General features: G+C 28.1%; 1 protein-coding gene and 1 long non-coding RNA gene across 2 annotated transcripts; both read left to right on the top strand.

The window, feature by feature from the left end:
- Positions 1 to 21,101: 21,101 nt before the first annotated feature.
- LOC136082709 (uncharacterized) lies at positions 21,102 to 21,548 on the top strand. Its single transcript, XM_065802129.1, has one exon. It carries the CDS (start codon positions 21,102 to 21,104, stop codon positions 21,546 to 21,548), a length of 447 nt encoding a protein of 148 aa, XP_065658201.1.
- An 8,324-nt stretch (positions 21,549 to 29,872) lies between these two features.
- On the top strand, positions 29,873 to 93,312 carry LOC136082162 (uncharacterized). The gene is made up of 3 exons (XR_010639448.1): positions 29,873 to 29,978; positions 30,075 to 30,185; positions 92,936 to 93,312. It is a non-coding gene; the product is annotated as an uncharacterized LOC136082162 (long non-coding RNA).
- The last annotated feature ends 31,688 nt before the right edge of the window (positions 93,313 to 125,000 follow it).

Here is a 125,000-nt window from a genome sequence, read left to right as displayed (position 1 = left end):
TTACCTACTTTTTTTCTTTTTATTTTGGAAATGTATGATAATTTGAAGATTTGTTAATGTACCAGCCCCAGCTATCCTTTTTGTAGCTTGCAACTTAGTTTGAAAGAGAGAAACTAATTACCGAAACAAGAAGAAGGGAACTAATATTAGTTATCCAAACAAAGCGCATGTCTATTTATTATAAATAGGTGGCGAAATTCTCCATTTAGTATTTTCGTAATATTTTTGGAACCTAACAAAGTTAGAAAGAAAAAAATGATACGAAGATTCTTTGAAAAGTTTCCTGCTTTTTTTATATATTTTATTTGTTAATTTGTTTTCTTATTAAGTCGCAAATAGAAGAATTTTTTTTACATTATCTGATAAGAAATATGATTTTCTTCGAATAGAAATTTGAATTATAAAAATATCTTATTTCTGAGTAAAGTTATATTTTTCTTCCTATTGGTCTATTTAAGTTATTTAACAAAGCAATAAGTTAGCTTCTCTAAAAAGTTTAAAACTTCATCCATTAGCTATTTACAATCAAAATAGCAAAGCAACTTAGTTATTGCATTTTTATTATTTGACAAGATCAATAATTCTCTATTTAATCCTGTTGATACTTAGTTGAGTAGATAAGTCATATTTCTTAATAATCTTAGTTAATAAAATATTTCTTAATGCATGTTAAAAAAATGATTAATTTGTTGAGAAAGATGGCTGCTTGTGCCAGTCGTAATCAAAAGTAACATTCTTTTTTTTGTTTTGCTTTAATCTCTTAATGCTCTAAAAAAAATATAATCTGGTATGTAGTTTATACATTTTCATTTGGCTTTTAATTTAAACTTTATAAAAATTAATATGAACATGTTTTTTTTTCATTTGAAACAGGCTGCTGGACTGGCAGTATATTGGTTTCATCACTAAATAATCAACATATTTGTAACTAAACGTATGTTTACTTGTTTGCACAACCGTACCTAGGCTTACCCACACCCCTAATGGGGGAGGGAATGCAACACTTTTAGGGAGTTCATTTAGAAGTTTAGGATTTTGAAACCCTAATGGCAGGTGTTTTGGTTCGGGGGCCTATAACCCACTTTCAATTACACTCCTAGGTTGTATTTTCATTGTATTTATATACTGTTTATGCATTCCTTTATTAATAATTTTTTCTCTACTAAAATTGGGGCAAACAATTTAGGGGACAATAGTAAAAAGATTGTCTGTATATATGGTGGCCATCTTGAAATTTGTCTGTATATATGGTGACCATCTTGAAATTTGTTTTTCAAAATAAATATTTCATTTTGACCTGGAAATATTGTTAAAGTTTTACTATATTAATAAGAGTTATAAAGAGTTTTTTTATTTTTTCGATATGTTGAACAAATTGTTTATTTGCTATTTATTTAAGGTCTTTTATATATTAAGTGTAGGAAGTTTTGTAAAATGTTGTCCAAATACAATGGATTTGCAGTTTCCTAAAATATACAAAATACAACTGGTCTAACAATACAGACTGCATGGGTAGAGAAATTACCTTTGAGAGTTAAATACTTCCTCGAACTCTCGGTAGTAACTTTGTATGTGTTTAAATTTTTTTTCGTTGCTTTTGGTATTAGCTAAATTTGTTCAAACCCAATAAGTTTTCGTCTCGTTTTATTTAACTTTTATGTAACCTTAAGCATAAATTTAATTTTTTTTCTTTTGTAAATAGGGTAGAGTTGTTGAATTGTCAAAAATCATCTACTTATCTTTCGTTTTTCAGAATAAACAAATTAGTCTGTAGTGGTTTCGATGAGAATTTTAACGTTTTTTGGTTTAACACTGTTCATAAAATAACTTTATTAGTAAGAACTTTTTTTTAACTTCAGTATTGATAACTGAATATTAGGACATTGCGATTCAAGAGTTTATCTAAAGCACGTGAAAAATAAACTCAATTTGAACGTCTAATTATAATTTTTTTTCAAAAGTTAACTTTGACGGTTGTTTAAACAAGTTTGAAAAACTTTTTAACGTTCACTTTGGACGTTTATTAAACGTTGTTTGAGAACAACTTTGTTAATTTTATTTAGAACGTTTAGACGCTGTTCCTAAAAGAACAGCGTCTAAACGTTCTGAACACATTTCTTTTAAATTCAAAAATCCCAAAGTGTTGCGGGTTTGTTATATAAAAAGTTTAAAAATATAAAAATGTTCACTAGGCTAGTCTATTTTGTTTTAACCAAAAAAATATTGCTCAAAAGATTCAATGGTTTGAAAAACTTATGAATTTTGAAAAAAACTTCTTTAGGTGGTTATGTGCGCGTGTGGTTGTGTGTGTGTGTGTGTGTGTGTGTGTGTGTGTGTGTATATGTGTGTTTGTGTGCGTGTCTGTATGTTTGTGCGTGTGTGTGTGTGTGTTTGTGTGTGTGTGTGTGTGTGTGTGTGTGTGTGTGTGTGTGTGTGTGTGTGTGTGTGTGTGTGTGTGTGTGTGTACTAACATATCAAATTAAAAGTTTAAAGTCTTTTATTACTTTTATAGCGTTGTTATTGTTATGATCAGACGAGTACGTCGTTATTCCATTTAGTGTTGTTACGACTTTTTAATAATTTGACTGTCAACAAAACCGAATAATTTTTTTTTCTAAAGTCGGCTAAATTTGACTTATATATTTTTGAAATCGACTAAGTTGACTAAATGTCGATTTAGTCAAAAAAAGGGAATATATATTTTGTTGAAGTTGTGATAAAAGTATTAAAACAATTTTTATCTTGTTTTTTCATTTAAACTCCAATGGAATCAAATAATATGAGAACAGGGCCACTCCAACAACGGAATAATTTATTTCCAAGCCCCAATGGTCCGTCTTTAATACTTGCTTATTATCAAAAATCCAATTCAATCATATTTACAACGGATTTGCATAAACAACTTTAGATTTTTGAGCTGCACAATTTAATTTTGACCTAGGGCCCCTTGAGTCAGCTTGGAACGGCCCTGTATGAAAGTATTTTCAAAAACCACATTCATTGAATAAAAAAAATTAAAATAAAAAAAATGGATGAAACCTAAACCGAAAGTTTAACTAGGTATAAATATTGCTAACGCGTAATGAATTGGATAAAACAACATAATAAACAAAAACTGAGTACCATGTAAAAGTTGTACGAGTACATGCTATTGATAATAATTTAACAAACAAAAACTAGAGTTTGAATAATTGAATGGAATAAATAGATATAAGGACGTTAAGATTTTTAACCACCTAAATCGACTTTTAGTAAAAAATCCGTGGACGTTTAAATCGACTATTCGATTTTTCAAAATTAACTATTATCCATTTTCGACTAGTCAACTTTTAGTCGAGTTAGTTGAAATCTATGACAACACTAACTATTTTGTTAGTCTTTTATAATACGCAAAGTTTCTATTGTAACAAAATGAAAAGGTTTACATATGCTATTATTATATTACCTGAAACAGAGGCTAAAATAAGTCTCATTAATTATATTTCTATTAAATATACTTTTTAAAAATCAACTTAACTATAAATACGAATATGTATACTTTTTATACTACTATTTACCTAACAATATCATTAAAATTAATAATATTAGGTAGTATTATTACTGTAAGTAATAATACTACTTAAATAATGAGATTATTTTAAAATTTAAAATTTAACTAAATCTTATTAAACAACGAATTGCAATTTATAAAATATATCCAATTTTTATATGTTTAAGTATGTTTATGCAATTTGCAGTAATTACGTAATTGCAGTTTCGCTGCAATTACGTAATTACCATTTTGCTTTGCAACATCTTTTTTATAAAACCTGTATTGCATTTCAAGTATGGAAAGCAAAAGTTTCATCGAAAGGTTTATATAATAAATCAAAATGCATTCGTTAATTACTTCAATAAGTTGTCGATTATCGTCGTTTTGGTATTTGAGTAAATAAGTTCTAGCATTTTTGAAACAATTATCTGCACAAAATATAATCTGCGTTACAACAAAATTAAAAGAATTAACAAATTAATACTTTTATAAATAAGTTATATCATTATATTTAAAATGCTAATGACATTTCTATTTTCCACGCTACTGGTAGGTTGCTTAATAAATTTAAATCATTTTTTAATCTTATTTCGAAATGTTTAAATTAAATTTCAAATAAATGTTAAACTGAACTATTTTTTTAAAAGACTTTGCAACAAATTAATAGTTATTAACTAATAGGTATTTATAAATAATGCAAAAAAGTTATCATAATTTTTTATTCTATTTTAAAATAAAACTTTATGTTTATAGAGTTTATTTTTATTTTTAGGTAGGAATGCTTGAAGCAATACCACTAATCTCTCAACCATGCCGCATTCGCGAGCATGAAGATCCAAAGCGTGTATTAAAAATAATACTTGAAAACTACTCTGTTTTCAATTCAACAATAGAACATATTCCTAAAACTAATCATAACCACGAAACACCTACGTCTACAAAAAAAATGCCCGTCTGTGAAACAGAATTTGTTGAAGTCCATGATCTAATCGGGAAAGTAACTATTCCCAAAAAAGTTATGGAAGTAACACTAGCGGACTCTTCGTACGCAGATAAATGCAAAAAAGTAAAAAGAGAAATTTTATATATGGAGGAAGAAAAAACTTGCGATCAACATTTAGACGTACGCTTGTACGTTTTAAAGGTACGAGAAATTGTAGTAGCCTACCAACATATGAAGTAAATAAATTTAGATAAATATCTACTAAAAGCTGTTTTTGTTGAGCACAAAGATGTTTATTTAAAGTTTATATAATATTCCTAAAATTCCGTTTATATAAAAATATTTATTTAAGTAAAACTATACTTTTTTTATTTAAGAATATCAAGAGTATTTATAAAAATAGACACACATATTTTTTTACAAATTTTATAATGCACATACTTTCTATTTAAATATTTATGTATTTTATTTAATTTTAGAAAATAAATTTTGTAATTTTTGTTTTTCAAAGTACTTTTGTTATCGAAATGGCATCATTGAGGATTATTTTCCGTCCTTTATGCAATCGAATTGAATTCCATTCAATTGCTAATAGAACACTATTCAAAATTTTCTTTAAGAAATTTTTTTTTATGTAAAATCATTGCATAGATAAATACATTTAATTTTGTTATGATTTAATTCAAGGCCGACGACACAGGTTTCGAAGTGAAGGTCCACAATCGTCAATTTCATGGCCGACGACACTGGTTTTGAACTGAAGGCAATAAGTGAAGAAGCACATTTGTCAATTTATTAAATTAGTCCTCTATATTCTCAATGTTTTTTGGAATTTTTTTTTAGAAAAACAGGTTTCGTATTATGTACGAAAGACTTTAAAACTATTTAATGTTAAGGATTATGCTGTACAATAAACAATTTCGTTTTAAGAAAAATAATTCAATTAATTATGCTGTAGTCGAATTGGTTAATCATGTATCTGATGCATTCAATAGTGACTATTTTACGTGAATATTTATAGTTTTATCTCCGACTGCAATTATGTATGGGGTAGTTCGAAATTTGATAAATTAAAAAAACTTTATAGAAAACAAAAACACATCAAGGATTGTATTTTGTTCACACAGAACCTTTCAATGCGAACCTCTTTTAAGGAAACTTTGTGCCTTAAGCGTTTATAAACTTAATATGCACCAAGTTCTACAATTCATGTTGAAAACAAAACATGGGTGAAAATTTTCACACATAAGGTGCGCGGTGTTGGACTGAGTATGAATTTAGCTTTAATGTTAACTTTTGGATGACAGAGATGATATATGAGCATCTAGTAGGGTTTGAATTATTTCGCTAAAATATGTTTGAAATGTCGGTGGAGTCCATATTTTATTTTTTACATAAACTGTAAAACTAGATGTATATTAATTGTGTATACATTCATTTAGTGAAAGGTTGAAGATGGGATGCAATGATGGTTCAATGACATCAAATACTGATCTTACGATTAAGCTATTGATGCCATTAAAGCCCCACTTTTGTTGTTTTTTAGAGTATTTAAAGCGGATTGCAATTCATTAAAATCTAGATTTGTTTCCTTCATGATCTTTTCTTAATCAAGTAAGAATGAAATTTTAAAGAACTTTTCGGAATGTTTTGCAACTAATTTGTAACACTCACATTAAAAAAAAAGCTACTTAGATGTTCAACTATTATTATCTTATCACTGACTAACTTACCTTCAATCAAAAGTTGTTTTGGCAGGTTTCATTTTGTAAAGTTGTTATTACAGATAATCTCTTTAATCTTACTCCATGTTTTCTTCGCTCCATAGTTTTTATTTCCATTGTTGTTTTTCTTAACAAATTTGAATAATAAACCTAATTTGAGTATTATTTCACATATAATTTTATATATTTTTTAAACAAGTTTTTATAAGTTATTTCATTTACATACGCTCCTCACATCAATCTTCTTGGTGGTGGAAACAACATCTTTCATTCTCAGCCAATCGCTTTAACATCTTATGATACATATTTTGCATATACCATATAATTCACTCAAATATAGTTTAAGCTGTATATCAAGTGTCCGGAGTTTCCCGCCGTTCGGGGCTATCTGACTTTCCCCTATTTTACCTGAAACAGAAGCTAAAAAATGTCTCTCTATTTAATATTCTAAGGTATAATAGTAGAATTATTTACACGATTGTATTTGTGTTATATCGAAAGCAACAAACCCAGTTAACACTCGACTTTTTAAAAACGTTTAAATGTCTTTTGGACGTCTTTTAGACGTTTGTACATTAACTAAGAATATTTTTACCAGGTAACTAGTTAAATTGCTAAAATTTATTCGGTAAAATATCAAAACATTTATGTTCAATATCTAAATTTATTTTATTTATACCGGTTCTTACTGAACGAAACCTTTACTTTCTCTGCTTAAAACTCATTAGAGGTTTCATACAACAAAGCAACTTTAGAAAATTAAATTTTTGAGAAACTAACTTGTCGTTTTGGTACTCCAAACTTTATACCTTTAAAAAGACAACACGTTTAGGCAGGTGAAGCAGATTCAAGAAAAGTTTCTCCGTTTGGCCGATAAATGCTTGGTTCCGCCATATAAGTTTGCCCCAAGAACCTCTGTTCTTTTGATTATATTTTAAGTCAAAAAGTATAATAAATTAGAAGAAATAACGAATATGAAAGGTTTTTATTTATTGCTAGTGATATTAGTATTTTACACTTTAAAATTTTCTTTATATAATGCATTTTTGTTGCAACTACGCATTACAATTTTGTTTTGCAGAAGCTTTTTATATAAAACCTTTACTGCATTACATTAATCAAAAGTACAAATTCCATCGAAAAGTATTGACTTTTCGATAATAAATCTAAATATGTTCGGTTATTATTTAAATAAATCGTCTATTGTTATAGTTATGTAGTTTTAGAACTAAGTTCTAGCAATTTTACAAATATTATCAAGTCAGTTAAAAATAATATTTAAAAAAGATAAAGAAACTAATAAATATTAATACAGTTGACTGTCTATATATCGAACTATCAGGGGACCGGCATAAAAGTTCGAAATATTGAGAGTTTGAGATATCGAGAGGATTTTGGCTCAAGCGAGTGCGCAAGGGACCGCAAATCAAGTTTGAGATACACAAAGGTTTGAGATATCGACTAGTCGAGATATTAGGAGTCAACTGTATATTCAAAATGCTATGGATATTTTTAATTTACATGGTTACTATGGCTACTGATAGATATACAAACATATAACTTAAACAAATTCTAAAGAATGTCAACTAAAAGCTCTTTTGCTGACCAACGAGATATTTATATAAAATTGATATAGCTGTCACATAATTTGTGTCTATTCGAAATTATTAATACTAAATAAAACTATACTTTTTCGGAATCCTGCAGGAAAACTTTACTTTAGACCATCAAAAAGCGTTTTCCGGTTATAACTTACCGTGGCAACGCTTTCTGAGAACCAAAATAGGTTTAAATATAAAATTTTTCATTACTAATCACATGACTGAAAATTTTTTTGTAAGTTATTTCAAATACATTTTAATTATTTAATAGGTCTAAACTATTTGAAAGGTCATATACATCTCAATTATTTGAAAGGTCAAAATAAAAGGGTCATAATTGAGGTGGCGCTAGGTACAAGGAGGCCCCAGGTACACAAACTCCCCTGCATCATTTTTATAAGTTTTGATATTGCACATACTTTCAGTTTAAATATTTGCTTGGTATTTTTATTTCATTTTAAAAAACATATTTTGTGACTTCCATTTTTACAAAATATTTATTCTGCCCAAATAGCATCATTAAGATTTTTGTTTAGTCCTATTTAGTCCAATATCTTTTATACTCATAACAATTAATTAATTACAAACGGAAAATTTATGCAGTCAATGAATCATTATGGTAAAATAAACTGACAAAGTATTTTTACTTCATTAGTTTTGTAATAACTCATGGCTTTCACAACGTTCGCCGCCTTGCCCCGTCTTCTCCTATATCTTGAAATTTTTTCGTACGATATGTATTCTTTGATTATCAAGTAAAATGTATTCTTTCACTTGATAATTTACTCTAATATTATGAAAACGTATAAAACGTTCGCCGTCTTATGTTAAATTAAATATAGTAGTAATTTAACTGTAACTTGATATATATGGTATATGTAATTGCATTGTGAAATAATAATGTATGCGAAATTTAGACGAAAAGAAAAAAACATTTAAGCAACACGTTCAAAAATCGATTTATATTGTCATTATCAAATATCCGTTAAGAATGAAACTCAGAACAATGCTTAAAAATAATCTTCGTAAAACGTCAAGATTCAAATATAATTTTCGACATCTGTAATAGGATTATTAAACGCACATAAACCGTTTTAACTAAGTCGCATTAAACGAATGTAAAGTGTTCAGATTAGTCTTGTGGTTTATCCTCACCTAACTGTTTTCCAAAATCCGCAGAAGATAGGCTCAACACATTACTGAGCATCATTATCTACTTCCACGGACCAGGTGTGAGTGAGCTCTAAAAGAAACAAAAATACTATACGAATAGTCAGACAAAATCTAGTTAGAAAGATACCATTGATAAAAGCATGCATACTGCACAAATAAGAAACAGCAACTAAGAAACTCTCTTATCTATTTTCAGTATTAGGGCGTTTCAGTATTTAAGGGCGTTTTGATTGCTTTTTATTGTTCGCAACGAGAGCTAATAAATACTACTTGAAACACATCAGACGATTATTTTTAAAAAAAATTGGTAGGATGTTTAGTTTAAAAGTTGGTAATTTAGAGGAAGGAATAGATGTAATTTAATGTTCATACCTGCACGGTGATAGTGAAACTGGAGCAAACCATATTGAAATATAAAAAAAAATTAGTTGGTTATTTATTATTTACAGTTTTTTTTTAAATACTTAATAATTTAGTGTTAAAATTAAATAAATTTTGAAATAGAAGTTTAGAACTTGAAATAGAATTTAAATTTCAAGAATGTTTATTAAAAATACGCGCAGTGGAGTATGTCTTAAAAGAATAGGTTTATGTTATAATTAACAATATAATATAAATACTATGTACTCTAAGTTATATAGGTTTATATACTTAAGTAATGTTCAAAGTGTAATGCTAAATTAAAGGATCAACATCTGAACACCCTTCAATATCTTATCCTTAATTTCAGCATAAAAATACCCACTTTTAAGTCAATATATGTTGATTTACAACATTGAAAAAAAGAGGTTTCTATGTGAAGATTTATACCTAGAGGTAGATATCAAAAATGATAAAGAATCGAACAATTGGTTTTATAGTTTAGTGAATTTAGTGAAGGGAGAAAGTTTGTGAAGGTGGGAGGGTGGATAATTTAGTGTGGTTGGAAAAGTAGGAGATCAATGAACCGAGATTGTATTGAGAGTAAAAATGTAAGTGCAGACAACTATAAAGACAAACCGGTCAGTTGATTTAACTGGTACATGTCCAATTTGTTGAGCTTTAGGTGGCAGGTTTTCATTACTGACACCCAACATAAAGACCAAACTGGAAAACCAACAGTAGGTACTACATTAGATTAAATAATGCATTATTGAAAATGCCAGGAGAAGACACATAAGTAATCAATAAAAACTGACTGGGGTATAAATAACTATATAGAATGCTACTTTATTTTAATCAACGCTTCAGTACATATAAGCATTTATTGTACACCAAAAAACTAAGATATCAAACAGACGTTGTTGTATGGTTTTTTTTTTTTTTTTTTTTTTTTTTAATTTATTTATTTCGCCGTTTAATAACTTTTAAAATTTACAAGGTTTATAAATAAAAAAAACTGGCGGGGCAAGTAGAAGACATTTTGTCTTATCACCGAGCCCCAATCGTACGTAGTTACAATAGCCGGATAATATATTTATACTTTACAAACTATTTATTAAAAATTATAAATATAAAAATAAATAACAATTAGTTTAAGAAATACTTCAAGAACAATATTCATGTTAAGAGTAATAATCAAGTAAACAAGAAAAACTGAAAGAAAAGTAAAAAAGAAAAACAAAAAATAAATTAATTAATTAAAGAGCACGTATTTTCAAGAGCCACACTATATACGTATATTATACAAAGTATTTGTTGAAGAATATGAAAATAAAATTTATAACAATTTGTAATAAAGTAATATTTAAGTAAAGAACAAAAAATTCAAAATAAATGAGTACTTAATTTAAAAAAACCGTTTTATGTATGTATATTTCTAACCAATTTAATTAAAAGTAAAATAAATAACAACTCATTAATAGTTAAGTAAAATGTTGAAAAACTAAGATTTCACCAATAACTTTTAAGATTAAAGGAAACACCATAACTCAAATAATGAAAAAACTAACAAACAAAAATTGATAAATTGATAAATTCTGATACATATTTTACATAAATGATTTTTAGTTTAAATTTAAAATCGGATATATTAAAATCCATATGTAATAACACCTGTTTCGATTCTTTTTTAAACTGATGTATACTAACTTTTTCCGTATTTGCAATATTATGAAACTTTTTCCACAAATAGGGTCCACGATATTGAATTGAATATGTAATTTGTTTTGAATTATATTTAGGGACAACGTAGTTATTATTTGAAAATTTTGTCGGATATTTATGCTCTACTTTTTCAAAATAGGACTGAATAATTTTAGGAGATAGCCCCATTTTTGTTTTATACATAAACATTAAAACTTGATGTAAGTTTATTTTATAAACATTTAATGCGCCCAGTATACGCAGAAGAGGCTCGCATGGTACAATTTTATCAGCTCCAAATAATATTCTGCAGGCATGTTTTTGTTTACTGTACAATTTTTTTAATTTTGTATGATTTGTACTTGCCCATGCAATATTACAATAAATCAAATGACAATGAATGAAAGAAAAATATAAACTTTTTAAAGATTTATTATTTAGAAATGGTTTAGCCCTATATATCATGGCAATATTTTTGATAACTTTTTCTCAATGCTTTTTATATGATCACTCCAACGTAAATGTTCATCTAATATTACGCCCAAAAAGTTAACTGAAGTTTCTCTTTTAATATTAGCGTTATTGATTATTAGATTTGGGAGTTTAATTGGAATATTTTCTAATTTATTTACTTTATGAAATAAAATAAATTTGGTTTTCTCCACATTTAGAGACAGTTTATTACTTATAAACCATTCATTAACCTTACCCAACTCTTCGTTAGCTGTTTCAAAAAGTGTTTTAATATCTCTGTGAGAATAAAAAAGATTGGAGTCATCTGCAAAAAAAATACAGTTTAAGAAGTGTGTTGCTAGATTTTAATCATTTATATATACTAAGAATAATAAGGGTCCTAAAATATAGCCCTGGGGGACACCACAAGTTACAGCATATGGAATTGTTTGTTTTCGCGCATATTGGATGAATTGCATTCTATTGGTCAAATAGCTTTTGAACCAAAGTAAGTTATTATTTTTTACTCCATAATATTCAAGTTTTTTTATAAGTATGTTATGGTTTACAGTATCAAAAGCCTTTGACAGATCAATGAAAACTCCTAATGTAAAGTAGTTAGTACTAAATGCGTTGTATCAGTTAGTACTAAATTTAGTTAGTACTAAATGCGTTGTATCAAATGGTTGTATCAGTATTTTCCATTTTAATTAATGGTATTAATTGTGGGTGGATCTAACGTTTGTGAATATGGATTTTTCAAGTAGCCGGTTGTTAACTGATTATCCTGACCGGTTACCCTCACAAGTTGAGCTTCAGCTCACTAGACTGATTTCTTTCCATCCTTGTTTGTGCTTTAGCTTAGTTCCAGCCGTTTTTGATGGTCTCGTTGTCAAGATAGTAGAAAAGAAGTTTTGACGTTAAGAAAGTTAGGATATTATTGAGGTCGGTTTTACAAATGACCTGTCGTTAGCTGACAGTATACCTTTTGTGTTGTTAGTACCTACAATTTACTATTATGCTTAGTATCTGCTATTTATGCTCCACTAAATCCTCTTAAAGTTTATTCCATGAAATAGATAATATATCAAACTTTTGTAGACACGATGAGTAACTAAAAACCTATACAACTGTAAAAACAATTTACTAAAATTTAATAAACTAAATTATTTCCGTTTTGTTTATATTTCTTTATCTAAAATTTTACTAAATTGTTTTTTAAAAATATAAATTGTTATAATCATAATGCGGCTAATTATTGATGAATCTTTGCCACGGATAGATCAAAGCATTTTGTATATTATATATTTTTATGTATAAGTTTGGGATATATGGTTATAAGCAGGGGCGGATCTAGGGGGTATCCTATGTTGCCCTGAAACCACAAATAACATTCTAAGAAATTGTAAAAAATCCCGTTTCATAATATAAAAAATACTAAACTAAAATATATAGTATATTAATATGTATATATGAATATTTTAAAAATATAAAGATTACCTTTATAGAAAAACATATAAGGCTATGACAATGCTTCAAAGACTTAACTCTACTCCTTCTTGTTTTAAAACGTTGCTATTAATGAGGATTCTTTTTTGGAAGAAAACGGAACCAAAAGCACCCTTTTAATGAATCGTTATTGGAATGTATTTGTTTTGGTTGCCGTAATTAGAGGCAAAAATATCCCCGTTGTTTCAAGATTCGTTTGACACATATTTTTTTTTTTTTAAATAGCTTTGCTTCCAACAAGGCTTCAAGCAACCAATACTTTGAGTTGGAAGTTACTGAAAGAAAAAAGATGAAGATTGTAGAGCAAAATTACGATCGACGGACGACTTAAATTTCAAATTATATAAATCAGAAACCCAAGATGAAGGAAGCCAATTCGAAAGAACTGATGTTCGAGGAAAAAATATAGACAAATAGGCGTTTTTGGAGCACTTAGGAACAGTCACAGAAAAAGGATGAGACTTATTTGAATGGCAATTTTAGTAGAGGGCATAAGAGATGCTCGATGTAGAAAAGAGAAAAAGAAGCAACATTACGACACTGTGATAATCGTTGGAGGTTGCCTGCAAGGGCAGGTCCAACTATGAATACAGTGCGTTTTCAGACCTTGTCTAAAAGAGAAAGGGCATCATTCAAAGTTCCGCCCCAGATATGGCAACAGTATTCTATACAAGGCCGGATTTGAGATTTATAGAAATAGAGAATAAAATCCGAAGTAAGAAAGTGTTGAGCTCGATTAAAAGATGCAACCTTAGCAGATGCTCATTTTGCAACAGATTTGATAAATGGTTTCCAAGAAAGGGCGGAAGTTAGAGTTAATCCTAGAAGATGAAAAGTAGATGACTCAGTGAGTACATCACGTTTAATAAATATAGGAAGATCTAACTTATTGCGATAACGATTGGCTAAAAATAATTGAGTTTTATCTGCATTGAAGTTCACCAGCCACTGTGAGCACCATGCTGTAGCAGAAGTGAGATCCTTTTAAAACTCAAATGCATCCTCCAAGCGATCAGAGAGTGTTGGTTTCTTATCACGATAAGAATAAATGGTAGTATTATCAGCAAACAATGCCACCTTAGAAGTGAAAATATCTGGAAGATTGTTAATGTAAATTAAAAAAAGTATAGGACCCAGGATAGAACCTTGAGGAAGCCCCAAAGCTTCAGGGTATGATAAAGAGTGCTGTCCATCGAGGGCAACTTTTATACTACGATTGGAAAGAAAGAATTCAATAATCATAAAGATGTTGCCAGATACACCATAAGAAGAAAGCTTATGGAGCAGACCAGAATGCCAAACTTTATCAAAAGCTTTAGAAATGTCAAGAGCGATAGCCTTTACCTCTCAAGATTTATCTAAAGCCTGATAAAACCTATCCGCTACTACTGTTAGCAAATCACCAGTAAAACAAGAAGATCGAAATCCATATTAATTGTCAAAAAGTAAGTTATTAGATTCAAGATAAGGAATTAGGTGTTTGTTAATTAAAGATTCAATAACCTTGCTTATAATAGTAAGAAGACTAATGGGACGGTAGTTAGACCAATCACATCGCTCTCCAGAATTTTTGAAGTTTAGGATAATAGATGCTGCTTTCCAGCAGGCTGGTTAACAAGACTCTGATAAGCACTTGTTGAACAGTTTTTAGAGTATAGACGACATCTCCAGAAAACACTTTTGCAAGACAATAACAGGTATGTTGTCTGGACAACAAGCTGTAGAAGAGTCTAAGCAGCAAATCACTTTAAATACAGAAGCTGAAGTGGTACGAATGTCGAGCAATGGATCAACTTGTTTGTTGGCAAAGTAGAATGCAACTAGTAGAATCCAGTGATGATATTGATGGAAAGTTTTTAGCAAATAATTAATCTTTGTCTTTAGGTGAGGTGACAAAGTCTGAACCATACAAGAGGGGTGGAATTAAAGGTTTTCCCTTATTATTAATACTATTAAAGATTCTCCATAAGTCACGAGAGCCTAATTTTTGAGATGAGATACGAGGCTTCATGACCTGAGAATAGCGGGCTTCGGCGTAAGAAAAAACCTTTTTACAATGGTCTTTAGCAGAAATAAACAGAAGTATGTTTTCTGGAGAATTGTTTAGCTGATAGATATGGAAGTAACGTTTCGATTAGCAGTCGCAGCAGCACACTGTGATGAAAACCATGTAGGAGAGTGAGACTTGTTCTGGAAATGTCGAGAGGGAACAAAAGATTAAATGCCAGCCTGAATCCACAAAGTTATGTAAGAAGCACATTTGTCGCTAGGAAGACAAAAGATTTCTACCCAAGGGCCATCACGAAGAAAATCACTGAAATCATCCCAGTCAGCCGTTAGGTAGTTGTAAGAGGAACGATAAAAGAGAGATTCAGGTGATGAAGTAGAATAAAATATTAGTTATAGAGAGATCAAATTGTGATCAGATGCACCTAAGGGTAAATGTTGAGAAACTGAGCTCTGACTAGGATCAGAAACAAGACATAATTTAAATACAGAAGGTAAATAATTCGGGTTGTCTGGGAAGCGAGTTGGAAAGTTGGCTATTTGAGTTAGGGATTGAGACAGGCAAAATTTGTGGGATTTAATGCCCGCAGAATCACTGACACTAGAGCCAAGCTATTTAGTGTGATAAGCATTAAAGTCACCAAAAACAACTAATATAGCTGATGAATAAGGAGAGAGGGCTTGATCAATATGATCAGAAATAACATCAAAAAGAGTGCAGTCTTGAGATGAAGGAAAGCGATATAGAACAAAGAGAAAGATAATAGAGTGAGGTGGTGCTAAATGTAAGCACATGAAAGAATAGTCTGTGGATTTAAACCTAGTTTCACGACAAATGGGTGAATTCTTACGAATGTAATTGCGCAGGCTAAGCTAGTGACTATTGGAGTCTTTAAGAATTAATGGTAGATAACCATTAACATGAAGATCACTAGATGAGACAGCTGAAATCAAAGTAGTCTCACAAAGAGCAAGTAGGTTTGGTAAAATTTGCAAGAGATAAGACTCAAAAGAAGAAAAGTTACTTTAAAGACCACAATTATCATTGAATGATAGGTTTAGAGAACTTGGTGATGATAATGGTTTTTTGTGTTTTAAAGTTTTCGGTACTTTATTTATTTTTAAATTAGATTGAAGAACTTGACTTAAAGCGTAGATAGTACCATGTTTAATACCCCAAGCAATTGCCTCATTACTGCTAATAAACCCTAAGCCCTAACAAAGGGCTCCAAATGTGGCCTCCGCAATGCACACCAAAAGTACAAACAGGGACACCATCCATGCGCAACATGGCACTGTTAATACTTTGATATTTTTCAGCTATTGATGTTTTTAGCCTCTACCTCAGCCACCACAGAGTTTGGGAGACCTGACTACCAGCCTGCCTCGTGACCATAAAACTGAGTTTTACAGCTGTACTCTCATTAGGAGATAATAGAATTAGTTGCCTAGTCATAAAACAGAGACACAAGAAAAGTCCAAACATTAAGTCAAGGAGATCAAGCATTCAACATCCTAAACTGGAAATTGACAGAAGATCAAGCATTTAACATCCTAAACTGAAAATAATGTATTAAACAAACATCTGCGCCAGCATAATTGATAAAGAAGGGGTGCGAGGCATGTGAACAGATAGAATCTGTATATCCCTTGAGTCTTTGCCTAGGAGGTCTTTTACGAGACAGTAGCCGGATGCATTTAACATATGCCCAAGATGAGTATTTCTATCGAAACACTATCTCTAGCCTTTAATCAACCAAGAGCCCCAAGGCAGGCAGTATTTTAAGCCGGAGTTGGCATCTGCTAGCCTTTGCCTAAAAAGGCGTATCCTACAAGGCAGCAGGACATGTAGCAGGTTGTACTGGATTACATGTTATCTGTAGCAGGAAAATCTGACCTGACATTAGCAGTTGCAGAATAACCTTACCTGACCTGAACCTGACCTATCCGGTAGACAACATGACCTGATCTTTATAATTCATGTACACTTTATAATACTTGCATACTGACCGTAACACATATATACTTTCCGGTAGAAAACCTGATCTGACCTTTCTGGGTGGCAAGAAAAAAAAGTTGCAATAAAGTTTGATCAAAACCGTTCTCTCGGTTCCGTTTATATATAAAAATGAATCCTTAATTATTCAGATAACGCTTTAATTATTCGAATAAAGTCTTAAGTTTTCGAATAAATTATCAAAAATTAGCTTAAGTTCGAATAAGTTTATCAAAAATTAGCTAAACCCTTAGCGCGAACCCTTAGAGCTCTCACGAAAAGCCAGTGGCTTTAAAGTGGTCTTTGAATATATCCCTTTTTACAGCAAAATACCACCGTTTGTTCATTAAAAATGGCAGCATTAAATAGAGCCCATTATTGTCTATCAAGAATGTTGTTTTTATGTATTTGGCATTAAAAATGAGCGACAGTGAAGAAAGTTGTATGGTTGTTGAGAGTTGTACCAGCAAAGAATTTTTAAGTTCCAGCGATGACAGCTTGTTTGATGAAGGCAAGATAACTTTAATTTAAAAACTGTATACAACATTGTTTTATATAAATATATCAACTAATATGATACTATGGAGTTTTTTATTTTAACTTTTATGTAGACTTTAGTTCTGATGGCGATGTTGATGTAGATGATGTTAGTAGTAATGTTTTAGATGATTGGGTATTTCTTCTAGGAGATGACCATGGTCCTGATGTTGTTCGCTTCACTGGTGAATCAGGATCCAAGTGCTCAATTTCACCTGAGTCTAAGCCTATTGAATAATTTGACTTGTTTTTTACTCATGAATTTTTGCAAAATGTAGTAAATTTTTCTAATGATTATGCTGATACATGGATTCAAAATAATCAACAACATTTGAGGGCCCATCCAACATCAAGAGGTCATGGATGGATTAAACAGGGAAAGACCAATCTTTTAGAGATAAGAGCTTTTCTTGTAGTCGTAATCAACATGGATCTCATGTTACCCACTTCAATCGTGACCGGTTTCAACTTTTGCTTAAATTTCTTTATTTTACTGACATCAATGTGTCAAATCAACAACCACTCAATAAAAATTATAAAATTCAGTTATTAGTTGAGCATTTTAACAAAAAATTTCAATATTATTATCCACAAAGAGACATTTCTAGAGATAAGAGTATGGAAAGCTACAAAGGAAAGACACCACATCTGCGTCAATATATGCCAAACAAACGTCATTGTAGATTTGAGATAAAGTTATTGTGTGCTTTAGACAGCACGAATGGTTGATTGTGTCAATTTGAAATTTACAAAAGAGGAAAAGACCCAGATATAGCAGCCATTGCCTATCTTATAACTTATAGTTTAGCTTTCCCTCTTTTGCACCAAACTAATTTCCTCCATCAAGGTCATAACTTAAGTTTTGACAATTATTATACTTCTCCTCAACTGTTATTAGATCTATATGCTCATCAGACCACTACAACTGGGACAGTGAGAATCAACAGGTAAAGGCCTACCAGAAATCTGCATTAAATCAAAATTAAAAAACAAGGAAGGTTTGCCAATATAGAAAAGGTCCTTTGTTATGTGTGGTATACCAAGATGGTAAAAAAAAGCCTACATTACAATCTAATGTTGCCAAAGCAGATTTTACTAAAATGTTTAACAGATGAGGAAATTTCGTTATGAAACTAAATGTTGTTGCCCTTTACAATAAAACCATGGGCGGTGTTGATTTGGGTGATGCACAGCTGTATGTGTACTTGTCTGAGCGTAAAACAATAAAGTGGACAGCTAAAGTTGCTTTTTCTCATTTTGGTAGGGCAATTTCAAATAGCTATTTATTGTATAAGCTCAATTTAAATTAACAGATTTTATGATAGCTATAGTGGATAGTTTAGCTGGAGATTATTTTCCAGTGAAAGTATTTTCTAAAATACGAACATCAAGAGAAATTTAAGTGGCTAGAAGTACAATTGTCCCATACCCACTTCCCCATCATACTGCAAATAAAAATCCATTGTATAGTCACAATCTTGTGAAAGTTAGTGCAGGAAAAAAAAAAATATGTAGCTGGGCACCAAACTCGAGTGAGCACAAGTTGGCATTGTGAGCTATATGGTGGCGGACTGTGTCCAGCCTGTTTTTCTAATTATCACACAAAAGTTATGCATTAAAGTCATTAAACTGCTTTTAATCTTATATTACCTACAAAAAAATAAAGTTCAAATTAGTTGTTGTCTTGTTTGTTTTTTTGTTACGTTTTTTGCCGATATTTATTTTAGATGAATTTTTCTGAACGGCGCACTATGCGTCGTGGCGTTAGAAAAATGGAATTAGCCTTATAACTAGAAAACTATTTAACATTTTGCATCAATTATGAGATATTGATTGTTTATATATATATTTATAAAAAAAGTCCGGTCTTTTTTCAAAACGGTTTTTTTGGTGGTTCATCCGTACTTATTCGATTTTTGATTAAAAAGACATAAAACCAATAGTTTTTGATATTTAAAACTCTAAGTCTGATACATCAGTTTATCTTTTTTAGCGTTTACAGGCACTTTTTGTCTCCTAATTATATCTTCATGCTAAATAAAAAAGGAAATAACATAAGTTTTTATTATAAATAAAAGTATTATAAATAAAGACGTTCCATTCCCTTTAATTGCAGAATAAAGGTTCTGATGCAAAAATAGGCTTTTAACAATATGTGGCAATGAAAATAACCGTTTTTTAAAATTTGCCTATCAATTACAGCTGCATGGTTTAATGATACTTCCTTGATTTCTTTTCTTAATACGAAATATTACTCTTTGACTTTCTAAAATTACTTAACAACAAAAATTAAAATTTTAAAAAGTTTCATTATTGTGATAAATAGTATAGTTAAAGGTATAAACTTTTTATTATAGAAATTATCTATTATCAAATTCTGACTCTAATAATTATACGTTCAAGAAAAAAACTTTATTCACAGTAATAAATAGAATTAATTGAAATATAATTAAAATTTTCATTCTAAACAATTTTTCCATATTATCTTTTTTTCACATCGAACCTCCAACAGTACAAACACTATTGTACACAGTGGAATCATCCACACCTCTCTTTATTGTTGCTGCGTTTTGAAACTCAGATTGGTCACTCTGACCATCACTTCCCACTTTGCAAATAGCATATATCTTATCACGCTCCTCCTGTGCTAAAACTTTAATAGAATTATTTTCATCCTCCAAAAGATACTCAAACACTCTAGAAACTGAATGTTTGATCATATTGAAGAGACTACATTTTACTTCATTTTCTGAATATTTCACCTGCTCTGGATATGTCAACTTTTTGTATTCTTTTAAATTGGTTAAACCTTGAGGAAGGAGATAATGATTTTGTGTAAGAATTTTCTTAAATTTACCCAATGTTCTGTCTGTTAGTCTTAAATTGCAAAAATTATGCAATGATAAATTTGGACCATACAAAGAAGACCTGGGTGCAATAGATGGATTAGATGCAAACCTTTTTACAACATATCGAAGTTCTTTCAGTTCATTCCCTGAAGATTATCAGTTCTTTTACGTTTCATCCTACTCGTGAGTTCTAAAACAGATTTTCTAGGTTTTGGTGCACAAGGTGCAGTAAATATTCTTGCTTCAGGTGTTACGATTGTTGCAGTATTTCTTAAAAAGCATGTAAAAAATGTGCATACATACAGCGGTGGCCAAAAATTAAAGACCACTCATATTTTAGTTGGTTTCTTAATCTTTAAATTAAAATTAAGAAGATTCTAATTGACATATTAAATTTTTTTTTATATCTTGTTAACTAAAACATACGGATTAAAGTGGTATAATTTTTTTAATCTAGTTCTAATTAAATAGTGTTTAACTCATTAAAAAACTGATGAGTACTTATAAATCTTCTTTAAATAAATTGGACAAAATTTAACGAACACTTTCAAATCTTTAATTTGCACTTATTAAAAATAATAATCCATTATTTTTTTTAACTGTCTTAATTGCTTATTACGTTGGCTATAAAATAAAATGTCGAAGCCTGAGTTTCGATATCAAATAAACATTTATTTTTTGAATTGCAATAAGGATATAAAAATATTGCAAAAATGCGTGCAAAGATCGAAGAAAAAGACAGATACGCGGCTCTTGTATTAAAAGAAGAAGGCTATAGCATCAGACAAGTAGCAGAAAAGCTCGGAAGGTCTCAATCTTGCATTATTAACATAATTCAACGATACAAAGAGACCCGGTCAATTAATGATCGTCATAGGACTGGACGCAATAAAATTTCAAATGACCGTGATGTTCGCTCGTTAGTGAGATTATTGAAAGAAAACAGACAAACATCATCTACAGACTTGTCTACAAAATGGACACTGTCAAATGGTCTGAAAGCAAGCCCTAGAACTGTGCGAAGGGTCCTCCACAATTTAAACTATTTATGGCGTGCTGCTCCAAAAAAACCACGCCTAAATAAAAAACAGAAATATGCCAGGAAAGAGTGGTGCAAACTACATAAAAATTGGTCAGTGGTCAGTGGTCAAACTACATAAAAACAGATCAGTGGAGCCGTGTGGTCTTTATCAATGAAATGAACGTTAAGGTAGACAACAGAAAAGGTCGCATAATGTTGCGTAGACTTCCAAGCAAACGGTTCGATGAATCATGCATTTTGAAACGAACAAAACAAGGCAGTGGTTCAATAGGCATTTGGGCCTGTATGAGTGCCTTTGGAGTTGGCGTTTTTCATTTATTCGATGGTAGACTCAACAAAGAAAGGTACATCGAAATTTTAGAAAACTCGCTTATTCCTTGCATTGATTTATGGCAGTTGCAAGATGGATTTATTTTCCAGCAAGATAATGCGCCATGTCATAAAACGCATGTTGTTAGCGAATGATTCAATTCTAATAAAATTCAAGTGCTTCCATGGCCTGCCAATAATCCAGACTTGAATCCAATAGAGAAATTATGGTCGTGGCTTTATCACAAGCTTGGTAAAGAACAACTTTACAATTTGGAAGATTTGAAATCTTCTATCTCTCATCATTTGAAAAATGTGCCTGATGAAGTAATCAAAACTTTAATGAATTCAATGCCAGAACAAGTACAAGAGTGCTTGAAAACAAATGGAGGAACAACACGTTTCTAAGTATATGGTCTCAAAATTATGTCCAATTTTTTTTCCCATTTATATTTTTTACTAGTCAGTTTTTTAATTTTTTAACATTATTTTGTAAAAAAATTATAAATTCTTTTATAATAAATATACATTACAATAAAAATTCTTTCTAAAAATGTTTTTTTTTTTTAAACCTTTTTCCGAAATAAAATTATACTAAGGTTAAAAATAAATTTTGAAAAAAAAAAGAGTGGTCCTTAATTTTTGGCCACCGCTGTATATGTATATATATATTTATATGTATATATATATATATATATATATATATATATATATATATATATATATATATATATATATATATATATATATATATATATATATATATATATATATATATATATATATATATATATATATATCATATATATATATATATATATATATATATATATATATATATATATATATATATATATATATATATATATACATATACAACGGTGGCCAAAAATTAAAGACCACTCGATTTTTTTTCAAAATTTATATATATATATATATATATATAAATATATATATAAATATATATATATATATATATATATGTATATATATATATATATATATATATATATATATATATATATACAGGGGCGGACGCAGATTTTTACACCGTCAAAAAAAAAAGCGCCTTACGCCATGTTATAAGTGACGCAACTACGCCCATAAGGCAAATAGATTTTAAAAAAAAGCAGGGAAGGGGCTAAGAGCAAGTGTGGATCCAGACCAGTTAGTAAAGTAGAAAAGGGGCAACATTTCGATTTGGGCGATCAAGACCATCTATTAAAGTAGGATTTACAGGTTTAGCAATTTTAAAAAAAAGCATATAAAGTAGGCAAGCCCAAAAAATAGAATTTGCACTTCACAAAAACTAGAATTTGAAAAAATAAAATCACTACACAAAAAATAGAATTTCAGTTTTCATGCCTTTTTGAAACAGCCTCTCAAATTACTTACGTTTTTAACAATGTGCTCAACATTTCAAAGAACATCAAAAGGGAGGGGGGGCAATCGCTCCAGTAGCGTCCCCCTTATGTATCCATTTAAATCCTTCTACCCTAAGGCTTGAGCATTTAAAAAGGATTTTCTTTCTATTGCAGTGAGAAGCTCATATCTTTTACTTTTTTTAACCAAATATGTTTCTTATTGAAAGAGCTGTAGATTCTTTTCTACCATATTGGCTCAACACATTACAATAATAAATATATGAAACAACAAATGATTGTTTCGCCCAATATCAGGGCTCATCAGCCTGTCTAGGATTACGTTTTTTTCCAGACATGCACAATTAAAAAAAATAAAAATTAAGAGCAGAAAGAGAATTACAAAAATAAACAAACAGATTTATATTCATAGTCAAATAAAAGGTTACATGTATATTTTTATATTACAAAATTTTATGAAAAAAGTTAAACTAAGTCAAACTTTAACAACAAGATCATTTTTAATCAAATTAAAAGAAAGGTAACGGTTTTTGACAACAATTATAGTAAAATAAATCGTTTATATGACACAAAAACTTAAGAATGTTACGTTGATTGAGAGAAAATTTATTTAAAATTATTTTTATTGATTTTTTTTTATTTTGTAGCTAAATTAGAAAATGATAAAAAAGAGTGTCAGAAAGAGATGATCATTGTTGGCCCAAAGTATGACTACTAATCATATATCATATAGTCCCAGAGAAACTTCCCCAATATTTTTCCCAAAGAACTAGTTCCCCATTCAACGCATTGATATTAGGAAAATAATCTATATAAAAATTACAGAATGTTATAAACTGCTGCATCCAACACAATTGGGTTTTGGGTCTTTTCAGAAAAGAAATCATGATAAACGGAATAATTGCTAACCCTTTATATGCAACTACAGCTTCTGGTTTAAATCTTGTAGATATAGATGTAGATACATGATATATAAGAGGGATAGTAACAGCTCTTTTGAAGTATTCTGAAACAAACTCTGATGGAACATTACAACAATTTTTTTTGAATAGAACAGGTTCTTGGTTTTGTAACCAAAATATCAGCATTACTTGAAAGCAAACATGATGCTTCGTCGCAGCTATTTTGAAAACATCTATATCATTTCTAATAGAAACAAATGTATTTTTAAGAGCTGTAATATGGTGCAAATCTTCTAAGACATCAAAAGTCTTTGATTGCAGTAACCGAGTAACAGGTAAAGTAAAATCAAAGACACGTGTTGTCACAGCTAAAGTAAAGATGAATTGAAAAGGGCTAATGGATTTTAAAAAATGAGAAGATTTTTTTTGTGTGTCTTTGTTAAAAGAACACTCAAGGAAAGCCACGGTACATAAAGCATGGAAAACAGATAAATAATGTTCAATTAAAGTGTTTAAACCGTCGATACGCTCAATCCATCTAGTTTTACAGACATTCTTCAACTTTTTTTATATGTCTGAGGTTCAAGCTCTAAAATGCTAGCTTCTTAAAGCCTTTATCTATTTTCTGAATAACTAAAAAAATAAGAAAGTTCACGAGCTTTATCAAAAACCTCTGACACTAATTGGAAATTGCACGATTCACAAACAGATAAGTTTAGTCGATGGCTATGACAATGTGTAACAGAGCCTTTGAATTTAATTTTAGAACCTGAGCAGAAAGACCATTTATACACCCAGAAACAGAACCAGCTCCGTCATATACTTGACCCCTACAGTTCTTATATCTACATTCAAGTTGGTTACAAAATTTAAAAGAACATTAAACAAATCTTTTCCTTTAGTCCCGTCACTACAATGAATAAATTGAATAAATCACTAACAACAAATCGTAAAACTGATGACATTTGCTCTTTAGCAGATAAGTTACAAGCTTCATCTGCAATTATTGAAAAAAATAAAACATTTTTGCGAACTTCAGATAAAAAAGATTCACTAATTTCTTCACCACAGCATTTAATATTTTCATTTTGTGAAGTCTTTGAAATATAGGAGGCATTCTTTGAACAACTATTAAGATGAGAGCCCAAAACATCATTTCCAAATCAACAATAGGAAAAAGTATTTGGCAATTTTTTATGATTTTTTCTTCAACGTTAGCATCAATAACAACATTTATTGACTTATGCCTAGAGAATGACTCAAAAAAAAATTAAAACAGGCATAGTAAACGCATGTAAACCATTTTTCGTTGACTCATGCTTTGGAAATGATCTAATAGCATCAGACCATTTATTGAGAGGCTCCAAAATACAAATGTGTTAACTTACGTGATCTTAGTTTGAATTTATTGCCAAATAATAAACAAGCTAAACAAAAAGCCCCATCAGTAGTTTTAGAATACCTTAGCCAAGAAAACTCTTAACCAAAGGAATCTAAACTGACGACCAGAATCTTTCGGAAAATATATAATCTTTATTAGGTTTAAAAATATTTTTAGTTAATAAAAAAATTTTATTGTCAGATAAAAGTTCAACCTTTTGTCTAAAGAAAGCAACATCATTTTGCTCAAAAGATTGCACAGAATCTGGTACTTCTATAGGTGGTAAAATAACTTTTGGAGGGCATACAATATTATTGCTATTAAAATTAGGTACTTTCCGATGCTCAAGGACTGCGGAAAAAAAAAAGATTTTGATAGAGCACTGTCCTTAGATGTTCTTGAATGAAAAGAAAAATATTTTTTTGATGTTTATGATTGAGAAAATATTGTTGATTGAGAAGAAGACATTGCTGATTGGGAAGAAAAACTATTTGATTTTAGATTACAAGATGTATTTTGAAAGACTACACTAAGAGTTTTTAAGTCTGCGTTTGTTTTATGAAAGAATCTAAGGATAGATTAAGGCTTTTTATTTGGATTTTTAGCTTCTGCACTGGGTACAATTGCAGCAACTTGATCAATGGTAGTCTGTTTTGTATCTTAAAATTTATTAGGTGACAAGACTGGCAAAAATATTTTTGAAACTGTTGCTTTTAATTTATTGAAAAGTTTACGCTTTTTAGGAACAAATATCAGTGGAACATACTGATTATGCTGAAATGTACTAGACTGAGAATTCCCATCATAACAAAACAAAATGTAAAAAGATGAAAATAATTTAATGGTAGTACGCGGTGAGATCTCTTGATTAAAAAATATTTTGTATTTTTCAACACCAAAATCTGGGTAACAGGAAACAATATTATATGAAAGAATTGATGATAAACCTAGCAAACAAAAAAAACCAGCCCATTTTTCTGTGCTCTCACAGTTTGCAATTGCTTCAGCTTTAATAATGTTACTAGTTTCAAAGCCAGAATTTAATGCAGAATAAGAAACTGACATGCACGAAAAACTTTTGAAATCAATAAACTGAGAACTATTATTAGAAAATATTTAAGAAAATAAAGGATGCTTACAGTATAAATCAGTATTTGTATAAATTTCAAGGAATGTTAAAACTCTCAACATCTATCACTGCATTGTTAGCAACAAAAACAATGACGCAGAGCTGTGCATACAACTTCCAGATACCTCAGATCTTAAGACAAAAAAATATATTTTTTTCATGTTTTTAATAACTAAACCTCTTTTATCAATAAAGGTATACTCCATTCCATCAACAATGTAGTTCTTTTAAATTGTTATGTAAATATTAAATACATACATGTCAATATCATTTGTTGGTGTTGACGCTTATTAAATGTTAATTAGTCAACAAGTCAAATTTTATTTAGATTAATACGATATTAACATATTTTTACTAAAAAAGAATTAAGTTTTAGATCAAAACAGATTAACTTATTGTATTAAAATATTGTAAGATAATTATTTTTGAAAAAAAATTTAAGTGACTTACCTTAGAGCAATACAATGCTTTTTATTGTCTTTTAAGTAAGATGGTATACAAAATTCTGCACATATATTTCTTCTTAATGTGTTATCAATAAAACGATTTAAAAGATCCTCATTAGTAACCATTTTGTTATTGTTATTAACGAATTTATCCAACAAGGTTTCATAAAACATATTTAAACTTACAAGATCGTCAGTTTTTAATCTTTTTAAAACATCCTCAATTAAGTTACAAGCCATGCTTAAACATTAAAATTCAAAAACCTCTCAATTAGTACTTAAAGGAAATACATTATTAATGGAACGGAGTATATTTGCAACCAATCAAATAACTGCTGCAAATGTGCAATGTATAGTTTACACTTCAATTTAAAAAAAAATCTTTTTCAAGCAAATCAGATTGATCTTTTTAATAGCGTGAACCAATAAGCTTATTCAATTTTCTCATATCCTGCAAAGTATAATATACATTGACAAATTTTATAAAGCAATTTTTGCAACCTCTGAAAAGCATAGTTTTCACTGTAAACTTTTTTCTTATTATATTTCTAACAAAATATAACAAAAATGAAAAGATCGGCAACTAGTACTAAGCCGGCGTTAGACGTCATAATATCAATATTTATATTTATAATTTTTCCCCGTCACTTGCAGCACTTCACGGGGTTTAAATCCGCCCCTGATATAATATACATATATATATATATATATATATATATATATATATACACGTTATACGTACCTGTTCAATTTCAGTCCAAGAGCTTCAAGTATTAATTGTCTCTTCTTCCTTTTCTGTCCTGCTTGATGAGCTGGTTACCCTGCTGAATCAGCTTTTCACCCTCTTTTAAAATAAGCTTTCCCTATGTTATATATGTATATATATATATATATATATATATATATATATATATATATATATATATATATATATATATATATATATATATAGCATAGAAACAGACCCTTATCAACAAATAAGGAAATATGAGGAGGAAAATGTTATATATATATATATATATATTTATATATATATATATATATATATATATATATATATATATATATATATATACTATATATATATATATATATATATATATATATATATATATATATATATATATATATATATATATAAATATACATATATATATAACATTTTACTTTAAAAACAATAAAAAAACTTACGAGATATATGATTTGCATCCTACTTTTTATCCTGAAAATCTTTGTATTTAGTGAAGAACAAACTGTTTTTATTCCACATTCGTTAAAGTTTTTTGTCAACTCAAAAGCCAGTCTTTGAAAAATTTTGAAACTAACCTATACAGCCAGCATTATTTAGTCCAATAAACTTAGGCTGCAAAAATTTAGCATAGGCTATGGAATTTTTTCTTAAGAATATATGCCTTGGAGGAAATGCACGTGTTAAAAGTTAACGAAGAGTGAATGTAGCCATTTTGATAAGTTATAAAAAGCATCGCAAGGTAAAACTGTATGTTATTGAACTACGGAATTTTCATTTACTTCACAGAGTTTAGTCGGTTTTCAAATCAAAGAAATCGAAAAGTCAGCATAAACATGCTATGCGAAAACCTTTTTTTTCCATTTCTAGTTTTACATTAAATTAAATATATGATTAATTTCGCATAAAAATTATGTAGAAATTTAACACTTATCATATACTTTGAAAGGATTTTAACAAAAATGCGAGTTTTTTAAAACCTTGAAAAAACCCTTAAAATATTAAAAGTTTATAAAAAATTAAAATAATTTTTTATTTATAGAGAATGAAAAAATGAATGCAAAAATAAAAAAACTTAAAAAGTTTAAATATGAAAAATCACTAAAAAATATGTACAAAGTCTTATTTCCGCTAAGCGACGCATAGTGCGGCGTTTGAATTTTATTGAGTTTAAGTTGTTTTACTTTATGAAACCTTAAAACTCAGTAAAAATTTCATCTAATAATAATTACTGCATTAATTAAAGGTATTTAATTATACTAAATAGTTGTTTTGACATTATGTTGGTACGTAAAACTCCACGTTTTACATAACTAATATATTTGTGGTAAGATTCTACGCTGCGCTCTTTGAAGTTTGCTTTTTGCCAGTGAGCAAGATACATATTATAATATTGTAATAGTAATTGTAATATATTAAAATAAGTCTTTTTAGATTACATGACAAAAAATTCAAAAAAAAATTGTATCATAAATATTTTTTTTTTAAATTATATATGTTGATATAGAGATTTTTTTTAAAAATAGGATAATTAAAATTTAATAGTCTTAATCTTTTGATTACAATGAAATTTTTTCTTTCTTTCAGATTCATCTTTTAGATTTTAGAATTTGGATTTGTTAGTGACAAAATTTTAATTTTACTTCGTGTAATCATTGTTGAAGTTTTGTAATTTTTCGTTAAGTTTACATATTTTTCTTTCAGCCAAAGTTCATTTTTTTATTTATGCAGCACACAGTCTATTTTGTGTAGCACATTTAATACTTAAATTTTATTATTTCGCCGGGTTTTTTTTTTTTGAAAGAAAGATCATTTACTAAAATGATTTATATAAATAATTTAGTTAATTATAGTTTTATGTCAACTGACAGTTCGAAATTTTAATAATTTTATCTACAGCTTAATTGTAGATAAAGTTATTACCTTGTGAAAAATGAGCGACAAGTTAGCCTTGAAGCGATTTTTTTTTTCTCATGTTTTTTGTTTAGTTTTGCCTCTTTCGTCTTTTTTGTTGTTGTTGTTGTATTAGATCTAATATAATAATGCTAGTAATTGAAGTTTTAACAAAGGAGTTTTACTACGACATGGCGCTATCTAGATATTTATATCTATCACAGCTTAAAAGCTATTATTAACAATATATCGTTAAAAACTTTTGCTATGTAATTGCAAACTTTTCTAGCAAGTGATCCTCGTGGCCAAACCGTTGTCTTTATTGTAACCAAAATCGCTTGCCGATTTCCCACAATGGGTAAACTTTTAAAAGCGTTTTTATTAATTTATTTAATAGATAGGCAAACCCTTAAAAGAATGCGATACTTATGTTTTTGCATTCTTATAACGGTAGTGGGACGTCAGAGCGAAAAGTTTAAAAGCGAAAGAACGTTCAAGCGAAAAGTTCAAAAGCGAAAACCGGGAAACCGAGTATCGTGATAAGTTCAACAACAGCAACAACAACGTTAGTATTGAGATATTTTTTTGTTATTTTACTATTATTTCAATGTTATATTATAAAATATTTGGCGTTTGGATTATATTTTTTTTAAATTGTTTACATTTTTTATTATAGTTTGTTATAGTTTAGAATTGTTTATTTATTTGGTATTCTAGCTCAGAGTAATAGTTACAGTGCTACAAAAAGATATAAAATCTTCCATAAAAATTATTTTTGCACTACAAGTTATCTGATAAAAAAAGAAACTTGCATAGTTTCTTATTGATATTGTTTCATTTTAATTTCTTTTTTGATATTTATACTTTACATTTTAAGAAAAAGATTGTTTGTTTGTTTAAATTAAAGTTATTCATAAAATTAAAAAGATGCAAATTAATGATGTACGTACGTAAAAATTTCAAACCATTTATTTATTTAAGTTTCATATAAGGTTCGAAAGAGCTTTGAATTTGTAATAAAATGGTGAAAACTTTATGAGAAAACAATAATTACAAAAAAGTGCTCATTTACGTAACGTTATTTTGTTATGAAGCATTGCTTAAGAAAAATGCAACTTACGTATAAAACTCGCGTTCGGCTAACGGTAGCCTTGTAATAGAACCATTGTTAATTTGCGCATGAATTTGCATAGTGAAATGTGCAAAATGATTTAAAAACGTTATTAAAAAAGTTTCGAATTAAAATAACAAAATATTTTGAATGATTAAAACGTAATACTAAAATTTATAACAAAACTTTATAAAACATGCATGTCGCGCATTTTTATATATATATATATATATATATATATATATATATATATATATATATATATATATATATATATATATATATATATATATATATATATATTATATATATATATATATATATATATATTTATAAATATATATATATATTTATATATATATATATATATATATATATATATACATATATATATATATATATATATATATATATATATATATATATATATATACATATATATATATATATATATATATATATATATATATATATATATATATATATATATATATAAATATATATATATATATATATATATATATATAAATATAAATATATATATATATATATATATATATATATATAAATATATATATATATATATATATATATATATATATATATATATATATATATATATATATATATATATATATATATATATATATATATATATATATATATATATATATATATATATATATAGTGTATAGGTGAACTTTAAATACATTAAAAGCCTTAGCGTTATTGCTTTATTTTTATCGTTACTAATGAATTTCGATGAAAGATATATATACAAAAATGATTACATCGGAATATAACATCGGAAAAGACGTGACTTTTTAGTGGGGGCCGAAGTACGAAAAAATAATCGTAAAACACCATAGAGTTCAACTAAAAACCTTCAAAACAAAATATCTATCTAAAACAGCGGGGTTGGGGGGGGGCATGTCCACCACAGCTCGCCTTCATTTTTCCTTCCGTAGTCCATCTATTTATCTAACTATATATAAATTCCAACAAACCACAAAAAATAAAAATAACTTTTTAAAAACAAACATCTTTAACATAAAATTTAGACTATAACAGTTATTTATTTTTTTGCTTAGTAATGTTTTTAACAGAATTGTGGCTTGGAAGAAAGCCTAGTTTTTGAAGCAAACAAAACTGTGACATCCATAGCTAAAAAGAGTCGATTCTATAGTACACAAAAGAAACCACATCCAATGATATCTAAAATAAAGTTAACCTCTAAATTAACATCGCTATACCTAATTAAGAAGGATGTCTTATGTCCCGGATAATAAATAAATATATAACTGTTATTATTGCATTAATAAACAAAATCAATCTTTAAAAAAATATGATCTAACTGGTTAAATCTTGATATGAAAAAGATCAACATCCATCGAAGCAATCGTGTGGTTTTCATCATGTTGTGTAACCTTGCAATGATAGATAAGATAAATTATATCAGATATATAAAATAAAATAAAAAATTAGAGCTAACAATTGACTAATGTATAATAAATTAACATCTAACTGTTATTACTGAATGAATAAATATAATCTTGAGGTCTTTAAGATAAACATCTACAGTAGCAAACTGCATCATAGTTAAAACCTTGCAATATAAGATAAATGAAAATATATTAGATATTTAGCACAATAACTGAAATACCCATAACAAATTACAGATGATGAGAATGGTTTCCTAACTTAAAAAAAATTCAAAATCACTTAACTCCTGATACACAACACATTTGCCATTACCAAACAGAAAAATCGATAGAAGTTGACCCTTCACTACTTTTTAACCTGAAATATAATAGATTAGATTATAAATTATAATGGAAAGATAGTTACATTGTGTTAGCGTAACTGTCTGTCTTGTCTATTTGTCTAGAGTGTACTGATTTATTGTAATTAAACACTAACATCTCTCAATCCATGCAAGCAAAATTCTGTCTTTCTGGGTAGAAACAATGCATAGCCATCATTATAGTTAACATTATTTGTCATGAGCCAGGCAATTTACTTATGTCAAATTGGAAATGAGCTTTGGTTTCCCATAGCTTGTTGCAACCAGGTCAACCCTGGTTGTTGGATATCGGTAACTAACCGACTACCTAAATTTACATTTCTATATACATATGTGTATATACATATATGTATACATAAAAACAAATTAAATAATTATAAATCTTTTCATAATCTTAAAAAAGGAGAGGGTAGAGTATATGAAATACATTAGGCAAATTATGTAAAATTTATTATAAAAAAAAAAGATTAACCTACTATCGGTAAATAACAACTGTTAAAGCAAGTTTATAAGACATACTATTATTTAAAATATCATATAACTTGTTATTACACATTTCTATTATGTTATCACCATATCACCATTTATTATGTCTGCAGAAAGTTGATATTTGCTCATATCATACTCAACACCATCATCATCTTCATTCTCTTTTGGTTTCCAATAAGAAACTATATATACATCACTTTTCTTCTTTTTAATGCTAACAATTCTGTCGAAATATACATCCTTAGTGTTAGTGGCATTATTGAACCACATGTGGAAAATACTTCTTTCAACGGAGCAGGAATGGCACACTATGTGTAGAAACTTGGCATACAAACATGTCATATTTAAGTGTCCTAAAATCTGTTGAGTAGTATTTTTCATTTTTGGTGTTTCGTGTTACTTGCTGAATTTCCTCCAACTTTTCCTGTGAAATCAGTATGTCATTTTGCAGTTCAAGAAAACTTCAAAATCAAACTTTTTGTTTCTAACAAAATAACTGATTTTGAAGTTTTTTCAACTGTAACTTTAAAAACTTTTCTTTTAAATTTTTTCTAAGTTGAGAAATTATCTTTTCCTAACGAATAATATCTTAATTTAGATATTTAAATCTGTATAGTCTAGCCTTTGCCTTATCTCTTAAACCTTTAAATCCTCTTTATGCTTTCTCTTCTTAATTACCATTTCGTTTGCCAAAGTGGTTAATCTCTTTTTCATAATCTTTTTTCTGGGACTCAACTGGTCAACTCTCAAACTGGATAGTAGTTCATGAGAAGAGGCTTTTAAAGTAGGACAAGATAAAGGAGATAAGTGATTACTATTTGATACAGATGAAACACTGATTTGTTGAGAAGAAAATGAAGAACACGTAGCAATATCAATTGGTTTTAATTTTGTGAAAAATGGTTTACAAAGACTTTTGATGCTCTAACTAGTTGCAGAATCTGACTTATACAAATTTTGATGTTAAAATACTTACCAATTAGTTCTACAGATACTTTATATGAATCGTTGTTGGTTGCAAATATATGCAGTACATGTCCATTTCTACAGCCAATATTTCAATGAGCTGGTATTTGAAAATTAAAAGCTAAATAAGTTTTAGCTTTATCATAAAATAGATATGTTTTCTTGTGAGGTCCCATGATGGACTAATTTAAACTCAACAATCATAATACTACTATTTAATTGGGTCGGCCTTTAATCCTAATAAAAATTTTTTTTAATATATGTGTAATTTTTATATATCATATTTAGCATAAGGTGGCTATATGGTAAATTATGGCTATGGAAAAAAGCTGAGAAAATGCTGTTTTTGTTTTTAATGATTTTTATACAGAATCATCTTTAAAAAGTGTCATATAATTTTAATTTCAGCATTTTAAATTTTATTTTGCAGAACTTTTCCTTTAAACTAGTTTTGGTGTGTGAAAAGAGTAAGCAATTAAAAAAAAAATTATTTAATATAACCACCTTAATTTATTATACTTGTTAGTTTTTGTGTAAATGATTTTACAGTTATAAAAAAAGAAAACCCAAATATTCTTAGTATTAAAAGGTTATTAAAAAAAAAAAAATTTGTGTAAAAGTTCTAATAAAATATATTATTATTATGAATAAAAAATCAAATATACTGAATGCTCACCGTCAAACACCGCCCCTCCCACTAACACTATGAAACGGAAGTGGAAATACATACCTCCACTGCGCGGAACAATAGGATATGTGGTCAGGAATCTTTTTTAATGAAATTCTTAGTAATAATGCGGTTTGAATAGCTGTACTGTCATTATTGGTCTGTGTTTCTTTTTACATTTAAGCCAATTTATAGGTAAAGAATAAGAGGTTAAGAAACTATTTAATACTTTTAATTTATATGAGGTTTAATGAATTATTCTTGTTGAGAATGGAAGTATCACAACTTTTTATATTGTTTTAAAGCTTCAAAACTCATCAACCTTTTTTTTAAATTAGCTTTATACAAAAAATAAACAGAACATAGTAAAAAATAAAATTGTTTACAATAAACAACTTTTGAAATATAAATGCCTAATTGGTGGTGTGCAAAGAACTTATGCTTATAACAACTGCGCAAATATTCAGTCCTTGAATATATTGTCAGCTTATGATATATTATTAAAATTATATGGATACATTAATGCAATCAAATTGTTTAATAAAACTCTTGCACCATCTCATTTTTTGTCATTAATTGTCTAAAAGTGAATGCAATAAAAAAACTTTATTAAAATGAAGAAAATTTTATTTATGTTTTTTATTCAAAAATAGATTTTTTTGAACAGCTTTATGAATTCATACTTTTTAATTTTTTTTATAAGCTTGTTAAATAAGCACAGATCAGAAATTGACCTTTTAGGTTTAAACCCTGCACATCTTCGAAAGTCATATCTTGTTATACGATATGTATATAAATAAATTGATTTTAATAAAAAAGGCAGCGTATAACTATTTTTTTTTTTTTTTTAATATATTTTAGATATAATAATGAATTTACAATATTTCGTTGGCCTATTTTGGTTAGCGTCATCAGGTAATGAAAAAAACGTTACAAAACAATATAAAACCAACCGTTTAAAAAAGAAGACATTAAAAAGTTTTGTAAATTATAATTTGGCTTACATTAAGTAGTTTTGTCAACGATGCTAAAGAATGGAAGATAGACCCTAATGAAATTCAAGTTTCATTTGATGTAGTAAATTTATATCCATCTGTACCAATCGATGAAGCAATACCGGTTATTATTAGCATATTAAAAGATGATTTAGAGGATTTAAAAACTAGGACTGAATTAATTCTTTTAGATATACATCAGTTAATTGAACTTTCACTAAGCAAGTGTTACTTTTTATATGAAAATAAAATCCTAGTTTTACCTAATTCAGGTCCAATTGGTTTGTCGTTGATGGTAGTCATGGCTGAAGCATTTTTGCAATATATAGAAAAAAAAGCCCTTAATATAGCCTTTGCTAATTCATCCCAACCAATAACTTACAAAAGATATGTAGACGATACTCATGCTCGCTTCGATTCGAAAGAAAAACAAGAACTGTTCCCAAAAACTTTAAATGAACAAAACCCCTCTATAAAATATACTGTTGAACTTGAAAACGGAAAAAAACAACTTAACTTTTTAGATATATCTATTACAAATACAATAAACGGATTTTATGAACTTCAAATACACCGTAAGGATGCAATAACCAATGTTTAAATAAAACCAAACTCTAACATTAATCCATGCATAATTACTGGCGCCTTCAAAGGGTTTCTTTGTAGAGCAAAACAAATCTGCTCCCAAAAACACCTCTTACAAGAAATTGATTTCCTCATAGATACATTTTTAGAAAACGGCTATAACAAAAGTAATCTTATTAAAATAAGCAAAAACTATTTAGACCGCGTTTCAAAAAATACTACATCTAAACAATTAAATAAGCAGTTTGTTTAACTACCTTGGATACCTATTATTGGCCCTAAACTCCGAAGAGAGCTTAAAAAACAAAACATCAGAGTTATATTTACTTCACCTCCCAATTTAAATAACATACTATGCAACAACAAAACAAAACTACCACCGAACTCGAATCCGGGTGTTTACGAGCTTAAATGCTCATGCGGAAGTATATATATTGGTGAGACCAAAAAGAAAATCATTTCAAAAAGTGCGGAACACCAAAGAGCCTGTAAAAATCAAAAATAGTCGAGTTCAGGAGCCACGGAACATGCTAGAACATGCCGTGGTGCTTTTGATTGGTTGAATCCTAAAACCTTGGCAGTCATTCCAGAATACAGGATAAGAAAAGTTAGAAAATCCCTGGTGATAAATAAAGCAAGAAATCGACAGGAGATAGGTATTGGGCAAACTTTTCTAAAGAGAGATGACGGGGATAGCGTGAAAACAAAAACTTGGGGACCAATTTTGACAAAAATTTAACTGACGTAACTATTATATTATTTGATTGGTTTTTATATTTTAAGCTTTTTAATGTCTTCTTTTTAAAACGGTTGGTTTCATTTTGTTTTGTAACGTTTTTTTCATTACCTGATGATGCTGACCACAATAGGTCAACGAAATATTGTAAATATATTATTATATCTAATATATTTAATAAAAAAATAGTTATACGCTGCCTTTTTTATTAAAATCAATTTATATATATATATATATATATATATATATATATATATATATATATATATATATATATATATATATATATATATATATATATATATATATATATATATATATATATATATATATATTTTTGTTTTGATTATGTAATAATAATCAACTTTTTCGATTTGAGAGTGATCAATATAAAGTGAAATAATCACAAAATAGATCAATAAATAAATAAAAAAGTAAGATGAAAAAAAACAACTTGTTTACGGTACTTAAAGTTTCATGCCGTTTGCGGCACCCATCAGGCATATATTTAAATCAAGAAAAAACCGTTGAAAAATACAATTAAAAAACCGTTACAAAATTAAAAAAAATATTATTATTCTTGTTATGCTTAAAAAGTCATAACGAATTGTTGATTTTTTTATGTCTTTCAAACTTTTTTTTAAATTGCAATTTTAAAAATATATAAAACAACGCTACAATGCAAGATAAGTCATTCGAATTTAAAAAAGAAAATTAATTTTGAGGTTACTGTGTATCATCATAATCATTTTTACTATATTATTCAACCATTAGGCACTTTATGACGCCACCATTAATATTGACCAATTTTCTTGGTTAATTACTCAGTTATAATTGTTTATCAAATGTGATTGTTTCATGAGTTGAAATACTTAGGGTTAAGTTTTTTAAAACATTTGAAGTTTTGTCATTTATCCATTCTTCCTATTATGTGTTTATAATGTTATAAACTTATTAAAATAGATCAATTAATAATGTTATTATTTATTGATCTATTTTGTGATTATTTCACTTTATATTGATCACTCTCAAATCGAAAAAATTGATTATTATTACATAATCAAAACAACAATATTTTTGCTCCATACGTTGAGCACTCTAATCAAGTCGCATATGTGATGGAAAAAAATAAACTTTGGATATTCAGTCAAGAACATTCCGATACCATCCATTAAAGACTTCAAAATACAGTTATTGGATAAAACTGAAACATTAATTAAAAGAATGCGATGGAAAGCGTTTTTTTTTTTAAACAAGAGTTCAAATAGTAAAAACAATTTTTATTATAAATACGGGTTAAAAACATCTAATCATCCAAAACAAATTACAGAAATGACAGCTTTTGAGAATGAACTCATTGATCTTGTAAAACACATTAAGTTTCGAAAAGTGCACAGCAGTTTCCAAAATAAATTAAAAAAAGATGTAAACAGAATTCGAAAATCTAACCTAACTTATACGTATGCCGATAAAACGACCAATCTTTACAATTTATCTAAGAATGATTACAACCACTTGTTAAGAAATGCCATCACTTCAAACTACAAATTATCCAACTAAAACATAATAAATAAAGTAAACTTAGAAGGTAAACGTCTTTTGAAAAATCGCGAAGTTTTCAATAAAATTGACATGAACACATCTTCCGGTTGTTTTATCACTTTAAGAGACCATAAAGATAATTTTGAAAACAATCCGACTGTCCGTTTATTGAATCATGCTAAAAACGAGGTTCATAGAATTAGTAAAGATATTCTTTCTAAAATTAATACAGACCTAAGGAATATATAACAATTAAATCAATGGAAAAACACTCGAAATCTTATCAATTGGTTTAAGGCCATAAAAGATAAACACCTTTATAAATTTTGAGTTTTTGATATTATTGACTTCTACCCTTCTATCAGTAAAACACTTCTTAAACCTAACATTAAATTAAGCAACACCTAACATTAAATTAAGGAAACATATCACTAATTTTTCATGCAAGAAAGTCTTTGCTTTTTAATAATGATCAAGTTTAGATAAAGCAATCAAGTGGTTTATTTGATGTTCGACGGTGCAGAGGTTTGTGAGCTGGTAGGAATATTTCTTCTTTTTCAAATTTCAAAATTTTATATCAAGCTTGAGGATGGTTTTACCGTGAGGACAGTTTTTAGTAATAAAAGCGGCCCTCAAATGAAAAAAATAAAAAAGCATACTGTCGAAATATTTAAATGCAATGGCTTACGGATTTCTATACAATGCAACATGAAAATTGTTAACTACCTTGACGTGACTCTAAATCTTAGTGACTGCACTTTTAAACCTTATTTCAAACCTGATAATACATTAAATTACATCCATGCTGATTCAAATCACCCGCCGAGTATATTAAAACAAATACCACGTTCGATTGAACTTAGAATGTCTACCAATTCATCTAACAAAGAAAAATTTTAAAATACTATTTCTCTATATAATGAAGCTTTATTAAAGTCTGGTTATAAATGTATTAGTAAAAACGTTAGCACCAACCTGGGAATATGTTTTTTGAAACTTGACAAACATTTACCTAATAATAATAAACTGCATAAAATCTTTAACAGGAACACAGTCAAAGTTAGTTACAGCTGTATGCCAAGTGTAAAATGTATTATAAATTCGCACAACAAATACATTTTATGCAACAATACAAACCTTGATCAACACGACTGTAACTGCTATAATAAAAATCTCTGTCCGTTGTTTAATAAATGTTTAACAAGCAACATTGTATATCAAGCAACTGTTACAACTGATAATTTTGATTCATCTTTTAATGAAAAAATCTACATCGGGATAAGTGAGACTCCTTTTAAATTAAGATACGCTAATCACGTTAAATCATTTAACATCTCTAAATACAAAAATGATACTGAGCTCTCAAAACATGTATGGAAGTTAAAAGAAGCTAATTTAGTCGCTACAGTTAAGTGGAAAATTCTCAGGCGATGTAAAGCATATAATCCAACATCAAAATCTTGCAAATTATGTCTCACCGAAAAATATGAAATTCTATATTATAACAATACTAACTTATTGAATAAAAGGAGTGAGGTTGTTTCTAAGTGTAGAAATAGAAACAGATTCCTTCTTTCCCAATATGACACTGGCGATTAAAAAGATGTTTTTCCATATTGTTATTATTTTTATTATTATTGTTCCAATTATTATTACTATTATTATTATTTGACGTCAGAACTCATTCCATTGTTTTTTTTTATTTTGTAACGGTTTTTTAATTGTATTTTTGAACGGTCTTTTCTTGATTTAAATATATGGCTGATGAGTGCCGCAAACGGCATAAAACTTTAAGTACCGTAAACAAATTTTTGTTTTTTTTCATCTTACTTTTATATATATATATATATATATATATATATATATATATATGTATATATATATATATATATATATATATATATATATATATATATATATATATATATATATATATATATATATATATATATATATATGTATATATATATACATACATATATATATATATATATATAAATATATATATATATATATATATATATATATATATATATATATATATATATATATATACATACATATATATATATATAAATATATATATATATATATATATATATATATATATAATTTAAAATGATTCTTAACGTACTAAATACAATGAAACAATGTAAATATCTTTTATCAATTTTAAAAATGAACACAAAAACAGTTTTTAATAAGAAACTTTATCAATAAGATTCTTCTTTGCATTTAATAGTTCTAAAACTGAATCTAACTCCATTGATTCTTTTTCTGTTTCGTCACATTTAGTTTTTAAAGCAGTTGCTTATTTAAGCATTGTTAGGTCATTACTTTTGTCAGCATCTTCAACAGATTGAAAATAATCTTTGTTTAATATACAACACACTGTTATAAGTAAATTCTTTTTTTTCTTCTACTTCTTCGATTTCTTCTAATAAGATTGCTCTTTGGTGGTTTGATTCGCACTCTTTCCTTGAATTAATTTTCTCTTCTAAACTCATTTGGTACTGTTGTCTAGCTGACTTAAGTGATAACATTAATGCATTTGTAATATTTATAGTGTCAGCTGGAACTTTTAGAGAACTCATATGATCTTTTATAATGCGATGCGAAACTACTGAGTCTTACTGAATATTTTCGTTTAGAATTGATTTATTTATGCTGAAACCCCTTTATACAAAAGCATGACCATGACTTACAGTTAAAATCATTTTGGTAATATAAGAAAGTTCCTAATGTTTGGCTATATCCAGTTTATGAAAAAAGAAGGTACCTAAACGAGTGTTTTTTTTATCAAAATTAAGAAATTTTTCTATATTTATTTTCATGTCATTTCTTAAAAGTATAGAATACTGAAGCATGACTTTATCACTTTGTGTTGCAGATATAATCTTTAAACTAACAAGATAATGTAACAACCTTTTTAATTTATTTTGATAAAACTCGATTGATAATGCTTTGAGTTCGATTGGTTCAAAACAACTTGCATTTGCTATGATTGCAGAGTCTAGCGGGATGCGTTTCAACAGATTTTCCATGGTTTTTGTGAGAAATAAAACACATTCATTTTTAAACTGTCTTACTTCGTTTAGAGTGATTTTATCTTTTTTTAAAAGTTCTTTTATTGAAACTTCAGCAGCAAAACTTATAATAACATCTTTCTTGTGTAGCAAATAATCTTTTTTATGGAGATCTGATTTTTTTAAATTACTACCTTCTTTGCAACTTTGAATTATTGATGGTTTAATGAATAAAGTTAAATTATATGTAATCAATTCCCTAAGATCATTGTATATGCATGGAATCATTGGTTGATTGGTCTGATAGAATGTCAAGTAGGTTTTGAAGAAGCTGGCAACATAACTGAACAATTGTAATTTTGAAACAGTCAAGAAGTCATTCGACGCTTTTGAACATTAAAAACACTTTTTGAGGAAGGCTGTTTGGACTTTGATAGCTTTTCCCAAAATCTATTTAATTTTACAATGTTGTCCCATATTTCATTTAAACGATCTGAAACAACTTGGTCTTCAATCCATCAGTTGAACAGAAACTTAATGAATAGCGATTTGACCCAGTGACACTGCTATAGTCATCTCTTCTAGCAGGAGAGTCAGGCAATATTTGATATGCTCCCTTAAGAATACTTTTTAAATTCCATGACTCAGAACCAATCTTAAAAGCTCCGTGTATTGAATGCACACTACAACTCCTTATGTCAAATAAAGAACTTAATTCACATTCATTTCGGTATATGGAAAGTTTATTAAAAAACTTCCAATTTGTATTAGGCCCGTCCATAGATACTTGAATCATTTTTGATATGACCAGACATTCTATTTCTTTATTAAAACCTTTTAGTATATGTGCTGCAGAAGAGTGTCCAAGAAAAACTGAATTCAAATATTGTACACTAATCTGATTTTCTAGAGTATTCCAAAATTTAACAATAATATCCATTTGACAATTTTGTGTAACTTTGTTTAAACTTTCATCAAACGAGACAACATAACATGGTGAACTTTTGATATTTATAAAAAGTAACGATTTAAAATATGGTGCTAACCCAAAATTAATCATACACCCTATTTTTGTTCTTCCTAATGTTAGCCCTTTTGCAACTTAACTATCTGGAAACATACTAACAAATAATTGGCTTATATTAGCAGAAGCATTGTTTGACAATCCATACATAACAGTTGCAAGAGCGCATTTAATTTCAGATGTTGTTTCTTCATTAGAAGCAACAACAAGTTCTAAAGTTCTTTGACCTACTGCCAGGGGTGCTGTTGATGTAATAGTAGAATCGTTTACAACAGGTTTGAAAAAACTCTGGGTGAGTAAGCCAATCATTTAAAAAAAATGTTTGATCCATTTTATTTAACTCTAAAAAAAATGTATTCTTCTTACAACCATATTATATATTTATAGATAAAATGACTACAAATTATAAAATTGAATATAATACATTTTTATATTAACTTATTTAAGGTCCATTCATATAGGACATCATGCGAATAGGGTTGTGGTCAAGATTAAAAGGGGAAAAAAATACAAGGGAAAAGAAGGGGGTTATCAGAAAAGGATGTCACTTTCTAGAATTTTTATTTCAATGTTTTTATGAATTTATTTTGAGATAATAATTTTTATTTTATTTTTCAAAAGTGTGGCAACAGTCTCAAACATCATTGTGAGATTAAACCAAACCAAATTAAAAATAAATTGTACAATCTTATAAAAACTACTAATAAAATACATTATGAATTTTAACTAGTTTAAACTATTGTAAATAATTTGATAAATAACTATTTTACAAAAACAAGAAAAACATTTTCCCTGAGCATTCTCTAATTTAAAAAAAATAATTATGTGAGTTTTCCTGGTTTTTCCTGGGATTCATGCTATTTCCAGGTTGAGTGGCAACCCTGCCTCCACGTGGCACATTTTCAGAAAAGACACTTAAAGGGGGCAGACCTATGAAATTCTAATGTTCAAGTAAAAAAACTTCTAGATATGCTGCAAGCCTTAAATTTTTCACATACTTATACTAATATTAAAAAATAATATTTTGCCTAAAAAAATTATTTCAATTTTGGGAACATAAAAATACAACGCTTTTGGGAAACCGACCCTATTTTTATAAATACTATAATGGACACTGCTCTAAAGAGCTAGCGTCTCTTGTACCATCTACTAAAATTCATTCTCGTGTTACTTGTCATTCAATTAATTTGTATTCTTTTACCATGACTGTTCCTAAGTACTCCGAAAATTCTTATTCGTCTAGTTTTTTCCTCAAACAGCAGTACTTTGAAATTTACTTCCTTCTTTCTTTTTTTCCTGATTCAAATAATATGCAACCTATTATGTCATCTGTTAATTTTTATCTTGGTATACAAACGTCATCTTTTTTCTTCCAGTAACTTCCAACTCTAAAAGTGGTTGCTTGCAGCCTTGTTGAAAGTGAAGATGTAAAAAAAAAACAAAGATAAAAACTCTTCCAATTTTGGCCCCACATTGGAAGTATTGTAGTAGCTGGAATGTAATGCATGTTATTCTTTTTTTTTGTAACAAAATTTTTGTTTTAGTAATAAAAAAATTATCAATAGAATAAACAAAGTAAATGATATGAAATTCCCAAAGAAGTAAACTAAAATTTAACTCATCTATACCCAGCAGTAATTTATGTATTGAAAACTATTTATTACTAATCTAGTTCAAAAACTATTTAACAATATGCTGAAAATCAAACAAATAAGATAATAAAGGTTATTACCGACTAGTCTGTAGAAAAAATAATTAAACATTTGTGCTGAGTATCACAAATAAAAATTTTAATATAACTACCTCACAACTAATTCATAACATAAAAATTAACATTAACAAACCATTTACTTAAAACATAAAAAGTAAATAAGTTTCTCACCAATCAATCATCACCATTGAAACTAGTTCAACTAATTAGTCAAGCTTTATAAACTTTTTTATTTAAGCAGAACCTTTTCCACAATAATTACTGAATTTTCGATTTTACATGCTAACGATCCAAAAAACATTACGGAGAATAATTTTTTAATTATTGGCATGTTTTTAAACTACAATAAAAGTATGCAGAACTGCTTTCAAAAAATCTTTTGGCATCAATCAAGAAAAATCCAAACAGTTACTAATTAAATCAAACCCTCCAAGTGTTCTAAACAACAACAAACAACCCGCAATACAAAACAAGAAGAAACGAGTTGAAAATAAATTAACCTAACACTTCTTCTTGTAAAATAAATTCTAAAAAATTTTGAAGCAAAAATATTGCAGATATTTTTAGGTTTAAGGAAAAAACCAAATCAAAACAACATCATAAAACAAAAATAGCCAAATAAAATACCTAAAAAGTGCAGCAACATATTACAAGTGTAACAACATTGATCAAGATTATGCCACCAAAATTTTTGGTGGCACCGAAGTTTTTAGTGGTTTTTGGCAAAAACGGTCACAATATTAGCCTCTATAAGTCAAAAAAAAAGCTTTATAAATACAACATATAAAAGATCATTAGTATTAGTCCTTTTTGACTTAGGCTCTGAGCTATTATTTATTTCTCTAAAATATCTGATTAAAACATTAATTTTAACACAAATATTAAAAATTCACTTTAGTTTGCAGATAACTCATCAATAAATATAACTGGCGAATATGATGGCACATAAATTGAACCAATGTTACTTAACTATATTTATTGTGTTAAGACAACTAGTTTTACCTCTTATCGTTGGTTTAAACACTCAACTTTTACATTTTATTTTGGAGTAAAATTCTAAACAGTTTATTTTTTCCTTACTCTAAATATAGCCCAAGTTTTTTTAGCGTTTCCAAATGATTTCTGGAGAAGACCAAAACAGAACTTTTTTTTAGATTGATTTTTTATTTTTTCGAAATAATTTTTGTATTTTTATATTTAGCTTCGTTTTCATAGTTTTTGTTTTGTAAGAATTTTTCGTTTTTATTTATTATTTTTTTTTTTTTTTTGATGATTTTAAAAGACCTTTAGTCATCCACGGACTATGCACACTTTTGAATTTTATAATTTCTTGAATTTTAGGAAAAACTTTATCATATTGACTTGTATAGACGCGGATAAAGAAAAACGCTGCGTGTGTCATTGCAATCATTCAATAATTCCCAATTGATTTCATGCAAAGCTGTCTGAAGATCGCAATCGAACTTTAGACAGTCTTTGTTTACATGCCTTATGTATACTGTCATGGGTTTTTTATGTATACAGCAATTAGTACTGGCTGTTAAAAAAACAGGAAAATGGTCTCTGATATCCGTTTTTACTATACCACTGTTGATTGTCGAGTTACTATAAGTATTAGTGTTAATATTATCTATAATAGATGAGGTTCTTCAAGTTACACGCTTAGGCTTATTAATCATGGGGTAAGCACTAAATTGAGAAAGAGTATTTTCAAAACTTTTCTCGCTATTATCAGTGTTTAAATTTTTCAAGTTTTAATTAAAGTGTCTGAATAAGTAGAGATATTTTTTGAGGTTTGAATTAATATTCGCCATAAAAGGCGAAAACCAGACACCATTTCCTGTGTTTTTAACAACAAATACTAATTGCTGTATAAATAACAAACGACTTAAAAGTCGTTTTCAAATTGATTTTTAAAATGGGCTGATTTGTTACATTAAAATATCCTAAGATATGGGTGTCGTCAAATTTTTAATAGCAAAAAACTTAAAAGCGAATGTCTGGAAAGCAAATAAAATAAAAGCGAAAAAAATGGGTTCTGCGAAAAAAAAATTTTGGTAACATTGGTAACGCTATTGTTTTTATATTAAGGCAGTAGATAGAGTGCCGAAAGTCGGCAATCAAGCAAAACTTGCTTAAAGTGCTGAATGCCCGTTTATTGGTAGAAAAAGTCACGTGTCAAAAGAAATTCCGATTTCATGTATTTTAAATTCCAATCATTCGCAAAATATTTGAAATATTTTATTTCATACATACTTAAAATATGTCAACTAGTTTTGCATGCGAGGATACTTTTTCATCATTTGAAGATTTAAAATCAGTTATTAAGAAATATGAAGATTCTCATTTTGTGCAGTTGTTGATTCGAGACGCCAAAACAATTGAAGCTGCTAGCAAAACCATTCCAAGAAACGCTGCTATAATAGCTCGTCAGATAAAGTATTACTGTATAAGGTATTGTTGCATACATAATGGAAAGAAATTTACAAATAAAGGCAATGGAAAACGTCAAACTTTGTAAGTACTTTTTTTATTTTATAACTTTGTTATTATTAGTGAAGAAATTATTATAAATAAAAGTTTATAAAATAAATTGATAACTTATTTATGCATAGGAAATAAACAATGTTCTAATTTAAATCCCTTAATTAATCAAAGGATAGCATGTATATTTCATGAAAAAGAAACCGATTTTGAACATATTTATTATAAAACTTATAAGAAAGAGTGTCCATTCTTCTTAAGTTTTATAGTATCGGAAGATGGGTAAACATTAATTTTGCAAGATTTTAACAATGAACATAATCATGAAGTATCTGAAGTAAGTTATAGTTACTTATAACATTTATGATAAAATGTCCAAAAATATGTAAATTGATTTCTTGAAATATCCTGCAATTTATTTGAAAAGATTTTGTGACTGACACTTTCTGAAAAGGTATTGTGATTAGAAACCATATTAGATTAAATGTTGTTGGTATTTTTGATTAAAACGAATAAAATTATTGCTTTTAAAAATAGGTTTTGTATAAGCACCTACCAAATCAAAAAAGACTTCCTAATTATGCTATTGCAAAAGCAGAAAACTTGTTACGCTTAAAAGCTAACAAAAAGCTGCCTCAACGTGAATTGTCAAAGGAGATTGGAAAAATGATAAATCTTAGTGACTTATCAAATATTGCTGTCTCTGCACGCAAAAGTAATACACAAAATAATTTAAGAAGTTTTGTTAAGACTTTGAAGGAAAAATACAGTAAGAAAGTCAAAAAACAAAGTTTTTTGCAAGGAATTTTAGTTATCATTATTTTCAATTTTTAATTCTCATTGTCATATATATATAGATATATATATATATATATATATATATATATATATATATATATATATATATATATATATATATATATATATATATATATATATATATATATATATATATATATATATATATATATAATATATTTTTTAGATGCTAATGTAGATGTTTTCACAGATGCAGAAGATAATTTACAAAGGCTTTTCTTCCAAGATACTTAAATGCATAGTGCTTACAATGCATTTTCTGAATTTTTATGTATGGATGCAACCTATCAATTATTAGCAATTCGTCTGCCAGTATATATTCTGCTATGTGAAGATGGAGCTGGTAAGTTTGGATTCCTTAGTTATATAACTTTAGTTACTAATTTTGACTTTAGTTACTGCCCTGCTTTTTTTGTTAGATTTTTGAAATTTGCTTGTTACTAGAAGTATTTTCCATAGGTGAAAATGAAATAGCCGCTGTAGATTTGCTTACTCGTGAAGGTGCTGCATCTCTTAGGTATGATTTAATAACTATATCTGCCTTTGATGTATTTACTTTATAGTAGTTAAAACTAAATTAAATAAAAAAATATGACAGTATTAGGTTTCCTTGAGAAAAGATTGTTTAAAAGTTATGAAGTCTTTTGTACATAATTTTTAGAAGGTTCATTAAAAGATTCTAAGATTTCTAATATTTTTTCTAATCTTTCTTCTAATATTTCTTGGCCAAAGACAAGTGTACTCATGACAGATAAAGATTTGACAGAGAGAGACGTATTACGTGGTGCTTTCCAGGGGTTTCTCTATTACTCTGTTTATTTCATACCCTGCGGTAATAATCATTGTTTATATATGATTGTTATTTGATGAAGGAATCTTTTCTTGTTCAGATTTGAGTTAGGATTTTTTTTTGATTTGTTCCATTATCTACAGAATTTTACATATTTTGAGTTTTCTGAGATGCCAACACTATCTTGTATTTCAGAACTTTTAGTCGTGAAATTACAACTGTCAAACTTGGGATAACTAGTGGGGAACGAATTTCATCTCTAGAATTTATTCAGAAATTAGTTTATGCAACCTCAGAGAAAAACTGTGACAAATTTTTTAGACTATTTGGTTCATCAGCTCCTTCCACTGTTATAGATTATTATGACAACAATTGGCATAATATTTGTGATATGTGGGTTTTTGGTTTGAAATTTGTTAGCGGAAACTTCATGAATAGCGCCAATAACCGCCTGGAAAATTTCAATGGAAAGTTAAAAGAAGTTATCGACTGTAACAGCTCCTTAGAAGACTTTCTTGATAAATTCTATGTTGTCTTAACATCTATGCGTAATGAAAGGGATCATAAGAGAGTTTTTTAAATGCAAAAACTTTCTGTTGATGTATTTAATCCTAATTCTGCTGAGGGAGTTTATAAAAAAGTTTTGACATTGTATGTTGCTCGACATGTTCTAAAGCAGATGAGCTTGCTTAAAGAAGTTACATTATTACCAGGAGAACATGGGCAATTCATAGCGAACAGCCATGAAGGTGTTCATGTAGTGACTTCAAATTGTTTTTCTTGTATGTTTCGAAAGTCAATGAATATACCATGTCGTCACATATTTGCAGCTCGCCAGATGCTTGGGATAAATTTGTTTGATACTGAGTTGTGTTCCGAGAGGTGGACATCACAGTACTATCGTCGACATCAAAGAGCCTTTTGTATCCCAGTCATGGTTGAAAAGTCTGCCACTGAATATTTTCATGTTACTCTAAAAGTAAAAGTGTATTCTCAGCATAAGAAGTTTAAACTTGCTGTACAAGAGACATCACTTCTTGCTACTCTTCTATCTGAATCCACAGGTCAGACACTTGAACAACGCCTCAGTCTTTTGCGATCTTTAAGTAAAGGTTGGGCAAGGTGAAAGGTCAAGGTAATTAATGAACTTATTAAACAAGATGATTTAGTAATATCCAAAAAAAATATCTAAAAAAACAGGAACATCATCGTTACCAGCAAAATTAGTTGTTTCCTATGCTGTTAATTTAACAACGTTTTCTGCAGTTGGAACAAGTAATTCAATTTACTCACCTATTAGTACTGAAGTATCAACCATATCAGCTAGTATATGTTCAACAAATACTTCTATAACGAGTGCATTTAAAAATGCTGCCTACACAGATTCAATAAATTCATTGAAATGTACAGCAAATGTGAACAGTGAAGTCGCTTTACTAGCTCCAAAAATACTCAATAAAGAAAGTATATCTGTGGCACAGATAGGTGCTCAATATGAAATTTTATATAAGAACTTTTTATCAGAAAAAGCTAAAATTGCAGAAAAAGTATCATATCAGCAAGAAGAGTTGACATCTGGAAGGAGTGATGCAGATGCAGTTGAAATTATAGATTAGCTGCAATGTTTTTGTAACTATGTGTTTAGGATAATATATGTAAAACAAGAAGTTAATTATTTCTAGACTTAATAGTTATAATACTTAGACTAGCGTTAATCAAATATTGTGTTAAAAGATAATATAACATGGAGCAATGCTAACTTCAAGTACTATCGCAATGGGAAGTAGTGACATTTACTGACACACATATCTCCTAAAAGAAATATTACTGGGGTAAAAAAAAAAACAGTTAAACATTATTAATGCAATCTATAAACTAACTTAATTCATAGCAAATTATAATAAGAAAAGAAAATATAAGGATTTGTTCAACAAATAAATACTAAACTAATAATTATATGCGACTAAAGTAAAGGAAAAAAGTTGTGACATTTACTAATACCCATATCTCTTGAAGCTTTCACCATCTTTAGCAATACATCAAGGGTTCAACACTTTGTGTTAAATAGAAATTTTCGAATACTGTTGGCTAATGATCAATAAAATAAACTTCAAATCATGAAAGTTTTATTTTATTGAAACCATATTTCAACAGCCAACAAACTAATTCAAGTTGATGATAATGACAAAACTAAAGTAAAATAAGAATATAACAAAAAGTAACATGTTTAAACTGTATAAAAAATATAATCAAAACATAAAACATTTAGTACTAAATAATAAAACATTTAGTACTAAACTATTTTGAGAAAAAAATGGTACAGTGAATACACATTTTTCAGCCTTTGCATTGGTAAATCTAGAAAACTAATCAATAATAAGAGAATATGGCAAAACATTTAGCAATGTTGTTACAAGTCACTGAAAAAAAGCCGTAAAAATACTTCAATTTACCAATTAAATCTAACCAATAATTTAATAAATAGATAATTTCAATAAATAATTCAGAAATAAGATTTCCAATCAATCAAATTCCATTAAACTCATAAATTGTTAATATTACTCTGCAAAAACTCCAAACTAATTTAGAAGCAAGATAATTAATGCAATCCATAAACTAGTACAAATCATAGCAAATTATAATAAGATTAGAAAATGTAAGGTACTTGTTCAACTAATAAATACTTAACTAATAAATACTAATAACTATACCACTAAAGTAATGAAAAAAGAACTCTAAACTCTCCATAAAGCTAAACAGATTATTATATGCTTGACTCATACTTTTAACTAATTATTTGCAGCTGACGAAAAGTAAAAAAGAACTCTAAACAAACTCTAAAAGTAAACTGATTATATATGCTTGACTCATACTTTTTACTAACTATTTGTAGCTGATGTAAAATACAAAAGAACTTCAAACAAACTCTATCTTCTGGTGATTTGTTTGTGGTATTAAATGTTAACGGGCCTATTAGTATTGAGAATATTACAAATTTTGAAAATATTGAAAGAATTGAAAAAATAAAAAATAATAACAATTAATAATAATAATAATAATACGTTTAGTAACAGTTGGGAACATAATTCAACACAATTTGGCAACCCAAAAAGTAAAAAAACTGCATACAAATGTTGCTACTTAACCATTTTCAAAAATGGTTGTTAAACATTTAAAACAGATCAGATAAAAAATATATAAATAATAATAAAGTAAAACATTTATATATAAATATATAATAATAATAAAGTAAAACATTTAAAATAATAATAAAATATTTAATAATACATTTAAAATAATAATATTTTAAAACATTTAAACATAAACCATAAAACATTTAAAATAATAATAAAATATATAATAATAATAAAGTAAAACATTTAATACCAAATAAAACAAAATAAATTATAATTGCACATCATTCTTAAAACAATTTAGCAAAAACGACAAAACCAGTATTTTGATTTAATAAACCAAGCCTCTTTCTTACCAACACATTTTTTGTGAAACTACACAAGGTAGGAATCACACGCTATTGAGCCCCCAATGTCATTGCCCACGAATGTACTTTTTTGGCCAAATTCGTTGGTGAGACTTGATATCAATTATTTCGTTGAGCTCTTTCCACCCATTTAAAATATGATTGCAGAGACAAAAGAGATCCGAGTGCACTTTCATCAAGAATTGCTGAAGAAATACAAGTCACTCTTTTTTCTGTACAACTACCGTGTATAAGAACGCCAGAAAGAGCTTTCTGGATATCATCAGGTTTCAAAAACTAACCCAGCATCACTACAACAAAAATATACAACTAGTATTAGTAGATTGGCAGCAAGCAAAACGTTTGCTTGTACATTTAACTTAGGAAATATCAAGGAATAAAATAAACTTTAAGTTGTAGTCTACAAAATTGGTTATACATACTAGCATGTCTTTTAGACGGATGAAGTTTCAAAAAGGTACTGACCCTTCATGCAACTGGCGTTGTCGTTATTTTGGTAGAACAATAGTGGTTAAAGTGGAACCTTAAGGACACCCACAGTGAATAACATGTTTAGGCATATGAATCCTTGCCAAGCGAGAATCTACAATACAATATGGTTCTTGAAGTCTAGAAATAATTAACTTCTTGTTTTACATCAATTATCCTAAACACATAGTTACAAAAACATTGCAGCTAATCTATAATTTCAACTGCATCTGCATCACTCCTTCCAGATGTCAACTCTTCTTGCTGATATGATGCTTTTTCTGCAATTTTAGCTTTTTCTGATAAAAAGTTCTTATATAAAATTTCATATTGAGCACCTATCTGTGCCACAGATATACTTTCTTTATTGAGTATTTTTGGAGCTAGTAAAGCGACTTCACTGTTCACATTTGCTGTACATTTCAATGAATTTATTGAATCTGTGTAGGCAGCATTTTTAAATGCACTCGTTATAGAAGTATTTGTTGAAAATATACTAGCTGATATGGTTGATACTTCAGTACTAATAGGTGAGTAAATTGAATTACTTGTTCCAACTGCAGAAAACGTTGTTAAATTAACAGCATAGGAAACAACTAATTTTGCTGGTAACGATGATGTTCCTGTTTTTTTAGATATTTTTTTTGGATATTACTAAATCATCTTGTTTAATAAGTTCATTAATTACCTTGACCTTTCACCTTGCCCAACCTTTACTTAAAGATCGCAAAAGACTGAGGCGTTGTTCAAGTGTCTGACCTGTGGATTCAGATAGAAGAGTAGCAAGAAGTGATGTCTCTTGTACAGCAAGATTTAAACTTCTTATGCTGAGAATACACTTTTACTTTTAGAGTAACATGAAAATATTCAGTGGCAGACTTTTCAACCATGACTGGGATACAAAAAAGGCTCTTTGATGTCGACGATAGTACTGTGATGTCCACCTCTCGGAACACAACTCAGTATCGAACAAATTTATCCCAAGCATCTGGCGAGCTGCAAATATGTGACGACATGGTAAATTCATTGACTTTCGAAACATACAAGAAAAAAAATTTGAAGTCACTGCATAAACACCTTCATGGCTGTTCGCTATGAATTGCCCATGTTCTCCTGGTAATAATGTAACTTCTTTAAGCAAGCTCATCTGCTTTAGAACATGTCGAGCATCATACAATGTCAAAACTTTTTTATAAGCTGCCTCAGCAGAATTGGGATTAAATACATCAACAGAAAGTTTTTGCTTTTAAAAAACTCTCTTATGATCCCTTTCATTACGCATAGATGTTAAGACAACATAGAATTTATCAAGAAAGTCTTCTAAGGAGCTGTTACAGTCGATAACTTCTTTTAACTTTCAATTGAAATTTTCCAGGCGGTTATTGTTGCTATTCATGAAGTTTCCGCTAACAAATTTCAAACCAAAAACCCACATATCACAAATATTATGCCAATTGTTGTCATAATAATCTATAACAGTGGAAGGAGCTGATGATACAAATAGTCTAAAAAATTTGTCATAGTTTTTCTCTGAGGTTGCATAAACTAATTTCTGAATAAATTCTAGAGATGAAATTCGTTCCCCACTAGTTATCCCAAGTTTGACAGTTGTAATTTCACGACTAAAAGTTCTGAAATACAAGATAATGTCGGCATCTCAGAAAACTCAAAATATGTAAAATCCTGTAGATAATGGAACAAATCAAAAAAAAATCCTAACTCAAATCTGAACAAGAAAAGATTCCTTCATCAAATAACAATCATATATAAACAATGATTATTACCGCAGGGTATGAAATAAACAGAGTAATAGAGAAACCCCTGGAAAGCACCACGTAATACGTCTCTCTCTGTCAAATCTTTATCTGTCATGAGTACACTTGTCTTTGGCCAAGAAATATTAGAAGAAAGATTAGAAAAAATATTAGAAATCTTAGAATCTTTTAATGAACCAACTAAAAATTATGTACAAAAGACTTCATAACTTTTAAACAATCTTTTCTCAAGGAAACCTAATACTGTCATATTTTCTTATTTAATTTAGTTTTAACTGCTATAAAGTAAATACATCAAAGGCAGATATAGTTATTAAATCATACCTAAGAGATGCAGCACCTTCACGAGTAAGCAAATCTAAAACGGCTATTTCATTTTCACCTATGGAAAACACTTCTAGTAACAAGCAAATTTCAAATATCTAACAAAAAAAGCAGGGCAGTAACTAAATTCAAAATTATTAACTAAAGTTATATAACTAAGGAATCCAAACTTACCAGCTCCATCTTCACATAGCAGAATATATACTGGCAGACGAATTTCTAATAATTGATAGGTTGCATCCATACATAAAAATTCAGAAAATGCATTGTAAGCACTATGCATTTAAGTATCTTGGAAGAAAAGCCCTTGTAAATTATCTTCTGCATCTGTGAAAACATCTACATTAGCATCTAAAATATATTTTATATATATATATATATATATATATATATATATATTATATATATATATATATATATATATATATATTTATATATATATATATATATATATATTTATATATATATATATATATATATATATCTATATATATGTAACAAAATGAGAATTAAAAATTGAAAATAATGATAACTAAAATTCTTTGCAAAAAACTTTGTTTTTTGACTTTCTTACTGTATTTTTCCTTCAAAGTCTTAACAAAACTTGTTAAATTATTTTGTGTATTACTTTTGCGTGCAGAGACAGCAATTTTTTGATAAGTCACGAAGATTTATCATTTTTCCAATCTCCTTTGACAATTCACGTTGAAGCAGCTTTTTGTTAGCTTTTAAGCGTAACAAGTTTTCTGCTTTTGCAATAGCATAATTAGGAAGTCTTCTTTGATTTGGTAGGTGCTTATTCAAAACCTATTTTTAAAAGCAATTATTTTATTCGTTTTAATCAAAAACACCTACAACATTTAATCTAATATGGTTTCTAATCATAATACTATTTCAGAAAATGTCAGTCACAAAATCTTTTCAAATAAATTGCAGGATATTTCAAGAAATCAATTCACATATTTTTGGACATTTTATCATAAATGTTATAAATAACTATAACTTACTTTAGATACTTCATGATTATGTTCATTGTTAAAATCTTGCAAAATTAATGTTTACCCATCTTCCGATACTTTAAAACTTAAGAAGAATGGACACTCTTTCTTATAAGTTTTATAATAAACATGTTCAAAATCGGTTTCTTTTTCATGAAATATACATGCTATCCTTTGAATAAATAAGGGATTTAAATTAGAAAATTGTTTATTTCCTATGCATAAATAAGTTATCAATTTATTTTATAAACTTTTATTTATAATAATTTCTTCATTAATAATAACAAAGTTATAAAATAAAAAAAGTACTTACGAAGTTTGACGTTTTCCATTGCCTTTATTTGTAAATTTCTTTCCATTATATATGCAACAATACCTTATACAGTAATACCTTATCTGTGGAGCTATTATAGCAGCTTTTCTTGGAATCGTTTTGCTGGCAGCTTCAATTGTTTTGGCGTCACGAATCAACAACTGCACAAAATGAGAATCTTCATATTTCTTTATAACTGATTTTAAATCTTCAAATGATAAAAAAGTATCCTCGCATGCAAAACTAGTTGACATCTTTTAAGTATGAATGAAATGAAATATTTCAAATATTTTGCCAATGATTGAAATTTAAAATACATGAAATCGGAAATTTTTTTGACACGTGACTTTTTTAACCAATAAACGGGCATTCAGCACTTTAAGCAAGTTTTGTTTGATTGCCGATGTTCGGCACTCTATCTACTGCCTTAATATAAAAGCAATAGCGTTACCAATGTTACCAAAATTTTTTTCTCGCAGAACCCATTTTTTTTGCTTTTATTTTATTTGCTTTCCAGACATTCGCTTTTAAGTTTTTTGCTATTAAAAATTTGACGACACCCATATCTTATGATATTTTAATGTAACAAATCAGCCCATTTTAAAAATCAATTTGAAAACGACTTTTAAGTCGTTTTTTATTTATACAGCAATTAGTATTTGTTGTTAAAAACAAAGGAAAATGGTGTCTGGTTTTCGCCTTTTATGGCGAATATTAATTCAAACCTCAAAAAATATCTCTACTTATTCAGACACTTTAATTAAAACTTGATAAATTTAAACACTGATAATAGCGAGAAAAGTTTTGAAAATACTCTTTTTCAATTTAGTGCTTACCCCATGATTAATTAGCCGAGGCGTGTAACTTGAAGAACCTCATCTATTATAGATAATATTAACACTAATAATTATAGTAACTCGACAATCAAAAGTGGTATAGTAAAAACGGATATCAGAGACCATTTTCCTGTTTTTTTAACAGCCAATAATAATTGCTGCATAAATAAAAAACCCATTAAAGTATACATGAGGCATGTAAACAAAGACTGTCTAAAGTTCGATTGCGATCTTCAGACAGCTTTGCATGAAATCAATTGGGAATTATTGAATGATTGCAATGACACACGCAGCGTTTTTCTTTATCCGCGTCTATACAAGTCAATATGATAAAGTTTTTCCTAAAATTCAAAAAGTTATAAAATTCAAAAGTGTGCATAGTCCGTGGATGACTAAAGGTCTTTTAAAATCATCAAAAAAATAAAAAATAATAAATAAAAACGAAAAATTCTTACAAAACATAAACTATGAAAAGGAAGCTAAATATAAAAATACAAAGATTATTTCGAAAAAATAAAAAAATCAATCTAAAAAAAAGTTCTATTCTGGTCTTCTCCAGAAATCATTTGGAAACGCTAAAAAAACTTGGACTATATTAAACAAAATAACTGGGAAAACAAAAATTACATCGAGCAACATCCCTTATCGGGTGTAAACTTGTAAAGGTGAAATTTTTATTTTTAAAAAAAATTGCTGAGAGACTGAATGATTTTTCTTTATATATGAAGGGGAAAATTTAGCCAAAGAAATCTCTACTTGTAGCACGACATTTCACTCTTCATTCCATAAAAAAAATCTTATAATCTTTAAAAATCTAGATTTTATTATGGACAATTCGGAACTTTCCATTGAAGAACTTCGTTCAGCTTTTGACTTGGTTCTGAAAAATAAAATTCTATGTCTTGATGAAATTAATGCAAATAATTTCTAAAGTGTCTTTTATTGAATTGCTTCTTTTCTTTATTTATAAACTTTCATTAAAAACGGGAACTTCCCTGATCAATTAATACTTGCTAAAATAATTCCAATTTATAAAAACGGCGACGATTCTTTAGAATCAAATTACAGACCCATGTCAATTCTTTCCTGTTTTTCAAAGGTTCGCGAACGTATTATGTATAATAGAATATATATTTTCATTGATAAAAGCAACATTTTATATTCTAAACAGTTTAGGTTACGGAGAAATCATTGCACTGAGCATGCCGTGATAGATTTGGCTAGCAATATTTTGAAAGGATTTGATGACAATAATTATACGCTTGGAGTTTTTGTTGATTTATCAAAGGCATTCGACACTGTCAATCACGAAATCCTCCTCTATAAATTAAAAAACTAAGGAATTCAAAGTTCTGATATAAAATGGCCACAGTCTTACCTACAAAATCGTAAACAATGTGTGACGTATGGTTTAACTTGTACGCAGTTAGAAGTTATTAGTTGTGGTGTCCCTTAGGGCTCAATACTTGGTCCTCTGCTGTTTCTCTTATATATTAATGACATCCACTATCCTCTAATTTCCTTAGTTTTGTTCTTTTTGCTAATGATACTAATTTTTTTTTTCGGGGTCTAATTTAAAATTTGTTTTATCTACTGTAAATACAGAGCTAATAAATCTCAATGACTGGTTTAATGCCAATAAACTGCCCGTAAACATTGATAAAACTAAATACATTCTGTTCACAAAACCTTCAAAAACTGATGACATACCCTTGAAACTTCCTGCTTTATTTATAAACAGTAGAAAAGTTCATTCAATGAAAATCCTAAGTATAATATTTGACGATGATTTAAATTGGAAATATCATATCCAATTAGTGAAAAGCAACATTTCAAAAGCTCTTGGGATCCTTTTCTAAACGAAGCATCTTTGAATATAATGTGCTTAAAAAAGCTTTCATTTTTCATTTATTCATAGCCACATTAGTTATTGCAATATAGGGTGGACTTATTTATCCTCTTTAAAAATAATTATTAGAAAACAAAAGCAAGCAAGCCGGGTAATTTGAATGCAGGTAGATATGCATGCGCCGAGTCTTTACTTAAAAAAAGTTAATGTTTTAAATATTTTTGAGCTAAACATCAACCAAAGTCTGATATTTATGTTTAAAATTCATAACAACATTCTTCCAACATATTTTCAGCCTCATTTCACCTTAATTAATCACAAATACTCTCCAAGACATTCCATTGGCAATTTTCTTATCCCTACACCATCCCTTAAAAAATCAGACTTCTCAATTATATGTCAAGGACTACGTTTGTAGAACTATATCCTGAATAAAGATATGAAAAACATAACTTCAATTGAACTATTTAAAAGAACTGTTAAACAATATTTATTAAATTTAAATAATAAAAACATTCCTTTGTATTTTTAAAAACACGTATATATTGATTTATTAGCACGTATACATGCATCTTATAACTTATGTATATTTTATGAACTGTAATATGTTATAATATGTACAAAACTTGTTATATGTACAAAATATATATATATATATATATATATATATATATATATCTTAGGGTGGAGCGATTTTGAAAATTTTTAAAATTTGATTTGCCTGAGCAGCAAATCAATATTTTTTGGTGAAAAAAGAACCTTACTCTTTTTTTTTTTAGTTTAGATAAGTTCTTGAGGTTCCTCTTTGGATTCTAAATTTTTGATGGGTCCTAATATTGTTTAAATTTTTTTTTTCTAAATAGATCAACTTGATACTTAAAAGAAGCAAAATAATATGCTAATTTTGAAAATAATATTTGTTTTTATTATAAAATTATAAAAGTAGAGTTGTTTTTTTCATTAAAAACCCCCGTCTTCAACAAAACGGGGGTTTTAAGGTATATTTTTGCAAGTATTTTTTTCACTAAAAAATTTTTTTAATAAAATTATTATTTATGAAACAAGCATATTTTTCTGCTTTTTTTGAGTCCAAGGTTGATAGGGTTTAGAAAAAAAAAAATTTAAAAATATTAGGACCTGTCAAGAATTTAAATTCCAAAGAGGACCCTCAAGATCTTATCAAAATCAAAATATATTTTTTTACTTTTATCTTATAGTTAATAGACATTGATTCGTGTCTCAGTAATATTGGTTTTTAAACTCTTTTTTTTTTTTGCTATGAAAATCGCTCCACCCTAATATATATACATATATATATATATATATATATATATATATATATATATATATATATATATATATATATATATATATATATATATATATATATATATATATTTTAATACTGTTTATTTCATTCGATTTGTTTGAATGAAATAAACTGTTTGGAAAAATGCTTAAGTTTAATAAATTTTCAATGTTTATTTTTGCATTATTAGATAATTTAATATATATAGTAGTATTTTGAATAAAATACTTGGATAAAAATAATAAAATTGCTAAAGTAGTAAAAATTAAATAAAAAATGGACTATAAATGAATTAAAACGTGGATTAATATAACTAAGTTTTCAATCCTTGGTTTCAAGAGAAGATTGTTGGCCCGAAAAAAAAACTCGTGCGGCTGCTTAATATTGAATAGAAAGGTTCGATGTCCCTAACCACTAGAGCTCTTACCTATTGGAACTTTATGGGATGAACTAAAAATAATGTCAAAATTTTATGCCTAATGATACAAAAGGTGTGAATTTTTTTTAGTGATTAGCAAAATATTGCCTTCAACAAACTTTAAAAAAAGAAAGAAAAATAAAAAACTTGAATATTTCGTTAAGTAGAATCCCAAGAATATTTAAAGCATTGTCACTAGAGATGATTAAATAGTCAAATAAAATATAAAATAATATAATTAGAATATTTATTATCTTTTATATAAACTTAATGAACTGGAAAATAACATATAACCCAAGTAGATTTTGTCTTCAGTTATTCTCACAATAAATAAAGTAAAACTTCGATATCTCATATTGAAAAGTATGACCATTTAAATACTTGTGGACGGTAGTTGTATATAAAAGTATATATATATATATATATATGTGAATATTTATATTTATATACACACATTCATACATACACATATATATGTACATACATATATATATATACATATATATGTATGGACGTATATATGTAAGTGTATGTATTATGGAGGTTTTCAAAGCAATTATATTGTCAAATTATTAATAATATTTTAAGACCACTGGACCGTCTCATTATTTGATGATTAACTAGGTATTTGTGACACCTTGCAGAAAAAGATAACTAGTCTTAAAAAAAGATTTTTTTATTATCAGACATGAATAGATGAAAATAAAATCTTTAAAGTAAAATAAAAATTATCTTGGTATCTTCATAAATTACAGATTTACAGAGTTTTTAGTAAACTTCTGATTAAACATTTTGGAACATGTTTCTGAGGAAAATGCAAAATAAATTTCAGTATTTTACAAACTTGAACAAAAATGATGTTAGTGTAATTAAGTGGAAAGTCTTTTTTGTTATCAACCTCATAATATTAAGTTTGACAAATAAAAATCATTACTTATTGACTATTATCAATTCTGACAAATAAATTGTTAATGTTCTTACAAAAGTTGTACTCTTCTAATTCTTATTAGATACCTCAATGTTTTTAGGGAAAAAAAAGAAATTTTTATGGATGTCGGAGAAAGAAATTTCGTCAGATGCATTTAATTTCACTAGCGAAATTTTTTGTTATAAACGTGGAAGTTATTTGTTTTTCTTATTTATCCCTGAAATTAATAAATTAATAATTTAATAAATTAAAAGCTAAATATACCTTACATATAACTTAATTAAACTTATTTAATTAAGTTTACATGTTTTTAATTTAATATATTCGGCAAGATGTGTTATCATTCCACAAGATATGTTTTCTTAGAATTAATAATCAGTGATGTGTTCATCATATATATTCTTCTTAAGACCGGCTCCAATATATAAGATAGGGCCGTATATATATATATATATATATATATATATATATATATATATATATATATATATATATATATATATATATATATATATATATATATATATATATACATGTATAATAATATGACACATGTCCCTAATAAACAAACTATATATATAAATTTCAAGAAATCAAATTAACTCATAAATCTTCAAATCGAGTGGTATTTTGTGCATTAATCTTCATCAACGACTTGATAATTGAATTGTTTGATCTTCTTTTGTATTTTCAACTAAATTGCTCTCTTTAATTATTTTATTATTCTCGCTCTCCAATTCCAATGACGTTGTACTACTATTGCATTCTTCAAACGAAAGAGAAGTTTGCCCTCTGTTCATTATAGCCACGTTATCCCGAGTCAGGCATGAAGCAGATATAGCGTAAACTTTTCTAAGTTGAATCTGATTTCGACAAAGGATTTATCCATTGTGATTTAATTTTACTTCATATGATCTAGGGGCAACGCATTTCATTATTTTACCTCTAAGACTCCATTCACGAGTAACTTCGTTTTGAATTGCAACAGTCTGGCCTTGTCTATAGACGTATAGTTCAAAAGCACCAATATTTTTATCATAGTATATTTTAGATTGAACTCTCTCTTTGACTATATCTCTTGCAAATTTTGACTGTTCTTTATTCCGAGATTGAAACCTGAGTAAATTATCTCTCAGTTGACGCCCATGAAATAGTTCCGCTGGAGATAAACCACATTTTATTGGAGTATTACGTAAAATTAAGATACCTTTATAAATGTCCTCATTTGACATATAACATTTCTTTATCAACAGTTTTACTAATTTTACAGTTGCCTCTGCTAAACCATTCGATTGCGCATAGTGTGGACTACTTGTTATGTGCTTAAGTTGCCATTGTTGAGAGAATTAACGAAACACTTTCAAACTATATTATGTACCATCCCAGTGGGCACGGTACGTTTTTAAAACGTTTTTAAAACAGTTTTTAGACGTTTTTATAAGGTTTAAACCTAATAAAAACGTCCAAAGAACGTTTTAAAAACGTACTGTGCCCACTGGGATTATCTGGCACAAACTCTTCAGGGATACCATTTCTAGAAAAAGATTCTTTGCATGCTTGTATAAATTTTGCTGATCCAGTATTTGAAAGCATAAACACCTCAGTCCACAAGCTATAATAATTTACAACAATTAAATAGTTTTTTTTAGCCCACTGAAACAAATCAGTTCCAAGTTTTTGCCATGGTCGCGTTGGGACATCAGGAATTAGGAGAGATTCTTTCGGCTTTGAAGGGAGATACTTCATACATGCCTCAAATTTTCGAATTAACTGTTCAATTTGGTTGTTTAAACCTGGCCAAAAAATACTTTGACGTGCACGACGCACAGTGAGTCAGAAAGGTAAAAAAACGGCAAAAATTATATAACTATCATATATAATCATGTGATACATCAATATTATCGTATTTTGGGTCAAAAAATTTAAATTTTCCATTAAAAATAATTTTTACGCGTACCTATGACGCGTAAGGCGCGCGCATATGCGTGTAACTGTCTTTTACGCGCGTAAAATCTAACCTAAATAAAAAAATCGAATTCCTTGATCCAAAATACCATATAAAAGAATACCACATACTTTTTAATCTAAATATTTCTTGTGCCTAAGGCTCGTACTACTTACGCGTATACGCGTTAGAGACTTTTACGCGCACAATGACTGACTTAATTTAAAAAAATTAAAATCCTCAAACCAAAACATTTATTAATTAAAAAGAAAAACTGGTTCGAAAAATATTTTAATATTATATAATGTTAAAATATATTAAAAACAAAATAAATATTTATCTTATCTAATTTTTCTTTCAAGAAAACAAAAAAAGAAAACCTAATACTAATAAAAAGGCTTATTACAGCATTAACAAAGATAAAACTTCAGGGGTAAGTATTTTTCAATTTTCAACCTTGTATTTTTTAAAACAAGTGTTTGATATTACAGGATCACTTCTAATCAACAAGTATTGGTACTGGTTTCTCATAACATTCTTGCTAGATATCTTGTTGGCTGTATGGTTTAATCTAGCTTTGCGAATTTCTTTATTTAGAGCCTCTTGTGACTCTTCGGAGAAGTAACCAATTGGCAGTTCTCATGCCTCAGATATCTGCACACCATGTTCCAAGAGTTTATGAACAGTTGGGGGAATCACATACCAGCAATAGTTTTTGAGTATAAGAGCTGTAGTTTCATAGCAATACTGGCCAAAACTTTCAGAGTTCAACTCATAACAGGAGCATACTGCTATTAGGATTGTCCTCAATCTAATAATTACATCTACTGCCACTCCCGTTATATCAGCGAAAGTTTCAGCATTTTCAAATGCTCTTCTGGCAGTGTTTCCATCGTTAGTGTTGCCAAAACTCTGTTTGGGCATATCAACTATAAGACTTAGCTCTTCTCTAAACCTCAGTTGAGTGTTCGTTTTTTTACTTTTTACTAATGCTTTTTCAGCAAGGGATTTGGCAAAGTATTTTCTAATGTCTAATTTATATCCTAAATGCAAAATATATTCAAAACATCTGAGCCAGCAATGCAGAGTAGAAAGACCCAAAGACAAAGCTTTTCATTGATTGGTTTAGATCTGATCAATGCTGGGTTATTAAGTTCACTAGGCTTAGCTCCGCAAACATTACATGATTGCGAGGACAGAGTGTTAGTGAGGGCATTAACCACTTTACCATCAAACATGGTTAAATCTAGTTTGAACTTAAATGTGATAGTCCTATTCGGTTTGCCTTCCTCTACTTCTAGCTTTACTTCAAACTTGACTAATCTATTTATTTCTGCTTTTAAAAGTTCATATTCATTTCTTGTCAATTCTTCCGTTTCTTTTTAATATTGGAGATGGAGGGGTGTACAGTAATGTGTAATAGAGGGTTTTTAATTTAACCATACATTTTTGTTCATGATGGTTAATTTAAGTGGAACAACAGCTGTCTGGAAAAGACTTTGTTCATTAACTTGGGCTTCACCAATATTTGTATCAGTGTATTTTTGTTTATAGACACTTTGACTGGAGGCACCATCAAAACCACCTTTAAAATGAAGTAGACCTTTAAACCTCCCTCAATTTCAGCAAACATTCTCAAAGGGTCTTGGCATTCCGTAAAAGTTAATATCCTTGTCAGAGTATGATTAAACATACCCTGTAGAGAAATTGAAGCAGATGTTTCTGTCACAATTAAACCCTCAGGATAACATTTGTGTCTCTCATTCTTAATTTCATGAAGTGAAGGATAAATATCTGCATTATGTATTATCGATGATTTTCTAATAATTTGATACTGTTCATCAGAAAGGTCCCACTGAATTTTAAGGCTCAAGGCATCTTCGGTTTTCATTTTAATCGGAAAATTTATCTTTTTGATTTTATCTTTTTCAGAGTTTGTAGCACTTTTCACAAGATCAACAAAGTCTTTTTTGCTAGGATCTCTAGTGGCTTTTTTTTATTGAAGCTAATGCCAATGCTTCAGCAGGATGTTTAGCCAATTTGGCAACCTTAAACAAGATAATATTTAATACATAAGCTTGTAAACTATTTTTTTAACTGGGTTGAATTTAATTTATTTATTAATACCTTAGATCTTCTGCTTCTATCACCTAAATCTTCCTAGTTCTTGCACTTTCTACCTGAACCTGATGCAACATTTTTTTTGTTAACAGTTATATCTTTGTTCAACCAAGTTCGCTCGTGTTCTAAAAGTCTAGAGAAGGTTCTTGCATACTTCCGCAACTTTGATCGGAATTTACGTTTAAATATTATTAGAGTTTTCTTTAGATTTATCATTTCAGCTTTTTCAATACTTTCATAGTATAGAACCTCCAGTCTACAAAACTCACGTAGAAGAGCCTCGAGTAAGTTATCATGATTAATTCCTAACTCTTGAATTATAGGAACTAAATGTATTCTTTTCATGTTGAATGTAAGCAATGAACTATTTTAAGTTATTTTATACACAAGTTTTAATTTTAAAACGTGCACTATGCCATCAAACGTTGCATATATTGGTTTTTGAGGTTTGATAATTAGCACCATCTGCATGAGCATGAGTTTTTTTACTAATAGGAACTAAATGTATAATACGTGTAATGAATGAAAGCAATGAACTTATATTCGCTGCTTTATACGGCAAGTTTAAATTAAAAACGAAAAAAAACACAAAAAAACCGAAGTGTTTGAAAGGTCTTATTTTAATTGGGGCAAGTTTGGGCAAATGATTTTTATTTTTCCTGCTTTCATATATACCTATTAATGGGAAAATATTAAAACTACCATGGAATCTAGTGGAATCGTTTAGTTTTTAAACTAAACTCATAATTAAACTAATTTAAAAAAATCAATTTATCTAAAATAATCAATTTATTTAAATAATCAATTTATTTCAAAAATCATTTTTGAGATCTCAGTAATGAAAAACTAAATTCAGTAATGAAAAACAAAAATTATTGTCAAAAATATTGTTAGTAGTTGCCAAACATCTTAAACATATGACTTCAAATTAAATTTTGAACTGTTTTTACCCATGTCAATCTTAAAAGAGTGACACAAAAGCTAGATTTTTTTGAACGAGTTTTCCGATAAATAAAATAAAATAAATAAGTCTCGGAAAAAGGCGTATAAATTGGTAAAATCTTGAAAACTGTTCACAAAAAAGTTAACTATTGGCTTTTAGTGGTATTTAGTAACATTATAATTAAATTAGTTAATTTCCAGCAATACTTTTTTATGGGGGGTTTTTTGCCGTTTTTTATGGATTTTGACTCACTGTGCGACGTTTGCATTTCTCCATTCCCAAGTGACCTTCATGCAATTTTGAAAGAATTTCTTTTCGCATACTAACTGGGATTATTATTCTATTTTGATATAATAAGAGTCCATCAATTTTAAGTATTTCATCTTTAAAATCCCAATGAGGTTGGAGATTCGCCGGACAGTATTTTTTGGAATTTGGACATCAGGAAATGATACTTTCTTGCAATTGGTTTAAAAGTTCATCTTTTGCAGTTTTTTGCTTAATTTCTTCTAAACGACTCTCTGTAACAGGCATACTTTTTATTATTGAATTAACATACACATTAAGATAATTTTCTGCAATCTCATCTTCTTTTGTAGAATTAGATACAGGTGCACGAGACATTGCATCTGCATCAAGAATAGATTTTCCCGTAATATGTTCTGCAGTAAATGAAAATCTCAATAACTTCATTCTTAAACATTGAATTCTTGGAAACATATCAATAAGTGAACGATAATTAAATATTGGAATTAATGGTTTGTGATCTGTTTCTAATATAAATTTTTGCAAACCATACAAATATTTTGACATGCGTGTGCACCCCCATATTACTGCTAACATTTCCATTTCGATTGGATAATAATTTTTTTCAGTTGTCGTAAGAAATCTAGATGCGCAATCAATTGGTTTGTATATACCATTATGATTCTGGTAAACTATTACGTTAAGTCCATTTAATAAACTTCCATCTGTTCATACTTTTACAGGTTTTTTAACATCGTAGTGTGCCAAAAGGGGTGGATTGGTTAAACTATTTTTTACCTCATTGAATGCTCTAGTATGATTTTCAGTCCAAAACCATGCTGATCTTGAACTCAAAAGATCTCGCAAGGGTTCAGCTACTTTAGCAAGCGATGGATTGAATTTTGCTAATTTCTGGGCCATGCCAAGAAAACTACGTAATGACGTGATATTTGTTGGTTTTGGAAAATTTTTTATTGCCTCAACTTTTTTGGTCAATGGTTTTACTCCTTCTGCTGAAATTTTGTGACCTAAAAACTCCACTTCTGTTTGATCAAATAAACATTTCTCTACATTTAGGGTAACCCCATTCTCAGCAAATCTATTTAGCAATGCTACAAGGTTTTCGTTATACACCATTTCTGTATTTCCAAAAACTAAAAAATCATCCATACTTTTAACCACTCCTTTTAGACCATCAATAACTATATCCATTTTTTTACTAAAAATTTCAGGGAGTGACATTAATCCAAATGGACCCCTTGTTGGGCAGAATCTCCCAAATGGTGTCAAAAATATACATTTTAACTGACTTTCAATGTCCATTGGTAACTGCCAATATCAATAGCATTTAATTTTGCCATATTTTACATCTATTTCCAAGTTGGGCCAATGAATCGTCTACACTTGGCAGTTCATAGAATTCACGCTTGGTGTCTTTGTTTAATTGTATTAAATCAATACAGATACGAAGTAGTCCATTTATTTTTTCACAATTACTATTGGATGACACCAGTCTGTAGGTTGGTCTATTATTTTGATAACACCCATCTCTTTCATACGCTCTAGCTCTAGCTTCAACGGTTCTAGTAGTGGGAACGCTACTCGTCGTGGCGCTCCAATGTGGTATGGTCTTGTATTTTCTTGTGTTGTTGTATGTACAGGGTCACCTTTAATAGTTCCTAACCCTTTGAGTACTGAAGGAAACTGTTCTACAATGTTACTTTTTGATTTTGAAATCAAAGCACACATGAATCGTTCAGGAATATCTACTTTAACTAGGTTAAACTTTTGTAAAGCAGGTCTTCCTAATAAAGCAGTTTGCACATTATCACAAACATATATAGTAATTAATTCACTGTTGTGACCGTTTATAGAGAATGATTTTTGAACGTATCCAAGACAATTGAGTTGCTTATAATCAGGACCAATTAGTTGTTTAGTAGTAGTGTATAAATGTTCAATTTTAATTCAAAATTTTTTTAAATGTTTAGTTCCTATAACTGTGGCTTCAGCGCCTATGTCAATTTTAAATGTTATTTTTCCATATTTTACTTTTAATTGAATTTCCCAAGGTCTGTTTACACAATCTGCTCCAACTCTTCCTAAAAACAACGCACCTAGATGCTGCATACTTGAGGAATTTTTACTATCGTTATGTTGATCAACATCTCTATAAGGAATATTTGGTTTTGCTTTTAGGCAAACTGAACTATTTGAGAAGTGATTCATAATGCTACAGTCTCTGCACTTTTTACCCCATGCTGGACATGATCCCCAAATAAAAGGATGCTTTTTTAAACAGAATTTACATACCAATGAATTAAATTTAAAATCTATAATATCACTGTTCTGTGTGGGTGAATTAAATTTGTTTGTACTGTACAATTGTTTTCGAATACGATCTTCACTTTCACTTTTGTTATTTCGCAACTCAGATAAACTATCTTGTACTTTTTCTGAAGAACGAAAAATTTCAACTGCTTTATCGAGTGTCAAAGTCTTTTCAGAAAGTAATTTCTCACGTACTTTATCACAACGTATTCCATATACAATTTTATCTCTTAATAAACTGCAAAAACAATCTTCAGTATTACAAAAATTGCAATTTTTACTTGATAATTTAACTTCGGTTAAGAAATCATCAAAGCATTCACCATCTTCTTGAAAACGTTTAAAATATTTTTGCCTTTCGAAATTCTCATTAATAATACCTTTAGCAAACACTTCCATTTTCTCCAAAAAAATAGCTGGATCTGTTTTTTCATTTTCGGTTAGGTTTAATGATTCGTAAATGTTTCGAGTTTCTGAAGAGAACGTATACCTTAACATAGCAGCTTGATATGCAAGTGGTTTTTTTTCTAAATCCGACAACAAAACATAATCATGCCATTTCTCAATCCAGGAGCAAAACGCAGCATACCTATCTACAACTAAATCTAACATTGGAGGAGAAACACCAACTTTCCGACTTACGGCCATTTTTTTATAAATAGATCCTCAAGATTAAACAAGATAATTAGAAAATACTATAAAACTTTATTTTCGCACGTTTATTTACATACTCGTAGCGCCATGTTGCGTTCATTATATATTAAGACCGGCACCGATATATAAGATAGGGCCGTATATATATATATATATATATATATATATATATATATATATATATATATATATATATATATATATATATATATATATATATATATATATATATATATATGTATATATATATATATATATATATATATATATATATATAGAACCCTTAGATGTTGTCCGAAAGTTTTTTCGATAATTTGTTGACAAAAAGTAAAATTTAAAATGCAAGACCGGAATTTTTTTTTTTAATAATGATGGACTGCCTGCCCCAACCAAACCCTTAGTCGATGTAGCAGCACTCCCTTGCGGGTCAGGCTATTTGTCAGTCGATGTAGCAGCACTCCCTTGCGAGTCAGGCTATTTGTCAGTCGATGTAGCAGCTCTCCCTTGCGAGTCAGGCTATTTGTCAGTCGATGTAGCAGCACTCCCTTGCGAGTCAGGCTATAAGATAGTCGATGTAGCAACACTCCGCGCATGATTTACAGTAAAAAAAAAAAAAAATAAAAACATTATATTAAAAAAAATAAAAATAAAAATATTTTATTAAAAAAAATTAAAATAAAATCATTGTTTATATTGTTAAAAACATTCAAAATGTTATAAAAACATTCAGAATGTTTTTAAAAACATTCTGGTAAATTAAATTTGCGTTTTTGTTGTTTTTTTAAAAAACGATTAATTTGTAATTAAATTAATGGTTTTTACTTTCGTCCAACACGGAAATGTTGGACGAAATTCAAAAGTAATTAAAAGTGACGTATGTGTTGGCGTAAGAATCACTTTTTTCCTTCCGCTCTTCCTAAAGCCAACAAACTATAGAAATATATATATATATATATATATATATATATATATATATATATATATACATGTATAATAATATGACACAATCAGTATAATGTGTATCGAGCAAAAATTGTGTTTTTTTCGCTTGAAACTTAATTTTATTTTCTATTAAAAAGAATTCCATAATTTTGATTTTTAAAACTTATTGAAAATTTTGTATAGTTTGATTTGTACTAAATTTTTATATTAAATATATATATTTCAAATATGTAGACTCTTAGCACTCCACCTTTTTTATGATTTCCTCGTGACTGACTAATTACTTTGTAATTTGGCAATCTATGATTAGAGTTAGATTCAATCTGTTTCATGCCAAGTCTCTGACGTAACTATGACGTCGAAGAAGTAATTTTTAATATCTAAAGATTGTTTAAATTTTTCTAAATTTTGACGCATGGTACTTATGTTTAAATGTAATATGGAAAAGGAATTAAATCTTTTTAATTTTAAAATAATGAGGATCAAAATATGATATTTTCATTAAATTTATTAAGTCAAAAAGTTAGAAAGTTCTTTAAAGTATCAAAGTTTAAAGATTTAAATTCTTCGTTTGCAAAATAAGTTTAAGCCATTTCAAAAATAAATAATAAAAGATAAAAAAAAAAAGTTTAATCCAGAACCCATTAAAAAAAAAAAAATTACTAATTACTAAATAGTTGGCAAATTTTCAACTGCTTTTACATTATTAGTCTAATTTCGCATACTATCAATTTATTATATAGAACTTCTGCAAAATAGCCACTTTGTCTTTGACTTTTTGCTTAAACAAATAGTTGTTTATTAGTTCTCCTAGTTGTGTCACTGAAATCCTTAATAATGTATATATATATATATATATATATATATATATATATATATATATATATATATCAGTTCCTTTGGTTTTTTTATTATTAACGCTTTATCTTCGGGGTCATGCAACTTTAGCACATTTTTCGCTCTCGTTTAGAATCACTATTACCAGCTTTATGAGCACGTTCAATCCTAACACCATTTGAAATTCCAAGTTTCATTCTTGATATTTAAACTACTTGCAGTTTGACACAAAAAAAGCCATAATTGTTTCATTTTGTATGTGCATTATTTCTTTCATCATTGTTATAGATACATACATGTTTAGCCATTTTTATTTTGATAAAATATTTAGAAACAGATATGATAAAGGTAGTTATTTTGTAAATTTACAAAACGTTTAAACGTAAGAGAGACGTTCCTTTGCGTCCGTGTTTAAATCCAGCTTTTTAATTGTGTTTAGTTTATGTTTAGTATTTAGATTAGGTTTTGAAATCGAAACTGTATTTACATCTTGTGTTTTAAAGCCTCTATTGATTTTTTTAAATATTATTTACGCAATTTTTTACGCACAAGTTCACTTTTTGCGCTTAAAAAAAAGTATATACATATTTTTAAACAAATGCAAGGTATATACCTTGTTTTCGGTTATTCATAATGAATGGTGTTCTTTGAGTGTAACCTTTTTAGGAATATTTTTGTACAAAGCGTGTTTATTTTGTGTTTATTTAGTCAGATTAGTTGATAGTTTTTAAATTTTTATAAAATTGGAGTCAGAAATTGCATAATTAGTCATCTTGCCCAGGTCACGTGATCAGACAACATATTTATGAACTTTTCATTTTAATTAATAACTTAGGGCTTTCAAAACATTTGCCATCTTTCCCTGCCTTCCCCTAATTTGTTTTTGTAACGCTTAATAAGCCATAGACTAATCGCTTTTCTTTATTTGAAATTCATGTCTTCATAAAATTGTTTAGTACTATTGTTGAAAAATAAAGTTTTCTATTTTTAGATTTCTATTTTATAGGTTTTGTAGTTCTGCAAACATAATTGGGTTTAAGTTTACTTAAGTCATTTTTGTTAACTAAGTATAAAAGAGGTCCAAATATTGACCCTTGTGGTACACCGCACTGGATTTTAAGCATTCCTTCCTTAGAACATATTGTTTTCTATTAGTGAGGTAACTTTAAATGTAATAGTAGACCTTATTAAGTTCTCATAAGGCTTCAACTTTTTTAACAAAATGCAATAATCAAAGCTGTCAAAGCTTTTGATAAATGTACCCCCTGTTTAAAATTAACGTAACCATAGCAAACTTTTTTTTGTTAAAGCAATGAGCTGTCCCCCCTGTTGAAAACACATTATTAATGAAATCATATGAAACAGTTTAACTAAGCTTACGCAAATTTTTTAGTCTCTATTATCTGTAAATAGTTTCTTAGTAAAGTTTTACTAAATTATTAGTCAAAAAAAAATTGATTTCACATAAACATCATGTTACATAATTACTGATTCAGTAATTTTTGTCGTCACAAATTACTGAATTTGTAATTATGTAATTTAACGTTAATGTGAAATCAAATGTTAAATCAATGAATTTTATTTATTAATTAAATTTAATTTAATGAAACTACAACTTTATTACTTTTTAATTTATTATCAATTGATGCAGATTCACTTACTACCACGCAAATGTTTTTGTATTTTTGCATGTTAATAACCATTTATTAATAAATAGATACTTAAAAAGTTTAAGAAATAAAGTTTTATTTTCATTTTATAGCTTGTATTATATTTAATTCATTGACAGTTCGACTTAAGCACTATTGACGTAGCAGTATTGTGAGTAAAAACAAAAGGCCTATATATATTGTTTGATAAAAAGAGAAACCTTTGACCATAGGTATTATCTGTTATTTTTGTTCGGATAAAACAGAAAATATTTTATGATCATACTAATTGAATTAGATTTTAAAGAAAGTCTGGGTAAAAAAAAGAAAAGAAAATCATAAAATCAGAAAAGCATAAAACCGGATTTATAGAAATGAGGGGAGTGGGTGGGTAGGGGGGGGGAGGGATGATTATATTACAGAAAAAAGTTTAAAATTTAAACTTGATAAAGCAAAATGGGTGTGTGTGTGAAAAATGTGTCATAAAGTTTCCAAAATACTAATTTTTGTTATTTATTATTTTATGTTACTTATATATCAAATTTTTCTTAGTGATTTATAATATATGGAAATAATAGTTAATAGTAAATAGATTTTGGTTCAAACAACAATAAAATAATAAAAATAAAAAATAAAAAACTAATAATAGCAATAAAAACTTAAATAAAAAACCTTCCAGTAGTATATAACATTTTTAATGAACAATATGCTATTCATTATTCTTATAATAATATATCATATATTTCTTATTATTTTTTTATATTTTCTTTAACAAAATGTTTTAAATAAATAATTTGTTAAATTGAAAAATAGTTTTAAATTCATAATGTAGATTCCCAGTAACCACCTAAGGTATTTAACACGTCTAAAAATTATGCTAATACGTTTAATATATTTCAGACATGTAAACACATCTATCTTGTGCTTACCAAAGTAATATAAAACAAAGCTTGTATTTTCAATGTATAAAATTCGTTAGAGGTTCTATGAAAAAAAAAACATTAAAGTTATATGATTTAAGTTTTTAGGAGGCAAACGTGGTTTTACCCTTCTAAATATTAAATCTGATAAAAGCAACAGGTCAAGGTAGAATAAACTTTTTATATTTGTTTAAGCGCCCATAAAATGCTTGATCCAAATATATAGGCTTATTCGGTTACTTTTAGTATTTCTAATAACTTATTTTTTATTGTTTTATAACTAAATTATAAAAATTATATAATAATATATTAATAAATATGTACATAAATCAATAAACTATATTATTTTATTTCAAATATCAATTTAGGCCCTTGTAGGCGATAGTGACAAATTTACAATCAACACTATTTGTCAAGTTCTGTCTGTAATACTATAAGTATATAACTCTAATAATAGTGCTTAAATTATAAAGTTAAACAGCTTTCTTGCATTTTAACTGTTAAAATTAAACTTTTGTTCAAATAAACAACTGATACGTTTAGCTATTCCTGATTTAAAATTTTTACGTTCATCTTTTAGCATTTGTTCAAATATTATTTAAATATTTCGTTCATTTTAATAATATCAAGTTTGTTTATGCTGATACCATTGTTTTAATATATATTGCATATGTTTCGGTGATGATATTGGACCATTTTTCATTTATAATTTTTTTCATTTTTGTGTTATGACTGATTTCAATTAAAAAAATTTTTGTTATATCATTCTTTGAAAATATACGCTTTGAAAAAAAAAGTTATTTTGTAATTCAAATTTTTCTGTTTGCTCCTTCTATTTTACTGCTGATACCAAGAAAACCTTAAAAAGAAATTTCAAAATTTCAATTGTTTGTAGATTTTTTATTTCTTTTTTATACAAAGTTAAAAATTCAGTTCAAGTTTGAAACAAAATCAATTAAAACTCCTGATTTGCTTGGTAAAGTTACTATTCCACAATATATTATAGAAGTAATACTCGTAAACTCTATGAACGAAAATAGATGTAAACAAGTAAAAAAAGAAATCTTTTATTTAGAGGAGGAAAAAAATTGCAATAGGCATATTCAGGGTGATTTAATCAAAAGTATAAACTTTAAAATTGAATAAAAATTGTAGATCAAATTGGATTATTAAGTCCGATACACCATTTTAAAGATAAATTAAAAGGAAATTGAGTGATAAGAATTTATTTTTTATTTTTTATCAATATGACCTCCATTTTTTTTCAATTAATAAATGACATCTTTTTGTAAAATTCAAAAACGTTGATTCCAAAGCCAAAGTGTTTATTTTTTGGATTTCTCTCTTGATGTTCTCTTTTAAATCATCCAAAGTCTTCGGAAATGGCTTATAAACTTTAGACTTAAGATAACCCCATAGGAAATAATCACATGGATTGAGGTCTGGTGATCGTGGAGGCCATTGTTGCTTGGTAATGAATTTCTCCCCAATATTACTTTGTAACCACTCTTGAACCATATTAGCCGTATGCGGAGTAGCCCCATTTTGTTGAAAGTAGTATTTTTTGTGACTCTCAACTCTATAGTGCTTAGGCCAGAAACAAATTTTAAGCATATCCTGGTAATTGTGCTGATTTACCGTTCCTTCGAAAAAGTAGGGTCCGTAGATTTTTCGGCAGGAAATGGCACACCAAACCAAAACTTTCGCATCGTGCAACGGTTTCTCTATCCAATCCTCAGGTCTCTCATTCAGCCACATTCTGTTATTTTGCTTGTTGATTGACTCAGTAAGGTAAAAATAGGCTTTATCTGTAGTGATCAACCATTTGTGAACATCCTTTTCCAAGTCCAGCCACCATTGAGCAAAAATGATCCTTTTTTCATAATCAAGTGGCAATAGTTGATGAGCACTCATCAACTATTGCCACTTGATTATGAAAAAAGGTATTTATACGGTTTGAGTCGTAAATCTTTGAGAAGAATATCACGGCAAAGGCTGTATGAAATTTCAACATCAACTGAGGCTTTTCTGATCGACAATGTAGGATCTTCGAAGAAGAGTACTTTCAGCTTATTTCTGGCATTAATTCGAATGTCTCGCTCATTCCTCGGTTTTGGTGGCAAATCAAGTATTGTTCCGGTTGTGTCAAATTTTTTAGATAATTTTGTGATAGCTGTTGCCGTTGGACATGGTCTGTTCTTAAATTTACTTCTATAAGCTCTCTGAACCAGACTTACGCTCTTCAACTCGACCAATTTTTTTGTTAAAAATATGCGTTTTTGAATATCGTATCTCATGGCTATGCCGTTATTTTAATTTTTTTGAAATTATTAACATTAAATTTCCTTTTTAATGAGCTTTAAAATGTACTATCGCATGTAATGTATTTGCAATCAAAAAATTAATAATGTTAATTTAAAGTTTATACTTTTGATTAAATCACCCTGTAAATGCGCGCATGTACGTTTTAAAGACCGGAGAAGTAGCTTACGAACATATAATTAAAATAAATTTCAACTTATACTAACTAAACGGATTCTTGTAGACCAAGGGGATGTTTATTTAATTTTAATACCATTTATATCTGTATAAAATCATTTGTACAGTTAAAACTATATATTTTTTATTTAATAATGTTAGCAATATTTACAAAAACATATATATATATATATATATATATATATATATATATATATATATATATATATATATATATATATACATATATACATATATATATATATTTTATACATAACAATATTTGTAAAAACATATTTATTAATAGATTTTTAATATATCTTATATTGTAAACATTCTATATTTTATATATATGTTTTGTATTTTTGTAATTCTTTTGTATTTTTATATTTATTTTATATTTTTAAATTCACTTTGTATTTTTATTTGTATTTAAAAAAATCAATATTTTAAATTCATTCCTTTTTTCTGCTTTTTCTTTTTACTTTGATGCTACCATTTAAATCGTATTTCACATATTCCTTTATAAAAGTTTATAAAAAGCTATTTAAAATTGTCTCAAAATTCATAAATCTGCCTCATCTCTTTGTTTCTATCAATATTAATGTTGTCCCTTAAAAGCTTGACAGTTCTTTCAGAGCGATCATAAACAATAGCAAGATGAAAAACAGCATCCGGAAAGTTTTGGTAGAATTCATTGAAAGTGTATTATTCGAAGGGAAGGAAGTTCATCCATTGGCAGTAACCTTTACTTCAATTTATCATAAGAAACACAAGCCACAAACTTTCTGTGAAAGCCAAAGCATTGAGGACCCTAATGTTAGCACTCATTTAAGCTGAATAATATTCTTTATTCACAATTTTCAAAATAAGACAAGGATCAAACCATGTGTGAACAGCAAAGAATGATCTTGATTTCAAACAAGTATGAAATGTTCTTGATGAAGAGAACCATGTAGTGAATGTTGTATAAGAGTAAAAAATTTATATCTTTTTTGGTATCTAATACCTAAAGTAAGCTCCTTCTTACAAAACAATTAATATATGAAACTTCTGAAGCGGCAACTTTTGTGGCTTCTTTCTAAACTACTGGTTTCTCAAAGCTGAACAAACCCCTATTGCTCCATGTCAGGTAAGCATCAACTTAAAAAATATGAAATGCGTAAATATAGTATAAAAGGATTCCATTATGAAAAAAACAATTTTAGCAACTAATAAAGCAGCTAAGATCTTTTCTAAACAAAAAACGTTTTTTGTTTCAATGAGGATTTTGGCATTATTATTGTTACAATGATTACAAAAATACCAAGGTTAAATTGATTATTATTTTGTTAAATGGGTACTCTTGAGTTCTTAATACAAGGAGTAAAGAGTACCCATTTAACAGTTTTAGGAAATGGGGAGGGGGAGGAGGGGAAAGGAGGAGGGTTTATTGGCAATGTCTAGAATAAGAAAAATATATGCATTTTATAATGCTATGATAATATTCGGAAACGTAAAGACAGTAAAGGCCAAGACCAAGACTAAGACTAAGATATTATGAATCAAGACCAAGGCTCCAAGCTTCAAAACCATGATAGTAAAATGTTTTGTTTCATTGAGCGCTCTTTAGCAAAAAAATAGGTATAAGAAGTAAAATCAGGTTTAAAATTAAAAGTTGTGAAGAAAGAGGTTTTCAAAAGCTATAGGCGAATATTTTCAACATAAATGAGAGCAAACATAGATGTCCTTAAATCTTCTGATTTCTGTGGACGAAACCGTAAAGCTTAGTTCAATTGCCTGTAGAAAACTTGTGGCTCTTGTTCCTTATGATAGGCCAAAGTAAAAGTGGCTATCAATGGTTGAACCTCTTCCCTATGCCTTCAAATACTGCAGGTCCAGGATTTCTACTTATAATTTCAGGATGCTGTTTATCATCTTGCGGTTGTTACTCATTGCTCTCAAAGAACTTCAGCCGTAGCAAAGTAGTAGCGCGCTAGCGTCAGATGCAAGAGATCCGTGTTTTGAAGCCAGCTTTAAGCACTTAAAGAAAAAGGTTTATTAAAAAAAAAACTGTCAAGTTTATAAATGACACCATTGATATTGTTATAAATGAAGAAAAGAGACAGATTTGCTTTTATTCTAGAACAACTACAAAAACGAGTATAAAGGAAAAAGCAAGACCACCTAGAAAAACAATGAATAAATATTTTTTTTTAAATAATAATTTAATAAGAACTTTTTTTTATAAGTTTGCATGACGTTTTATTGTTTAATGCAACTTATATGTGGTGCTTCTTTCAAAAATTTAAAAAATTTCTGAAAAGTTACCGTAATACACATTTGGAAAAAATCATTTAAATTTGCAATTTTGTAGACAGATTTACATGTAATATTACCGTAAATAAAATTACCATTTATATTTTGTTCTTCTAACTATGAAGAAACAATAGAATTAAAAATTATTATTTTTGAGCTTTAGCGCTTTCTCAAACGTGCCCAAAATGGACTAAAAAAAAGTGTTATGTGATCAAAAGTAAGATGAAACGCTATCAAGTTTTTCACTAAAATTTTCTATGAACTTGCTTATTGTAGATGTGTAACTTTGAAGCTCTGCTCTATCTGTTGTACTCCACTGTTTGTATTCAATTATTTCATCTTCATCCACTTTGTCATTCTCTTCAAATGATTCTTCATTTGAAGAGAATGACAAAATATTATAAATTATATAACTGCAATAGACTTGCATTTATATAAATTATAATATTTTGACTTCCAGGACAACAATTACATCTATGGACCATGCATTCCCCTGACTCCCTGCTACAAACAATCTTCTCAAAAAGTTCGTGGTAATTCTTCACCAGTTTAACTGCACTAAGCATAAGCTTTAGGTTTTGGTGTATTGCACATATACAAACAGCATGGGTTCCTTTTTGACCAGCATAATTACACCATTTTGGCTTCAACTGAGCAAATTTAGAAAATCCGATTGTGGATTGAGAGTGCTCTAGTTTGAATTCAATAAATAATTCCTTTAAATTGCGAAGAAGTAATCGCTTTGATACATGTTTATTTTTGGATACACTTACAAAATCTTTTATACCTGGCAACTAAACTGATCATTACAATAGAAGCTTTCCACCTTACCAATAATATCTAATTCAATTCTAACAATGCTTGTTTTTTCTGGAAGTGATAATATTCCTTTTTTTAATTTTAAGTTTACTTGGTTTAGTTATGTTTGACTTTGATATATTAAATCCTTCAGCTTCTTTCCTTAATGACCATAGATCTGGAACCAATGTTAAAATCTAAATCTTTTCTTTTCTGCTTTTATTGCATTGAAAGTATCAATTAAGCTAGATCTTTAGCTTTCTCCTGATGTTCAAACTTTGGGCTCCTCAGTAACATCATTTTTCAGGTCTGATAGCTTTTTTGACAAAACATAAGTAGCATGCATTAATTTTCTTTTCCCTAGAGAAATTTTAGCATGTAGTGGAACCCCATGAAATTTTACTGGTGATACATCTAATTTATCAGAAAATCTTTTTCTTGTGCAATTTCTACATCTTCATCAAAAAACGTTTATTCCGGAAAATCATTTTCACCATTGTGGTCCTGTAATGTAGACCAATCATCTATTTTTCTTACCACTTCTCTTCGATATGAAGGACGCATTTTAAAACCAGGTGTTGTTTCAATACCAACTGAACACATATCTTTTGCCAGATAAATGTCTATTTCTCGCAAATCACCTATAAATATATTATAAATAAATAAAATTCGCAAAAACTAGGAAATAACAGTTTAGATAATATAAAAATGTTGGAAATAAAATAAAAAAATTAAAATTTTTCAAACTAATTGAAAGTGTACTAGATGCACTTTTTGTAAAAAGACAGCACAATAAGTTAAAAATATTTAAGTTTACCTTTTATATTAGTTTTATGCTTTTTAAATGGGTTGATGCAATTTTTTTGGGAGTTAGCAGACTGAATAAGTAAAGTTTGCTCATGATGAAAACAGATTTTAACATTAACGTTTTATATTGATAGCCCAGATGTCCGTAATAATAAAATTCTACCTCTCTCTGAATAGCTTGATAAATCTTTCAATCCAATTGATTTAATGAACAGCATTTTATGACATTGATCATTTGATAAAATACCAACTGTACACAAAAAATCTTGTTCATTTTATTTTTTTTAACGGTTAATTTAGCTATAAACAAACACAAAATACACTGACATATATACATATATTATTAAAAAAGTAAATATATACATTTATTAAAAAAGGAAAAAACTTTTATCATTAGTATTTTTACATATGATATAATGTATTTTTTTTTTTTAACTTTGATTTCATAAATTTTTTTATAATTTAATGATTTGCTACAGAGAACAAACAACAATTGGTAAAATATCAGACTAATACCAAGTCTTAGCGTTTTAATATTGAGTGTTTCGTCTGTTTTAGTGAAAGATGGCATAATATGTCATTAATTAGAAAGCATAACTTTATTTAAAAAAGAAATATTTATTTGAATTAAAGTTTCCTAAAATAATAGGTTAAAATAATAGGTTAAAAGGTTTTCTTTTATACACTATTTGATGGCTAATGAAAATTGTCAATGTCAATTAATTTTTTTTAAAATCAGGAACATAACACTCCTCTATTTTTACACATATTAATAACATAACACTCCTATATTTTTACAAAATATTTCAAAAAAACGACCTCTCAATTTTGTACCAAAACACTCTTTAATATATCTATTTTATTAAAAACAAAAACAAATTCTCAAAAAATCAATGCTACCATGGTTACCAGGCCTCCTTTTTGCCATTGTTAAAATTTCAAAATTTTCTTTAGGTGAAGTACAATCCCAATATTGATATAGTTTTAAATATTTTCATTGAAAACAAATATCATATTCTGATTCCACGTCCTAAAAACCATACTGGTGCTAATTTTCAGCTAAATCACATGTTTAGTTGAACAGCATCTTGTAAAACAAAAACTATAGTAAAATCAAAATGGCCGCCGAACATAAAAAATTGCTAAAAATAGCTGATTTTAAAGTAACAATATATACAAAGCATATTTGATATCAGTGCTAAAATTTTGCAAGGTAGTCTGAGTTATATAAGTTAGTATTTCTACAAAGTATGAAGAAAATCTGAGATGGTGGGTTACATGCCTGTCCCACTTTCTCATAGAATACCTCGATAGTAAAGAAGTTTTCTCAGTAGTTATCCCCTTTGAAAAAACCTGTAATTACCAGGAGAACAATTTGAAATTAAGTTTTGTTTTAATAATTTATCATACAGTAATTAAAAACTTTTTTAGCTGAATTTAAAAAAAAAAGTTGTAGAGTAGGGGGGAGGAGTGTGGGCGTAACACACCCCTCCCATAAATCAATTTAAAAACCTTTTGAATATGTAACAACTAGAGTAACATAATTTTTTTATTGTGTTCTAACTTTACTCATGTTAGTAATGATAAAAATATGTGTATAATATGTGTAAAAACAAAGAATTTTTGATACTAGGGTGTGTTAAGTCATCACCACCATACCCACGTCTAACTCTAACATATACCTCTCATATAGATTAATAGTCTGGTATAAAATTATAATCACTTTTTGTATTAATTTCTCTTCAGAAACACTTTTTTCAGAAAAAAGTGGTGATTTAGTGCCCTATCAGTTCGCTCTAACGCTCGGTGGTTAGAGTTTAAAATAAATGTGTAGCCCACTCCTACACGAATCTTTCGATACCAATATATTTGTATTTTAACAATAATTGATAAAGTTGTGACAACTAAATTGAATAAAATTTTGACCACATTTTTTTTAATAAATCCTTATATCGAAAAATCTATTCTTAAGTTGCCATAACTTTTGAACAAATGGTTCGATTTTAATAATTTTTTCACCTTTAAATGACTGTATTGATTTTCTTTCCAATGATATAACAGAATAGTATTCAAGCAGTTTAAGTTCTTTATTCACGTACCAAACAAAATGGTTTGTAAAGACGATCTTGAAGTTTACTTGTTGTTTGCATTTACTAAATGCAACAACTAGTAAACTTTAGTTAAACTTTAGGATCATCTTGAGTTAAGTTAAATAGCAACTTGAAATTAATGTCAAATTAATTTCAAGTGCCTATAAGTCCTCTTTTTTTTTGTTTTTTTTCCGTTTGTTTGTTTGTTTATTTCGCTGTTTAATAACTTTTATAATTTAAAAGTTTATACATAAAAACACAGGCGGGGCAAGTAGAAAACGTTATTTTATCTTATGACCGAGCCCCAATCGTACAAATTTACAATAACCGTATAATATATTTATACTTTACAAACTATTGAAAATTATAATTGTAAAAATAAATAACAATTAGTTTAAGAAACACTTCAAGAACAATATTCATGTTAAGAGTAATAATCAAGTACACAAGAAAAATTGAAAAAAAAGTAAAAAAGAAAAACAAAAAGTAAATTAATTAAAGAGCACGTATTTACAAGAGCCAGACTTTATACGTATATTATACAAAGCATTTATTGAAAAATATGAAAATAAAATATATACCAATTTGTAATAAAGTAATATGCAATTTATGAACGGAAAAATAAAAATAAAAGTGTACTTAATTTACAAAAACTGTAATATTTATGTATATTTTAAAACCAATTGAATAAAAGTAAAATAAATAACAAATAATTAAAATTTAAAAAAAAAAAAAATATTCGAGAACTAAGATTAGATTTCAACAATAGCTTTTAAGATTAGAGGAAACACCATAACTGAATTATTAAAAAAAAAAGAAAGTTGATAAATTCTGAGACACATTTTATATAATTAAATTTTAGTTTAAAAGAAGCATTTAAAATTGGATATGCTAAAATCCGTAAGTCATAACACCTGTTTCAATTCATTTTTAAACTGTTGTATACTCACTTTTTTCGCATTTGCAATATTAGGAACCTTTTTCCACAAATAAGATCCACGGTATTGAATTGAATATGTAATTTGTTTTGAATTATTTTTAGGGACAATATAGTTACTATCTGAAGATTTTGTCGGGTATTTATACACTACTTTTTCAAAATAGGACTGAAATATTTTAGGAGATAGTCCAATCTTTATTTTTTACACGAACATTAAAACTTGGCGTAAGTTGATTTTATAAACGTTTAATGCGCCTAGTATACCCAGAAGAGGCTCGCATGGTACAATTTTATCAGCTCCAAATAATATTCTGCACGCATGTTTTTGTTTACTGTACAATTTTTTTAATTTTGCATGATTTGTATTTGCCCATGCAATATTACAATAAACCAAATAACAATGAAAGAAAGAAAAATATAAATTTTTTAAAGATTTATTGTTTAGAAATGATTTAGCCCTAGATATCATGGCAATATTTTTTGATGATTTTTTCTCAGTGCTTTTTATATGATCACTCCAACGTAAATGTTCATCTAATATTACGTTCAAAAAGTTATAAGAAGTTTATCTTTTAATATTAGCGTTATTGATTATTAAATTTGGCAGTTTATTGGGAATATTTTCTGATTTGTTTACTTTATGAAATAAAATAAATATGGTTTCATCTACATTTTGAGACATTTCATTACTTATAAACCATTCATTAACTTTACCCAATTCTTCGTTTGCTGTTTAAAAATTGCTTTAATATCTCTGTGGGAATAAAAAAATTAGAGTCATCTGCAAAAAGAATGCAATTTAAGAATGGCGTTGCTAAATTTAAATCATTTATATAAACTAAGAATAATAAGGGCCCTAAATTAGAGCCCTGGGGGACACCACAAGTTACAGCATATGGAATTGTTTGTTTTTTCTCATATTGAATGAATTGCTTTCTATTGGTCAAATAACATTTGAAACAAAGTAAGTTATTATTTTTTACTCCATAATATTCAAGTTTTTTTATTAGTATATTATGGTTTACAGTATCAAAAGCCTTAGACAGCTCAATGAAAACTTCTAATATAAAGTAGTCAGTACATAATGCGCTTGTTATTTGATTGACTATTTCAACCACTGCATGTTCAGTGGAACATTTTTTTGAAACCAAACTGTTTTGAATACAACTTATCGTTTTCTGATGAATAATTAAATAGCATGTTGTACGTTATTTATTCAAGCAATTTTGAGAAAAACGGTAATATAGATATATATTACCGTGTTTCTCAAAACACGGCAATATATATCTATAATTAGAAATAATAAAGTCAGGTCTATAATTAGAAATAAAAAAGTCTTAAAAACCGGTGCGATTCGTGCAATTATAATTTTCCGGGACAATACCTGTTTTAAAAGAAAGATTGAAGATGTGAAACAAAACAGGTTTATATGATATATTATATGATAAACTATTATATGATAAACAGATTTTACAACATTAACGTTAATTTTATCAAATCCAGCACTTTTGTTAGCTTTAAAATTTCAAAAGGTGGTTCGCAATTCAATTAATTTAAGATTAGGTTCATCCATAACTTTATCGTAATTTTTTAAATAAGACTCAAATGAAGTTGAATTCAGAGGAATTTTTAATGCCAAATTTTGACCAGCATTAATAATAAAAACTGTTTATTTTTTCAGCAATAATTGATTTATCATAAATATTTTTTTCACCAACTGTTTTTTTTTTTGGCAGAGTGTTTTTTGCATAATTATTTTTGCAAATTACTTCTTTAATTTTATTCCAAGTTTTTTCGGTGTTTCCACTTGCTTTGTCTAATAGCTTAGCATAATAAAGCTTTTTAGAGTTTCTTTTTGTTTTTTCAAATAAAAATTTGTAGTGTTTCATGTCATTTCGTTTTTATAAGTTTTTTTTTAAGTATCTATCATATAGTTTTTGTTTTCTTTTTGAGGATTTTAGTAAGCCATTAGACATTCATGGAGTCATAACCGCTTTTGTGTTCACAATAATTTTTTTTTCAGGAAACGCTGTTTCATATTGCTTGCAGAATTGACTTTTGAAACAGATCATAGGAGTTGTTAGCATCATTTAATTGCAATACCAGATTCCAATAAACGTTGTTTCTTAAAAGGTTTTGAAATTGTTCTACAGAGTTTTCATTGATCTGTCGCCTAAATACGGTTGTTTTAGAAGGAACGTTCTTATTTATTTTCTTATTAGTAACTTAGAGTGTTGGGAAATAATCTGATAAGCAAGTTTTGATTATACCAGTGTTAAAACGGTTATAATGAAAGTTATTAGTAATCAAGAAGATTAAATTATTAAGAATTGTAGAAGAGTTGTTCGTCACTCTAGTTGGCTTGTTTATTGTTGGAATTAAGTTATTTTAAAGAAGTGCGTTTATAAATATTTTTACATAATTAATTGGAGCAAGTTTTTTTAGGTCAATGTTTTGATCCCCAGCCTAAAACACATGATCTCGGGTTTTATTGATAGTTGTTATAAATGATTTATAATGAGTTTTAAACTTTTTTAAATTACCTGATGGTGGTCTATATGTCACGTTTACAATTATGTTTTTTGTGTTTTTATTTTTTAATTCATTGTATACTGACATAAATGTCAAATTAATTTCAAGTGCCTATAGGCACTTGAAATTATTTTCGAAGATATATCCATATATATATATGTATATATATATATATATATTATATGTATATATATATATATATATATATATATATATATATATATATATATATATATATATATATATATATATATATACATATATATATATATATATATATATATATATATATATAATATTATGTGCAAAAAACGTCTCTAAGATGATATCAAAATTATTATCAAAATTTGTAGGTTTTATTATTATTTTTTTGAATGATTTGGTTTTTACTTTTTACAAACTTTTATTCTTTATGTTTCTTAAAATTATTAAGTTTTTTTTACAATACATTTTTTGCAATACTATTTTCTTACAATACTAATTTTTTGCTAAATTTTTTTTCAAAAGTTTTAGCACCTTGTATAAAAGAGAATGGGCATCATTAGAAGATCCACCCCATATATGGCAACAGTATTCCATACAAGGCCGGATATGAGATTTATGGAGATAAAGAATAAAATCCGAAGTAAGAAAGTGTCGAGCTCGATAAAGAAATGCAACCTTTTTAGCAGATGCTAATGTTGCAACTGATTTGATATATGGTTTCCAAGACAGATTGGAAGTAAGAGTTAATCCTGGAAGACGAAGAGTAGATGACTCATCAAATACATCATTGTTCATAAATATATAAAGATCTAAATTATTGCGATAACGATTAGCTAAAAAAAATTGAGTTTTATCTGTATTGAAGTTCACCAGCCACTGTAAGCCCCATGCTGTAGCAGAAGTGAGATCCTTTTCATGCTCAAATGCCCCCTCAAAGAGAATCAAAGAGAGTTGGTTTCTTATCACTACAAGAATAAATGGTAGTATCATCAGCAAACAATGCCACCTGAGATGTGAGAATATCTGGAAGATTGTTTATGTAAATTAAAAAGAGTATAGGGCCAAGGATAGAACCTTGAAGAACCCCTGAAGTTACAGAATAAGAAGAAGAGTGCTGTTCATTGAGAACTATTTTTATGCTACGATTGGACAGGAAGAAATCAATAATCTTAAAGATGTTGCCAGAGACAGCATAAGAATAAAGTTTATGGAGAAGACCAGCATGCCAAACTTTATCAAAAACTTTTGAAATGTCAAGAGCGATAGCCTTAACCTCTCTACCTTTATTTAATGCACAATAAAATCTATCGGTTATTACAGTTAGCAAATCAGCTGAAGAACAAGAAGATCAAAATCCATATTGATTGTCAGAAAATAAGTTATTAGATTCATGATGAGAAATTAAGCGTCTGTTAATTGAAGATTCAAAAACCTCGTTTATGATAGAAAGAAGACTTATGGGACGGTATTCGGACGAATCAGACTGCTCTCAAGAATTTTTGAAGATAAGGATAACAGATGCCGTTTTCCAGCAAGCTGAAAAACGAGACTCTAATAAGCACTTATTGAATAGTTTTGAAAGTATAGATGACAGCTCCGGAGAACACTTCTGCAAGACTTTTACAGGTATGTCGTCCGGGCCACAAGCTGTAGAAGAGCCCAAGCCGCAAATCACTTTAGATACAGAAGCTGGAGTGATACGAATATCAAGTAATGGATCAACCTGTTTGTTGGTAATATCAGGTACAGCGCAGCAAGTAAAATCAAGAGATGATATTGATGACAGTTTTTAGCAAACAATTCGGCTTTGTCTTTAGGTGAGGTGACAAAGTCTGAATCATACAAGAGGGATGGAATTAAAGATTTGCCCTTATTATTATTACTATTAAAGATTCTCCAGAAGTCACGAGAGCCTAATTTTTGAGATGAGGTACGATATTTCATGACCTGAGAATAGTTGGCTTTGGCGTTTAACAAAACCTTTTACATTGGTTTCTAGCAGTAATAAACAGACGTCTGTTTTCTAGAGAATTGTTTTGCTGATTCATATGGAAGTAACGGTTTCGATTAGCAGCAGCACAATGTGACGAAAACCATTGAGAAGAGTAAGGCTTGACCTGGAATCGTCGAGAGAGAGCAAAATATTCTATGCCAGCCTGAATCCACAAAACTATGTAAGAAGCACATTTGTCGCCTGGAAGGTAAAAGATTTCTATCCAAGGGCTATCACAAAGAAAATCACGGAAAGAATCCTTGTCAGCTTTGCTGTAGTTGTAAGAGGTACAATAATAAGAGGATTCAGGTGATGAAGAAGAATGAGGTATTAGTTTAGGGGAGATCAAACTGTGGTCAGAAGCACCTAAGGGTGAATTTGGATAAACTGAGCACTGACTAGGATCAGAAACAAGACATAAGTCGAGTAAAGAATGTAAGTGATTCAGGTTGTCTGGAAAGCGAGTTGAAAAGTTGACTACTTGAGTTAGGGATTAAGAAAGGCAAAAGTTGTGGGCTTTAATGTCTGCAGAATCACTGACACTAGAGCCAAGCCATTCAGAGTGGTGAGCATTAAAGTCAGCGACAACAACTATTAGCTGATGGAAAAAGAGAGAGGGCTTGGTCAATATGATCAAAAATAACATTAAAAAGCGTGCAGTCTTGAGATAAAGGAGAGCGATATAGAACAACGAGAAAGACGATAGAGTGAAGTGGTGCTAAACGAAAGCACATAAAAGAATAGTCTGTGGATTCAAACCTAGTTTCACGACAAATGGGTGATTTCTTACGAATGTAAATGCCCAGGCCTAGCATGTGACTATTGGAGTCTTTACGAATTAAAGGATGATAACCATCAACACTAAGATCGCAAGATGAGACAGCTGAACTCAAATTAGTCTCACAAAGAGCAAGTAGGTCTGGTGAACTTTGCAAGAGATAAGACTCAACAGAAGGAAAGTTACTTTGAAGAGCACGAATATTAGTGGATGATAGGTTTAGAGATATTGGTTTTTTGTGTTTTAAAGTTTCTGGTACATTGTTCATTTTTAAATTAGATTGAAGAACGTGACTCAAAGCATAGACGGTATTCAGTACATTGTTTAATAACCCAAGCATTTTTCTCATTATTGTTAATAAACCCTAAGCCGTAAGAGAGGGCTCTAAACAGGGACACCATCCATGTGCAACATGGCACTGTTAATACTTTGATATTTTTAGGCTGTTGATGGAATCAGCCTTTCTGAGAACTACCACAGAGTTCGGGAGACCTGACTACCAGCTGGCCTCAGAACCGTAAAACTGAGTTTTAGACATTTATCCTCATTAGGAGACAATAGAATGAGTTGTCTTGTCATAAAAACAGAGACACAAGCAAAACCCATGGAAGGAGTCAAAAAGATTAAGCGTTCAACATCCTAAACTGGAAACAATGTATTAAAATACATCTGCGCCAGCCTAATAGATGAGGAAGGAGTGTAAGGCTGGTCGACAGATATAATCTGTTTACCCCTCTAGTCTTTGCCTAGGAGGCCATCTAAAAGACAGTAGCCGGATGCATTTATCATCTGCCCAAGATGAGTATTTTTACCAAACCCCCAAGGCAGGGGGTGTTTTAAGTTGGAGTTGGCATCTCCTAGAAATTGCCTAAAATGGCATATCCTACAAGGCAGCAGGACATGAAGTAGATTGTACTAAATTACATGTTACCAGTAGCAGGATAACCTGACCTGACCTATATATATATATATATATATATATATATATATATATATATATATATATATATATATATATATATATATATATATTTATATATATATATGAACAACCAAAAAACAAATCACAATTAAATTTTATTTCATTGAATATACTTTTCTGGTAAAAAAATGATAATAATAAATTTTAGAAAATAGACAAACAAAATAAAAAGTAATAATATTGACAAAAACTTTTAAACGATTAAAAATAATATATTTAAAGTGTTATTGGTAACTTTTATTTAAAAAAGTTCTGAAAATGTTAAGAACCACAGTACAAAAAAAGGTAATTTTTACTTAATACCACGTAACTCTACTATGAATTTTTAATTTCTCATTAAACGATTTGGCATTGAGTCTGTTCTCTAAAATATGTTTGGGAACATTTCCCAGAATTGTTGGTAAAGTAATGCACAACTCCTTAAGTTTCTTTGGTGCTTTCTTGCCAATCTCTTTACAAAGCCGTTTCCAAAGATTTTTAATTCAATTTAGATCTAGGCTATTTGGTGGCCAAGTTTGACGTTCAAAATTTTTGCTTTCGAACCATTCAGATATAATTTTAGCCCTGTGAGATGGTGCTTTGTCTTGCATCAAAACGAACGGAACGCTTTGCTCAAGTGCATTGATTGATGGTAACAAGTTGTTATTTAAAAAATCGACTTAATAAATAGAGTTGAGTCGACGATCAAATAAAATAAATATACCGAGACCATAATATGTCATTTATTATTATCAGCACTATATTTCAAACAGCCCGCTTTTTTTTTGATCTTTGAACGATACAATCGAGATTATATTTTTCTGAAGGCTGCCTGCGAATCATAATTCAGTTTTTTTGGTTTCCAACCTCGAAATTCATCTCACCACTGAACATTACAGTCCTCCATTCTTCGTTGGACTATTCTTTGACGCTTTAGTATAAATTCTTTGTGCTTTTTTATATGTTGTTTGGTAAGTCGCGTGTTTAGAACAACTTTTTTCTATAACATATTGATAGCTATTAGTCTCCTACGCACAAGTGATGCCGATGCTTGACGATCATTTGAAACATCCATTCCCTTTGTATTTCATGCGACGGCATAGTTCGATTTTCCTTTGCTGCCCTGATTAAAAGGCCATCATTATTGCGTATCCTTAAACGCGGTCTTCCAGAACGATGGTGTTCAATTTAAGACTTTGTGATCTTTGAATCTTAAATGGTTGTTAGGATCAAACTATGTGATTGCTTAATTGTTTTTCCAACTTCACAAGCGGTTTTACATTTCTGGTGAAAATACACCACTTTTACACGATCTTCATAGGTAAAAGAGGTGTGGCCCCAGTGGGCACGGTACGTTTTTAAAACATTTTTAAAACGTTTTTTAGACGTTTTTATAAGGTTTAAACCTGATAAAAACGTCCAAAGAACGTTTTAAAAACGTACTGTGCCCACTGGGGCGGAAGAGTGTCGCAAAATTTTAATTGTCGCAAACATTTATTGTCGCAAATTTGCATGTCGAAAATATGAAAAAGGAATTTATTTGCCTGTTAACATCTAAATGGATAAATAATTGCTTTTTAAATTAACTGTAAAAGTATTATAATATTTATCTATTCAGTAAAAATATAGAAATTAAAAAATTGCTTCAAAAACAAACAACTGTTTTACAATTAATTAGTTTTAAACTTTAGACCCTATTTTTGCTAATTCTCTACGACTTCAATTCCGTTTTTCCTATTTGCGACACAATTCTGCTTTCACTATTTGCGACACTATTCTTTTTTTTGTTTTCGACGCTATTCATTAAATTCTTTTGCGACACTATTTCTTATGTTTATTTTCGACACTGTTCATTAAATTCCTTTGCGAAACTTTTTCTTTTTTTTGCAACGTTAGGCCTTTTAAATATATTTGACACTATTCCGAAACTCATTTTTTGACATTATTCCTGTCACCCGTAATAGCTTTTCTGCTCACTTCAATCTTTTTCCTAATTTTCGTCATTCAAAGAAATACTTTTTTTTTTTTGAAACTAAATACTTTTTTTTTAATATTTTCATTGGATTTTTGATAATAACACAGGTCATTATTAGAAAATTTAAACAAAAAAGGTAACAATAAATTAAAAAAAGACGTTTCCGCCGCATTAAGTACAAAAAATTCTTTGTATTTTCACAATAATTTTCACATAATATTTAAACCTTATATTTATAGGTTATAGGAATATCTCTTTTTTCTCATGTGCTATTTTAATATATTTGAAAAAAAGACTCTTTATAATAAAAATTAAGTTTATATAAAAAAAAAATTTTTTTTATTTATTGGTTCCTAACTCTTTCACAATATATATATGTATATATAAACAGATATACATATTTATATTTAAATATATATATATATATATATATATATATATATATATATATATATATATATATATATATATATATATATATATATATATATATATATATATATATATATATATATATATATATATATATATATATATATATATATATATATATATATATATATATATAGATGTATATATATGTATATATATATATATATATATATATATATATATAAATATATATATATATATATATATAGATGTATATATATATATATATATATATATATATATATATATATATATATATATATATATATATATATATATATATATATGTATATATATATGTATATGAACTTCCTTGTTGAATACTGTTCCGCGTTGCTTAGTAAAAAGACCGTATACATGTTTACTGTTAGAATTTTAGTTGCTTTAAGAGATATAGAAAAAGTTGATTTTTTTTTAATGATAAAACTTAAGCAAAACAAAAATATTTTTCTTATACATATATATCTTATACATATTAGATGTATTAAGAGAGAATTTGATAAGGTATGAAAAAAAAAGTTGTGCAGCTCATTTTCTAAAATTCATTATAAAACTTTCTAATGTTGCATCATCATATTTCAAGATCAGGAACTTTGTTTTAAAAAAACATCATTAGTAAGATTTTAAATTTAGATTTTTTCTTAGGTCAGATTTAATTGAATAAGAATTTTTTGAATAGATTAAAATATTTTTAAAACTTTTATTTTCAAAATATTTTGGTTTCAACATTAAAGTAAAATAATTACACAAAACGATTTTTAAACAAATTTTTAAATTATTTTGTATAGAGTAAGATGGGTAATTTCGACACTAATTCTTTTAATTTAAATAACTCAAGAAATAAAAATAAAATAAGAATTTTTTTTTTTATTGTTAGTAATTTTTTTATAAACTTTACGTACTTTGATTTTTTTTTTTTTAAAATAATTAGAGCAGAATAAATAGGGTGGCAAAATTACCCCAATATAAACTCATTTGGGGAAAATATGTTACTTATATTATTTACAACATAAATTTTTTATTTTAATTTGTAAATATTAAAAATACATTTACAATCAGTTAAATAAAAGAAATCTAACAATATTCAATAAGTGGGGGCATGACTATCGATACCGAGAGGTATTCAGCCAAGCCCCCCCCCCCTTCCTTTTCTTTAATTTTTTTATCTATTTTTTTTTCTTTTTATTTTAGAAATGTAGGATATTTCAAGAGATTTGGTAATGTACTAGCCCCAGCTATCCTTTTTGTATATTAAATTCTTTTCCTTGTGTCCTTCGAGATATAGTATATGTCTGCAACTGGCTTGCAACTCAGTTTGAAAGAGAGAAACTAATCACCAAAACAAGAAGAAGGGCAAAAATACAAGTTATCTAAACAAAGCACATGTCTATTTAACATAAATAGGTGGCGAATTTCCCCCATTTAGTATTTTTGTAATAACTCTGGAACCGATCAAAGTTAGAAAGAAAAAAATGCAAAATAATGCAAAGGTTCTTTGAAAAATTTCCGATATTTTAGTCTTAAATTTTGAATGGATTAATATAATTTGGTTTCTATGAAAATTTTAAATTTCCTGTTTTTTTTATATATTTTTTTTGTCAATTATTTTTTTTATTAGGATTTCACAAAAAGAAGAATTTTTTTTTACATTATTTGATAAAAAAATTGATGTTCTTTTAATAGAAATTTGAATTATAAAAAAATGTTTTTCCTGATTAAAGTTATAGTTATAAAAGTAGATATACACCAATTAGTTGCGAACTTTCAAAATTACTCCATTTTACTCTAATTATTTATAATATTTTACATCTTTTTTATTTGGTTATTTTTATCAAACTATAAAAAGAGGAAGCAAAAATTAAAGACTTGTTATTTAAACCGAAAATTAAAAAAAAAAATAAGGCAAAATAAAAATCTCTTCACAACATGTATTCAAAGTATTCTAGTAATTAGTATTTACTTAAAAATCTTAAAAAATTAATATTAAAAACATTTATCATTTTAATGACAAGGTAATGAAAAATGAAAATGAATATGTTAAACAAGTAACTTGTAAAAGTATTATTTTAAAATTAGTTATAAATATTCAATTTTTAATATAAGTTTTAAATATATTTCCTCCTATTGGTCTCTTTGAGTTATATAACAAAGCAATAAGTTAGCCTCTCTGAAAAATTTAAAACTTGATCCATTAGATACTTACTATTAATATATCAAAGCAAATAATATGTAAATCTTTGATGGTTCATAGTTATTGCATCATTATTATTTGACAAGATCAATAATTCTTTATTTAATCCTGTTGATACTTAGTTAATAAAATAATTCATATTTCCTAATAATCTTAGTTAACATAACATTTCTTAACGCATGTAAAAAAGATGATTAATTTTTTAAGGAAGATGACTGCTTGTGCCAGTTGTAATCAGAGGGTACATTCAATTTTTTGTTTTGTTTTAATCTCCTAAAGCTTTAAAAAATATAATCAGGTATATAGTCAAACATTTTTTTTTTGGGGGCTTTTGAATTAAGCTTCATAACAATTAAAGATATATAAACGAGGTTTTTTAAAAATTTGGAAATAAAATTTTCCTAATATGAGGTTGTTTTTTTTAAATTGAAACAAGCTGCTTGACTGGCATTTTATTGGTTTTATCACTTATTGATCAACATATTTGTAACTGAAAGTATGTTTACTTGTTTGCACAGCCGTGCCTAGGCTTCCCCACGCTCCAATGGGGGGAGGGGGAGGATGGCATCACAATTAGGGAGTTCATTTGGAAGTTTAGGTTTTTGAAACCCTTATGGCAGATATTTTAGGCGGGGGGCCTCTTACCCACTTTCAACGACAATCCTGGTTTGTATATTCATTGTATTTATATACTGTTTATGCATTTCTTTATTTTTCATTTTTCCTCAACTAAAATTGGCGCAAACAATCTAGAGGACAATTGGAAAAAGATCGTCTGCATATATGATGGCCATCTTGAAATTTGTATTCCAAAATATTTATTTTAATTTTACCTGGAAATATTGTTAAAGTTTTACTATATTAATAAGAGTTATAAAGAGGTTTTTTATTTTTGTGATATGTTGAAAAATTTTTTATTTGCTATTTATTTAAGGTCTTTTATATATTAAGAGTAGGAAGTTCTGTAAAATGTTGTTAAGTACAATCGATTTGCAGTTCCCTAAGACATGTAAAATACAACTGCATAACAATACAGACTGCATGGGTAGAGAAATTATCTTTGAGGGTTAAATACTTCCTCATATTCTTGCTAGTATCTTTGTATGTGTTGAAATTATTTTTCCTTGCCCTTGGTACACTGCGCGACATAATGATAAAACATCCCAAAAAGATTTATAAAACTATACTATACATATATGTTTAAAAACTTATCTTTATTGTAAATAAAATCAAAGTGTTTTCAACACTAAACAACATTTTAACAAACTTATTTTCAACGGGACACGCATTTTATAAAAAAAAAAACGTTTTTTCAGTGCGAAAAAATTATAAGACAATTTTACAAAAAATGTTTTATTTACAAACAGCAGTTGTGGGCAATTAAGAATATTTATTTGATGTAAACACCACAGGCAATTATTTATCTGTAAACTTTTGTGATCTGTCAAAAATTTAGTTTAGGTTTTTTTTTATTAAGTATAAAATAACAAATTAATTAATAATGGGTTGTGCTGCACCGTTGAGTCAAGATGAGAAAAAAGTGCTCTTTAACTTAACGAAAATGGGTCACTTTGTTATTTACCTAGAATGGCTAGAACTATTGGACGCAGCCAAACTGTGATTAAAAACTACGTTAATAGTCTTTATAGGTATGGAATAAAAAAAAGTTCTGGACGTCCATCAACATTTAGTGACCGTGATAGGCGAAGATTCAAATTTTTCATTAACTGCTCATCAAATTGCTGCAGAAGCGATTGCTAATTTACGTACAGTTCAGGGAGTTATTCATAATGCTTTTCACCTTTCGCGCAAAAAAACTTCAGCAAAAACTACCTTTGACAACAAATCACATAAACAATCGAATAACTTTTACAAAGGACCACATAACACGGAAAGAAGAGTGGCAACATGTAGTATTTTCTGACGAAAAACGATTTTGTCTTGATGCGCCGGATAGGTGGAATTATTATTTTTGCAATTTGCGTAAAGAAACAGTAAAACAGCATCTACGTCAAATGGGTTGTGGTGGTGTAATGACTTGCTGTGTGATTGGGTAAATCAAAAACTCAGTTTATCAACGGAAAAATGAAAGCTAAGGATTATCTTTTAATTGTTCAAGAATTCATACGACGTGACGCCTCTGTCATTAGTGGTGAAAATTTCGTTTTTCAGCAAGGTAATCCTACCAATCATATTGCTTAGATAGTAAAGGAATATTTCAACAGCAGTAAAATTGAAACATTGAAGTGGCCAGCCAGATCTTCAGATCTGAGCATTAGTGAGAATGTTTGGGCACAACTGTCACATATAGTGCTATAAGGTGGTAAACAATATAATTCGCTAGCTGACTTGAAGTCATCCATCGCATCTGCATGCAATGCAATTGAAATTTCGTACATAAAAAAATGTATGATTATTTTCCTTCTAGAATGATTGAAGTGATTCAAAAAAATAGTAGAAGTACCCACTATCGACTACTAAGACGTCTTTTTATATAAATGACAATTTATATGATTTTTTTCCAAAAGTGTCTTATAATTTTGTCGCACTAAAAAAAACAGTTTTTTTTATAAAAATGCGAATTAGGTTTAGAATAAATTTTTTAAAATGTTGTTTAGTCTTGTTAACCTTTTGCTCTCATTAACTAAAAAAGTTAGTTTTTAAATATAAATGTATAGTAGAGTTTCATAAATATTTTGGGATGTCTTATCATTATGTCGCGCGGTGTAACAGCTACATTTGTTTCGAACCCATAAGTTTTTGTCTCGCTTTATTTTAACTTTTATGTAACCTTAAGCATAAATTTAATTTTTTGCTTTTATAAATAGGGTAGAGTTGATGAACTTATGTTTAAAATCATCAACTTATATTTCGTACTTCAGAAAAAACAAGTTAGTCTGTAGTAGTTTTGATGAGAATTATAACGTTTTTTTGATTTAACGCTGTTTATAAAATAACTTTATTACTAAGAATTTTTTTTAACTTCAGTATTGATAACTGAATACTAGGAAATTGCGATTCAAGAGTTTACCTGAAATACGTGAAAAATAAACTCAATTTGAACGTCTAATTTAAATATTTTTTGAAAGTTAACAATATTTTGAAAGTTAACAATATTTGAAAGTTAACAATATTTTGAAAGTTAACAATATAAAGGAATAATATTTTTTTAAAATTGGAATAAAAGTAATATAGCCTTTTTTATTTTGCTTTTGTTTTTTATTTTGTTTTTTTCCAAACAAATGGAACCAAATAACATGAGAGCAGGGCCACTCCAACAACGGAATAATTTGTTTCCAAGCCCCAAAGGCCCGTCTTAAATACTTGCTAAATATCAAAAAGTCAATGCAATCATATTTACAACGGAACTGCATAAACATCTTTAGATTTTAGAGCTGCACAATTTAATTTTGGCCTAGGGCCCCTAGAGTCAGCTTGGAACGGCCCTGTATGAAAGTATTTTCCAAAATCACAATCATTAAATAAAATTAAAAAAATTTAAAAAAATTGATGAAATCTAAACCGAAAGTTTAATTAGGTATAAATATTGCTAACACGTAATGAATTAGATATAACAACATAATAAACAAAAACTAGATAACATGTAAAGTTTGTAAGAGTACATGCTATTGATATTAATTGAACAAACAAAAATTAAAGATTGAATAATTAAAATTAAAGATTGAATAATTGAATCGAATAAATAGATATAAGGACGTTAAGATTATTAATCACCTATATCGACTTTTAGTAGAAAATCCGTAGACTTTTAAATCGACAATTTGATTTTTCAAAATTGAATATTATCAACATTCAACTAGTCGAATTTTAGCCGATTTAGTCAAAATCTGCAACAACACTAACAATTTTGTCAGTCTTTTATAATTCGCAAAGCTTCTATTGTAACAAAATGAAAAGGTTTACATATATTATTATTATATTACCTGAAACAGAGGCTAAAATATGTCTCATCATTTAACATTTTAAAAAATAATTATAAAATTATTTAGTAGAATTGTGTCATTTCTATTATTTCTAAATTTTATCTTTGTCACGTCTTTAAGACGTCGTATGCTTAATAAGAATATTTTAACCAGGTAATTAATAATTATCTGGTCAAAATTAGTTGTTTCAATTTAGTAAATTAGTCGTTTTAATTTAGTAAAAATTGTTGTTTTAATTTAGTAATTATTAAAGTATTTAATTATTAAAATATCTAACATTCGTTTGCAATAATTATATTCTAATTGATTATACAGATTATTATAAACAAAAACTTTTATTTGCTAAGCATAAAATGCTTCACAGGTTTCATATAATAAAGCAACTTATAGAAAATTTAGTTTTTGAAGGGCAAATTTGTGATTGTGCCATTCTAAACTTTATGACCTGAAAAGACATCACATCGGTTCAGGTTAAAATAGATTCAAGCAAAGTTTCTTATTTGTTTCGAAGACTAATAAATGCTTGGTTCGGCTGTATAAGTTTGCCTATCTACCTAACTATCAATCCTCTTACACACTCTTGATTATACTTTAAGTTAAAAAAGTAATAAAATTAATTAAAAGGGAAAAAAGAATAAAACAAATTTTTATTTACGATTAATTAATATATTCCACAGTTTTACACTTTAAAATTTTCCTTTTGTAATGCAGTTTCGCTATAACTACGTAATTACCATATTGCTTTGTAACAGCTTTTTTATAAAACCTGTAATGCATTTCAAGTATGGAAAGCAAAAGTTTTATCGAAAGGTCTATATAATAAATTTAAATACATTCGTTAATTGCTTCGATAAGTCGTCGGTTATGGTCGTTTTTGGTATTTTAGTAATTAAGTTCTAGCAATATTGCAAGTATTACCTGCATAAAATATAATCTGCTTTACAACAAAAATAGAATAGTTAACATATTAATACTTTTATTAAATAAGTTATATTATTTTATTGAAAATGCTGTTGACATTTCTATTTTCCATGGTACTGGAAGGTTGCTTAACACTTTTTTATCATTTTTTAATCTTATTTCGAAATGTTTAAGTTAAATTTAAAATAAATGGGAAACTCAACTATGTTAATAAACTTTGTAACAAATTATTAGTTATAAACTAATAGCTATTTCTAAATAACCCAAAAAAAGTTATCTTAATCTTTTATACTATTTTAAAATACAACTTTATGTTTATAGTTTATTTTTATTCTTAGGTAGGAATGCTTGAAGCAATACCACTAATCTCTCAACCATGCCGCATCCGCGAGCATGAAGATCCAAAGCGTGTATTAAAAATAATACTTGAAAACTACTCTGTTTTTAATTCAACAATAAAACATATTCCTAAAAGTAATCATAATCACGAAACACCTACGTTACAAAAAAAATGCCCGTCTGTGAAACAGAATTTGTTGAAGTCCATGATCTAATTGGGAAAGTAACTATTCCCAATAAAGTTATGGAAGTAACACTAGCAGACTCTTCGTACGCAGATAAATGCAAAAAAGTAAAAAGAGAAATTTTATATATGGAGGAAGAAAATACTTGCGATCAACACTTAGACGTACACTTGTACATTTTAAAGGTTCGATAGGTTGTAGTAGTCTTCCAACATATGAATTGAATATATTTAGATAAATATCTACTAAAAGCTCCGTTTGTTGAGCAAAAAGATGTTTTTTTAAAGTTAATATAATATTCCTAAAAGTTTTATTTATAAAAAATATTTATACTAGTAAAACTATATTTTTTTATTTAAGATTATGAACAGTATTTATAAAAATATACACACATATTACTTTTTATAAATTTTATTATGCACATACTTTCTGTTTTGAATATTTATGCATTTTATTTAAATTTAGAAAATAAATTTTGTAATTTTGAGGATTATTTCCATTCCTTTAAGCAATCGAATTGAATTCTACTCAATTGTAAATAGAATACCATTCAAAATTTTCTTTAAGAAAATTTTTTTATGTGATATCAATTGCATAGATAAATAGTTTTAATTTGGTTATGATTTAATATAACGCCCAAGAACACAGGTTTCGAAGTGAAGAGTACAATTGTCAATTTCAAAAAATACTCCTCAACACTCTCAATTTTTTAGGAAATTTTTTTATAGAAAAATTAGGTTTCGTAATATGTTCGAAAGATTTTATAACTATTTAATGTTAAGCATTATACTGTACAATAAACAGTTTAGTTTTAAGAAAAATATTCCAATTAATCATGCTGTAGTCAAACTGGTTAATCATGTATCAGATGCATTCAGTGAGTATTTTACTGATCTGTCAAAAGCCTTTGACACAAAAAGTTACTTATAAACCAAAAGATACTTATAAAAAAACTATAAAATGGAGTAAAAAATAAAAACTTGCTTTGGATTGAATATTACCTTGCCAACAGGTCATAATGCATTGTTTATAAAAAAAAAACGAAAAAGAAAACCACATTACATGTGGTGTGCCATCTTTGGTCCATTATTATTTTTATTGTATATAAATTATTTATACTTTGCATCAAATATTTTAAATGTTACATTGTCTACAGACAACTCCAGTCTTTTTTATTCTAACAACGACATTTCTCTTTAATTTATCTAACAATGACAGTTCTCTTTAATTTATCTAACAACGACAGTTCTCTTTAATTTATCTAATAAAGAACTATTTAAAACAAACGAGTAGTTTTAAAGCAACTTTCATTGAATGTAAAAAAACTATATTTATTTTATTCTACAAATCTGGTAAAGGTGACAATGTTCCACTAAAGTTACCCAATCATTTAATCAATAAAACATTTATTAAAAGGGGAACCAATTGTCAATTTCTAGGAGTAATACTACATGAAAATTTGTCATGGAAACTACCTTCAAAAATGTATTGAAATAAAATCTCAAGAATTAATTCCAGATTATATAAAACTAAACCATTTATCAGCATTGCATCCTTGAAAAAAATATACTTTTCATTTATTTATATTTTTATCTCCGACTGCAATACTTTATGGGGTAGTACGAAATATGGTAAATTAAAAAAGCTATATAGTAAACAAAAACACATCCAGGACTTTTTGTGCGCACAGAAATTTTCATTGCGAATCTCTTTTAAAGAAACTTTGTGCCTTAAGCGTTTTTAAACTTAATATACACCAAGTTCTCTAATTCATGGTGAAAACAAAACATGGGGGAAAATTTCCACACATGAGGTGCGCGGTGTTGGACTGATTATGAATTTAGCTTTAATGTAAACTTTAGGATGACAAAGTTGTTATATGAGAATCAAGTAGGGTAGTTTTGAATCATTTCGCTGATATAGGTTTAAAGCATCAGTGGAGTCCATGTTTTATTTTTTACATCAACTTTAAAACAAGATGTACGTTAATTGTTCATGCATATAATTCGCTCCAGGGCAACCCGACTTTCCCCTATATCACCTAAAACAGAGGCTAAAACATTTCACTTTATTTAATATTCTAATAAATAATTGTAAAATCATTTACACGATTGTATTTGTGTTTTTTCGATAGCAACGAACCCAGTTAACACTCAACTTTTCAAAGACGATTAAACATCTTCTAAACGTCTTTAAGAAGTCTTTTAGACGTCGTATATTAACTGAGAACATTTTGACCAGGTAATTAGTAAAGTTGTTAAAACTTATTCCGTTAAAAATTAAAGCATTTATCTGCAATAGTTAAATTTAATTTGTTCATTATTACTAAACGTAACTTTCTCTGTTAAAAACTCTTTAGAGGTTTCATACAACAAAAGCAACTTTAGAGAATTAAATTTCTGAGAAACAAACTTGTGGTTTTGGTGCTCTAAACTTTATGACTTTTAAACGACAGCACGGCAGGTTGAAGCAGACTCAAGAAAAGTTTCACCATTTGTTTCGGAGACCGATAAATGCTTGTTTCCGCCATATAAGTTTACCCAAGTTACCCCTCTTCTTTTGATTATATTTTAAGTCAAAAAATAAAACAAATTAGAATGTTTTTATTCATGGCTAGTGATATTAGTATTTTACACTTTAAAATTTTCTTTATGTAATGCATTTGTGTTGCAACTACGCAAAACGATATTGTTTTGCAGCAGCTTTTTATATAAAACCTTTAATGCATTTCATAAATAGAAAGTTCAAATTCCATCGAAAAGTATTGACTTTTGATAATAAATCTAAATATGTTCGGTAATTATTTCAATATATCGTTGACTATGATCGTTATGATATTTTAGAAATTAAGATCTAGCAATTTTACAAATATTACCTGCTCAGGTAAAAATTATATTACAAAAAGATAAAGAAACTAATAATATTATTAATTAATAAATATCTCGAACTCTGAGGGGACCGGGAAAAACGTTCGAGATATTAAGAGTTCGAGATATCGAGAGGATTTTGGCTCAAACGAGTGCGCAAGGGACCGCAAATAAAGTTTGAGATATCGAGTAGTCGATATATTGAGAGTTAACTGTATATTGAAAATGCTATTGACATTTCTGGTTACTATGGCTACTGGTAGATTGCTTCTTTTAACTTTAGCATACTTAAAATTTATTTTAAAATGTTTTGATTAAATTTTAAATTAATGTAAAACTTAGCAAGTCAAAATGCGATGAACATTTTAACGCTCGGTTGTACATTATATTTATATTTAATTTCAAAGAGTATAGGCATTTTATACAAAATAAGAAACTTTCTAAATAAACATACCTTAATTCAGTTATATTATTCGCTAATTCGTTGCCATTTTATTATGCAAACATTGCTTGGGGTAGCACTTATAAAAGTAAACTTAAACCTCTCTATCGGCAACAGAAACATGTAGTCCGCCTTATAAATTTCAAGGACCGTTTTGCTCACGCCAAGCCTCTTTTATATGATATGAAAGCACTCAATATATATGAGTTAAATGTTTTTAATATTCTTTGTTTTATGTATAAATGCAAGACCCACCTATCACCCGTTTCTTTTCGTAACTTGTATTTACAAAGAGATAGAAATAAATATATTTTTAGGAACGATAATTTAATTCGACAACCATTTTCTCAATCTAATTTTGAAAAATTTTTTATTTCCTTTCGCGGACCATTTTTATGGAATAGTATAGTTCTAAATACTTCTAAAGTTTTTTCTCAAGAATGTAATTTTAATTCTTTTAAACAAAATCTTAAAAAACTCATTTTTTCAACTGAAAATATACTAATATACTTTTAAATTTTAAAATTTTTTGAAAATGCCTTATCTATATCAGTATATGTATATATTTAATGTATATTCTTTTCTATTTATTTTTCGTTTGTTTTTTTATTCACAAGCAATTAGCGGTTTCTCAGTGACAAGATCTGATGGTCTTCTTTGAGTATCCGCGTTCTTTATGTTTATTTTTATTATTTATTTCTTAACGATATCTTGACTAGTTAACTTTTATTATTGTAATAAAGTTTAGTTTATTTAAATTGTAATAAATATTGTAATAAAGAACAACAACAACAACAAAAAAATTATAAAGACCAGAGATATCATAGTAGCTTACGAACATATGACTTAAACAAATTCTATAAAATGTCAACTAAAAGCTCTTTTGTTAACCATCGAGATATTTATATAAAGTTGAAATAGCTGTCTTATAATTTGTGTCTATTAGAAAATATTAATACTAATGAAACTATACTTTTTCAGAATCCAACAGCAAAATTTTACTTAAGACCATCAAAAAGTGTTTTCCGGATATAACCTGCCGTTGCAACGTTCTTTGAGAAGCAAAATAGGTTTAAAAATAAAAAATTCTATAACTAATCGCATGACTGAAAAAGTTTTTGTAAGTTATTTGAAATATATCTTAATTATTTGAAAGGTCATAATTATTTGAAAGATCATATAGTACTTAGTTATTTGAAATGTCATAATGAAAGGGTCATAATTGAGGTGGCCCTAGGTACAAGGAGGCCCCAGGTACATAAATTTCTCTGCATCTTTTTTATAAGTTTGATATTGCCCATACTTTCTGTTTAAATATTTGCTTGGTATTTTTATATGATTTTAAGAAACATATTTGTGACTTCCATTTTTACAAAGTATTTATATTATCCAAATAGCACTATTAAGATTTTTTTCAAGTCCTTAGAGTAATCAAATAAAATTATATCTTTTATACTTATAACAATTAATTATTTATTCAAAATTGAAACTATATTAACATAGTTCGATACTGAATAAGTTAATTACTTGAGAGTTAAAGTTACAGTTTACTGGCCTAAAAGATTTTTATTTCTTTTGCATATTGCGCTCTCATCAATGAGATTTTTTAAACAAGGATTATTTCTTGGTCTCAGTACATACAACGGCTATCTTATACTCTGCAGCTGTAGAGAAGTAAAACCAAATAGTTTCTTTCGAAATTGTCTTAAGGAAACAATTTTAATTTAAACCATTGTGCTACGGCAGCTTGTTTGCTCTTTGTGTTTACAAATAAAATACCTCGGTTTCGGTTATTAATATTAGATCCTTCGGGTGTATCGAAGAATAGGTTTTTGTGACGCATGTTTATTTTGTTTTACTTTAGTTTATTTATTCAGAATCGAAGTTATATTAACATAATTTGCTACAGAATAAGTTAATTACTTGAGAGGTAAAGCTACAGTTATCTGGCCTAAAAGAATTTTATTTTTTTTGCTTATTGCGCTCTCATCAATGGATACTGTTTTGGTAATTCATAATGGATCCTTCGGATGTAACTAAGAATAGTTTTTTGCGACGCGTGTTTATTTTGTGTTACTTCAGTTAGAGTAGTTGGTAGTTTTTAAAATTTTATAAAATTGGAGTCGCAGAAATTGCGTAACAAGTCATCTTGCCCGGTCACGTGACCAGTTGAAAAATTAATGAACTTTTTATTTTTATTTTAAAACTTTTTTTACTTGCAAACTGAAAATTTATGAAGGTAATGAATCATAATGGTAAAATAAACAAACTGACAAAGTATTATTGCAACATTAGTGATAGTTTTGTAATAACTCAGGGTTTTCAAAACGTTCGTCGTCTTGCCTCGTCTTCTCCTATCTCCTAAACTTTTCTGTACGATATGTACTGTAACTGAATGAAACTCAGAACAATGCTTAAAAATAATCTCTGTCAAGCGTCAAAATTCAAACATAATTGTCGATATCTGCTATAGAATTATTAAGGTGGCTACCCACTATTTAAAGTCTAAAAGAAAAAAAAAAATTTCTTTCTATTTTTTAGAAGTTTTAACCTTTATAAACAATAAAATATATAACAATGGAAGAAAAATTTATAAGTTTGCCCTAATTTTGTTCCTTAAAAAGGGGTAAACATCCAAAAGTTCCTTAGCAACGGCCTTAGTGACAGTTGGAACTTTTTTTCTCAAGAACTAATATGCACTTTTTCTCCATATTTTTACAGTACCTTAACCAAGTTCTTATCAACACTGTTAAGTTATTCCCGAGCCAAATGACATTGGTAAAAAGTACTAAAATCAGACCATATTTGAATTTGTAGCTTTTTATTTTTGAATATTTTTTTTTCCAATGCGTTTTTCTCCATTTAAAGATTTTCTACCTTCTAACAAAGATATCTTTGGTTTTGTTCAATATTTTTCTTTGAAATTTTTTACAGAGATAAAACTTAGTTATGTGCTGAGTCAAAAATATATATACTATGGTATCCCATTCAAATTAAAATTTGGGTCAATGGGGTCATTTTTTAGGGATTTATACTAAATTATAAATTTTAGAGAATTAAATAAAAATATCAGTTTTATATTTGACTCAGCACACAGTTCATATATGAAGCAAGGTTTTTGAAAAGTTTCACTTAATTTGGAAAACTCTGCAACTAGTTATCCTTGTTAGAAAATATGCTATTTTTGAGTTAATTATGCGCATAATTATAAATATTAAAATTATAAATTTTTTTGTTTTTTTTTGTCTTATTTGATTCCAATGCAATTAAAATGTTTAAATATGGGGGGATAAAAGGGTTCATTTAAAGATTTTATTTAAATAGTGGGTAGCCACCTTAAAAGCACATAAACCGTTTTAATTTAGCCGCATTAAACGTATGTAAAGCGTTTAGATTAGTCTTGTGGTTTATCCTCCCCCAGCTGTTTTCTAAAATCTGCTGACGAAAGGCTCAACACGTCAATGAACATCATTATCTACTTCCACGGACTAAGAGTAAGAATGTTCTAAAAGAAACGAAAATACTATACGAATAGTCAGACAAAATCTAGTTAGAAAGATAGCATAGATAAAAGGACGCATACTGCATAAATAAGAAACAGCAACTAAGAAACTCTCTTATCTATTTTCGATCACAAATTTTCAGTATTAGATTATTTTTTAGGGCGTTTTGATTGCTTTTTATTGTTCGCAACGAGTGCTAATAACTACTATTTGAAACACATCAGACAGAAATAAATATTTCATAAAAAAGTATTTCAAGAATGTTTATTAAAAATACGCGCAGTTAAGTGTTTCTTAAAAGAATAGGTTTCTATTATAAATAACAGTATAGTATAAATACTATGTACTCTAAGTTACATAGATTTATATTCTTAAGTAATGTTAAATGTGCCATGCTTAACAAAAGTATGAACATCTGAAACACCCTTCAAAGTCTTATCCTTATTTTCAGCATAAAAATACCCATTTCTACGTCAATCTATGTTATTTTACCACATTTAAAAAAAAAAAAGACGTTTCTATGTGAAGGTTAATACCCAGATGTAGATACCAAAAATAATAGAGAATCGAAAAATTGTTTTGATAATTTAATGAATTTAGTGAAGGTAGATAATTTAGTGAAGGTGGGAGGGTGGATAATTTAGTGTGGTTGGAAAAATAGGAGATCAATGAATGGAGATTGTATTGAGCGTAAAAATGTAAGTGAAGACAACGTATAAAGACAAACCGGTAGTTGGTTTAACCGGTACATCTCCAATTTATTGTTCTTTAGGTGGCAGGTTTTCATTGCTGACACCCCACATAAAGACCAAACTGGAAGTACAACAGTAGTTACTACATTAGATTAAATATTCTTAGCAATAGTGAAAATGCTAGGAGAAGAGATATAAGTGATCAATAAAAATTGACTGGGGTATAAATAACTATATAGAATGCTAATCTATTTTAATCAACGCTTCAGTACTTATAAGCATTTATTATACACCAAAAAACTTAGATATCAAACAGACGTCGTTGTTTTCGTATCAAAATTCTCCATTTCAATTTCAATTTCATTTTAATGGTATTCATTGTGGGTGGATTTAACGTTTGTGGATGTCGCTTTTTCAAGTAGTCGGTTGTTAACTGATCCGGTTACCCTCACTAGTTGCGCTCCAGTTCACAAGACTGATTTCATTCCATCCTTGTATGTGTTTTTGTATACTCCCAGCCGTTTTTGATGGTCTCGTTTTGTCAAGGTATTAGCAAAGAAGTTTTGACGTTAAAAAGTTAGCATATTAATGAGATCAGTTTCACAAATGACCTGTCGTTAGCTGATAAAGTAAACCTCTCGTATTGTTATTACCTACAATTTACTATTATGTTTAGTATCTATTATTTATGCTCCACTAAATCCTCTAAAAGCCTATTCCATGAAATAGATAATATGTCAAAATATTGTTAACAGGATGAGTAACTAAAAACTTATACAACTGTAAAACAATTTATAAAAATTTAATAAACAAAATAACTTCCATTTTGTATATATTTCTTTAACTAAAATTTTGCTCAATTGTTTTTTATTAATTGAAATGATCATAATGAGGCTGATCAGGGATAAAACTTTGCCACTGATAGATCAAAGTATTTTGTATATTATATATTATATATGAATAAGGTTGGGTTATAAGGTTATAAGCAGGGGCAGATCTAAGGGGTATCCTATGTTGCCCAGGACTCACCCATAATATTCTAAGAAATTGTAAAAAATTCCGTTTCATAATATAAAAAATACTAAACTTAAATATTCAATATACCAATACGCATATATGAGTTCTTTAAAAAAATAAACATTACCTTTATAGAAAAACATACACGGCTATAACAATGTTTCAAAGACTTGACTCTCCTCCTTCATGTTTCAAAACGCTGCTATTAATTAGGACTCTTTTTTTAAAGTAAACGGAACCGATTGAAACCTTTTAATGAATCGTTATTGGAATGTATTTATTTTGGTTGCCGTAATTAAGGTCAAAATGTATTTATTTTAAATAGGCCATATTAGGCGTTATTAAGGCGTAATTAAGGCCAAATTATATATAATAGGCATATTAAGGCGTAATTAAGACCAAAATGTATTTATTTTGGTTGCCGTAATTAAGGTCCTTCGTTTCAGGATTCATTTGAATTTTCGGTAGATAATAAAAAAAAGTTGCAAGAACGTTTGATCAAATGGGTTCTCTCGGTTCCGTTTATACATAAAAATGAATCCTTAATTATTCTAATAAAGTCTTTGGTATTCGAATAAACTGAAGTTTATCAAAAATTAGCTAAAAGTAATTTTTAACACAAATTTAATTTTTGTTTACAGTTATGGATTTGTTGCTATCTAATGCCATTAAAGCCAAGCATTTGCCTGATATAACGGCTTACAAAGCAAAGATTCAAAATAATCTCAAAGAATCAAATTCAAAGTTTTCTGTTGTTAACAAAGATAGTATTTGTTTAAAAAGTTCTGAAATGGAAGCTTTCTATGTAAAAAGAAAATGAAGGCTATATTGTTTTAAAGTAGAAGTTTAAACACGTTTTTTTAATATTTTATTTAGTTTATAAAACATTAACAGTTGACAAATAATCTTTAGTTAAATATGGTTGTTTAGTTATATTTAGTTTATATATGTTATGACTTTACAGGTCAATGGAAAATGGTAACTGTCTTTACAACTCTGCTGCCTTATCAATAAATTCATCAGATAAAACATCTTCGACTATTAACTTCTGTTGAGTGTTTGAGAAAGCAACCTTTTATTCATGATACCCAATAATCTTAAACCAAGTGAAATCTAAAAGTTTTTCTTTACACTTTATTGTTTTCATGGCATGTGTTTCATTTGAGTCTTCTGATTCTTTTACAGAATTAAATGATATAAATATTTCTGATCTTATAAAAAAAGAAGCCTATAACGATTGCAGAAACAATAATTTTGCTTCTTTTCTTTGTTTAATTGCATTATCTACAGTGTTAAATAAACAAATTCGGTCCATTTATCCTGAATTTAGACTTGAAAAATATAAAAAGTTATTTAATGTAAGTATATATCTACGTGGTGATCATAAAACAAATAAAGAAGTTCTGAATATTTTATTTTAACACAGATTGTCGCTCTATTTCCAAAGATAAAGATATGTGGTCACCAATTCATTTTGTTCCTATTGTAAAAAACAAGTTTTAAGCTTAAAGAAGTTTGTCAAATGTGATATAAAAAGAGATCGAATTCAGTTTTGCCAAGTGTTCTATCGCATTTTTCTGTTACCACTAAGGTTCTTAATTTAAATTTTCGACCTCTTTAAAATCTATTTTCAAAAAAAAATCATTAGTTCAATCTCACATAAAGTTTTGCATTGATGATAAAACTAAAATTATAGATGTAAATATTGATATTACTCCTAATCCAATCCAATTAATTGTATTTCTTGTACATTAGGTCAGTCTTCAAGCCTTCCTTTTTATAATCTTTCTACTTACTATGAGCGCGGTAGACATCTATCTGCTGGCAAAGATGATTCAATGTTATTAGATCTAGTTAATAAAATATTTATTCCTAACTTGTCTTTTGCTTTTCTTGTTTCTGGTGAAAAAAAGAAACAATCATTTTTGCATAATTGGCTACTTGAATATTCCTGGTTAGCTTACTCACATATTGAAGATGGAGCATACTGCCTTCCATGTACACTGTTGGGTAGCAGAATTACAAACATAAACTAATTCCAATTATAAAGACCATTATTGTTCTTGGCCGCAACAATATTGCTTTTTGAGGTCATCAGGATGACAGTAAGTATCATCCAGAGATCGAAGAAACATGTAAAGACAACATTGGTATAGGTAAATTTGTAAACCTTTTAAATTTTCGTTTTGAAGCAGGTAATGAAGTTGTTGAGCACCATATTCGTTCTGCTCCTAAAATTGTAACCTATATATCTAAAACTGCACAAAACGAACTTATTGAATGCTGTGGAAAAACAATCGAAGAAGTCCTAATTAAGAAAATTAAAAAGTCAAGTTATTTTTGAGAGATGTAGCCTCTGATTGTTCTATAGTTGAACAGCTATCTCTAGTTAAAAGATACATTGACTGTGATAACGTTATTTGTGAAGACTTTCTACGGTTTACTGAATACAACTGGTCTTAGTCTTGCACAAAACATAATTTTTGTAAGTGATGATCTTGGTCTTGATATACAAAATGTAGAGGTCAAGGATAGAATGGTGCTGGGGCAATGTATGGTAAATTAAAAAATCATGCAATGTTCAGAGTGTTTGAAATGTTCTTCATCAAATCAAAGATTTATCATGTTTTTTTAACTTATCACCTAAACGTGTCAGCTGTCTCAATAAACTCATTTTTCCTGGTCAAGCAAAATTAATTGATACATGTTGAACTAGATGGGTTCGGAAACTTAAAGGTTTGGATGTTTTTTTTGATAAGTAGATATCTGTTTTTCATTCAATGAAATCATTGCCAATACCAATATTACAACTCTTACCTTCATTGCATACAATGAAGGTAAGAGTTGTAATATTGGTACTCTTCAAAAGCTTCATGTTTTTTAAATCTTATGACAAATTTTTCTTTTATTGTAAGTTTAGTTTTAACAAAACAAATAATGGACTAATTCTATCCCATCACTATTGTTCTCTAAACTAAAGCGTTTGCTATATCACAACCGTGTAATGAAATAAATTGTTTAAAAGCTCAAATATTAGATTTAAAAAAAAAATATTGATGTCTATCATAACGAATGGTACTTAATTGCTCTTGATCTAGCTAAAAATCTTGATGTTAAACCAAGGCTCTGTGGCAAACAAATTTATAGAGATAATTATCCCTCTGACACAGTTTCAGATTATTTCAAATATTCCATCACATTTCATCTTCTAGATCATTTAATTAATTAATTATAAGATAGATTTGATGATTTTAATGTGGTTGTTTACAAAGGTTTATCTTGTATTCCTGCAACTGTTGCAAAAAAAAAATTAAAAATAAATCTTTTTGGAAGTTAGATTTTATGGAATTTTTGCATTTTTATATATCCAATATGCCTCAACCTACATCAGTTTATGCTGAATTAGATTTGTGGGATACATTTTGGAACAATCAATTTGTGATACCATCCACTATTACAGAGACTTTAAAGTCTATTGAAATGAGGGGTTTTCCAAACATTAGGGAAGGTTTTTTTATAATGGGAACAATTCCAATTACTACATGTGAATGCGAGAGGAACATTTCTGTTATACACAAACTGAAAACTTAAATGCAGAGCTACATGACAGAGTCAAGGTTAATTCTTTAGCTTTGATGTCTATTCATCAGAATTGTTAGTCCGTGGTCTTGGCTATGAAGATTTTGGTCTCGGCCTTATTGATTTTGTTTAATTTTGCGCATAACCTTGGTCTATTTTCATAAAATGTGGTTTTATTGTCACAGCATTTTCTACTTACTGTTTTGCTAATATTTGGCCTTAACGTAAGACAAAAATTGAAGTCTCTGGTCTCGAAAATGTTTGTGTAGGCCTTGGCGTTGAAACTCCTAATCTTAACCTTGATCTTAGAAGTCTTGGCTTTGACCTTGTCCTTGGCCTTATAACTTTTAGCCTTGTTCTTGTCCTTGTAACGTGTGGATTTGGCCTTGGCTTTGCTACTTTTGCCTTGTTAATAACTCTGCTATTTATCAAGAAATAGTTTCTGATGTCGAAAGAGTTTTAAGTATTTTTTCTGTTTTAGGGGAACGACGCCAAGAGTTGGATTTTACCTAATATTAATTTATTAGTTTCTTTTTTGTTTATTAGCTATATTCGTGTATTTTATTTTACCTAATATTTAAGTTTATCTTACATTTAGTGAAAATTAGAAAAACCAACATAAAATTTAAAAAAAAGCTAATACAAAAAATTTGGCATAACTGCCTATCAAGAAAAGGAAACAATCCTGAAATGGAGGGCTAACCTAAGGTAAAAATATTAATACTTTACATTAACTGCCTATCAAGAAAAGGAAACGATTCAGAAATGGATGGTTAACCTAAGGTAAAAATATTATTACTTTACATTAACTGCCTATCGAAAAGGGAAAGAATCCAAAATTAGAGGGCAAACCTTTGACCACATGAAAGTTTACAGATGGAGTGCAAAGTCCTTTGGCTTACCTTTTCTTTAGTGCACTTTGTTAAATAAGTTAGACAAGTAAAAAATGTCTAAAGTCAAGACAACATTTTTATTAGTTTTATTTTATATGGGTAATTGAGAACAATGCCAAGTAAGTAATAATAAAGTACTGATGCCGCAACCTTCCACCCCCCCCCCTCCCTCGCTGGTCCAGAGAAGGGGTTTACAAAAAAATATCGTTGACTATATTTTGGTATCAAAAAAAAAAAAAACAGGCAACACCCACAAAAAATCCTGCATTTGCGCCTGATAAAGGTTAGAAGGGATATAAGAATTAAAGTATTTTATACATTATATTATTATATATAGGGGAGGCCGGGGTTAGTTGGCTCGGTTTTTACTCTGTAAGCTCTGTAGCCCAAACAGCACATTTTTTTGAAAATATTAAAGTGTAGTCTCAAAGAGTATAAATTTGAGTAACTGACAAAATTTGCATTCATTTACAAAAGGAAATTCTTGGTGTCTTCCAGGATCCTCAAAAAAAAAAATTACGCCAACTTACCCCACCACGGGGTAAGTTGGCGCAAAAATATAAAAATGATTAATAATGTATTATTAAGTGCAAAATTATTAAAAAAATTTTTACTAATAATTTTAGCAACAAATTAAAGCCAAAAGTTTAATATTAGTTTTAGCTGGTATCAAATATTAGTACGTATAACAGCCAAAACAGTATCCCACTTTTTATCTGTGAAAAAAAAACTAAAAAAAATTTTTGTAAGAATAAGTTTTTTTAATATTGTTAAAAATTAAAAAAAAAAAAAATTAGTTTTATTAAAATTTGTATTTTTTTCCATAGTAAATGCTATGAGCCAACTTAACCCGTGAAAATTTTGTTTACTTACCCCGAAAGCCTTTTTTTCAATAAACAGTCTATATATCTTGAAAATTGGCAACTTTGAAAAAAAGTCTGACTGGATATAGTAAAGCAATTGTGACTGGAACTTTTATAATAATTTTTTTTTCGTACAATCAACCATTTCCTTTGTAAAGTTAAAAGGAAGCGATGTTCCAAAAGTTACCTTTATGTCCAAAAAACACATAAGTTTTAATATCTCCCATGCGCATGCGCAAATCATGACAGTACTATAGTAAATGATGAAATGGTCAATAAGGAAGGTTTTCTATCATTTTTGTCAATTTCTGATGAAAGGCTCTAAAGATAAACGCAATTGCCCCTATGGCCATCAACTTGCCCCTAAGGCCAACAAGCCCCGGTCTCCCCTATGTAAAAGTTGGATTTCCGACTGGTCAGTTATCACCTGACCCAGTAGCTCTCTCAAGTTGCTCTCCGCCTCACTAGACTCTAAGTGTTGTGTTTTTATCCGTTTTATATATCTTTTTTTTAGAATAAGTGCATTAAAGCCCATGTAAAATAACATGTGATGATATAATATAACCAGTAAAAACATGCCCTTAATTTACTAATATTATATGTTGTTATTGATAAAATTGATAGCATTGTCAGAACGTTTTTTATTATAATAAAAATATATATACAATAAGATAATACAGACATAAATAAGTTAAATCTAGCATATATCACGTCTTAGTTTAGATTGGTTTAGATACTAGTTGTTAAAATTTAGAATAATTAGAAAATTTTAAAATCTTGATTACCAAAATTTCATTTCGGTAATCAAAATATTAAAAACACCTTGATTAGTTAGCATTCAAGATATTTTTAATATCTTCTTTGGATTTAGTAGTTTAAAAGCAAAGTAGTTTCTTTTTTTATCTTTTTTTATTAGAGCATATATTACGCGTCCTAAAAAATTATACTTTTTTCTAGACATTGGGCCTTCAAAGTTTTTTTGTCAAAACAATCAATCAAAAATTTGGCTATGAAAAAATTTATTATTAGATATTTCTAGACCTCGAGGCTACTTTTTGTTGAGCGAAAAAATTGAACTTTAAAAAAGATCATTAATTGCATGGTAAGGGACACTGAAACATCTAAATAGAGTTTTGGACTACTCATTGGGAAACGAATACTACTGACCACAAAACAAAATTGGACCTTTATAGTGCTGTGTTTGGTTAGAAATCTACCTAGACTACCTACCTAGCCTACCTAGAATAACATAACCTACCAATGACAACATCTTCATTAATTCCTCGTGTAATTTCAATAAAAATTATTAACGGAGCTTTTGCGGAAGTTATAGAATGCTTGTTGAAATGTGTAAAAAAACTCTTGAACCTAGACAAAAAAAATACGAAAGTTTATATAAAATTATATATATATATGTCATAAATAGTCATGTTGCAGTTTGTTTTGACAGCTTACAATTTTTTACATATTCAAGTTTTAAAGTCTATTATTTAATTTTTTTTTTTGTGAATAATGTACCCAAAAGTAATTTTTATTAAAGAAATGGGTATTTGACAAATAAAAAGTATTCAGCAAATTGATAATAAATTTTTTTGTTAAAACTTACTACAAATATATTCAAGATCAATTTTTGGTCAAGGTCTCCATATTAGCCACTTTTGTGTGTAATTTCTGTTCAGAAATTCGCTAAAAACCACATCTTCTGGCAATTTCTCGTTGAGAAAGATTAGCACTTATTATAAGTGCTCTTATTTCGGCTATTTTTTGTTCTAACAATCCTTTTTTTGCCAATATCTAAAATAAAATATCAAATTTTAGTACCACAGTTAAGAATCAGCTTAGGTTTCATAGCTTTAAAACATTATATCAAGTATAATTATTTTTACTTAAAAATGATGATGTATATATATATACATATATGTATATATATATATATATATATATATATATATATATATATATATATATATATATATATATATATATATATATATATGTATATATACATTTAATAATACTATTATTATAGTAATTATATAATTTTATTTATATTAATTTATTTTAATTATATTAATAAAATTTCAAATCTTTTATTTATATAATTATATAAAATATATAGCAGTTTGACTTCTAAGAGCCGAGAGTCTAACATCACCCAGCTATAGTAGATCAACCCAGATGTAAATAAGTCCATTTGTCATATTTGTTTTTAAACTCGTTGACCGATTTATCAGCATCTAAGCAGGCAAGTACTATAAGGAAGCAAGCAAAGTACTACATGTTGGCACCACTCAATTTAAAAAAAAGTTGTGTCTTTAACTTTTTCTATTAGCTTCTCGTTTAATTTTATGCTTTGCACAACGACAACTTGCAGAACCATCACATGCGTAAGAACTAGCTTGTTTAATTCTGATTCCAGTTGACAATGTTATCATTTTATACATTTAAAAAAATTAAATTAGATCATCTATTGATCTTCGTTCAGCTAATAAGCTAAGACCAAGATTCACTAGACATGTATTGTAGTTCATATAGCACAATTTCGAAACAAGTTTGGTTGTACTGATCCAAACTTTTTAATGCCCTTTTGTCAGTAAAGGCTCCAAACTGCTCCAAAGTACTCCAATATCGGGCGCACATGGCTGTATAAAGCTTCAAAAACATACTTGGATTCCATTTTTTGAAAGTTCTTTTGAGTGTCCTAAATACAGTGTGCGGATTAAGTGTTGCTTGACTAATCTGTTCTAACCATTCGAGTTTATTATTAATTAGGATGCACAACATTCTCCTGACAGATGCAGCTTTAAAAGGAATGCAAACTGTTTGTGTCCAATATTGTCAAGAAGATCTCAAGTTCTGAGGAACTACCTTAAAACTTTAGAACTTTGCATTTATTTATGCTAAATTTCATAAACCAAAGTCTCGACGAATAATATACAAAAGATATCAATGTTCTCCTGAACATTCACCAAGTCGATAACAGACTTTATATTGGCAATTTGGTATCAGCAAAAAAGTTTGCAAGTATTCTTAACTAATGCTGGCATATTACTGATAAAGTGCAAAAATAGTAGCAATCCCATAACCAAATCTTGACGAAACACCACTTATGACATTTGAACATTCAGAGAAGAAATTCACTAAAATTACACGCTAGGGATGGCACTTATTTATTTTGATGTGAAAACGCGAATTACTTTTACGCGTAAACTACTATACATAACTCATATAAAAATATATAATTTACATTTTTTATATAAGTTAAATAACGCGTAAAACGTAATTACTTAAGTTAAGTTTTTTAAATGAGTAAGTGTTACTTGAAAAAGTAATTTACTTTTACAAGTAAAAGTTATTTACATTTTTACTTTTACTTGTAAATGTAACTTACTTTTAATGGTAAGTTATGCAAGTAAACTACTTTAAAAAGTAATTTTGGTTATAATTATGTAAAGAATTTATATCGAAATATAATTTACTTTTCAAATGTAAAAAAATTTATTCATGAAATAAACTTACGTAAATATAATATTTAAAAGGTATAACACTTACTTTATAAAGGAAAAATAAAACTACATCGTAACAACAAATTACTTTTACGTGTAAAAGTAAGTAATTAGCAAAAACAGCTTACACAAAAGTAATTTGAAAAAAGTTGTTATTTACTTTTACAAATAAAAGTAATTTTTTTCTTTGAAATTTTATACTTTACTTGGTAAGTAAGTAAAAAGTAAGTTAAATTATTTACTTTCTCAAACAACAGTCATTTCATGTTGATTTAACATTAAGATTTTGAGATAGTATTCAAATCTACTGCCTGTTTGAGGGCACTTCTGGGTAATACATCAGGTAATACTCTCATGTATGTGGGCAATGTTTGTGGTGGGGCATCGGGAAAGGATTTTTTTTCCACGTATATTGTAAAGGGTAGTTCTGTTATAATTAGGGGCAAAAATAGCCAACACGCAGCTATACTAGTAGTATAGAGACATGCTCCCTGTCGCATAAGTGCTAATAGGGGCTGCTAAATAATCATTGATTTTTTATTTCTTTTTTTTTTGTTTAGCAGATTAGGTTAATGACCATAATGAAAGTTTGTCGGGGGGAAAAAGAGGGAAAGCGGGCATAATTTCTAAGCTATGGGTAATTCATGCATCTGTAAACCTACCAGCATTTGTGTAAACTTAATAAAAGTACAAGGTGAAATTGTTTTCAGAGTACTTGAAAGAACTACACTTTTTTGAATCTTTTTTTTTTTATTTTATTTTATCTTGACAGCATTTTTGTAGTCCCGATGAACGTGCATGTTAAATTTGTTTCCTGGGCAAGGAGATTGTACCCTTACTTTTTTTCTCTAGTATTTTATTTTTCTTTAATGTTGAGGTTAATAACTTTTTAGAAAGAAAGATTTTTTGCATAAAAGCTTTGAAAACATTTTTTTGATTTATTTGCTTCAGTATTAATTTTTTTTCGGGAGGAAATAAGTTTGTGGCCCTGATAAAAACTTACCGTAAAGGAGCCGGGAATATTTGTAGTTATGCTACTGCTTTTCGCTTCTCTTATTCAGTGTGGTTGTTGTCAGAGCCGTTCCCAAAGAGGTCTCTAATTGAGGAGGGGGTTCGCATGTGTTTTTTGCCAACTAGAGACACACACGCACCCAAAAAAAAGGGTCCTCGATATTTGATATTTGCCAACAATACTTCAAAACTTGCCAACTAAATGTACAAATGTGCTAACTCAAATGCATATATAATAGCTTTGGGGTGGGGGAGACCCCCTCACCCCCATTCGGGACGGCACTGATCAGCTCTGGTCGAAAGAGCCACTTAGAAATAAAAATTAATTTTATTTTGTTATTTATTAATAGCTATTCATAAAACTGTTGTCTGGAATGAACTAAATTCAATTAGTCCATTCCAGAAAACAATTATTCCTTTATTATTCTATTATCTAACAATTATTCGAGCTGGTCATTTCCTAAAATAACTTTTATTTTGGTTAGATTGGTTTTTAACAACCACGCCGAATAAAGGAAGCCAAAATTCTTTATGCCATTGGTGTGAGAGTGATGATTTTATAACATTTATAAATACATTTTTTTAACATTTTAAACTAAATTTAAATTCATTGACAAGTTTCTAATGTCATGCAATACTCTCTTAGTGTTCAAAAACTATTAACATATAAATTTTGAGCGACCTCCCCAATCATTTAGGGGATTTAAATGGGATTTGATAATTATCACATTAATTTTTCTTTCAAATATGATTTCGTCATTGTTTTTTTGTTTTTTTTTATTATATGAATACATTTTTTAATACAGTGATGGATTTTTAATTTTTATAATTTTTTATTTTTTTTAATTTGTCGTTACAAATTATTAATTTTCTTTTGTAAAATAAACGAAAGGCGGGGAAAAGAAGAAGACAGAAATAGTGTTATTGCCAAGCCTCTAAATATCCGTACATAGTAAAGTCATTAAGAACTTGACATTAAAAATTGATGATCATATGTTTTTCTGAAGTTTGAGTTTAATAACCTTATTTTAGTTGATAATTATATTTTTGTATTTTTTGAAAATATATCTAAAAAATTAAAATGTATGTATCTAAAGTACCGAATTCTCCTGTTTTAGTATGTAATTTTAGAAAAAGGTGAATCTTTTTCTAAAATAACATACTAAAACAGAAGAAATATTGCATAAATAACAGAATATTTGAATTATGTTTTTTTTCAACATATAGATAAAATGGTTTAAAAACATTTTATCCACGAAAATATAAATTAAACAAAATACAAGATTTTACTTTAAATGGATTTAAATACAAGTATTGCATGGTATTATACCACATTAAAAGCATTGTAAAAAAGTTTCATAATTTGAAAATGCGGCGTACTCTTTTAAACCTATTAAAGTTACTTAATCAACAGCATCTTTAACTAGTAGTATTATTAATAGCTACGTACAAATGAGGTCTTTAAATGTGTTGTTAAAAACCATATTAAACTCATTTAAAGACTTTATGGTAACCAATAATATAATAATGTCTACTTGCGTAAACTCTGAGGTGCAATATTATGATTATGAAAAACCAATGATTTTGGTTAATAAATATACTTTCGGAAAATAAAACATACTTAAGTGCCAAACTCAGGTATGTTCTTGTTTATATCACATTAGAATGTTTAGGAAAATATAAAAAAGTTTTTACAATTTGTACATGCGACGGTTCCTTTTATCAACAAACCAATTACAATTAGTTAATCAATAGCCTCTTCTTTAACTAATAATATTACTATATAGTTACGTACAAATGAGGTTTTCTAAAAACCTTTTGATGTGTTGTTAAAAACCACATTAAACTCATTTAAAAACTTTATGGATAATCAAATAACCAATAACAAAATAATGTCTTTAATAATTACATCACAAATAATAATTACATCAATTACGTCTCAAAATTTACGTTTGTAAATTATGAGATGCATTATTAATATAATTATGTAAACGCAATAATTTTGGTCAAAATGGTTTTTATAAGATTTCAAATTAAATTTTTTTTTAAATTATGCCTTGTTGTGGTATAAACAAAAACATACTTAAGTACCAAACTTAAGTGTGTTCTTGCTTATCACATAAGAATGTTTAGAAAAAGAATGAAACAACCATTTCATTTGGCGAGGATGTAAACTTAGTGTAAGAAAATAAAAATAATAAAAATTACTAATTTGTTGCCCTCACATTTGTAATAGGGATGGTAAATGTTTAAAGACATTTTTATATCCAGGCTCTAATCACCACAATTTTTATTTCTTTATCTACTTATAAACCGTTTTTACGCTACAGCTCGGGATATAGGTATATTACACAGCGGCCAAGCAAAGTGTATTTTGTCATTAGACATACGTGGCCGAGGTGCCCAATTTCTGTTTCTCTGGAGCGATAACTTTTCTTAAAAAAAAACAAAAAAAACTCTTTAAATATATCTTAGAGCTTCTAAACCTTGCAGCTCTTGGTTTAGTTGCTTGTGGGACCGTAAGTTTTGCTTATACTGGCCTTGCGGTAGCTAGGTCACTGATACTACACGCAGATAAAGATATTTACGTGAAAGGTTCTTAATTTTTTATGCCCATATAAAATTACCGTAGTTGTTTAAACCCAGACTTTTAGAGTCAAAGGATATTCTTGAGCAGGTGGACTTTTTTTGGATCAAAGTGACAAAAAATCTTTACAAAAATAATGCGTCCTCTTAAAAAGTTCGGGGCTCCTTAATCTTCAGGCCATGGTGTTATAGCTTCCATAATTTAGGACAAGTTTAAACTTTCCCTCCTTATTTTTTAAATAATAAATGCAATTGCGCAAAAAAAATTACAAAAAAAGACTAACAATTGCGCCTATTATTTTCTTTTTTAATAATCTACCCTTTCAGATCAATATTATAAGCAATGATTTTTACGAAGATTAAGAAATAAAACTTGTGGTGATTGTCGCCTGGAAAAAAAATACCATAAAATAATTACCAACTTTACCCAAAATGTAAGGACATTAAATTAGTAACTTTTTTTTTTTTCTTACACTAAATTTAAGTCGACAGGTTTTATAATTAAAAATTATATGATTATATTAAGTTAACACCCAATTCGAACGAGGTGGTTGTTTTAACATTTTCCTAAACATCCTAATGTGATATAAACAAGAACATGCTTAAGTTTGATACTTAAGTATGTTTTATCTACAAAAAGTATATTTATCAACCGAAATAATTGGTTTTTCGAAAATATATTATTATTACATCTCAAATTTGAAAAAAATTGCCGCATTTTCAAACTATGAAACCTTTTAACATTACTTTTTTTTTCCATATATATATATATATATATATATATATATATATATATATATATATATATATATATATATATATATATATATATATATATATATATATATATATATATATATACATATATATATATATATATATATATATATATATATATATATATATATATATATATATATATATATATATATATGTACATATACATATATATATTTCGTCGATAAACAAACAAGTAGAAAACAATGCGTCTTATAACCCTGCTCCAATGTTTGTGAAAATTTCAATAAAGTTTTACGTATTAAGTTCCTAAACTATACGTTATATAAGTTTTATACATGTTACAAAAGGCCACATCATTTGATTACTAATTCACGAAAAAATTGGTTAAATTAACCGCTCTGAACTTTTGAAGGACGAAACGATTTTGATTGTCAAACGAACTTATAACCTAAATAAAGATAAATTTTTAAATCCACTAAATAATTGGGGAGGTCGTTCAAACTTATATGGTCATTTTTTTTGAAAACTAAAAGATTATTGCATGATATTAGAGACTTATTATTGAACTTAAATTTAGTTTAAAATTTTAAAAAAATGTATATTTATAAATATTATAAACTCATCGTTATCACACTATTGACATGCAAGGGAAGTTATAAATCAGACCGTAGCAAAATATTTGCTACGGGCCTGATTTTAAATGTATGATTAGAATCTGGTTGCTTAAATATTATGATTAGTACTTAGGTTAACTTTCTTACTTGAAATTTTAAAAAATTTAAAACAAAAAAAGCAACAAAAATTTTTTACAAAAAAAAGACTTGATGTTATTTCATTTGTATGATAAAATAACAGTGTGCTTTTTTGAATCATTCTACTAAATCTGCTATATTAAATAAATAAGCGGTTGTTGTGGCTATTAAAGTTACACATTTTTTTCAAGTTATTACTTTAATATTTTTAAATTTAATTTTTAGTTAATCTTGATGTTATTTACATCAGTTATTAAGATGGTTATTTTTAAATGACGGTCTGGTTTATTGTTCTTGCTTTGGAAATGGCTCTGCATTTTGCAATTTTATTCTAAGTTTTGTATTTTGGCTTCTTTTATTCAGCATGGTTGTTGTTAAAAACCAACCAAAACCAAATGAAAGTTATTTCTAGAAATGATTAACTAGAATAATTGTTAGATAATAGAATAATAAAGGAATAACTGTTGCCTTGATTAGACTAATTGAAATGAGTTCATTCCAAACATCAGTTGATCTGAGTCTTCCATGGGTATATGCGCCTTCTGCTAAATGTCTTATTTTAGTTTTGTCTAAATTCCTGACCTTTCGAATGGTTGGCCAGAAAGTGAACATTTTTGAGACGGTTTGATTCAGAGAATGGTTATAATAGTTAAAACTATCATGGACCGGATTTAGAGAGGGTTTTAATAATGGGCGGAAACCTATTATTGATATTTTCAAACTTTACGGGGAAGAAATACCAAAAACCGCGCAAATCGAATATTGGGGCAAACTAAATATTAGTGCTATAAAGTTTAACTTTTTTGCATTTCTTTTATACAAGATCATGTCGAAGTTATCTTAAAATATAAGTAAATTTATTTGCTTACTTTATATAAGTTACTTTTAATTTACTTTACAATTTATATAAAATGTACGCTTATCTAATTTAAATTTTATTTTATGTAATTTATTTTTAATAAAGATTTGTTACCACTTTTAAAAAAAAAAAATTCCTACTTAAAAAATATTATTTTATTTGTAAATTTAATTCACATTTGGTTGCATATTACTTTTATGTAATTTACTTTCATATGCAAGTTACTTTATAATATAATTTTTTTTTAATTAGTTATTTTTATAGGTAAATGTAAATTACAGTTTGAGGAACTTTTATATTAAGTAATGTAATTTTCAAAAATAATTAATTTTTTAATGTAAAAGTAAAAAAGCTTTTTCACGTGACTAACTTTTACATGTAAAAGTAAATTACTTTTTAATGTAATCTTCTTTTACATAACTTTTTTTTTGAAAGAAAAAAAACTTATATTAAAAAGTAAAAGTCGTTTCAAAAAAATATAATACTTATACGGAAATGTAAATTTACATAAAACGTTTCAAATTACTTCTTTAATTTACGTTTTGATAAAAATTAACTTACTCAAGTAAATAAAAAAAAGTAAGTAAAAGTGCCATCCCTACAACTATTGATACAAAACAAACTCAACTTTCTTTCTTGCTTTTTACAAATTGCATTTTACAATAATAATGTTATTATATGCCAAATGACCAAATAAGTCACTGAAGTTCATATTTGTAGTAAAGTCTTCTGATATTATCAGAAAACTTGAAGTACCAGAAAAGCGAAAAAATCATTATGACACTAAAATAAAAATTTACAAAAAATATTGATTAAAAAAATATTGTTACATACTAATACATCGATTTTAATAAACACAATTTTAAGGGTTGTTTTATTAGAGCATGTTTTTGAATGTTATTTTTATTTCACAAGATAACTTTTTTTTTTTGATTGAGTTCTTCATTTACTTTATCAATAAAAAAAATTTTCTTAGTTGATGAACTTCAATTATTTTTGTTTTTGTTTTTGATAAGTTAAATATTTATAAAAAGAATCGAGTGGCTATAATAATTTTACCTGCAAAACCTCCGGTAGATTCTTTGAAATCATTTTCTTAATTATGATTTTACGCTTCATCGTATACTTAAAGATCATTATGTAGAAAAACAATGTTGAGAAGTAAAGCAAGATGAAAAGTAAAGGAATATTGCAAACAAATTCCAAAGTAACACTCCACCGTCATGTCAGAGCTGATAATATGAGGCGTTGTCCCCAATAACATAGAAGTGCTGATGAGCTTCTAAACTTGCCTAATGACTACGTTTATATACTTTGAAAGGGTGGTTGAATTTTATATAAGTCAGAGAAGAAAAAATTAAAAACAACACAAAAATTAACCTGGTGAGTAATTAAACAAGTCCCCGCCTTCAGCAACGTAACAAAAAATGTTTGCTTTGCCTTCATGAAAAGCTTTGCATAATATCATACAAAGATACGCAAGAATTGTTAAATATAAAAATAGAAATATTATCTAAGTGCCGCCACAAAAATAAGTTCTTGCTTGACAACCACGAGCCAAAAGATTAAAAAACCAAACCACGCTCGCAAATAGTAACAACTTAATATTGTTTTTGAACGTCACGATGTTTATTAGGAGTTTACCCAGCTAAAATTGACATACGGGTACCGTATGGGGCCCATACGGGTTGCCAATTGGGTCCCGTATGGGAAACCAGTAGGGAATCCGCCGGATCTTGGCCGCGGTTTTCCTCCGTGGCCCATATGGGTATGCCCGCCGAGTAGTCCGTAAAGATCCCACGAGGTTCACCCATTGCAAGTCTTGAAAAACTACGTTTAAATGTTTAAAATTTACAGAAAAAGCAAATTTATATAAAACTTGATTGGTTTATTTCAAAAGAAAATAATTAAAATTAGTCAAACTCTTAAACGATTCTTTAATCGTGTAGTGAATGCTTTCACGGTTATCTCGCAAATTAGAAGCTTTTCTATTGTTGTTTAAACGACTTCTTTGAAAACCTCTTTCCACAATATCTCGTTTCAATATGACCTGTAAAAAAATTAAAGTTAACTGTTAGTCTTAAATTTTATAGGTAACATAAATTATTTTTAATGTTCTAAAACTCTTACGATTTCTCCTAAAACTCTTCAGATAAAAAACGTAATTTTCACCGTCGAAGGTGGAAAAATATAATCTTTAATTTTATAATCGACATTTATTTGAACGTTTTAAAATGTACTTGTAATAAATAAGCACATGCTTGTGATTCGTATAATAAATTGATAACGTTCCTTTAGTTACTAATAAATAAATTATAAAAAAACGATTATATAAATATAATTTTATATTTATAGTGAATATAAT

This window comes from Hydra vulgaris, chromosome 07, assembly GCF_038396675.1.
Source record: "Hydra vulgaris chromosome 07, alternate assembly HydraT2T_AEP".
Classification (NCBI taxonomy): Eukaryota; Metazoa; Cnidaria; class Hydrozoa; order Anthoathecata; family Hydridae; genus Hydra; species Hydra vulgaris.
Note: the sequence above shows the minus strand (reverse complement) of the source record. Positions and strands in the feature narration are given on the sequence as shown.

Coding starts and splice junctions, on each gene's coding strand:
- LOC136082709 (XM_065802129.1), top strand. CDS start 21,102: ATGCGTGCAAAGATCGAAGAAAAAGACAGATACGCGGCTCTTGTATTA.